General features: G+C 51.7%; 7 protein-coding genes across 19 annotated transcripts in view; 5 read left to right on the plus strand and 2 right to left on the minus strand.

Annotated features, from left to right (window-relative positions):
- Positions 1-14,628: 14,628 nt before the first annotated feature.
- SPRY3 (sprouty RTK signaling antagonist 3) lies at positions 14,629-25,979 on the minus strand. 2 transcript variants are annotated; one of them, XM_074835434.1, is made up of 2 exons: positions 25,905-25,979; positions 14,629-21,761 (listed from the first exon to the last, which is right to left on the minus strand). In XM_074835434.1, the coding sequence occupies exon 2, from the start codon at positions 21,712-21,714 to the stop codon at positions 20,794-20,796; it is 921 nt and encodes a 306-aa protein (XP_074691535.1). In that variant the 5' UTR covers positions 21,715-21,761; positions 25,905-25,979; the 3' UTR covers positions 14,629-20,793. The 2 variants fall into 2 exon arrangements, with proteins under 2 accessions (XP_074691535.1, XP_074691536.1); XM_074835435.1 differs by lacking the exon at positions 25,905-25,979 and adding an exon at positions 25,508-25,883.
- Positions 25,980-42,878: 16,899 nt separating this feature from the next.
- TMLHE (trimethyllysine hydroxylase, epsilon) lies at positions 42,879-61,733 on the plus strand. Of its 7 annotated transcripts, XM_074835438.1 has the most exons (10): positions 42,879-43,035; positions 43,308-43,561; positions 44,770-44,825; positions 49,351-49,532; positions 50,881-51,057; positions 51,822-52,101; positions 53,222-53,341; positions 56,456-56,692; positions 57,428-57,566; positions 58,750-61,733. In XM_074835438.1, exons 4-10 carry the CDS (start codon positions 49,352-49,354, stop codon positions 58,879-58,881), a joined length of 1,266 nt encoding a protein of 421 aa, XP_074691539.1. In that variant the 5' UTR covers positions 42,879-43,035; positions 43,308-43,561; positions 44,770-44,825; position 49,351; the 3' UTR covers positions 58,882-61,733. The 7 variants fall into 7 exon arrangements, with proteins under 7 accessions (XP_074691539.1, XP_074691538.1, XP_074691540.1 ...); XM_074835437.1 differs by lacking the exon at positions 44,770-44,825; XM_074835439.1 differs by lacking the exon at positions 44,770-44,825 and having other exon boundaries at positions 43,308-43,478.
- Positions 61,734-61,894: 161 nt separating this feature from the next.
- LOC141927962 (uncharacterized) lies at positions 61,895-77,147 on the plus strand. 2 transcript variants are annotated; one of them, XM_074835445.1, is made up of 6 exons: positions 61,895-67,844; positions 68,496-68,897; positions 70,416-70,517; positions 71,249-71,289; positions 72,354-72,558; positions 76,928-77,147. In XM_074835445.1, exons 1-6 carry the CDS (start codon positions 67,793-67,795, stop codon positions 76,939-76,941), a joined length of 816 nt encoding a protein of 271 aa, XP_074691546.1. In that variant the 5' UTR covers positions 61,895-67,792; the 3' UTR covers positions 76,942-77,147. The 2 variants fall into 2 exon arrangements, with proteins under 2 accessions (XP_074691546.1, XP_074691545.1); XM_074835444.1 differs by lacking the exon at positions 76,928-77,147 and having other exon boundaries at positions 72,354-72,967.
- A 600-nt stretch (positions 77,148-77,747) lies between these two features.
- LOC141927742 (uncharacterized) lies at positions 77,748-87,526 on the plus strand. Its single transcript, XM_074835001.1, has 11 exons — positions 77,748-77,982; positions 78,835-78,919; positions 81,099-81,153; positions 83,096-83,440; positions 84,376-84,645; positions 85,172-85,288; positions 85,812-85,913; positions 86,244-86,366; positions 86,591-86,683; positions 86,988-87,080; positions 87,355-87,526. Exons 3-11 carry the CDS (start codon positions 81,099-81,101, stop codon positions 87,414-87,416), a joined length of 1,260 nt encoding a protein of 419 aa, XP_074691102.1. The 5' UTR covers positions 77,748-77,982; positions 78,835-78,919; the 3' UTR covers positions 87,417-87,526.
- A 3,962-nt stretch (positions 87,527-91,488) lies between these two features.
- LOC141927963 (cell adhesion molecule CEACAM15-like) lies at positions 91,489-109,858 on the plus strand. 5 transcript variants are annotated; one of them, XM_074835449.1, is made up of 12 exons: positions 91,510-91,544; positions 97,706-97,836; positions 97,933-98,064; positions 99,384-99,725; positions 102,726-102,995; positions 103,210-103,326; positions 104,424-104,525; positions 105,334-105,456; positions 105,701-105,796; positions 106,167-106,259; positions 107,434-107,507; positions 108,428-109,858. In XM_074835449.1, the coding sequence occupies exons 3-12, from the start codon at positions 98,031-98,033 to the stop codon at positions 108,467-108,469; spliced, it is 1,293 nt and encodes a 430-aa protein (XP_074691550.1). In that variant the 5' UTR covers positions 91,510-91,544; positions 97,706-97,836; positions 97,933-98,030; the 3' UTR covers positions 108,470-109,858. The 5 variants fall into 5 exon arrangements, with proteins under 5 accessions (XP_074691548.1, XP_074691552.1, XP_074691550.1 ...); XM_074835447.1 differs by lacking the exon at positions 97,706-97,836 and having other exon boundaries at positions 91,489-91,544; XM_074835448.1 differs by lacking the exons at positions 91,510-91,544; positions 97,706-97,836 and adding an exon at positions 93,564-95,452.
- A 3,619-nt stretch (positions 109,859-113,477) lies between these two features.
- On the minus strand, positions 113,478-119,428 carry LOC141927986 (uncharacterized). The gene is made up of 6 exons (XM_074835512.1): positions 119,145-119,428; positions 118,104-118,433; positions 117,726-117,995; positions 117,477-117,536; positions 116,387-116,438; positions 113,478-115,271 (listed from the first exon to the last, which is right to left on the minus strand). The coding sequence occupies exons 1-6, from the start codon at positions 119,227-119,229 to the stop codon at positions 115,268-115,270; spliced, it is 801 nt and encodes a 266-aa protein (XP_074691613.1). The 5' UTR covers positions 119,230-119,428; the 3' UTR covers positions 113,478-115,267.
- A 13,137-nt stretch (positions 119,429-132,565) lies between these two features.
- The window catches only part of LOC141927985 (tumor necrosis factor ligand superfamily member 10-like), a 6,614-nt gene continuing 1,264 nt past the window's right edge, over positions 132,566-137,915 (plus strand). Inside the window, exons 1-5 of the mRNA XM_074835510.1 lie at positions 132,566-132,836; positions 136,091-136,237; positions 136,558-136,594; positions 137,105-137,212; positions 137,484-137,915. The exon at positions 137,484-137,915 is cut by the window's right edge and continues 1,264 nt beyond it. Of these exons, the coding sequence (XP_074691611.1) occupies positions 132,597-132,836; positions 136,091-136,237; positions 136,558-136,594; positions 137,105-137,212; positions 137,484-137,915 (964 nt within the window). The 5' untranslated portion in view covers positions 132,566-132,596. The remainder of the gene's footprint in view (positions 132,837-136,090; positions 136,238-136,557; positions 136,595-137,104; positions 137,213-137,483) is intronic.

Raw genomic sequence — 137,915 nt, forward strand, 5'->3', positions numbered from 1 at the left:
AACACAGGTCTGATAGGTTTTGTGCGTATTTGAGGAGGGTTTATTCTTTCTTGCTGCGTATTTTTAGGAAAGCCTATTTGCCTCAGTGACCTCTCTGCCTCCAAAATTATGTGCCTGCCCTTGCTGTGTATCTGACATTTCTGAGACTTTGAGGTAGATTTACTTCTGATTTAGGCAAGAAGACCTGGTAGACCAATCTTTATCTGCAGATCAGATTTTTCCCTGAAATAGCTTTCCAGTTCCCATACTTTATCCAAGTAAATGCAAAGTCTTGCTGCAGGGTAATTGTTTACAGGCTTGCACTGATGAGTTCCCTGGATCTGATGGGCCTGGGAAAGTGCGGTTTATCTGTGGAAGAAGAGGAAAAAGGGAAGAGTGTCAGGGCCAGAATTTTGCCTTGTTGTTCCCCCGCTCAGCTCCCTGAGATGGTCCCTATCTCCTGGCCTGTGAACAGCCCGCAGGTATTCCCACAGTCCCCCCACCAGCTTTGATAGACAACTTCCTTCACGCTGAATGACACTTGGGGACCCACCAGAGTGTGTGAGGGGTTTCAAGGATGGCTGACCCGGTCTCCACCCTGCAACAGGGACAAGAATGAGCCCTTGCCCCCTCCTTAATCCACCTTCGCCCTGTCGTCAAGAGGAACCCGTGAACCCTGTCCCCTGACCTGCAAAACGTGAAAGGGAGGAGGCAGCGAGGTGGGGGAAGCCAGGACCCGCCGAAGCTGACCAGCACTGGGCATCCCCCGGGGCTTTGGGCCACCCCCAGCACTCGCCGCTCTGCATTGTGCACCGTGAGTGGGGAGGAAGGGGCGCTGGGGACGACCCCATCCCGCCAGCACTGTGAAAGCCGCCTTTGTTGCAGGGCTGTCACCCGGGCCGAGGCATCCTGGCCTCTGGTTTCCAGGACGACAGGAGGAGGAGGAGGGTGGGCTGATGGGGAGGAAGGTGAGAGACAACAGCAGGAAGGTTTGCACAGTGCGGACACAAGTGAGTCCCAAAAAGTGCTTTGGTGGTTTCTTCAATGCACCCTCTTGCTGGGAGATGCCAAAGCTGAGTCCTGAGTCACAGCTGGGTGCGGGCTGAGCAAGGGGGTCAGGATGCGGCCCGTGGGCCTGACTCAGCTGTATCCCACATCAAGCATGGTGGGGTCCCTTCTGCTCGTGTCTCCTGGTCTCAAATCAAACCTGCCCCAACTCCCTCCCTCTCACAGAGTGCATCACCATTTGAGCTTGCAATAGGATCGGTCAGTCCCACTTGCCTGCTCTAACTGCTAGCTTACACCGCCTCCAACCTCCCCCACCCATCCCATCTAGTGGACAGAGCTCAGGTATATTTTTAGCCAAATATTTATGGTTCGTCCTTTTGCAGCTCTCTAGTTCCATCAGATTTCAGGGGAGTTCAAAGGTGTTTTCCTGCCTCCTACAAGCTCTGGGCTATTTATAGCAGTCAGATGTTGACAGCCCAGCTTTCATGGACAACTGCATGGTGACAATGTGTGCATGGAAATGGCTCATTGCTTGTGAGTAACTCCAGGAGCAGCCATGAGCCTGAGGAGTGACAGGGTATTGCTTACAGGCCTGTATATGACAGTCAGAAAGGGTGGGTGGTGAAGAATAAAGAGACACTCCTTTAGGCTGGATATGAGAAAAAAGAAAAATACCACATTTGCCAGGGAAATCTCTTAATACTTGGGAAGCTCTTTGGGGGAAATGATGCTAGTCCTGCCCCATGGGCTATTTCAAGTGAGGGTGGCCTAGTTGCCGTAGCTGTTCTCGATGGTTCTAACTCTGGGGATGCTCTTATTCTTCTTTAGGTGCTCAGGAGAGGATGAATATCATATTGACACAACATCATTGCTGATCTCAAAGCTCTGCCTGTTCTGACCTGATGCCTCCACAACATGCAGTGCCACGAGCCCCTCAGATGCCCGTATCAAGCTCCCAGGCTGCAAAAAGACTTCCCCTGTCTGGGATCTGGGGAAATAGTGTCCAGTTCTGCATCGCTAAGAGCCAAAAAGGTCACTTCTTACATACCCACTGGCATGTGGATGGTTGATCTTTCCCAAAGATGCCAACAGCCCTGATGGTGACCAGATGAACTACCAACCGCAGGCAAGCTCTGACTCACCATCACAGTGGAGGGACGAAGCATGGTCTGCACTCAGCCATCTGGTAGTGAAATCTAGAGCTTTGTCTTTTCATGGTGATCATCATGTCCAGGGACACCGAAAAAGACTCAGCATTTGTGTCTTTTAAGTTGCTTCATGGAAAAGGACAGGTGAATCGGGACTGTTGCTTGCATTTCTGGTGTGTTGTTTTTCTTTTTCTCTGTAGAAGGTGCATATCCCACATCATTGGGAGAATATAGCATGGTAAAGCAGGCATTCCAAAGTTTGAGAGACATGGGGTCTTGCATCCTTATAAAACTCAATATTTTCTTACAAAGCTGTCAGGACTGACCAAGCACCAGTGATCTCCAAATGCCGTGAGGGCTTCACAAGTACGGGCTTTGTGGAGCTCTGCAGCCTGCCATGAGGATGAACACCGGCCCATTCCAGACCTGACTTAACGCTGTGGTGTTTTCCACTCCTGATGAAAACAAGTTCTCTGCCTGCAACACACCTCCACTGCTGAAGGGACCTCTATCTTCTGCATCTCTTCAAGTGCTTCCCTGGTCTGACTGAGGGCAGAAGGAGGACAAGACTACCACATCCATCTGTGAGCACACAGGAACTTGTAGAGAGCTGGAAAAAAACTATCTGAGCTGGACAGGGTCCAGGGCAGCAGGGACACACACCGCTCTGCTCAGGAAAAGAACCAGAGAGACTTTCATCACCACGGCTGCCATGGATCTCCATTTTACATCCCATCTGAACAAAACCACTTCACCTTCCTTTTTTTGTGCTCACACACACCTCTCCCTTCAGCATCAGCTGCTGGCATATGGGAGTGTGGTGGACTATTTAAGGAAAACGCCCAATAACATTACAATTACTTACCATAAAAGCCTCATGTTTCCAATAACAGCCTAATGTTCCAGGCACCTGTCCAACAAACTCAGAGTTTTCTTACCTGCCCACTGCAGGATTCATCTCCATCACACTTCCCAACAGACATCTAGATGTGCCATTGCAAAACCGCAAGGCTCTGGAAGACCTGAAAATAGCTGCCACCTCTGCAGCAGGGACAGCGGCTAGCAGGACCTTTCATCCCTACTGGCAATCACCTGCTGGGGTCTGCATTGGGTTGCAAGCAACGGCTGGTGTGAAAGAGGCAATGCCAAAACCAGCAATTCACCTGCAGCCAAAGTGGTCTGTTTCTGGCTGGCAACATCTGCCTGGCTTTGGCTACTACTGCAGCTCCAGCATGGTCCCCGGCTGGCCACAACTTCTCCTGCTGATGGCAGCTGGCAATGAAGGGTGCCAATGAGACCAGATGCCACTCTCACCTCCTAACACAGTCACCCTGATGCTGGAATGAGGCGGAAACAGACAAATGGAGCTAAAACAAAAGGGCTCATAAATGTTTTTCTTGGTCAGATCCCATGAGCCCAATCAGCAATATCCGCAATGGCTTTTACAGACCAGGCTGGGCAGCGTGATTTTGTTCAAGTGTTCCCAGGGAACAAAAAAACATCATGAATATGTGTCTTGCTGAAAACAGTCTCTCCGATATGAAACCATGATTGTTCACCAGTAAAGTTACTTGTGGGCTTGGGAAACAGTTCACGAGCAGAGGAGATGGTGTAACAGGATGTGGGCATCTAATCTCTCTGTACCAGTAGACAGTCATAAGCACTGGCACTTACCCAGCAGTCAGCTACAATTTGTTTGCACACAGAGTTTGCTGGAAAATTGCATCCAGCCGTCCAGTTAATAAAAATCATCCTCACACAGCTCACCGGCAGTGTTTGCTGAATGAGAGATGGATGCTAAATTATTCACTCTGCACCATCGGAGTCTCAGCAATGGAAGAGAGGGGAGGAAGATTTCACTGCTGCTAGTCATGTTATGCTGTCAATTACGGAGCACTTCATTCTCAGGGCTGTAAGGCTACCATCTGGTACTAAATTCACCATGAAAAATGGGAAAAAAGAAGGCAGCATTTTTAAGCATTGACTGCTCATCGTACAGCAGTTCTAGAACATATTTTCTAACATTCATGAGAAGTACAAATCCAGGGGGAAATGCAGAGTGGAAGGGATAATATGCCATTTAGAGTATTCCACCTACACAGATGTAGAAGAAACATATGAGGGCACAAAATCCCATTCTTCCTATCCTGTCTGGTACACCTGAGAGGTCAGTGGAGAGGGCAGATGTAACATAACCTTCTAGATGTGTCACTGGGCTTCACTATCAGGCACTTTCCTGTTCCTCCAAATATTCAGCTCTTCTCTTTGACTGTTGAGCTGCCTCTCAGCCCACTCCAATTTTGAAGGGTTTTAACCCTGACAACCAGGGAAATATTTGTAAGGTGATCAGCATTATGGGAGGTCTTTGTTCTCAGTACGCACCTACAAATGCTCGGAGAGGAAATTTTGAGACATTGCTGTTGGACATTCAAGGCCAGGTGCTTTGGTGTCCATGGTGGAAGTGTTTTGTTGGAACTGCATGGTGACAAGACTCTGGATGCATAATCCACATTTGAAAGCACACCCGGCCCTGCTGCATACCACATCGAGCAATTCATTTTATCAGGAACCAAACAGAGAAGACACATTAAATAGCAGAGCAGAGCATGTCCCTGCAGGCAGAGCTGAGGAAGAAGACAGAGCACCTTGGCTGGGTATGAAAGGCTCAGGAAGAACAAAAGAAGAGAAGAAGGCAACAAAATTCAGGCAGGAAAACAAGCTCACTAATTTGTTCAAAGAGCCACAGATTCTCAGCACTGAACACTGGAGATTTTGGGGGGCTTTAGTAAAGATGGAGGTGATTGCACAATGTGATTCATTAATCTCAGTACTGCTATGTGGCTTCCCACAGAGCATTGCAATGCTAGGAGGAACTGAAACAACCACAGGACACCCTGGGTAAGTCCATTAACTGAAAGTCTTCTTCCTTTTCATGCCTTTTTCCTCCAGGCCGTGTACCTTTTCCACTCAGTATGACTCTGAAGATCATAGAGGCTGGCATTGCACGTAGAGATGATGAGGGAGCTTGAAAATCAGTTTTAAGATCTTCAAGCTGATGTGATTTGGTCTTAAGGCATCCACAGTACACTCAGGAAGAGACCATTTGAGCTGTCTGCTGCCTTCCCAGCCCTGCCTGCTCCCAGTCCATCCAGACTGAGTGAAGCTTGGGTTCCCATAATATACTGAATGTACTCTGAGTATGTCCTTCCCCAGAGGTCCCAGCATGGGGTTGAGGACTCCAACTGAAAGCTGTGGTGAGTCTGGCCTGGAAGAGAAACGTAGACTCATAATAGGCAGCACAGTTGTGGCTGGTAAGGTCCTGTGATAATTGCAGAAAGTCCTACAACCTCACCCATTCCTTTCTTTGTTTGGTCCTTTACTGAGTCATTGCTTCAGAGAGGAGATTCACCCTTCCTGCTGATGAGCCATACAGCTACATATTGGTGAAATTCCTCACATGAGGTCTGTATTGCTAGTGAAGCTGCCCAAAGAGGTCGCAGATCCTGCAAAGTCCTCCTGCTCCTGTTCAAGGTCTGAACCACGCTTGGAGAGATGCACCAATGAGCTCTAAACCAGCCTCCACTCAGCACGAAAGTGCTCCATATATTCCATCATCCTTTTCTGGATTTCTGACAGTCTCCCATTCCTCTGAGACCAAACAGCTAGTCTCCATCAGTGACTCCTTTAGCATGTATCTGGAGCTGAGGATCTATGTCCTACCAAACACTGCAAAGAGTCAGAAGAGGCAAGGGCATGAAAACCAGGAAACACTATGATGGGAAAGGAAAGTGGCTGGGACACACACCCTCTCCTTCTCTCAGGAGTCTGTTTCTCTTTGGGGACCTGAAAGAAGAGCCAAGATGGATTTTTCTGCTTCAATAGGGAGCTCAGGAGTTGACATTTGAAATGCATTGTAAGGTGAGGAGAAAACCAATCAGCTGATTCTAGGAAGAGACCCTCAATGTGGTACCAAAGCCACAGCCTTCACTAGGATGTAACCCAGACACAGCATCCTGTGAGCTTTATAGCTGAAGCTGTTGATTTGCTTACTACAAGGGTCACTTCTGCACGACATTTCATGCCTGGTGCCCCCTAACACAAGAAGGACCCAGTGATAGAAGGAGGCAGAACCTGGTTCTCTTTCCTCAGCACCTCCTTACATACCCTTGCCATATACTCTGCCTAGTGGCTCATAGTAGAGGAAAAAAACTCTGAGATAAGCTTGAATTTCCAGTCCTCTTTGGACTCTTCCTCCTCTCCCATCTCTTCCTGCTCTGGAGCATGGACTGCTGAAGCTGCTGCTTTCTTCTAATCCCAGTTTACCTTGCCAGTTAAGAAGTGATGCTTTTGCACAGCCCAGAGGTGCTGGATGCTCTGTTTACTTTCTAGCTTGCTTTCTCTCCCTTTCTTTCTGAAGTTGGTCTTTCTATCCTTGAGAAGCTGAGGGACATTCAAAAGAAAGGCAAAAACCCACAAAATACCAGGTGGTAAAGTCCATAGGTGCACTCTCCAGGTAAGGCACTCTTGCACTCATCCCTAGGTACAAACAACGGCATTTTCCCCATTGGTTATTCTCTAGCATATCAGACTCATCCAGCCCATTTCTTTCCCTCTGAAACACGGTGGGCTTTTAGACCAAGCACTGGGGGATGTTTGATTTTTAATGCTTACTTATTTATTTTTGACATTGCACAGGCCATTCCAGCACCCTCTTTATCTCCAGTGATCTTTGACCCCTGCGTGTCAGGAGTTCAATCTGGTACGTTCCACTCTTTGCCCCCACTTAATTCTTTTTTAGCTGCTCAGCCTTTGAAACCTGGTGCCATATGCCAGCCCAAAAGAGTCCTGATCAATACCGGGGGACCACGTCTCTGTGACCTTGCAACCTGCACCGTAAAGGGCAAAGGGCAGAGCAGAGTGTTGGCCATGTTTTCATTACGAGATTTCAGCTGCATTTGTTGGAGGGGGAGGGAGAGCTTTTCTTTCTTGCTTGCTTTCTTTCTTTCTTTTCATGAAATTTAGTCCAGCTGGGACACCAGAACTCCTGGCTGCCTGTCGACTCCTCTGCCTCATTTAACGAAAGTGAGCAAGAGAACTGCTAAAAAGCGGGATGCCTGAGAAGGTAAAATAGAAAGATCAGCAGCACATCTCGGTGTAAGAAAGGAATTGTTCATGCCTGTCCCTTTCAGACAGCCTCTGTGCTTTGGGGTGCAAAGTCTCAGTCTCCCTTGTAATGAAGGGAACCATTAAAAATCACTCAGTCTGCACAGAAGAGCCCTGGCAGCAACGTTGCTCCTTTGCAAAGCAGGGCCAAGCCTCTGCCCTGAGGAAGGAATTCCCAAGAAGGTGCTGTGGATCCACAGCTGGGATGCACTTTCCTGCCTTGGACCCCACATCGCAGGCACAGTGGTAGGGATCCCTCAGCCCACCCTGCTGAGGGGTGGTGTGAACCGTGCCTTCTCAGGATGCACTAGTCCAGGGCCACTGTATTTGAAAACCACTCTTTTTTCAGGCACAGACCTTCCTCCTGGTCATTTTATTTTTTCTCCTCTTCTCTGTGCAAAAGGTACAGGCACCTGCTTTCTGCCCTGGTTGATTTCATTTTTAGAACAAGGAGAAGAACAGATGAAAAGGGAGAAGCTTGTGGTGTCTCCTTGGGACAGAAGGGCTTTGATGGTACTGCTTCCAAAAGGAGATTTAACCCAGCTTTGCTTCATCAGGGAGGAAAAGCCAGGAGTTAAGTCTAAGCCAAAACTGTTCACTCAGGAATGGCCAGCTACCCGAGTATCTGCAGGATGTTCTCCGCTTGCTGCTGTGGACCCCATCCCCATGGTGTTTGGTGCTGTGTCCTGGTTGAGCAAGGCAGGGCCAGGCTGACAGTGCTATCACCCTGTTTGTGACACGCCACCACGCTGCTTCCCTTGGGCAGAGGCTGTTTCCCTTGGGCAGAGATCAAGCCCTGTGCCATATCCATTCCCTGGCACTGGCACCAGACCTCCAAGGGCTGCAGGACAGAATATGGACATGCCATCAGCCACCACTGTGCAAGCCACTAGTGCCTGGGCCACTGGGCTCTGAAGTCAGCAGCCAAATCCTGTTAAACCTCCTGGATCCCCAAGGTGCTGAGCACCTCCTGCTTCCCAGGTGTCTGTAGAGGGAAGGTGTGATCAAACCACACCCTTGATAAACCATGGAAAGGGAAAATGGGGTGATTTGATTGGTGCAGTTTTGGCTGCTGGTTGAAGAGTTTAATCCCCAGTGTTAGCACAACTGCCCAAACAAGTCCCACACAGACTTTCCTTTCTCCTCACCTTTGCTTCCACTTCTCTGCAGAGGGAGGGACAGCCTGTACCAGGCTCTGCAAAAGCTCAGGAATAAAAGCATTTTTGAATAATCCTTGCAGACTACCAGTTTGGAGTGAGTAGCTTGTATATGACCCTCTTAGAGGACTTTTGGGGGCATTTTTGAGCTTAGATGAGTTGATGACTCCCCCCTTACCCTAATTACCCAAATCTCCGTGGAGGGAGAGCACCACATCCTGGGTCTCCCCAGGGTGTCTGGATTTCTCTCTGAGGCTGAAGAGCCAGGAAAGCCTCCACTTGCATTGGTCTGCGATCCAAGTGTCTGCCCAAGGACAAGAACGATGGGGCATCTTACACTTAGCGTGCAGTACCCATTGGTGGCAAGGGGAGCTGGTACCCCAGACAGAGGGTATTACATGTGCACCATCTAATTAACCCTTCTGACAGCTTCGATTAAAAATAAAGGGGCCTTCAGGTCCCTGCTGGAGTGGCCTATTTTACATGTGCATCTCCTTGGTTTTGCCTCAGCATATGATGTTCAGGAAGTAGTTATTTCAGGAAAGGTACGCTATAGATAACTGATCTGCCAGCCAGGTGTCATGTTCCTTCATTTATTTTCAATTACTTTGTCTCTTTAGCTCCAGTGAGAATTGCCTGGTGTCAATTCATTTGGTCACCTCCGTGCCTGCTGCACCTCTCTGGAGGCACTTCTCCAGTGTGGTGTGATCTCTCCCCAGGGGCAGGCTGTTACAAAACAGCTCTGCTTCTCTTTCAGCTTTATCTTGTTCTCATCTTCCAGGCCACCCCCAACTTTGTGCCCCTTGTCAGGGTCACACAGAGTTTCTGGGAGCAGCAATGGTGTGAGCAGGCAGAGGAGAAAAGGTGAGAAACCCAATCTTTGGGGTGGGAGCCTCCCCTCTGCTCCTCAGGATGCTCATGACAACGATAAGCATGAGTAGTGGCAGTGCCCAGCATGCTCAGCTGAAAAGGTTTCCTGCAAACCTCTTTCCCAAGCAGATCTTGCCATCATTATTTACCAGGTGGCAAGTGCAAGGCTCCTGGACCTCCTCTGCCCTTTGTCTCATTGCTCTGAAGCTCATTTTCCCCCTCAGCTGCTGAATGTTGGGCCAGTTTGGGTGTCTGTGTGTGTGTAGAGTGAACTGGACCAGGGGGGTTGTCTGGCCAGGAGGGGTGTTTCTTTCCGTTTGCAGGGAGCTCTCTTGGGCAGAGTGGTCAGGATGAGTGGGAATCCAGGACCCCTGGACCCTCGTTTCAGTTTCCCTATGCTATGCGCACACACACATGCAGAGATGCCTCAGTCACTAGTGCAGAACCTGCCTCTCCTGGTCAAGACCCATCTGGGACAGCCTTGTCCCCTTGGAGGTGCACCCATAGGTCTAGGTCAGCAACACCCTAAAGTCATGAGAGCACAGGAGCCAGGCACTGTCCTGACAAGCATCAGGGTAAGGTGGTTGTGCTGGCAGTCTCAGGGCTTGTCTCATTGTCTCTGTGGACTCTGCTTTTATCTTTTTTCTCCCTCCCACTGCTACCAATGCCAACACCATGCTGTGCCCCTCCAGCAGCTCTGCCCCTGCTCCCTCTGCAGCCCAGCCAGAGTTGTCTGCTGGCTCCATGTCCATCCGTCCATGCCCATCCCAACCCTGACTCCCTGTAACAGAGTGGGGACAACCACTGAGACAGACGGCACCCTGCAGAGGAATGGGAACACTCCTGACAGGAGGACACACCAATGTCACCAGATGAGTCTGGGAGAGACAATCCAGCCCTCCTGCCTCTTGCCAGAGAATCCCACACAGTGCTTTGTGATTAAAGATGGGCTGAATCCCTTGAATCCAAATTCCCTTATGCCTAGGGGATGTCCAGGCCTGCAGTTTAAGTTTAGGGTCTCCTCTAGCTGAACCCTCTCATGGTGGACCACCTTTAGGATGATTTACCTTGATTTATGCTTACACTTCTAGGCACCTTTTTACCTGCCTGAGCTGCTCTCCAAGTGCAATCTGAAACATTCCTGGCATTTCCCCACTTGTGCTCACTGCTGAGCTGGTAGGGCTAGTGACATGGGTTTGCTTGTCTACCTGCTCACTGTCAGCAGCACAGCCAGCTCAGTGCTGATGGTGACAACAGCAGGGACCAAGAAGGGCATGATGTAATTTTCATATCCGTCGGGAAGTTTTCAGCAATGATGGCTGGAAAAAAACAGCATTTTCCTGTGAAAAAGGGCACATTTGCTCTGGTTTCAATGAGAAAGAAATAAATAGAAAGCCTGGTAGTGACTGTCCTTAATTGATTAGTCATTTCTGCAGATGATAATTGCACATCAAAAGACTGAGATCCTACTGTTTCATGCAAATGTCCTTACGAATAACAGCAAGGCACAGGGGAAGTGGATACAGGAAATAAATCGTTCAGAAGCTACCAAGGAGAATTTGGACTTTTAAGTTTCATTTCAGGAAAACAATTTTGCTCTGAACGTGCTGGAAGAAATATCCTCAACCTCAGCCACTTCCCGAGCACCAGAAATAGAGAGAGGGAGGATGCCCAGGTGAGGAGCATTCCACCCAGGGGAAAGTATTGCTTCTTCAGACACCAGTGGAGAACTTTAAAATGCAGTTGGTTGCAGAGCCAGGGGCTGAGACGTTGCTGGTCATGTTTGTAGGGTATGGTAGTAACCCCAGGAAGACCATCAGCCCTGCAGCACTCAGTAGCTGCCAAGGACAAAGCCTGGGGAAGGATTGAGGTGTCCAGAAGAAAGCGCACGTCAGTGACTGGACTAAAATTGGAAGATGGACCTCCTGTCCATCCCGCTTTTTGTGCATCATCCCCAGTTTAAGATCCTTTCTGCACATTGCAGTTTTCTGTGCTCTCTGACATGTGTCTGGGGTGTCCAGTCTGACTCCTGATCCCCAGGCTGCGACGTCTGGGACACTGGTTGAACTGCTGGCTCCTGGGCTCACATGAGAATCTCCGTGCTCATTTAATTATTTCAGGAAAGCTGCTAGCCCTGGTGTCTGGCAAAAGAGGCTTGTGAGCATGACTCAGTCAGCCTCCAAAAGCAGCAATGAAAAACAAGAATCTACTGTGAGCTGCATCTTGATTTTTAAGCCAATCTCATGATGTTTTGCAGGGCCAAAGTGGACATTTCTGGGTGCTTATAACTGAACTTTACATTTTGCAAAAGGACCGTGGCACACTGTCATCACTGGGGTCACGGAGACCCTCTTGCCCATAGGGAACAAGTCCCCCTGCATCCCCAGGGCTGCAGTCACAGCATGGGTGAACCTTTTGCAGGTGTCATTTCTTGTTTGGGCTATTCCAAAGGCTCCTGGCTGCCCTCACACCTGCCCCCTCACTGGTCTGGGTGAACCCCAAATCCATGATCCCTCCAGGCCCCATTTCCCAAACATCACTCAGCAGCTCTGAACAGTGGTAGGCAAGGCAGACTCGGTGGCAATGTCAGACTGTGCTCTTGTATCTGTCCACACCAGAGCAGCATTAGCTTCTTCAGGTCAGAGCAGTGGTCAGAGGTCTGCAGAGCGATAAGCTGCCCTCAACCCTACATGGAGGATGACTATGGCCAAGTGAGGAAGTGTTTATGGTTGTGAAGAAGCCATTCTGCAAATCCCTCCAGCCTAAACTTCTGCTCCATGGTCCCTATAACCTATGGTGACAGTAGGGAACTGGATCTGACCTTCTACCTGGTCCTACCCAGCTCTGTATGCCCAGATTCCTACATGTATATCACCTTCAGCATGAATTAAAAACCAACTGGCATTTAATTATTCCTTCATCTCCTCATCACCGTCACAATGAAGCCACTGATGAAGCAGCGCTCAGGGTAGGCTGATTTCCCCTGCTGCCCAGCTGAAACCACCACAGTAGCCAGGTTCAGATCCATTACCTTCAGATGTCTTCAGCGTGGAGGGCTGTTGAGAGCTTCTTCCCTCTTTGTAGTCAGTGAAGAGAAATAGGCACTTTCAGGGCATGAGTCATCTGACCTATTTAGCCATCTTAGGAAGAGATGAATGAGTCCTTAAGAGGGCTTGTTTCTTTCCACTGTCTAGACAGCCAACCTCTCGACTGCAAACACCTACCCTTGCTCTCCTGGAGCATGCCAGGCACCCTTCCCAGGCTGCTGAGGGATGCTGGCTTCTTGTGGGTTTCCAGCACAGGCAGAGGGTTAGATCACACCTGGACATCCTCAGAGGGATTTGAGTTTGGCCTAACTTTGCTCCCTCTGAAGGCAAGGGAAGATTTCAACACCAAAAGCATGGAAATCCACTTTTGGAAAACCTTCTCTGCTTCTAAGGGAGGGTTTCATAAAGCTGAGCTTGCTAAGGCCACGCTGGTCCTAGGACAGCATAGTACAGGCCATTTCAGCTCTGAAGCACATCTGGATGTGTTAGCCAAGAAAAAGTGGCTTATTATTCTAGGCTGAACTAGCAAGAGTGGCTCAACCATCCGGGTGGTACAGTTATGTGACTGTGACCGGGTGCTACTACCAGTTCATCTGGGGCCCTGTGCTTTACGGTGTGTGTCATAGTATGCTTGAGCCTCTGGGGTCTCTACCTGGTCTTCACACAGATACAAAACAGAAAAGATTGTAAAGTTTAAAGAATCACCCTAATCTTAGGACAAAGCCCAATTACTGTCACTTTTTGTGATTCCTGGGACTATAATGACTTTCTTTACACAGGAGAAGGAAAATGTCTAAGCAAGCAGTTAACATCTTTTCCAAATCATCATGGTCTGTAGGCAACCTGTGCTTCTCTGCTAATCTCACATTACAGTTCAGCTCCTGAGCTCTCCTTCAGCCTTCCTCTACAGGACTACAGATGATAAAAGATCCATAGATGCGAGTAAGATTTGGTGGCATGAATTGATGAGGACAGGGAAGGCTTGGGAAGGTGGTACTATACAAACCAAAAGTATTATAACATAGTTAAAAGAAGGCTGTTCATCTAGGAATGAAACTGGTTGGTTGTGTCCAAGAAAGAGGGACTTAGGCACTGAAAAGAGCCAATGGGTGACAAATGGCCTAAAGTCATCTTTTGTTTTAAAAGCAGAGGAAGAGTGAGTCACAGCAGGGATTGGACACACATCTGTACTCCACAACCCTGAGGCAGATCCTGAACATTGTGGCTGAGGCATTGGAACATAATTTGGAAAGCATGCTCTGATACCAGCAATGGTACAAACGGGACGCCAAAGCCAATAAAACAGCCTGAGAAAAGGCTTTATGGTAAGACACACAGAGAAGGCATGTTTTTAATTAAGCACAAAGGTTGAGAGGGCTCTTGAGCATAGGTCTAGCCTAGCAAAACCATCCTATGAAAGGACTCTTGCAGCTAGAGAAACAAGTTCAGTCAGCTAGAAGGTGAAGGCAACGAGTTCAAATTGGAATAAGGGAGGTGTCACTAACCATGGGTCTCATTATCACTGAATCTATGTGAAAGGACTTCATGCTCTGGGAGTGCTTAAATAAAGATCCACCATCTTTGTGAGAGAAGAGCTTTAGGTGAACAGAAGACACCCTTCAGCCAAGAAGTTATGGGCTCTAGACATGCCAAAGTGCATGAAACACTGGCCTGTAATATGAACAGAGAGATCAGAGGCACCAGTACGATCCAGCAACTGTTGGTGCTATGGTCCAGATTCCTCCCTTTGGGGCTAAACACATCACCAAGGTGTCTTCTGCAGCTGGTGGGAAGAGACAGCCATGTCCAAACTGCAGCTTCTCCCGCAGAAGGTGTCCATTGCCCTGTGGCATCACCTGTCTCTTCTGACAGTAGAAGAGGCTTTGGGAATGCCAAATCTCTGGATTCTCCCCATTCAGGAATCTCTGTGGAGTGAATGAAAACCCCCATATCTCAGGGATTTCTTACGTCAGTCCCTCCCTATTTGCTCCCACCCTTTGCTACAGGAGCCTACCCTTCCTCAAGGACCTGGGACAGATGCAGCAGGGAAGCACACACTGAGATTTTTGAGGTTTTCTTTAAGCATCAGGTGAGGGATACCAGGGGAGATCTCATAGAGTTAAAAAAGATCCCTCCAACACCCAGTCCCTGCCAGCGCAAGCCTAGCCACCCAGCATCCCACAGCCATTAACCGCCCTGCTGAAGCAAGAGTCTGAGTCATGCCCCAGCCATCACAAAGACAAGAATGAGACCACGTTCAAAATTAATATATATTTTTATTGAATAGTTGCTCTAAGTGGGCTTGTGAAGCCACCCATAGAATTACTTCTTTCATCTCAGCAGTGGTTCAGTAACAGTTACTAGCTTTGCAAGAGAAGAAAACCAAACAGAAGAGGGTGCATTAAAATAAATAGGTTATTTTTTTTTCTTATCTTTAAAATAAACTTTTCAAATAAATACTTTGGTTTTTTTATTTTTTTCCCTTAAAAGGTACAAGAGTATTGTCAAAAAACAGCCATCAGGTTATAAACATATATTATACCTTATAGAAAGGAATCCAAATAAAGACAGCTGGGGGAGGGATCTCTTTATACACTGTACAGAATACCTTTGTACCAATTAAACAGAGAATTAGAGGCTTCGGTTCATGGTATGAGACTCTCCTTTGAAGCCAAGGGTGATCCATCTTCTAAGGAGAACCTTGTGCTGAGGACACCTGGGGAGGCAGGAGGCCGCGCAGCTCTGCCTGTCCGCAGAGCATCGCCAAGGCCTGAGGGAACCGCTGGGTGAGGATGGACAAAAGGGAAGGGAAGGGGGAAAGGGGCTTTGCTGGGGCAGAGCGGCAGCATGAGCCAGGCGGGGATTGGCTGTGCCACCTCCAGGGTGACCACACACCTCTCAGATGATGCTGCCATTGGGACAGAGGGTGTGAGAAACCTCCTCTCCCCATGCCCATGCAGATCACCAGGGTGGGTTCAGCCCTGCTCATGCTGAAGCCCTTTGGGGTGCTGCAGGAAGGTGCAGCAGGACAGAGACCCAGCGAGAGAACTCGTGCTGCTTCCCCCCACCCTGCACTTGTACATTCACTCTGCCCCATGGAGGGGTGTGATCTCTTTCCATTCATCCAACATCCCTCCTGCCTGCAGTCCCCCTGCAAGGTGACAGTTCAGCTTCCCTGGTTTACGCCCTCCAGGGATTCTTCTGCAACATCACCCCAAGCAGGACAACAGATCTCACCTGTGCAAGTTCCCAACCTGCACTCTGGGAGAAAGAGTTTGCAAGAGATCCCGATGCTCACTGAGAAATACTCCAAAGCAGACTGAGCCCAGAGAGATTACAGCTCTGGATTGGCCCACATGGAACAGATACCAACCAGCAGCCTCCAGCTGCTGCAAGCTCCCCACAGGTCTGGGCTCCATGGGCTCCTTGAAGGAGACAAGCCTGAACTGGATTAGGATCCAGTTAAAGACCAAGAATGGGCTTTGGGGTGGGGGTACATCCCTTCTCTACTTTCCTCACATGCTGATCTTCCAATATCTGAACACCTCCCAAGTTTCTCCAGCCTCAAAACACCCAAGGACCAGAGTCAGAGAGCAAACTGACAAAGCAGGTGCTGGAAACAGCCAGTTTGAAGCATGGTGTGCTTCGTCCCTGTGCAATCCAGTCATGCAAACCTTGCAGCAGCTCCTCTCACCCCTCCACTCATCCCCCTTTATTGCACTAAAGCAGCCATTCATAAACTGTTATTCTGTGCTTTGGCCTCTTTTGGTCGATGACACTTGCCTGCCAGTCTTTGGGTTCACACATGGGGATGGGGAGGAGCAAACTCAATGGGATTTTATGGCAATCTGAGAGTAGAGTCCCAAAGAGCTTCCCCCCTGTTCTTTGAGGTACTTGGCTGGCACTGATGCTTCTCAGGGATGGGTGGACAGCAGCCCAAGGACCACTTCTTTCCTTCCACCAGAAGGGCTGGGGAGCTGGGATGGGAGCGAGACTCCACCTTGGTCCCCAGTGACCCCTCCTCACCAGTGCTGGGACTGATCACATGTTTGGCAGTAGGGAAGGAGGGGAACAAGTCCAAGAGAAGCCTTGGAGAAAGCAGGCACCAGCAGGAGCTCTTGCATGGATGGAGCTTTGGAGGTCTGGGTGGGAAGAGAAGGTTCCTGAATTGGGGAGCAGAGCAGGGGGAGCTCAGCTCCTACTCAGTAGCTCCTGCCTCCTGCTCCTTTGGCACCTGAATCTCTTTCCCTGTCTAAATCTGCCCCACAGACCTGCATGTTTCCTGGCAAAGGAGTCAACGACTGGTAGAGACACACAATGCAGATAAATGTTCCCTTGCAAAGCAGATCCATCCTTGTCAAATCACAGGGGCACAGGGAAAACAGAGGACTCAACATGTGACTCTCCCAAAAGAAAACCAAAAAAGACACGTCAGGACAGAGAGAAACCCAAACTGCCAGGACAAGCAGCTGCAAACAAACATCTGGAGCAGATGTTATCTGACTCATTACAGGGCGGGGCAGGAAAGGGGCTCACAACCCCAACCAAAATTGGAGTCCTCTCTGCAGGGAAACCAAACTATCTGGCAGCCGAGATGGGGAGGGAGCAGGATGGATCTGGTCTGAAGATGTTAGGAAAAGCTCAGGAAAAAAACATGCTCAGAGGCTACCCACAGCCTTCCTGATGCCAGATGAGCTCAGTGAACCAGAGCTGGCCTCCTTGGAGAGATCTTGGCAAATCCTGACCTTCCTTTCTGCTGAGAGCAAGGAATGGGAGATCGCTAAGGCCCCCCAAGGAGTGGGGAGCAGTAACCCCACGTGAAGCCACTTGCCCCTACGAGCAGGATAGGGGCCAATGGCTCTAAACTTCTCTAGCCCATGCAACTGCAAGGCCTGGATGTGGCTTTGCATTTTGCCCTCAACACAGTCAAGCCAAAGCCCTGTGCTGGTCTGACAGCCCTCAGTGCTCATCTGGGGCTCTCCTCCTCTCCAGTTCCTTCTATGTGTCCTGTATTTCATAAAATATATCTCGCAGGTTTGTCATTTTGTGGAGACGAGACATTCAAAAGACCTGGCCAGACTCCTCAGCCCTGCACCCAGGCTATGGCATGATTCCCTGGTAGAAATGGAACTTCTGTACTGACCCAGAAAAAGCCCATTAGGTAGAAGGCAACTGGCAGGCATCCTGGCCTCCTACCAATTACTGAAGGTAAATATGCTGCAATAGTAGAGCAGGGCTCCGCCTCGCCATGCTAGTGCCAAGCAAAACTGGCTCTGGGGAGCTGATATGTGGACAGCCATCTTCTCATCCTACAGCTCCAGCACCTGGGGGAGGTCACCCCGTGCTTGCATGACTTTGGAGGCCGTGAAAATGATGAAGCTTCACATGTTGAGTCATTCCACCATCAGGAGAGGAAGCAATGAATTGCAAAGATACAGAGGTGGTAACTAAATTTACAAGTAGGATCCATTTTAAAAGGAGGAAAAAAAATCAAAGTAGAGCAAGTTGGAAAATTCTGTTCATTAGTTTTCTTTAAAAAGTTTCAATGAACTATTTCACATTCTTATTCAAGTGAGACAGTTCCTCAAATCCTCAGTGAAAAAGGGACCTTTTTTCCCTAAAAACATTTTACGTTTTTTAGGAAGAAGGAGTTTAATAAGCACCAATAGAAAAGTGAACCTAGCATTCAAAAGGAAGGGTGCCTCTTGGTGGAAGTCTCTTCCCCAAACATCTCTTGGAAGTAGGGAGCCAAGCAATTATTGGCATATGGATAAATAAGTTTGCAATATATTTTGTAACTGCTGCCACAGAGACATGGACTGATCTTATGGGGGTACACCTACAGGGCATCCTCTGGGAAGGTCATTGCCTTAAAACCCAAATGATTTCAGAGTCCATCAAAGGATGTGCAAACTGCACAGACATGGCCCTGCCCCTTCTTAATGCCAGGAGATCTTCACTGTAACCCAGAGCATCATCCTGAATTCCCCACAGCTGATTGAAGTGGGCTCTCCATCTTTGGCCAAAGGAAGCATCTTTCAACACGCCCCCTCAGGGTCTAGGCGAAATCAGGGTGAGGATTTCGGTCATGTCCGTAACATGCCCCGGGCACAAACTTCACACCAAGGATGGGATTCATCTCCCCTTACACAGGGAACAACGAGTTTAATATTTGGGTCCCATTTGACTCAAGGGAGACAGGCACCGCCAGAGCATAATTTAATGAATAATGTTTTCAAGCAGGATGAATCACTCTCTGGAACCACTTTTCTCTGCAACAGAGGGAGCTTGGATCAGATGCGATTTTTAGATAGCAAATGTAAGGAAAGAGGAATCCCATCATGAGAGTCTACCTTCTGCCTCACCCCACAGCCAGCACTAAATCCTACCCTCTTCTCTGCAAAGCAGGCCCCACCCAGGACAATCTGTAAACCTCCCTTTCCCCCTCTCCCGACTACTTAGGAACTAAAGGTCTAGGATTAGCAATAAACAGACTGGGAAATCATCTTCCAGCATGTGCAAGTGTACCAGGAAGCCAAACCTTGCATCTGGCACCATTCACAGCAATATCATGAATATTATTAGTAATAGACCTAGCCATCCTAATGTTATATTTATATATACAAAAATAGATCCACAGAACTCTACATAAAGAGGTGGCTGAGAGAAGGCGATGGGTAAGTCCTGGATGGCAGGGTCTTGGAAGAAGCCAAGGGACACGTTGCATATATTTCTCCAGGGGGACCATTCGCTTCCCTCTGCACTCACACACCTCGGAGGAGGAACAGGCAGGAAGAGCTGAGCACTGGGACATCATCCCGGCTCCAAACTCCCCTGACCGACTGGCCGATGTCAGTGAGGTCACAACTGAGAGCTGCCACCACGCGTTTGTAAGCGGAGATGGGGCTGAGTCCAAGACCAGGAGGAGCTCCCCCCAGCTGCAGCGATGGGTTGGGTTTATTATCATCACAGCAAGCAAATCACAAAGCACTGACCCCGATTCAGGTTTCCTTCTGGTCTGCAGATGGCCCAGCCCCAGGGCTTGGTTCAGACCCATCTCCAGTTTTCCATGGGCAGCCACCATTGCAGAATACCCTCAGCAGTGCCAGCAGGGTTTGCCTGCTGGTGTGACACTGGTGTTGGTGGGACATGCCGATAGGCCAAGGAAAGCAAGGTGAGGACTCAAAGGCAACTTCTGCAGGGAGGGAAGGTCGGGCTCCTCTCTTTCCACACCCCCTTCTGCTCTCTGTTTCCCTCCAGCCCAAAGCAGGAGTTGCAGAATTCCCCACTGGGAAGTCCCCCAGGATTGTGCTGGGGAGACAGGGAGATCAGTGCAAGTGGCAGCTGTTGACAGTTGGGTTTGGGGTATTTTTTTTTTAAAGTGAATTCAGTGCTGGTGGAAGGTACCAGATTGGGGCTCTCAGGGCTCGAGCACAGAGCCAGTGCCTGTGGCATCTGCTTGGTGGTGGGATGGAGCTGGGCGGCAGCTCCCATCCCACCAGGGTTTGTGCTCTGGAGGCAGCCCTTCAAGGCATCGAGAAATGAATGGCAATTTCAAACCAACTTCTTGTTCTCAGCCAAATCCCAGAGGGGACCTTTCCCTCGCTGCAGTCGGGCAGAAGCGAGTGGGCTGGGCTGCCTCCGATAGCTCCTTCCCCTGCCAGAAGGTTTCTAAAGCTTCCCACACCTTCCCTTCCTCTTTGAGACAGAAAAATACGATGCCACCTCATTCTGAAGCTTGTTTGCTTCTCCCAGCGGCTTCCAAGCTCAGAGGGAAGCCACTGATACTGGTGGGACCCTGCGGCACCCCAGCCCCCTGGGGACAGTGGACCTACGGCCACGTGAGAGAAGAGAGGCCACCTACAAAAAGTGCTAGAGAGAGACAAAGAGAGACAGAAGGAGGTCTGGCTCCTGCAGGACTCTTGCACAGGGGATGCGTCGACCTGCCTCTTCCCCTCCATCAGGAAGGACCACACCATGGGGCAGCGACAGCTCCTAAAACCCGCTGAGACCAGAGTCCTGAGGACCTCCCTGGGTTGCCCTTCCCCACAGGGCACGGCAGGGGAAAGCACCCACAGCTCTCTGCCTCTCCTGGTCCCTCACCCACGTGTGCAAAACCACCGTTTCCCACCAGCTTGGTGCCAGCTCCCTTGGCCACCTAGCTGCCTTCGTGCTCCCAGAGGCTGGGGACCCCCATTTCACCCATCTTATTCCTGGAAGGTGATGGTAGATAGGGGGGAGCACTGCAGAGCAGAGGGAGCCAAAGGAAGAGGGAGATGAAGGGGAGGGGAGAGAAGGAGGAGTAGGAGGTGGAGGAGAAGGGGGAGCGGGGGGAGGAGGAGGAAGAGGAGGAGGAGGGGGAGGAATAGGAGGAGGAGGAGGAGGAAGAGGAGTAAAGCCTGCTTCTCCTCCCCGGGAGGGTCATACCGGCTTATCTAGCGTCTTGGGGAAAGGCGTGCCACTGGAGGAGGAGATCTTTCTGCAGACTGTATTGGTGTGGCTCTGGCAGCGGCAGCCAGGTCGTTTCAAGCCATCATAACCCCGCTGGCAAAGTTTGAGGCACCCCAGGGTAGGAAAGTAGCAGCAGAGGCAGGGCATGAGAAGAGAGAGGAAGCTCATGGCAGCCCAGCGGGCACAGCAGGACCCCGGCCCACAGGAGCAGGGGTCGTCGGCGCAGGTGTCCTCGTCATCAGTGGAGCAGTGGTAGAAGAGCCCCTTGACACAGCAGAGGCAAGTCCCGTAGTCGAGGAGGCTCTCGGGGGAGCAGAGGCAGCGCTGGTTGCAGAGCCAGCAGGAGGGCAGGCTGCGGGCCGCCGTGCAGCGGGCACACTTGCATCGCCCGCACTCCTCGCAGATGAAGAGGTGGCCGGTGTGGAGGGTGGGCTTCTCCGCCACCCCCTTCAACGGGGACTCCTCCGGTTTCAGCTCGACAGCCCGGGGCTGCGTCCGGATGAGGGAGTGCCCAGAGTGGGAGGGCGTGAGGCTGCTCAGGAGGCGCTGGTCGGAGGCAGTGGTGCTTTGGGAGACGGAGCTGGCTGTGCTGGAATGGCTCATGTGTTGCTGCAGAGGTGGCATCTGGTGCTGTTGGCTGTGGCTGCGGTGCAGGTCCTGGAAGGTGGAAGACACCAGGCGGTCCTGGGACCACTCTTGCTTGTGTGATGGCTGGGACAGGGATGGGTTGGAGCAGGCTTGCTGGAAGCAGACAGCCGGTCTCTCCACGTAGTTGTTGCTGGCACGGATGGAGCGGATTTGGTCAATGGACAGGACCTGCTGGAAGTCCTCAGCGGGTGGGTCCATCGTTTCGTCACAACTGAGTTCAGCCACACTGGAAGAGAGCTGCATTTCCAGGAGTGAGGAGACCCTGCAGCATCAGGGCACATCTAAAAATCCTAAAGGATGGGGCAGGGAGACAGAAAACATTTGTGTTATATTTTAAAATGGATCCATCCAAACAAACCAGGAAGCAAAGACTGTCTGGACAACTCCTAATGAAGTTACTTCCAATAACCAGACTCAAAGTACTTCTGTGCCTGGGGACACTTAGGCAGGACATGCCCAAAAGGCATGGACTGTAAGAACTGTCCCTTCAAACAGGTGGGCACAGCATCTGCCCGTGCTTTTGAGCTTTTTGTGTCCTTCCAGAGGATTTCCCACCCCTTGCCAGCACTGAGAGACCCCATCTGTCCTCCCTCTCCTTCCTCAGGGGAAAGTGCTGGCCCTCTCTAGAGGAGGGGGAAATTTTAAGCTGTGATTTATCCAGAGCCAGCGACAGAACTGGGAATGGCATCTCCTCCAGAGCAGGAGACTCAGATTTGGGGCTTCCCAGCACACCCCGAGCAGCCTCCCAGTGCCATACCCTGTACACACCAGGGGCATGAGGATGGAGGGAATCTGAACACGTTCAGTTTCTGGCAGCATCAGCAATAAATTGCAGCTAACACACTTGGCCAGGGACAAGCCAAGCCCACAGACTCCCCAAGTCCTGGCAGTTCCCACTGCAGCATCCCGTCTTCCCACACACAACCCAGCGACAGCCCAAGAACCAATATATCCCCGTCACGGACACTGAGAAGGGCAGGTTTCTCCCTAAACCCTGTACAAACACACAGTGAAGCAGGGAAAGCAGACTTTGCAGCAGGCAAGCCCCGTCTTGCTCCTCACACCAAGGCTGCCATGCTGTTTGCTGTTGTTTTCAGGAAATGGCACTTCCCGAGCCTGCAGCACTGGCAGCGGCGCCTGCTTTATCCAGAGGGAAGGTCATGACCATCCGAGGGCTGTAAGCTGGGGTAAGGAGGACCCCCTGTGTCCCACAGTTCCCCCCCAGCAGGTTTGACCTCATGGCATCAACATCACTGCCAAAACCTCGGGCTGCCAGACCTTGTCACTGGTGTCTGGGTGAAACCTCTGTGGGGCTGGGGCTGGGTGAGGAGAGGAGGCAGGCAGGAGTGGGTCTGCAACAGAGCCTGGTCTTGGCCCTCAGCAGGGAGAGAGAGAGAAGCTTCCCACTTCTGCTGCCTGCAAAAGGGAGCTGCCCAGGAGTGCACAGAGGAGGAAAGCCATTCGTGGCACGCCAGACCCCAGTGAAAAGCTTTCCCCCAGCACTTCCAGCCCAGATTTCAATATCGGATATGTGCTTTCCGTGCACAGCCAACTTCCCCGGACAAAGCCATTCTCCTCTGGCAGATCAAATGAGTGATCCCTCAGTGACACAGATATTGTCACAGTGCCCAGGCCCACAGGAAGACTCTGTTTCAATAGGAAGCTCCCCACCGGCGTTGCACATGGTCAGCAGGCCAGGCGGCCGGCGGCGGCAGAGGCTTTCAAGTAGGTGAGGGGCCACAGGTAGAATCTGCTCATGCAGCAGAGAGAGGCAGAGGGAAGATTGATTTTCATTAGCTAGGCTGACCTTGAAGAGCAGGGAAAAGCAAAGGCAACTTACTTTGACTGTTCAAGCAAGATCTGGTCTCTCCCATCCCCCTCCCCGGAAAGAAAAGGCAACTGATCTGCTTAGATTTGGGTTTTTCCTGCGCCTGGAGCCCACCTGCCTCCCCCTCCATGCAATCTCAAGTGAGATGCTCACCTTGTCCAAGGGAGACACCGACAGTGAATGAGTTGATCTCCCAGGACACCCACAACGGATTTGGACACCAATTTGTTTAACAGAAATATCAAGGTGAGTTAGGAGGGCAATGGCTGACCCAGGGAAGGTTTTGTGAGCACACTGCCAGGATGAGAATGGGCCACAGAAGCAAAACACCCTCTTGTGAGCTGTTACCTGCTGCCGTTGAGCTCCTCACCTGGAAGGGTCTCACTGAAGCACAGACCTGAAGCCCCCTGGACCCCTGAAGATATGACACATCTCAGCCTGCAGCTAGGACCATGCAGAGAGCAGCCTCAGTGGGTTCCCATGTCCCTTGCGACCCAGATCCCATCTTGGGGTGGGATCGTTCAGGGGACAATGCTGATTTACAGCTGGGGAGGAGCTGGGTGTCCATCCCCTCCAACCTGTGTGCTGGGATTTGGCAGTACTGGGGCAGCAAGACTCCTGTGAGGTTCCCCTGTGGGGCTTGAACCAAGGTGTGACCCAAAGGGAGAGACCGAGGCAGCGGAGGCTCCCACTGCAATGGAGGCAGTGGAACTGGGAGATATAGAGCAGCCAAAGGGCAGACCCAGTACGGCTACACCCGATCCTCTATGCAAGACCTGGAGCTCAGGAGACGCAAGGAGACCCATGAGCCATGCTTAGGCAGGAGGACATGCATAGGAGACACTGCGAGGAGGAACAGAGCCTCAGGGACAGCAGGCAGAGAGGAGCTGGCAACTCGGACACTTAGGCTCTGGGTCCAGGGCTTGGACGCAGCATCCTGGGTAGGACAGGTCCTGGGAGGACCCCCAGCACTGAACCGGAGCCCAAACACTCCTCAGCCTATGATCCCCAGGCACAGGGATTAGACATGGACCCAGACTTGACGGCTGAGGGGAGGCAAAGGTCCCTCTGGGACCCAAGGGGATGTGAGCCAGAAGATTTGCGGGTCCCCCAGTCCAGCAGGATGGGGGGAAGAGGGACTGAATGACTGGAGCCAGGACTCCGCTTCTGCCCACCCTGGGGGACCCCAGTGCCCCCCACTTGCTCCCAGCCCTCCCTGCTCCAGCCTGATCCCGGGGCTGCAACCGGTCCATATCCCAGCTCCCACTGGTCCGACCATCCCCGAGGCACTGCTGCACCCCTCCCTGCCTACCTGCCCGTCTGGGGGGGACCGGGGCAGCGTGTCCCCAGCCTCCTCCTCCTCACACCCTGCCTGCGAGGCAGGCATGGCAGCCCCGGAAACCGGGCGAGCTTTATGGCCGCCAGCAGCCCCAAACATATAAAGTTCGTGTGATAATGGGCTAGAGGAAGGATCGTAAAAGCAAATGATTTACAGGCTGGAGGTGGCCGCAAGCCGGGGACGAGCTGCACAGGGCGGCCAGGTAGGAGAAAAGGGCTTTTTCCCGCCGGAGGGACCCCCTCGCCCTGTCCCGGGTGCTGCGGGGTGGAGCGGGGCGGTGGCGGGAGGCTGATGGCCCGGCCCCGCTCTGCACGCAGCCCACGCGTGGCCCGGATCCGGGCTGCAGCCCCCGTGCCCAGCCCCGCCGTGTGCTGGCTCCCCCAGCCCTCCGTGCAACACAGCCCACGCGTGGCTCGGATCCGGATCCGGCCCGCGGCCCCCAGCCCCACCGCGCGTGCAGCCCACGCGTTGCCGGGACCTCCGAGCACCGCCGTGCGCGCAGCCCGTTCGCGCTCAGGACACCCCAGCCCCGCCGTGCACACACCCCACGCGTGACCCAGACCCACACCTCGCCCCCACCCCACGCGTGTCCAGGACCCCCATCCCCACTGCGCGCGCGCGCCCAGGACCCCCAGCTCCGCCGCGCACTCACACCGCGCGCACGTCCAGGGACCCCCGTCCCCTCGGCAAACAGCCCACGCGTGCCCAGGCCCCCCGCCCCCCTCGACACTGCCCACGCGTGTGTCTACACACGCCCCCTCCCCGCCGCCGCCCCGCTGCCCGCGCAGCCCACCCGTCCCGCAGCCCCTCCGCGCACACCCCACGCGTGTCCCCCCTCCCCGTCCCGCAGCTGCACCGGGCGGACTCACCCCGCCGCCGCCTCCGCCGCCGCCTCCGCCGCCGCCTCCCGCCGGTCCATCCGCCCGCGGAGCGCCCAGCCCGGCCGGGGCCAGCCCCCGGGCACCGGGGGCTACCTAGGGGCGACCGGCGGTGGGCATGGACGCGGGGCACCGCCCGCCCACCCGGCCCCGCAACCGGGTCACGGTGCTCCACGCCCCACCGGGCCGCCCGTGGGGACGGCGAGGGAGAGCCCGGGAGGGCTGCCCGGCTCCGGGGTGTGAATGCAGGCTCGTCCCCGGAGCTCCTTGTGAATGGGGGCAGCGTGGAGGATGGGAGGGAGGGAGGGATTTATGGCTGCCCGTTACCATCGCTCGCTCTCCCTCTCTCTGCCGCTGCCTTCCCGGAGCTGGAGCTCTTAACGCTTACCTAAGTGGCGTCATCCCGCTGAAATTGAATCGGCCCATTAGCCGGTCCCCACAGAGCCCTGGGCATCCGCTCCCCAGATAATGACTGCAACGGAGCCGGGATGCAGCACGCGCTATTTAAACATTTCCGTCGGCCTCACGCTCTGCTCCCCCCCCTGCACCCACCAGGACAGCCCACCCTGGGGCCCCGTCGTCCCCCCAGCCCATCGTCCCCCCCCCTTGGGGACATCTGTGGTGGCCACACTGCTTGGCCCCAGTCGCAAGGTCCACGCTGCCTCCGCGTCACGGGTGTCATCCGATGGGGCTGGGTCCAGCCCGACATCGTGGGCAGGTTGTGTCTGGCTGCAAAGGGCCGGTAGCGATGATCGGGGTCTGTCACCTCGGGCGAATCGCTTGATCTGTAAATCACTGGGAAATGGGCGCAGTCACCTTCTCCCCTCTCACGTGTCTGAGCAGCTCACCTCTTCCTGAGCATCTCAGGAGGCATCCATGAGAGCCCAGGTGCTGTCCACCCCCGATACTACCAAAAAGTCTGAACTAGCTCCTGTAGGAGAAGCTCGAGGCAGAGAGGCTGGAAAGGGGCTTTTCTGTACCAAGATACACAGAACCAGTCCACACACATCCCATTCTCCCAGAAACAAAAACCTTGGACTCAAGGTGCAAACAGGACCTGAACCTTCTGTCCCAGACATGTCCCTGAGTCGCTGTGTGCTCCCTCCTTGGGCTGCTTTCTCTACAGAAACAACCTCTGCTCTGGAGCACCAAGGGTCCTTGTGATACCCCTCGGCCTCATTTAGCTATAAATTGCACCTGGTTTGACAGTCCCAAAGACACAAGTCCCTTGATGACACTGGGACATTGGCTATGGACCCCACCAGAGCTCCCACCCTCCCTTTATTCCTCTCATCCCTTCCAGGTTGGTCACCCATCATTTCTGGTAGCGTTCGCCAGATGAGCAAAGCAACATTACCAGCTCAGGGAGGGCTGAGAACCTGCCTCCAAGAAGTGAAGCTGAAGCCATCAAGCCCTCAGCCATCCCAGCCAGGTACCTAGCACCATGGGGACCTGCTCCCCTGGGGCAGGCAGCTGCCTGAGACTCAGCCACATGTTGTCGGTGTTTCCTGCTCATGGGCAGCGACGGGTCTGGGGGTGTGAGAGCAGTCTGGGAGGGAAACAGGAAAAAAAGGATCCTGAATAAGGGTGACAAAACCAGATCTGCCGCTTGTTGCTCTAACAGATGGGTATAAACCAGGATGATCCCACTGACCTCAGTGGCTCTCTCCCAGCTGATGCCAGCAGAAGCACTGGGGTCCCCCCCAGCAGGGGCCAGTGACTCTATTCTCCCGACATGGTACCCAGCTGAACCTTTCCAGGCTCATTTTTAGGCATTTCTAGGCTAAGTGTTTCTCCATCTCCATAGGATCCCACCAGAGATGCTCCTCCAGGAGGAGTTTCTCCAAGAGGACCGAGTCCCTGACAGCATCCCTCAGCCTTGGCTACAGCTCAGAGCCTTAACACTGCATCTCCCTCCGCTCCCACGAGCCCCTCCTCTTCTCCCCATCGCTCTCAGCTCTGTCTTTAAAGACGCAGAAAGGAACCGAGTTGCCCAATTCCCAGCAACTGCCAGCTGGCTGTGAGCACCTGACTCCTAAAAGCACGTGTGATGTCCTCCCTTTCTCCCAGCCCAAATCTATCACTCCCACCTTGAGGTGCCGGTGATTCAGGCTTCCCTCGCTGGCTCACAGCATCCCTAGCGCAGCCTGCGTCGTGCTCAGCCAGCGCTGCTTTATTCCTCACCCGCTGCCGAGGGAGGGCCAAAAAGGCATGAATGCAGAGATACCGAGACAAGTGGGAGGGTGGGAAGCGGAGGGAGAATAGCAGCCTCCTGGTGAGTTATTGACCGCAGCATCTCTGAAGAGGAGGGCTGGGAACCCGAATGCATTTGCAAAGCAGAAAACTTTGGAGCTGCTCCCAAAGGAAGGGTCTGGGATAGAGCCTCCAGCAGGTTTTTGGAGGGATTTTGGCTGTTGGGAGAGGGATGTGGTCCCCTGATGGTGCACAGACATGATATGATCCCTGCCAGAGGAAGCTGTGAGACTCCGTTAGATTTCTAATAACCTCTCTGTGCGCGGGGTCTGCGGCTGCCCCTGAACGGGGGATTTAACATCCCTCCCGCAGCGCCGCGACAGCTGAGGCTGTGCCCCACGCACTTCTGCCTCTGCTCCTTCTCAGCTGCTACCTGCAACCGATCCCAGCTCCTCTCAACTGGTCTTTTGAATCGGTTTCACTCCTCCTCCCAGTCTGAATCCACCACCTTTTAACTCCTCGAATGCCCTTGGGGTCTTGTCCAAAAGGACAGGGAGAGAAGCAGCTCCCAGGAGTCCCATTCTCTGCCCTTATTTTAGAGGCTGCCAGCACATCTTCTGCCTGGGACAGCTGATAGCACAGAGATATGGGCACTGAGATGGCAGCAGCGCATCCCCATGTCCTCAATTCCAGCCGAGCCCGCTCAGCAAGTTCTCAGCACCTGTTGCAGATCTCTGACTTGGGGGAACCCTCATCCCTGGCAATCCCCACAGATTGCCAGCAATTCCTCCCTCCTTTGCTCTTTCCACTCCCCCTGCACATCCCCAACGCCACAAAAAAGGTGGGGAATTATTTGCCTTCCTTTCCCTCCTCAAAAAGTGTTTCTCTAGATACACAACGCATGTTCACAAAACCAAAAGAGCTAAATGTGGAGCCAGAAGAGCTCAGCTGCAATTTTAAAAGAACCAGGAGACCTCAGCACTGTTTTCTAGGCACGTTGTCCAGCTGCCTCCAAGCCTGACCACCTCTGGTCCTGCCTGTGCAGACAGCTGAACAATTAACCGCTGTGGATCAGTCTGGAAGCGGGCAGCAGAGAGGAGAATATCCCAGAGCAAAGCTGAAGATGTCTGATCTCTTCTGATGCTATTAGCCAAGCTTGGGCACGGGGGAAGGGCAAATTCATCTTCAGTTAAAGATGATGCGGAGTGGGGGAAAGGAGAGGATAAAGAGAACATGCAATTCCCCTGATTAAATCAGCCAGAAACAATGAGGTGCTGGTGCCCTCTAATTTTTAGATTCACAGATTTTAGGACCAGAAGGGACCATGATGTTCATCTAGCCTGACAGTCTGTATTATGTAAAAGCCACTTGAAGCCAGACAGTGCCACTAGCTTTTTAGAAGCAACAGCAAGCGCTGGGGAACTTATTAAAAGACTGTGATTCTCCTAAGGTGGAAGGACATGTGGTTCCCAACACAGGCTTCAGTAGGGAGGAGGCCAGGTACATCCACCCCACCAGGCTCAAGCTGAACAGACGGCAGCACTGGGGGAAAGAAAACATCATTTCCCTTCCATATCACACAGTTCCTTTGCCCAGCAAAGAGGGATAAGCAAGCAAGGGGAAAAAAAAAAAAAAAAAGAAAAAAGAAAAAGCAACCCCTTCCTTGCATTTTCCTTTTGAACCTTCCCTAGTCCCTGGAAAGAAAATGCCCTACAGGGATCCTGGACCTGAGATGTCTCTTGGTTGCTTCGGTGTAAAACCCCGCTGTTTGCAACGATGCAGCTTCGTAGCAAGCAGAGCTGAGCCCGACCCACCATGCAAGCCAGATCCTGAGCTCCTTACTCAGCCTGCAGCACCGCGGAGGTGTAGTCATTGACTGCAATGTGAGTTTTTCTCTGAAGATGGAGCCAGGCAGCATAAAACATCAATAAAGAGCTCAGGATGCGTCCCTTTAATGAGCTGAGATTGTAACACGCTGACGGAGCTTGCCAGAAGCTGCCCATTCTGTCAGGAGGAGTAGATCCTGCTGGAGAAGTGTTAAGTGGGTCCTGCTGACTCATTGATGCAGATGGCTCTGTCCCCACGCCGACGGCGGCGAGGCAGGAGGTGCTGTCTCGGGGGAGAGCATCCAGCGCAGGGGCTGAGCGAGACAGCGCCTGGGCTGAGCTGGTACCCCGGTGTGTGAACTCAGCTGGAGGGGGAACTTAAAAGCAGATGTTTTTTGTTTTTTTGTTTTTTTGTTTTTTTTTTTTCTCCATGTGTCTCTGCGTAGAGCAAGCACCAAGTGTTGGGCAAAGCTCAGGGTGTCCTGGTGCATTGACAGGCTCCCTGTGCTTCCATGGCAGCTCTTCTTCTACAGAAAACATGTTTGTCCCCACGAGGTCCCCCACCCAAATCCACATCACCCTTCCAGCAGAGAAACCAGAGCAAAGATGTGACTCAAGCAGCAAGTGTGGCTCTAAATGTGCGACACAGAGACCCCAGCCCTGAGCTCCTCAGGAAGCTGAGCAGGATGGGTAAAGTTGGAGGGTTCACTGGTTGTAGATATAGTGGGGGGGCTGTCGATACAAGCATTTCCTCGCTGGGAAATTGTTAAGTTCATCTTCCAGCTCCCTGGAAGGACTGGCAGATGCCTGGGCATATATTCTGACTGAGGTAGAGGCAGCCAGCTCTGGAGCTGGATCCCTCGCACCGTATGAGCCAGCCGGCTGTGTGGGGTCCTTCAGCACCCTTCCTGACTGTCTTTGGTGAGCTAAGACCTGAGGTCTATGTGGGGTGCCAGGTGTGGGTGATGCATATTTCCCCACCCAAAACACATTGCTACACCCACTGGGGAATCGAGTACCAAAAGGTTTGCACCCTCCAGACCCGGAATGTCCCCAGAAAGCCCATGGAACACCTGCCCTCTTGTCAGCCTGACCCTGCATCCACAGAACACATGCTCTTCATCCAACCTTGTCTGTATGGCACCTTCAACCACTGGCTTGATGGGGACGTGACACTCTCACAACTATCTCTTTTGTCCCCAAGCCATCAGGGCCATCTCTTTCCCCGGCTTCTATGTCACACGCTCCTTGTGATGCTTCTCTATCACCCTGATCTTTTCTAGGGGCAGTTACCACCCTCTGTTTCAGGTTTTCATCAGGCTTTCCAGAAGTCCCAGACAGCTTCACCACATGTACCTGGTATCCCTCCTGCAGATGCCCAGGTGTGCCCAGCTCTCTGCAGACCAGCTGGTCCAGTTGCTACTTCCACCTCTTGTGCCCCTCTTGTTCCCCTCTTCCACCTCTTGTTCCCCTCCAAGCCCAGGTACCTGACCCGAGCATCCTCTCTCACCGGGGTACCACCCTTCCCACTCCAGACCAAGCCCTCTCATGCCCCACTGAGCAAAACTCATTCCCCTGGGAGGCAGGGGGGTGGGGGGGTTGGGGTGGGGGGGAGCAACTCCCCCCCAGTTTCTTTGCCTTCAGCACTTTGAGTTCCCGTTTCAATGTCACTTTAACTTGAATGCGCGCGTGTGCAGGGGAGAAAGGCTTGGTATTAAATTGCCAATCTGGTCACATGTTGCCTGGGATTTGGCCGTAGCTAAGCAGCACCACCCCCGCATTCACTTTTTTGGCTGGTGACTCCTCTGCTTGGCGTAAGGCAGAGCTGGCGAAGAATAGGAGAAACCGGAGGGGGAAGGAAAAAAAAATTAAAAAAAAAAATAAGGCGAGTCATTGTGAATGTCAGGAGCTCCTCGGCTGCGGGTGTGACAGCGATCCTCCCCCTCCAAACTCACTCCGGGTGAGAGCCAAAGAGAGAGGATTTCATTAGGATCTGGTAGCAGGCTATTTTCAGAGCTGACATCCTACCCACGGCTAAAAATAGCTGGTCCCCTCCACGCAAACCAGGGTTTCTTTTCTGTTAAACTTTAATAAACCTCAGCAAGGCTCAGACCTTGCCTTCTCCCCACACTTTGCTCCCTTGCTTGGTCCATTACTTTCCACCATCCCTCACTTTCCCCCTTCGCCATGTCTCATTTCCCACTGCCCAGGTGTCCTCTCCTGTCTGGTCTCAGCTTGCAGGGACCAGAGTGGAGATGTCACCACGGCAGGGCTGGGGGAGCAGAGGGCTGGGGTCACCTCCTACCCAAAACCAGCATCCTGCACATGGACCCAGGGGCTCTGGCAGGCCAAGCAGGCAGCGAGGACTTGAGACCCCCAAGCTGCTGCCAGGCACAGGCAGGGAGACTCAAGCACCCCTCCAGAGACCAGCCCCACTACCAGACGCTTGTCGGGGTGCCCCAAAAGGAGGGACCACCCGCTGCACCTCAGGAAGGTAAAAAATTGCAGCTGGAGCAGGGGCAGATCCAGCCCAGCTGCAGCCCCAGGGCATCATCTCCACCAAAGGAAGATGCTTTGGTTTGGTGCCTGATGCTCATGTGTGGGGAACCGTGGCTGAGCTGGACTCAGAGGGATCACAGCACGAAGCTGTCCCACCTGTAGTGGCCAGCTCCAGTGTTCAGCTGCAGTCACCTCTAAGAGGGCTCTCCTAAAAACACCACCTAGCCTAAAAATGTCTTCCCTCTCCTGGGCCCTTGGAGCCACCGATGCTGCTGGCCCTCCTCCTCGTTGAGGGGCTGCTCACAATTCCCTCCCTTCATTAGCACAGCCACCTTGGAGGTATTTATAGACAGCACCTGCCCCCTCCTCCTGGCTTTTTTAAAGACAACACAAATTTAACTTCTTCCCATGCTCCTCTTGACTCCAGTCCAACCTGGCAGCCCGAAATCCCATGGCTTGAAATAACTAACCTCTGCAGAGACCTTCCCCACTCGGTGCATGCACCCTCCCTGTCCCAGCCCCAAACCTTCCACTTCTCTAGGTCCCAGCACAGCCAAGCGTCAGCAGAGGCTGCAGCCGGTCTGGGCTCTGCTGCTCTTAGGATGGAGCAGAGGTTCATCAATAGATGCCTTCTCGGCTCACCCCAGCTGCCCCAAACAGCAGGAATGGGTCTGTCCCCACCAGCTCGGAACATCCCCAGCATCCCCAGACAGCCTTGCACCCGGCACCTGAGGCACGTGGGCAGAGCTGGTGGGGAACAGCCAGGCACACCATGGGGATATTTAGGATGATCGGGTCCAGTCTCATAGTCTCAGCCCAGTGCCCGCCAGCACGGTGGGCTCCACTCGCCTTCTCCCTCCACCCCGCGCTGGGTGTGCGCCGGCCCTTTGGAGGCCCTGGCCGCCGGCCAGCCAGCCATTTCCTGGTAATCTAATAGCTGCAGCAGATGAACTGAAAATGCATTTCCTGCCACCGTGCTGTAAAATTTTTATTAATGTAAGGAGAGAACGCAGCGCTGGCTCGCGCCGCCCAGGGCTGCAGCAGGGCGGAGGGCAGCAGGATCCTCAGCAGAGCAGCCGGGGCCAGGGGGCCACAGGGGTGGCAGCGGTGCCCTGGTGATACTGCGGGAAGGTGCAGGTACAGGGCTGCATCTCCCACCAACAGCATCGCAGTACGGGGAAACTGAGGCGTGGGCAAGGGAAGTGTCTGGCATGGAAGTAAAATTGGACAGCAGTCCTTCAGCTGCCTCCCCAGGGCAAAGGATTGCCGTGGGTGTGTTTTTGACGCTGCAGTTCCTTCTCCCTTGTGGTCCTCTCCCAGGGGCACCCGCCTCCACGAGGATCCTAGCCAGGAAAGGCTGCGCAGAGGGGATGGAGGCAAGGTGAGAGGAGGCAGCATGCCCTGGCAGATGGGCACCACGGTGGGAGACCTGCCACACATTCCTGCTTGCCTTCCGGATGGCATCTCATCCACCTGTGTGTCTTCATGGCCTGGGCTGACCCCTTCCTGGCTGGCAAACGGATGTCCCAGTTAAAGTCACCCATTAAGGTGCTCTTGGGTAAGGAACAGCCTATAGGAACCAGTAAATAGTGATCACAGGCTCCTGAGTTTGCCCAGGGAGGGAGCAGAAATGCTTGCTAAGGAGGAGAAAGGTGCTGGAGCTGAGACACACATGTCCCTGTGGCTCTATTTCAGCAGTGGTTGTTGTGTCATGTCCACACAGGATTCACAGCCCTCAAGGGCTTTGCAAAGGACCCACAGGGTCAGCAGACAGCTCAGCATCCCCCCAACATGCTCTTCATCATCTCCCTCCCCACTCACCCCAGACCCAACATCCCACCCGAACTCTGTCACCACCCCAGGGTATCCAGCAAGTGACATCCCTGCGGCAAGGGGCAGCCGGCAGCCCCAGGGCCGTGGAGCTGGAGCCGTTTGCGCAGCCCTTTTCCCACTTGGAGCCTGCTCCCTGCGCCAAGGCAGAGCTAAATTGGAAAAACACACACAATGACCTCTTGTGGAATGTAGTATGAATATTTGATAGGTCTAATGTAATCATATCCAATCAATACAGGCAGGAATATCTCTCTCCCCCCCACCCGCGCTCTCACTCTGCCCTGTCCCTTCCTCTCTTTCCCTCTCTCTCTCTTGCTCTCTCTTTCATTAATGCATTCTCCACTTTACATTATTTATTAACTTCCTTCCTTTTTTTTATTTAGAAAAAAATAAATTAAATAACAGTGGTTATCTGGAGGCTTGGACCCTCCTGCCTAAGCGCTTTTGGGTCAGGTAAAAACTTTTCTGACCTTCTCTCACCTCCTTGCTTTCCTCTACTGACACACAGAGGCTCTGCCCCACAACCAAGACCCCCTGACACCCCATCCCTCGGTGCCCCCCAACACAGCCCATCTCCCACCTCCCCGTGGGCACTTGCCCTGGTGTGAGCCCCCAAAATCCCCTGGGCACATCCACCCATTGCACAGCGGAAGATGCTCAAAGCCCGTAAGGAAGCCCCTGAGGTGCAGGTATTGCCTCAGAGGTTGAGGGTCTCCAGGTCAGGCCAGAAGGGTGGTCTGCTCCCACCTCTAGCATGGCAAAACCAGAAGATTTCCCTCACTGCCCCCAGACTAAGCCTGGCTGGAGTCAGTGAAGTGGGGAGGGTGGTGAGGTGATGCTCTAATCCAGGGTCTCACAAACCCAGCTCATCCATCCCTTGTTGTGGTTCCCAGGAAAAGCATCTTCCAAGACAGGCTTCAGGGCTTTATTGGAGAGAGAGGGATGATGCCAGTGTCTCCCAGCTGCCTGCACCCCCTGCCAAAAACCAGTAGTGGCTGCAGCTTCTCTGGCTGCAGATCCCAGCCACCAGCACTTGGTGCGGTGGGATCCACAAGCGTGAGGAACAGGAGGCTAAGCATGCAACAAGTGGGGGGCTTCTTGCACACTGGCACCAATGCAAGGTGAACTCCAGCCCCATGCCCCCACTCCTTGACACCCACAGAGCTGGCAACAAAGAGCAGCAGAGATGCTTAAAGCCCCTTAATGGGCTGGGAAAGGTGAGGAGGAGGTTAAAGCTCCCTGTATGGGGCTGGACTCTCTCCCCAGCTGCTTCCAGGGCTTCTCAGAGTGGCCAGGTATGTCCTGGCAGTCCAGGGATGCCCCCAGGGATGCTGCTGATCCTTGCTGCCTTACCCGGGTGGGCTGAGCACAGGGACTTGTCTGGATGGGGACAACCCCATTGTCTGCCTTTGTGCCAAGCGCCCTGAACCCAGAGTCCCCCCCAGGGCCGCTTATTAGGATAAAGAGACCCTGGGCTTGAGAGCTGCATTCCTCCACTCCAAGCCAGACCCGAGGGGCCATGGAAAGGCTGGGGCAAGGCCAGACTCGGCTGCAGGCAGTGGGAAAGTTGGGGAGGATGGGGAAAGGGGCTGTGCAGCAGCCAAAGCGGTGACCCTGGGGTGAAGGGTATCCCTGGGGTGGGGAGTGGGGGGTGAGCAGAGAGGGTTTGCCCAGGGATGTCCTGAGGGGGACGGAGCAGGGGCGGGGAGTTAGCAGGCAGCCCTCCACGGTCATGCTGCCTTCAATGCAGGCAGAGCTGCCCTTGCTCCAAAATACATTGACTGGCAAAAAGGGAGACCTGCACACACCACCCCTCTTGTCCCCTGCCTCAGTCATGGGTGGCATCAAGATGTCACTTGCTTGGGGACCACATCCAGCAGAGCTGGCCACCTTGCAAGGAGAGAAAACAGTGTTTTGTTGGGCAGTTTTGAGGTGGGGAGCCCCGCTACAGGGCTGCATCCCCTCCCAATGGCCGTGTTGCTCCCAGGTTCCAGCAGGAATGAGGGCAATGATCCAGTCTCAGTGTTGGACGTAGCTTCTCCCCCACTGCCCATGTCCCCAGGTAGCTCAGGGGCACTTGTGAGAATTCAGCTGGGAATGGGTTTGAGAAAATCATGGACTCCCTGGGGAAAGTACATCCGGATCCACCTGGGTCTGTCTGGAGAGACCAAAGGACTGTTCATCTCCAAAGCAGGGAGGGCTGAGGGTTTACTGCTTCCCCACTGCAGGGTTTCCAGAAGGGTCCTGTGGAGGAGCTGCATTTCCCCACCACTGGATCTCATGAACCAGGGCTGCTCAGGGCACAGGGGTAGAAAAGCCACCCAGGTCTCCCAGAAAACTGGACACAGTGTTGGCAGGGACCTGGGGGACCATGACAGCTCTCCCCCCCCGGCTCCCTCATCACCCTTGCTCCTGGCTTGCGGACACAACAGCGCTGCCATCGCACGTGTCACTGCTGCCCAGCCCCGGCTCACACTCCACTCACCGCTGGGTTTTGCTGAACCAGGCAAATCGATAGCAGCTGTCTGCTGATGGCACAGCTGGGGCGGGGGGATCAGACGGAGGAAAGGCAGGGGCTGAGGTGAGGTGGGGAGACAGAGAAGGAGCAGAGGGACCCCGGGGACTTGGGGACAGGCCGCAGAGCTACGTGGCAGTAGAAGGTTTGGACGGAGGAGACCTGCAAGGATTTGTCTCCTATCCCCAGAGGGTCTGGAGGATTCACCCTGCTGATGCAGCCCCCCTGGCAGAGACCCGGCTGCCGTAGACACACGGGAACCAACACAGACTCTGCTTTAATGTGAATCACTTACTGACCCTGCAGAGCTGAGGGTGGAGGAAGATTGAAAGGAGGAAGTGTAGGGAAAAAGCTCCAATTAGCAGCATCAAAGCTATATATTATCCTCTGGAATGAGTGCCCGGGCCAGCAGGCAGCAAGCCAGCGCAGTGGCTGCTGCGCCGCATGGTGCTGGGGGTGACCTGGCCTCGCACACAGCCTGGGGACCCCCCAGAGCTTCCCCACTCGCTCCCCAGGAAAGATCCCAGTGCCACCACCCTTCTCCACAGGGAGAGGCTGCGTGGCTCAGGGTGGCCACTTTGGCAAACACACCGGGTTGGGAGAAGGGAGCCAGAGCCTGGGAGCCAGTCAAGCGGCTGCTGGGACCGTGGAAGGCGCAGGTGACATTCTGCTGAAAGATGGGCAGAGAGCGAAAGACTTTCCGCCTCAGCCTCTCGTGCTCTCCTCACTGGACCCACGGTGGTGCTCTGCATTGTTTGAGCGATCCCCTCCAACTTTCCCAAGGCACTGAGATGCTGGAACAGATGAGGAAATTTGCTGCAGGCCCTGGGAAAAACTGCTCCATGGCAGACAAGCAAGAGGCAGAAGAGCTGCCGGGATGTGGGGCCCAAGGCACTGGGAGCAGCCTGCGTTGCCTCAGCTGGGGGACGTTCAAGTCTCCTGCATGAGGACATCAGCAGAAGCTGGGTGGTGGTGGGGACACCTTCCTCCCCTAAGGAGGGGACACCCAAAGCACCCAAAGGGTGTCTTCAGGACCCTTCTACTGCTGCAAAGAAAAGACCACTGAGAGCAAATTCTCCATTTCTAAGACAGACAACCCCCTGTTGTCTTCTTGCTCCAGTGTTTTCCACCATGCCCCTCCCCCCAGTACCTCCAACATCCTCATTAACCCTGCGAGGGTCCTGGGACTCGCCTCCTGAGCCCACCCAAATGTGCCTCCAATGCCAGGGATCCTGAGGAACAAGGGCAAGGTCTCACCTCCCCCAGAGCCACCCCAACATCCCTGGGCAGATGCTCTTCCCAAGAGAGCTTCAGAAGTTTCCTGAGCTCATCAAGCCCCATTGCACATTCCCCTTTCCCTTGAATCGCATCCCTGCTGTCAACAGGGAACAGGGAACAAGAGGACCCCAAAGCCTCCAGCTTCCCCACCTATCATTCACCCGTGGCACATAGGCAATACGCCATAAATATTTGCCTCTTACGGGCCACGTTGAGCACATATTCCAACCTGGAGGAAGGGAAGACTTTCCAACCTAATGGCTTGTGTCAGGAGCTGCAGGATGAGATCCTGACTGATTGCTCAGACCTGGGAGCACCCCCTCCTCCTGTCTGGAGTCTCTAATGGCCTCAGACATCACTGGATGCCCACCCTTGAGTGGGACCTGCCTGGATGAAGAGGGTGAAGGTCTCCACCCTAGCCCAGATCCCTTGCAGTTTCTCTTCCTCCATGGACACACAGCCAGGGGTGAACCACGGGTCCCAGCTGCACTGTGGGTCAGGGGCTCAGATGACACCAGCATAGCGTGGAGGGAACCTGGACTGGGGGGAGATGGTCTCCTTGCAGACATCCCACCATGAACGGTCCCGTGAGCTTGTGACAAAGGCACTGCCTGTCCAAGGGGGAGCACAGGGAGCGAAGGCAGCTGGCAGCATGCGGCCCCCAGGCCAAGCTAATCAGAGAGAAACCGTGACGTAAGGCTGGGGGAAGCGGGGTCCCGGCCTTTCCCAGGCTCTGCCGTGCTCCACGCTCCAGTTCCCTGCCAGTTTATCAGCCACTGGAGCGCGACCAAGGGAACAGCAGCCAGGACAGAACAAACAAACATCCGAGTTTGGGCTTCCTTCCTTCCTTCGAAAAACCAAAAAAAAAAAAGGAGAGAGAGAGAGAGAGAGGGAGAATTAAATTAAATTAAAAAAAAAAAATACTGAAACAAGTCAAATAAATAAGCATTTGTGTTTCCATGGGGACGTGATGCATTCTTGGGAGTGGGAGCTTGGCCTCAGGGAAAACTGACACCAGAGCAGCAAAGCCTGTGATACCATGAGGGGCCCCATGGGCAGCCCACCGGTGCACCCCGAGGGACCCAGCATACGTCCCTCAGCTCTGAGAGCCCTTGGATCAAGCGCTGTGCAGGCAGCCACACACCACAGTCGGGATCACAGCTGCACTGGGGGCTTTGCTTCAGGTTTAACTCACTTTCTTAACACAGTTGTGTGCTCCAGGTTTTCCTGCTGGGTTCTGTTCCCTCAATCCTCTTGAAATCACTGACCAACATCACTGTAACAGACAGATGTTTAGAGGCAACTTTAGTCCTAATAAGTGTCATGAAAGGAGAGAGTTAGGAGCAGCAGAGAGGCTCAACCCCTAATTACACACCAGAAAATCCCCCTGGACTCTCAGGTCCCTAACACACCTCCACGTTTCACCAGTTCACAGCCTATTTAGAGGGGAAGTCCTGGTGGGTAAGGTTGTTTTGCTCTTTCTATTTCATTAAAACAGACTTGCAGCAGGGGTAGGTTAGGACCACCCAGCAAGTAGAGCTCCAGTCCATGGACCCTCCTCTTCTTGACATTTCTAAAAGGTCCTCTGGATTTTCTCTGATCTTGCTGTGCTGTGTCATCCATGATGGGTTTTGTTGGGTTGTGTTGAGCTGGGTTGGGTTGTGTCATTCTCACTGAGTTGTGTTGTGTTGGGTCATTCATGTTGGGTTGGGTTGTGTTGGGTCATTCAGGCTGGGTTGTATTGAGTTGTGCTGTTTGGGTTGTATTGGGTTGAGTTGGGCTGGATAGTGACATTCAGGTTGGGCTGGATGTGCATCAAAATGAAACAGTTCCTACACCCACATTGACATTTTTCAGAATTTTTGTCTTACTAACCATTTCCAGGAATATCTCCTACCTGCTTGGCTGCCCTTTGTTCTTGCTGCTCTTGTGGAAATCACGTTTCCTGTAAAATGTGACTTCCCTGTCCTGACCTGCAGAAATATCCCCCAATTTTTGCCAGCGCAGAAGCCACATGTAGAGAGAAACCTGCGTGTGCTCTGCACGTCACCGAAAGCACTGCTTGACATCACCAACAGCAACACGACCCCCAAGAAATCCCACGAGCAGGGAAGAGGGACTGATTTCTTGAACGACCTGTCAGAGGGAAACGAGAGAGCCCAACGGAACGGAGGATGCATCTGTAGGATGCGGAGTCACTTTCCTCTGCACGCAGTGATGCGCTGCTGACCTTGGAGCCCCGCAGCGCTGGAGCTGCCGGCAGGGCCTGGCAGGGCCTTTCCCAGGCAAAGGGCTAATTCTGCGTCCTCCAGGCCGGATGCGATATCTCGTCACCAGCACCCGTTAGAGAAGGGAAGAGCATTGTGTGGGCTGTTGCTTTTTTTAAAAACCGTTTGTGACCCCGGGACTAGCATGCGAGTGAGAGCCACTGCTGGAGGAAGGAGGGGAGAAGAAGGCGGGGGACAGAAAATTCCCAGATCCCAACTCTCCCTGGGAAATCCCCAGAAAGCTCCCAGGCGCTTTCTTTCCCAGATCTTACGTGCCGGGGCCAAGCAGCAGGTGCATGTCCGGAGCGCTGGGTACCTGGGGGAGACGGCAGCCGCGCCCCCCCCACCTCCGAGGGGGGCCAGGGCTTGCGGCACTGCCTGCCCCTGCCCCACAGGTCCCAGTGGGTACGTGCCAGCAGCAGAGGCTCAGCTCCATGGGACACAAGAGGGACCACAAACCCTGGTGAGCTCTAGAGACCACACTCCACACCCCAAAAGGTGGCTCGTCTAAGAAATGACCCTGAGAGCCACAAGCCATGGGATGTCCTGATGCAGCCACACTGCCTGTCTCAAATGCAGCCAGTGGAGACACCACAGGATGGGGATCATCGCTTTCCAGAGCCCCCATCTCCCCCAGATCCGAGAGCAGCCCTATAGCTGATTCACCATTTATCTGTATTTGCTCACATCCATGGCTCACGTCAGGAACACACGTGGATCCTGCAGACACCCAGTGAGTCCCTGCTCAGCTCAGGGGCTATATCAGAAGTGCTGCAAGTGCCAGGGCACAGTGCGAGAAGGGCCGGGGCTTCCTGCCAGTACCATGGTGCACGTGAGAAGGGACCAAAGGACAGGTGACAGGCACTGCCCAAGCACCAGGAGCATGGGGCCAGCCATTGCCTTAGCCACACAGCCGCTGGCTCCTCTGGGGAGTCGGCACTGGGGCACACTCGCACCCCGGGAAGGGCCTGCAACAAATTCTCATGGAGGCTGAGATGCCTCTGCTGTGAGCTCACTGAGTGACTAACTTGTTTATCTCCCCTGGGAGCTGCACCGAGTTTTTGGGAAGCAGCAGATCCCCGTCAGCTCCTCTGCCTGTTCCAGGCGCCGCCCCCACCCCTTTCCTGAAAAACACCCTCAGAAAACAGAAAGTTGCAGTGACACACCACCACGTCCCCTTGCTGCGAAGGCAATCACAGCAAGCGGCTGTTCTACCTCTTGCCAGACCAGCACACCCAGGAGTGCGACAGCAGGGAAACTGGAAGGACTCAAAAAGTCCAAATTTTGGAAAACCAGGCATGGAAATTATGGTACAGCTGAGATACCACACTGGGGAGAAGCACTGGGTGCTTCACTGGGGCAGTTTGTCTACACAGGTGCCAGGGAGGCACAACTGAGACCTGATCCTGCCCTATCTCCAGCACATGAGACAGGGCAGCTGCCACCGCAGAGTGACCCAGTCACCTCCACGTAACACCAGGGCTCAGCACCACTCAGGATGTGTCCTGGGTGGTGGCAGGGTGTCAGTTTGGGGCATGGACAACTGCTGATGGGATGAGGGGTGCAGGGGGAAGGGGTTATCCACTCCTCTACAGAAACATCACATTTAAGCATATGACTGATGGGTTAAAGTTATCTGTACGTAACTGAACCTCAGAGCTCCAGTGCCACCACTTGTCATGTATTCTCACCCCATGCTGCCAGCTCCGTGTCCCCAGTGTCACCTGCATGTTCCCGCTTTTAGCTCCGGCTCCCTCTGGATCTGTGCCCAAAGGCAACCAGTACGACTATCCTGCCCCGAAGATGCTCCCTGCCAGAGAAAAAACCTTAAGTACCTGGTATCAGAGCTACTGCCCCAAGGCACCCCGCGGCGTCCCCGCTGCTCAGGACAGGGTGATCAGCAGGTCTGGCTGGGAGAAGCCCCAGGGCACCTTCAGGGCAGGAAACCTGGCCCGAGCGAGGCGGCGGGAGGGCGAAAGGCCGGGGGGGGGGGGGGGGGGGGGGGGGCGGGGAAGGCGGCAGCCGCCACCGCCGGGACAAGGCAGCCCTCCAGCGGGCAGCCCCACTACCTGCCCCGCTCCGCCGCCCGGCCCTGCGCCTCCCCTCAGCCTTATACACACACAAGCTCATGTTCAGGTACATTTCGATGAAAATCAGCGTTTTATAGCCTAAAAAGGTCGGGTCTGCCCGTCTGCCCCTGGCCGGCGCCCGCAGCTCCCGAAGGCTGAGCCCGGTCCCACTCCCGGGCACGCCTCGTCCCTCCCCGGGCGCAGGCCGCAGCCAAGCCGAGGGAAGCGGCGGCCCACGACTGGCCCGGGGGACAGGGCCTGCACCCCCGAACTGGGCCCGGCCCTTCTCCCAGCTCCGGGCCCGACCCCGCAGCCACCGGCAACATGGCGGCCCCCACCGCCGGCCCGTGCCCCCGCGCAGTGCGCGTGCGTTGCCGCCCCGCGACGTTCTACGCTGCGGCGCGCCTCTCTATGGTCTTCCCCCCGCAGCGCTCTACGGTTCGAGTAAAACGCCTCCTCGCGCTCCCGGTCGCGGCGCTCATGGCAGGCCCCGCCTGCGCGGTGGCGGGAGCCTCTCCAGAGACAGTCTCTATGCGCAGAGACTTTTCGCCGCTCCCGCCGTTTCCACGCTCTCAGGACAGCCAGGTCTCTATGGTGTGTGCGGCGCTCTATCCACCCTCCCAGGTCTCTATGGTGTATGCAACGCTCTATGCGTCGGCCTCCCAGCAATTTAGAGCCGCCGGGAGGGCGCTTGGTCGCGTCTTCCGTTGCCGCCCGGTGCGGGCCGTGCGTGCCCCTCTCCGCGGTGCTGGCCCAGCCCGTGCCGCCCCCGTGCGCTCTTCATCCCATACCGGCTCGATAGGTGCAGGCGCTCTACCCGGCGGGCCGCTCTCTATGGCGGGCGGCGCTCTAGCCGAGCCCGCCCGCGCTCGGTGGTGCGGCCCCGCCCCGGGGCGGCCCGCGGCGCCGCTTGACGCCGCCTGAGGCGGCCCCGGCCCAGCTGCCCGGCCCGGCCCCGCCGGTTTGGGGCCCGGTAAAGCCGCTCAGGAGAAGCCGGGGCTGAGCTGGGGCGGGTCCGAGCTCCGGGGGAGCTGCCGAGGTGGGTCGGGGCCCGAGGCGGGGGTCGAGGGGTCCTCGCTCCCCTCAGCTCCCCGGGACGGTTGCAGTGCCCGGCTCTCGTACCGGGGCCGGCTGCTGGGGTTGGGCCTGGCACTCACCGGGTCTGTCCTCCCCTCCCGGAGCCTGCTGTGCCGCTGCCGGGGAGGGAGCTGACGGTGTGAGGGCTGCTCTTGGGCTGCCTCAGCTGGGGGACCCAGGAGCTCAAAATGCAGATTGCAACGTGGCTTTTATATTTTTTTTTGTCTTTAAAAGGTCAGCGAGACCCTGATTTAAGAGCCTTTGGTTCCTCGGGTGGCATCGGCTTCCTGGAGGACGTGCAGCAGTAAATGTGTAAAAGCTTTCAAGCAGCGTTTTTGGCCTGGTTGGTGCAGGGACCAGGAGAAGGAAGCAGGGAAGAGCCGTGACCACCAGTGGAGACCCTCGGTAATTTGTTCAACGTCCCAAGCCCGTCTGAAGCCTCACTCCATCTCTTCCTCCACCTCAGCCCCGTGCTTGTGCGGTCCCAGGTAACATTAACTGACCCGTAGTTCAGACAGGGATTAAGACGTCAGATCCCATTAGTCTGTGAATGAAAGCTTGCAGCCAAAGGCATCTCGTGGGCAGAGCTGTTTTCTCTCCTTCCTGATAAAAGGCAACCCCTCCCTGCCCGGGAGAGCTGTTTGGCCCCTTTCTGCCAGGGCAGGACCCAGAGCGGGTGAATGAAGTGATTTAATAATACGAGTTTACTGCAATTATTATCCCTGTGGGGGATATACCACGAGGGCTGGCTGCTTTTCTGGAAAAAAGAATTAGAGCTTGTTTCTGTTAAGCTGTGCAGCCTGGAAAGGCTTTGCTTGAGAGAGATGAAAAAGCTGCAATAAGGTTATGGGAAGGGGGGGTCTGGAGCCAGGTGGTTGCTGTTAAACGTGGGGTGAGCAGATAATTACTTCTAGGAAAATGAAGTAGCTGTGAAGCTGGCAGTGTCTGGGATGTCTTTATTAGCTCCTTAATTTAATTGAAATCCCTTGTGGGGAAGGGCTGGAAGGGGAATCTGATTCCTGACAGTGAGATCTAATATAGTTGTCTGCTGCAGCAGTGCTGTCTGGGGGGGGGGGGGGGGAGGGGGCAGGAGCCTTTCTCAGCAGGGGACAGCCAATCTGCCTTTTGTTTCTTTTGTAATTAATAGGTAAGCTAGGTCAGCTCGGGCTGTTAAACCTTTGACAGTGCTGGCAATTGAGTGTCTGTGTCTAAGAGATGCCTGGTCTGCCACTGGGCTTTGTCATCTGGGTTAGTGTACTTTGCTCACCTGGTTCTGGCACAGTCCTCTCAAGGCAGCAGCTCTGTGTCAGCCTTTGCAGCACCTTTTTTTTTTTTTTTTTTTTTTTAAATCCATGTTCCCTTCATAAGGGTTACCTTCGCTCAAGCAGTGGCACTGTGTGGTGTTTGGGTACGTCTTCCAAAGCTGATAGAAATGTCAGATTAAATATATGTAGCCAAGAGGCCAGCAGGATGTGTGCCCTGTTAGATTTGCAGCCTGAGTATTTCTCAGGCTGCCTCAAAAAACAATTTATTTTCTCTTTATCTCTCTTCTTGAAGTGTAAGGCCTGTTGTACTACTGAAATTTTCTGTTTCTTATGGATCAGAAACCTTTGTTTTAGCCAGATGTTTCTAGCAATGAAAAAGGATGTGTGAGTGTAAGCAACTAAATGTTTGGAAATGCTTAATTTTTTTTCAGGTGCCAAATGAGCTTGAAAAACAGGCTGGACATGCTGTCACTGAGTGATGAAACAGGTCTGTTCACAGCACCAGCAGTTAGGGCATCAGAGCAGATTCCCTAATGCCAGCAGCCTGGTGTCACTGTGTTCCTGGAAGGTTTTTGCTAAAAGCTGGCTAAAGACCACAGATTTGTGTGGTTTCTCCTTCCATATATTTTTTCATTGCTGAAATTATTTGGTTACTAATTTTTCCAGCTCAGTATTTTACTTTGCTCAAAATGGGAATTGTGGCTTTTTATCAAAAAGCTAAAAAAACAGTATTGGTTACTTCAAATGCTTCTTGTGGCAGCAGTGAGACAAACTACTGAAGGGCCAGGCGGGAAGTCTCATGGACAGACAAGCCCCTCATGAGGCCCACTCTTCCTTCCTCCTCCTTTCACAGCATGTCTCTTGTCTTTCTCTCAAGAGACTTATGGTAATTCCTCAAATCACCATATATTTGAGTTTTCTGTGTTTCCCTCCTGCACCCGCAGCTCTGTTCCTCCTGTTCACACTGTAACTTCTAGTGTGGATCCTGTGCATGCTCCTGTTTTTCACCCACTGCATGGTGGACTCTTGGATAGGATGAGCCCCACAGAAGGTATTCACATATAATGTCTGCATGGGATTTTGTCTTGCTTTGGCAGAGGGGCCGACTTGGTAATTGACCTTCTCAAAGTCCACTTGAATTTACACACAGGGTAGTTTAATGTCTTCTTCCTCCTGCCCTTGCTTTTTGAATTTCAAGGGAAATTTTGTCTTGAAGTCTCTCAGCTTCTGTATTTCACTGCTGCCCAGGTGAGCTGCGTGTGGTCTGGACAAGGTAAAGATGAGAAGCATAAAGGTGAGGTAAACAGGGGGGCTGGGGGAAAGAGTTAGCTGTTCACATAACTAACTCCAGCCAGGAGAGAGCTGTTAGCTCTTATTAAATAAACACAGAGGCACAATGTAAATGCTCTCTACTTGTATAGATTTCTTTTTTGTTTTCAACTCCTCTTTAGCTTTAGTATCTCTTGGAAAGATTTAATTTAAGGCTTCTCTGTGAGCTGTTTGTGGTGTCTGCTTCCAGCAAGAAGAGCAGAGAAGCAAGAGGTCTCACTGATTAGATTAAATATCTGGGTCACTTACCGTTACCTGTGTTTATTCTCTGGTAAGTTTTGATATTGGAAGAGGATGAGATAAAAGGAACGTGTGTAGAAAGAGATAACTACAGCTGGAGCTGCCCCAGGCAGAGGCCACTCTCTAAATGGATTTCTAGATGAGCTTTTCCTATCAGTTTTGGGTCCTGTGTGAGGAGATATTGGGCTTGTGCAAACAAGCTTGCTTCTTTTTTTTCCCCCTCTGTTGGATTAGTAGGTATCCTTGATATCTGAAAGCCAAACTGGACAGTCTTACCTCCTGTGTGTCTTTCTCAAAGAATAGTCTTAAGCCTTGTGAGTCATAATGCTTAGTTCAGGGAGTTGAATCATTTCTTTAAGCTTTGTAAAGGCAATAAACATCAGTCAGCTTCTGCTTTTCTACAGGAGCAGATTTTCTTCACTTAGTTCTTAAGTTTGCATATCAAATTTGACTAATTCTTTTTCCTATACTAAACTTTAAAAGCTGGCAGGGAGGGGAAGCATTCTCCCAGAACCTAGCATTGGCATTTCTGCAAAAACTGATATTCTGGCTGGCTGGAGACCACCAAAGGGAAAAGTAAGTATTCTTGTGCGTCTTCAGATGCCTGGTAACTGGCTCAGGCTATGTAAGCTCTCTGGTGCCCCAGTTTCTCTGTCTGTAGTGAGAATGCTAGAGTCTTTCAGGATGTTGCAGCTCAGCATCTATAAAAAGTTTCACAGGCTTTGCAGTAGTGTTTGAAGTTGCAAGGTCAGTTGTGTTAGCAGAGATCTTGGTTACTGCAGGTGTCAGGCAGCAAGCAAGGAGCTTCCAGTGCCTCCCCTACTGCTATGCAGAGTGAAACATCAGCTTCTGATCTGTTTCTGTTTAATACCTTTATCAATGATCTGGATGAGGGGATCAAGTGCACCCTCAGTAAGTTTGCAGAGGACACTAGGTTGGAGTGTTGATCTGCTTGAGGGTAGAAAGGCTCTACAGAGGGATCTGGACAGGCTGGATTGATGGGCTGAGGCCAATTGTATGAGGCTCAGCAAGGCTCAGTGCTGAGTCCTGCACTTGGGTCACAACAACCCCACGCAACGCTGCAGGCTTGGGGAGGAGAGGCTGGAGAGCTGCCTGCGGGAAAAGAACCTGGGGGTGGTGATCGAGACCCAGCTGAATATGAGCTGGCAGTGTGCCCAGGTGGCCAAGAAGGCCAATGGCATCCTGGCTTGTATCAGAAATAGCGTGGCCAGCAGGGACAGGGAAGGGATCATCCCCCTGTACTCAGCACTGGTGAGGCCGCACCTCGAGTACCAGATTCAGTTTTGGGCCCCTCACTACAAGAAAGACCTTGAGGGGCTGGAACGCGTCCAGAGGGGCAGCGAAGCTGGTGAAGGGTCTGGAGCACAAGTCCTGTGAGGAGCAGCTGAGGGAACTGGGGGTGTTTTCGTAAGTGATAGGACAAGAGGAAACGGCTTCATGTTGTGCCAGGGGAGGTTTAGATTGGATATTAGGAAAAATTTCTTCACCAAAAGGGTTGTCAAGCACTGGAACAGGCTGCCCGCCCAGGGAAGAGGTTGAGTCACCATTCCTGGAGGTACTTAAAAGACGTGTAGACGTGGTGCTTGGGGACATGGTTTAGTGGTGGACTTGGCAGTGTTAGGTTAACAGTTGGACTCGATGATCTTAAAGGTCTTTTCCAACTTAAATGATTCTATGACTTGCAGGACAGCCTGATTCCCTGCAGCCTGCTGAGGAGTGAGTATTGCATTTTAGCAGCTGCAGAAATCAGAAACTTCTGAGTTGAAATCTTTCTGCAGTGCTAAAGCTGTCAGTGACTTGTGCACAGGCTGTGGCCAAGAACTTGCAAAACTTGATGGCTGAAAAGTGTGCATCTTGATCTCAAACCATGTTCTTTATAAGAATGTTTCCACTTTTTTTTTTTTCTTCTTCCCTAGAGCTGGCTGTCTGTGTTTTATTTTTTCCCTGCTTAGCAAGTTGTTGTCAGGGAAGATGACACCTGTGTTGTTTTCCCTGTTATTACCAAGTCTTGAGATCTCTGCACTGAGTCAACTATGAAGCAGAGAAGCAGGCTGGACAGCCAAAGCACCGGTGCCTGCACTCTTTAGATAAGAAAATGAAGGAAAATCAAAAGTCTAGGATAAGAAATGCTTTCCGAGTTTGTGTCTTATCCAGTGATAACGTGTTTCTACATGCTTCAGACCAAAGCACTGTTAAAATCCTGCTGGGTTTAGACCTGACCTCCAGAAATTAATAAACATGACAGGGTGTTTAGACCATGGCTTCATATCTTAAAACTTGTACAGTTTTTGTCCTTGCTCTTTGTATTGAAGAGTTGTTACAAATCTCCCTCTGAGAAATCGCCTTCTAATCTCTAGCCTAAAATTAACCACAGTTGGTTTCTCTTCCATGCCAGCTGTCCTTCAGCAGAAGTAGAGATCTTCCTCCTCATTGTTTTGCATACTTCTTCTAGAACTGACCTAATTACTGGATTCCTCTAGTTCTTGCTTCTCTAACCAAGGTCACTTTACTTCCCTGATCCCTGTAGTTCTGTCCAGAAATGGTGAATTCAAACCGGGAAGGCTGGAGAAGGGGTAAGACCTGTAGCAGATGAGGCTTTGCCAGTATTTTGCACAAGAGCATTGGACACACAGCTGTCTCTTCTGGAGCTGCTTTGTCTGATAAATCCTAGGATCTCATTTGTTTCTCCTCAGGACTATTTTCTGCTGTGGTTTATGGTGATCACAAAATAAGCAAGACACCCTTGTGTCTTCTCCTTCTGTTTCCAGCTGATCTGTGCAGATTGGATTAGCTTGTCTGTTTAAAAAAATTCATTGACCCCCTAATAGTTAATTCCCCATTGCTTCCATTACATGCAGTTTTTGAGAGCAGCCAGTTTTCACATGCAACATCATGGTCTTCCTCCAGGGTGTTGGTGATGTCTGCAAAAGTATCTACTGCAACTGGTCTAAACAAGGGTAAAGCACCCAATTTCATTGAGGTTGCTGCGTCGTCTGTGTGTTGTTAACAGTAAGTGTGGATTGTAAGCACTGGAAAAAGCTTGGCAGCGTGCCTGATTTCATTGTCACTGGGAGGATGCAAAAGTGACACTGGTACTCAGGCTTGGCAGTGAGGGCGTTTAATACAAGATTCTCCAAACTCTTTTTAGTTATTTTTCGTGTCCAAAGAGTGCCCGGGAGGTAGGTGACTCTTTCCTCTGGCCAGGCTGCCAGTCACCATACCTGCTTCTTTTCTTCCTTCTCAATGCACTAGTTCTCACTCGCCTCTTTTGACAGTAAATGACAATTGTGGAGGAGGATACCAGCTTTCCCAGAAGTGCTTTTGGTGCCTGGCATAACAGCGCAGAGATCGAGACCGGGATGCGATGCAGCAGCACAGCCGAGTCACCTTGTTTTCCCCCTCTCTCCCCCCTGGCTGCGCAGGATGTGGTGCAGGAGGCTGGCGTGTCTGTTCAAGGTGCCGTGCCGGCTGCACGGAAGCACTAGACATCGCTCGCCGTGGCTGCCCCGTGACAGAAGGAGCGTCCTCGCTGCTGTGGCTCGCTGGTATCACACAGCCCCAGAGTCCCTCAAGTGTGCCTGGCAGTTACACGGTGACCATCTAGGTAGGTGTGTTGGGTGCATGTGTACCTGCTTTGGAGTCTGTTTGGGGAGAGCAGTGAGACTTTCCTGACCTTGTTCCCCGGGAGTGATTTTTTTGTTTTTTTCTTCTGAAATGGCCTGCATTAGAGGGATGAACGCTGGAGGCTCATGCTCCCTTTGGGAATTCCCAAAGACAGGATGGAGCAGGTTTGTTTGCTGGTGGTAAGTCCTTTATGATAAACAAGGCAATGCTAAACTGGAAATCAAATCAAAGGGATTCCCGAACAATAACTGCATCTGAGGCTTGCCCTGTCAGTCACTTGTTTTCTGTGTAATGCTCAGGGCTCTGACTGGCAGGTGGTGTGGCTGGTTTGGTGTGTGCCCTGCTCTCTTATCCCTGCTTGTGCAGAATTCCTTAAAACACTGCTGGGTGAACCGCAGTTGTTAGAGCAGGTTTGCAAGCAGCCTGTCTGTGTGGCTGGATAGCATGAGCAACAGGATGCAGGGGGGGCATAAAAGCCTTTTTGATGCAAATCATACCTCACTGTCTAATGATGATTTCTGTCTGTTATGTTTTGGAGGTGACTTGGTAATGGAGACACGTGTTTGTCTGCTTGGGTGATGTCTACTGAGGCTGGTTAGATATTGGTACTCTGAGTCACTTATAAACAAAGGGAGTTGCTCGATACTTTATCCAACACAGTGGCCTCTAGAAAGGGTGGTGCACAGTGACCTTGGATACTTGGATTTCAAAGCTGAATAGGACTAGAGCAGGAAGGGCTCTCCTGTTGCATCTGCTGGCTCTGACCCTCTTCTGAAGGGCTTTGAGTTTTCCTAAGCTATGCCAGGATGGAACAAGGAGGAGAGGCTTTATTGTAATGCTAAATAGATATCAAAGCTTTGCATCAAGGTCTTGATGTTGTCTGTAATGTTTGTATAGTTTGGATGTTGGTGTGATTATTTGGTTGACTCTTATCTGTATTCCTGTGCTGGGCTCTACAACTATGTTATGTACAGCAGCTGCTGTACAACTCTGAACTTACTACTTGTTGAAGAGAGATGATAGAGGTAAGTATGTGACCAGCATGTTTGTTAGCCACGCTCCTTGTTGCAGAATGAGGTTGCCTGTAGACTTGCTAGGAAAGGAGACTAAGAAAGATCACTGACAGCCAGGCCTTCTGTGAAGATATTCTTCCTGGTCTTCATCCTGTGACAAGCTAGCTTAATTTACGTAAAGCGGTGCTAAGTCCAACAGCCTCCGCATCCCCTATAAGTGGGATCACAACTTGTGGGCCCTTGGCTTCAGTTCTTGGCTTTGTTTTTTCTCGCTGTTCACACCAGTGCATCTTTTGAGTCTGTCCTTCTTTGCAGAGCTCAGGTATGCGAACACGCTGATGCGCTTCGATTTTGTCTGGCTGCGGGACCACTGCCGCTCAGCTTCCTGCTACAACACCAAGACGAACCAGCGCAGCTTGGACACGGCTAGTGTGGACCTGGGAATCAAACCCAAGGCTGTCCGGGTGGATGAGACCACACTCTTCCTAACATGTAAGTAGCAAAGTGCCTGTGCCCTTCACGTTTTACAGACCACCAGCCCCGCTTGGAGGGAGCCTTGTTGATGGATCCCACTCTTAGGTTTGCTGGGAGAGGGCAGCCTTATCTCTAAATCAGTAGCTGCTTTGGAAGAGATTTAGCTGTAAGCAGATTTTAAACACTGCTCTTCTGAGCAGTGCTGTTACTGTAAACATGCCTCAGTCTTAAATTTGTGTCTGTTTTTCCTCCCTGTCTCCCCCAGCCCTTTTTGGGTAGAGATGTGTGTATCTTCAGTGTCTGGGTATTTTATTGGTTTGTTTGAAGACAGCAGCAATGCAGGTAGTGAACAGATTGGTCAATAAATGGTTGGTTTTCTTTTCCTTACCCTGTCCTATTTGAGCTGGTATCCCTGAGCAGAATTCACATTTTCTGTCCTTTCTCCTCATCTTCCCAGCTGCTTTCTTCCTTTTGTTGTAGCTTACCTTTATTTATGGGTTTGTCTTCAGCGTTTTACTTCTCCTTGGAGTCCTGTCAATAGAAAACAAAGCCACTGAAGTTGAAACACTTAGTTCTCAATTTGGAGCTGTTGCAGCAATGGCATGCTTCTAGGACTTGTGGCTTCAACCAGATAATATTTTGGGTGGGATCAGGGTGCAAAGAGTCTGTCACCAGACAAAATTAAAAGGGTGAGGACTGTCCTAGACTGATAGTTGCACTGACCATGATCTCGGGCTGTTCAGTGCAATTGCCGTGACTGTGACTCTTCTCCCTTGTCAAAGGGCCGGACGGGCATGTGACACGGTATGGGCTCGAGTGGCTGGTGAAGAACAGCTACGAGGGGCAGAAGCAGCAGGTCATGCACCCGCGGATTCTCTGGAATGCAGAAATCTACCGCCAAGCCCAGGTCCCATCTGTTGACTGCCAGAGTTTCCTGGAGACAGACGAAGGGCTGAAGGAGTTCCTGCAAAACTTCTTGTTATATGGGATTGCTTTTGTAGAGAATGTCACTCCCACCAAAGAGGACACAGAAATCTTAGCAGAAAGAATCAGCTTAATCAGGTAAGTAGGGCTGCCCTGGGAAGGCCAATGACAGCTTTGTAGAGGAGCTGTGGAAGGTAGACTGTTATTTTCTTTTTGTTTGGAAAGGTGCTGCCGCCTTATCCTGTATATTGTCCAGTGTGGCCTGGCTTGCAAACAGCGTATTCTGCAGCCTCTGGCCACTCCGGTGAACAGAGATGGAGTATTGCCCTGTGGGATCTGACCTCTTTTTAGAGGAGAGCCTGGAGTTGCTAGGTTATGGAGCTGCCTCAGGAGCATACGATGACTTTTATGATAATGGGACTGTGCACAGAGAAGAATGACTGAAGGAAGTAGCCTGTCTGGGAAGACTAGAGCTTTGCAAGGAGAGACATTTCCTGTTATGACTTGAAAGGTTAGGAGGGCAGCCCTGGCCCTGGGAGCCAGGGAGATCAAAAACAATTTGTAGCTCTCGCTAAAGAAAAATATTGAGAAATGTTTTTTCTGTGTTTGAAACACACCAACGGCATGGCAAGCTGGGGTTTGAGTTTCACATTTTATCCAAGCTGCAGAAACAGTTTAACTTGCCTTGGGCCACTGGAAGAGGAGGGATTTCTTTTAATGAATAGTCAATCCAAATAGAAATGGGGGGCTCCAAGGAATATCCAGCCAATTTTTTTGTCCAGGTACCCTCACCCTGTAGCCCCTCTTTGTCTTTGCCTTCTGTCTGTTCCCTTCCATGCCTGTTGTAGGGGAGGAAGTGGGTGAAAACACAGGATCCGAAGGACAAGAAATGAGATTATTGGGTAACCCTGCAGTGGGTGCAAGCAAGGTCTGGCTGCACTCTGGCAACTCTTCATGTCACTCAGTGGCTTCCTTGATTTGACTGGGGCTGATGTTTGGTGTGGAAAGAACATCTGTATTTGTGGAGGGGAAGCAAGACTCACTCCCATCAGTCTTCTTGGGTGGAAAGAGAAATTGAAAACTAGAGGAGGCACTAGAAGCACCATCTCTTGACAACGTGAATTTTGTTAAGTTCTTCTGCTTTAATTTATTCTGTACATAGGATGAAGGGGAGTAGCCTCAAATGCAAGAGAGGATTTGCTTTAGCACCACACTGATCCCTGCAGCACTTTGTGATAACTGCTCACCTGTTTTGCAGGGAGACCATTTATGGTAGAATGTGGTACTTTACCTCTGACTTCTCTCGGGGAGACACTGCTTACACCAAGCTGGCTCTGGATCGTCACACCGACACAACCTACTTCCAGGAGCCCTGCGGGTAAGTGCTTTTGCTGGTTCACAGACCCACGGTGCAGAAGGCAGGGGCGATTCACAGTGGTGCCATTTCTAGTGACATAGGCTTCATTGTGTCTAGTGCTGCTGATGGGATGTACTTCCAGTCACACACAGCAATTCTGGGTCCTGTCTGATCCCTGTGGAGTTGCAGTAGTCTGTAGATCACTTTTTGCTTGAAACCTGTAGGTCTTCCAGAACACAGGCAATGAAGGACTTGGTATTAAATAGTTGGCTGCTGCTTGGTATGGCTCTGGTTCAAGTAGTCTTTTTAGCCACAAAGGCTCAGTGCTGTAGTCGTTTCTGTGCTACCCTGAAGCTTATCTGGCAATCTCTTCTGAAATCACTCTCCTAGGTCTCTGAAGTGACACACAGCATTCAACCTCACAGAAATGAGCAGTTGATTTGTCTTTTGGGTACATCTGGCAAGGCAAGGCTCCTCCTGCAGCAAGAGCCACTTATTTGTTGTACAAAGTTGATGCAAGAGTTTGCTTTGACTTAATCCTGCTGACCTGGGGCGAGCCTTCCTCACCCACATCAGCACTGTCTCTCTTGCTGGCTGAGCTCTGTTAGCAGTAGCTTCTGGCAAAGGAGGGAGAACAGGTTGCCTTGGCCCAGCCTGCAGCAACTGTCTCTGCCCTCCCAAGCTGTGAGAGTGGTAACTGCTGTACGTGCTGTGCTCACGTATGCTCTGGACAGTTGCTCTGCTTCAGTCCAAACAGGTTGGGGTTTGCATTTTGGCAGTGGTGCAGCCCTGTATGTAGTCAGAAACTGGGCTTTCCCAGCCCTCTGAAGTTCACACCTCTCTGCTTTTAAAAGCAGTTTGTAGCTACAGCATTGTTGCCCAAATGCTACTTCGCAGACTGCTTCTCTGATAGAGCCTCTGGGCTGTGAGTTTTGTACACAGCTGGGGAAAGGCAGGCATTAGCCCTGATCATGGTTCACAGTGAAGTACAGGAGACTTGATCTTATTTTCTAGCTTAATTTTTTTGGGGACTGCTTTCATCTCAATCAAGCAGAGAATGGATGGAAGTACCGTGATCTGTTAGGGAACTAGGGCTACACAGAGAAGTCATCCAGTCCACGCCTTCTGCCCCAGGGCAGGATTAGCTCTTCCCAAGTCAGGCTGTTAACTTGCTAAACATCTTAATGGGAAAGGTCTGTGGTGCAGAGCTGTAAAAGCAGAGGAGGACTAAGGGGAGAGATCTGTTGGCTGCATTTGGATTTCTGAGCAGCCCTACAGACCAGAAAAGGTAGAGTTACCCAGGTGGCACCCTGAGCACTGTTCTCTGTGCCCAACCAGGCAGGAAGCTTTTGGGTGGTAGCATTCGTTCTGAAGCAGTTTGGTGTTGGGAGCAGAGTAAGTGGATTTTATTGTGCTCTGTGAAGCTAGACGTTTATGCATAAAGCACAGGTCGTGCCACACTCTTCAAGCCAGATCTAGTTGGCTTCCCTGTTTTCAGTGAACAGCAGACTGCAGAACCCATGTGGTTTCATGCTGACTTGTTTTAGAAGCTCACAAAATCTTCCCCAAAATGAAATAAAGTAATTAGTAATCAAAATTTAACCCTACAAAAGAGCTTTGATTTTAAACTGCTCAGTGCCAGAACTATAGAGCTCATTAGCTATTTTTATATCTACCTTTCTTTTCCACTTAGAAGCATTCCCTTCAGGTAGGTGTATTCTCATCTGCAGCCAACTGAAGTATATCAAGCAATGACAGCATGGTCTAAATTAGTAGGGCTAACCATTAATGCTTGCAATTCTGCAAAGCCATAGTTGTGCAGGAAGAACATGAATTTCTGGCTTTCCTGAGCCCCCATCTCTGCCAGAAATCCCTTCTTCCCAGGCTGTTTCAGACTTGCTTCGAAAACACTTGAAACAGTCTTTGACCTGCTTCTAAATTAAATTAGGTGTTTTTCAAGAAAGATGTGTTCATTTGAATGTCTTCTTTCCTCCACTGCTTTGGCTGAAATCAGCCAAATCTGATGAGTCTCAAGTTAAATTATTGCAAAGGGTAGAGGATAGAAACTCCCCAAGCTATGGGAAAGACTGCAACATTATCTTTCTCGTCAGGTACCAAAGAGCTTCCTGCCCTCAGAAGATGCTTTCTCAGTGCCCTGAGCTGCAGGAGGAGGTGGTTGCCTTTGAGGCACAACATCCTTTGCTCCAGTGCTTGTGGACTGACTTTGTAAAATTATCCTGAAACTGTTGTGGGTAGGAGGATGGTTAGATCATCGGGGTGAAAATGTGCTGGTGGAGCTGGTAGGTCCTGCCACATCACTTGTCATGGGACTGGGTTTAGAGGCCCTGAAGGGAGATGAGAAGATAAAGGCTTTCCCAGAAAGTCACAATTAATTTTCTAACAAGTGAAGTTGGCACACTGTGAAAATTGGAAGTAGGTGGCTCGAGGCAGCTCCTGGGTATTTGTTCCTAACAGTACAATGCCTGACTTGCATGAAGGAAAGAAAGAAGCTTCAGAGAAGTAATAGAAGGACAAAAGCTGAGTTGGATGGCTTCCCGCTAGGGAGGGGATGTCCCTGTAGGTAAGCTGCTCACTGGGGACTCCTCTGCTCCAGGCTTTTCAAAGGGTTGTTAATGTGGTGCCTTGAAGGACTTCTCCTGACTGCTTGTGAGAGACCATGATGTATGTGCCTTTGAACGAGTCACCCTGAACTCCCGTTGTAGTTCTGGAGACCTCAACCATACAACCAGCATTTCTTTAACTGTCCTCTTGTTCTGAGATGTTCTAGGGAAGTTCATTTTATGCTTTTGAACTTCTGTGTCCCCCTGCCTGGACAGACTTTGGGTGCCACAGGCCTGATCCACCACTTGAAGTCTCCCAGACTCATGTCACTTGATTTGGGAGGCAGTGTAGGCAGTCGCCTTCTCAGGAAGCAAAATGTGTGAGATTGGGCCTGAAGAAATGGCAGGTACTACCATTTCTTGCTGGTCTGTCTCCATTTCCTGGCAGGTCTTTGAAATGAGAAGGGTGGTGCACCCATCTACATCTGACTGGGTCTGTGGGGAGCACCTTCTGTCCACGGGACAGGCAGCCAAGGTCTTTTCTCTTGTGCTCTGTATTCTCTCGCCCATGCAGCATCCAAGTGTTTCACTGCCTGAAGCACGAGGGCACGGGCGGGCGGACGCTGCTGGTGGATGGTTTCTATGCAGCAGAGCAGGTTCTCCGGCAAGCCCCTGATCAATTTGAGCTGCTCAGCAAGGTGCCATTGAAGCACGAGTATGTTGAAAATGTGGGAGACTGTCACAACCACATGATCGGAGTTGGGCCGGTTCTCAATGTCTATCCCTGGAACAACGAGCTTTATCTGATCAGGTAACATCAACATGAAGCCTCTTGCTTATGGGGAGGGGATTGTAGCAGATAGTGGTGGCTTTCCAGAAGATATCATAAACTAAAAACCAGTGTATGTTTGAGGGGCAGGAGTGAAACCACAGAAACATCCTGTGTTTCCTCTTGGGCTGTGTATTGCTGCTTGAGAGGAAGTGTCAGAACCACCGATACAAAGATGGTGTCAGTGCTGAGCTTTGATTTTTTTTTTTTATTTTTTTTTTTTTCATCTCTGTCATCCTCCCTTCAGCTCCATGCCCTCATCTCACTTATTTGAGAGGCAGTAGAATTCAGCTCTTCTCTGAAAAAGCTTCTAGAAACTAGCCTGGCATACAGAGAACAGGAATAGTGCAGACTGGTCCCCTTCCAGAGGAAATCTGGGCTGCTTTCTGAAACTCCAGCTTGGCTTAGCACAGGAGGCTGTCCAGCACTGCTTTGTGCTTTTATTCTGAACAGCCCTCAGTCTTGCCCATTGCTGTGGCATATCCTTCTGTGGAAGCCCAGCAAGAACAGTTTTACACTTGATAGTGAACTCCTTCTTGCTCCCAGTGTTGTGTATTCTCCTGGAAGTTCTGCACCTGCAGCCTAACCTCCCTAGTCTTCTCTATAGCCTCCCTTAAATACTGACTAATCCTACAAACACCTGAGGTTCCCTTTAGAAATACCTGGCTGTGCTCGTGGAGTCATGTGGGCAGTCTCTTATCTCTTCTCTACTTCTAGATACAATAACTATGATCGTGCTGTCATCAACACCGTGCCTTACGATGTTGTGCATCGCTGGTACACTGCTCACCGCACACTCACTGCAGAGCTCAGGAGACCAGAAAATGAACTGTGGGTCAAACTGAAGCCGGGCAAGGTAGGACTCGGAGTTGGGAGGCTTGTGTGTGTTTGGTACAGGGAGAGTGGCAGGGTGCTCCTTTGGTTGTGCAGGCTTGCTGCTGCTAAGGTAAATGCTTCAGGCGAGCTCTGTATGCTGCAGTTTTCCTCTCTACAGCTGCTTTAAGCTGTCCTGTATTACAGTACTGGCATCTGTTGTGTGTGTGTGTTCCTACTGTCCCGAAAGAATATGAGCTTTCAGATAAGGCAGAAATGTTTCATTCAAACTCTGCCTCAGAGGAAAGTCAGTCCTGACTGGGGGAGAGGAGGAAAAATCTTGTCAGTCACTGAAATGAGGGCCCTCAGAAGCAGAAAGGCTGGGAACACTTAATGTTCAGCCTCTAAGTTCTTCCAGAAGAAAATTCTATTTTGATGGAAGTATAAAGGTCTGGGAAGCTGAATGTACTTCTGAGTTGTTTTTGAATCCTTACGTTGCCAACAGCTCCCAGGACACCTGGGCACTATCTTCACTGTCTCAGCAATGGCTAAGGTGCCTTAGCACACCTTGGTACTGGAAGGAAAAAGCTCTGCGCTGCGTTTGAAAGGCTGATGCTGGGTGCAGCTTTGGAGGAGCTTGAAGAGCTAGAGCCACAGTTGTAGATTTGAAGGTATTGATGGTGTATGGCTGCTTCCTCCAACTGTGCCTGCTTGAAGGGGTTTTATTCCTACAGGGTCTAGATTCAGTCTGAGCTCAGGGCCCTAAAAATGAAAGGGTCCAGCAGGGAAGGTGAACATATCAGAGCTCCTACACCTCTCTGTTCCAAAGGCTGCCCTGGGGGGGAAGTGACACTGTAGAGGCAGAAGATGGCCAGTTTCTGTTGCTGGTGAACTACTGCCCAACTTCTCCAGTAGAAAAGCAAAGAAACAGCCCAACATGCATTTCTGTGCTTTGCTAGCTGTCATGTTTCAACCTGTGGTTAGCAGCAGAGCAGAACTGCTGGCTTTGGGTAAAACAGCTGTGCTAGATCACATGAAACATCTGGCTATAGTCTGATGTGCCGTCTCTGGTGTTGAACAGGAAGGGTCATGCCCACCGTGGCTTACCCGTACTTGCTCTTCCAGTCTCTAGGGATCTCCAGCTCTAGGATCTGTCCTGTCAGGGTGTCCTGGCCCTGGCTGTGGTGGTTGCCCTTCTTCTGACGGCCTTTTCTCTTCACCTGCAGGCACTGTTCGTAGATAACTGGCGCGTCCTGCACGGACGGGAAGCGTTCACAGGGTACCGCCAGCTCTGCGGCTGTTACCTGACGAGAGATGATGTGCTGAACACCGCACGCTTACTGGGACTCCAAGCTTAGCCCAGACCACCCTCCGGAGAGACAGTCAGACCTCCAGCACCACTGTGCTGGTGCATCACCATGCTGAAAATGTTGCACATACCTCAGACACCTCCGCTCTCTCCAGGCAGTTCTCGGTCCCCTCTCAGGAGAGGGAGCAGGTGGAAGCCAAAGGTCATGGGAGCCTTACGGGACCATATTCTGCCTTTGAGCATGGTCAGCTCTTGCTGTCTGTGCACCCAGCCTGGTCTTTCCAGACAGTCTCTCTGTCTCAGCTCTGCTGAGTGAGGGTTAATCACACCATGGGAAGTGCTCCCAGCACCTATTGATGTGAAGTGCTCCTCCAGTCAAGTGCCTTTGGGACTTGAAATCTGCATTTTAACTTGTTGTTCAGCCTTTTTGTCAGCTGGCAGTTCTAGGGGTTTTTTTTTAACAGAGCAGAATGGAAATCTTTGGGGTCTTATCTCACCTCAGGCTGGAATTTACGTCTTCTAGAGGAAAGTTAAAATCTGTGGTCCCTATTTGATAAAAATGCCACTACTCAAACTGAGTGTTGTTGGCATATTTCAGTGACTTCTTTCTTAAATATACTATGTACCCCTATGACAGTCACTGATACAAGCCATGCTGCTTGAGGGATGGCCTGGAAAGAGAACCTTGTACAGTTAGGGTGTTTCTGAAAAGGTTTAGATTAGAAGGAAATGGGGAAGTAGCAAGATCTGTGTGTTGGGAAGGAGAGATGACTGTTAGATGAGGGATGTATTTCTCCCATTTCCTTGACTTCTAGTAACATAATGCTTGTATTATTTCTGCCTGTTGCACTGTGCTTGTATCAAGGGCGAAGGCTCAGCAGCTACAGTATTTGCTGACAAATTTCCCACTGTGCCTCTTTCATCTTTTCTGAAGAATTAATTTGTGTTAGGTCATCATTGCACTGGCTGCTGGATGAGGCTGACCGTTTTTTTGGGGTTTTTGGTTTGGTTTTTTTTTTTACCAGATTCTCCTGCATTGTGAAAGTAATAAACACAGAGGGTACCTTTCAGCTCCTGGTAGCTGGGAGGATAAATTAGAGTCTGGCACACTGAAGGGCCACAGTGTAAGGAACAAAAGCAAATCCTGTTGTTACTAGAAACATTGGAATTTCAGAACCAAGAGGGGATTCTAGGATTTGTTTATCTTTCATGATTCCGTATCTCTGGGGATGTTCACTCTGCTCTGACTAGACCTTAAAACAGAGCTGGTCCTTTTAACTCCCAACTTCCCTGTGCAAGCAAGATGCTCTTGTGTCCAAGGTACAAGTGCAGCACAGGTGTGTATGTGCTAAACTTGCGGCCCTCATTTAATCTAAATACTGAATATATAGATCCTAGTGTTAAGAGACACTCTTGAAAGCTTCTCTTTGTGTGGACTGAGCTACCTGATGCTGTCTTTCACAGTATTTCCTGTCTGCAGTGAGCCACCACTGCAGTCATCAGGAGTTGAAAGAGGTTTCTGAGTGAAGGCTTGGCAGGAAGCTGTTGATCAGAGGATATGGGAGGAAGTGAAACATGAGCAATGGTGGCAGGTAAATACAAGCTTGAAGTGAGCTGGCTTCTGTCAGGTACGTCCCCCAGGGCCTGTGAGCACAGCCTCAGATACAGGCAGGAACTTGAATTTTCCTCTAGACTGAGCCAGTGAATTCCTTCAGCAGCCTGCAGTACATATTCTGTTACTTTCCTTATCAGGCATTTTGTTTATAGGTTCTCCTTAGGTGCCAGTTGTGCCAGCACAACTTCCATGTGAAGTTTTACAAATCTTCATTAATCATGTTGAAGTAGCAGACCACAGTGGTTCTATACGCTGTCCCTCACGCAGCCCAGCTCAGATGCTCCAGAGCTGGTTTCACCCTGTGCTTCTGTATGAAGCCATGGCCTGGAGCACGGGGGAAGAGGTGGTGACAAAAACAATCTCTGGTAGTTGACAGAGGAGGGAACAAAGGACCCTGATCGGTATTTGAAACCCTTGAGCAGTGGAGCCCTCTTTCAAATTATTTGAGGGCATCAGGGGTTCCTGAGCTCTTTTTGCCTCCCTGTGCCCCCAGGATACGAGGGAAAGCGCTTGGCTAATGTGGAAACCTTTCCTTAGTCAATGAGGTCAGCTTTACCTTCCCCTGCTCAGGGACCTCCATCTTTATCAACTGCAAGCTGAAAATATACCACTACCCTGAGCTGGAGCGTGCAGGACTATGGCTAGCACAAGGGACAACCGACCAAAGTGCATTGATGACAGGTCCTCGGGACATCGGTGCCTTTCTGACAAGAAACGTGGTGACTGTAGCTCTGCCTCACACTGCGGCTGCTGCTGCCAAGGGCTGTGGTCTTCAGACAGCAACATCCTCTTGAATGAGCCAACTCCAAGCCAACACGTTCCTCAAGTGATTGTGTTGTCTCTTTTGGGGAAAATTCTTCACAGTGAATATAGAAGAAACACATTTCCTCATAGGTATTATTCAAATTAATGTAGCTACTCCAACAGTAAAATGGTGGAGTGGAGAGAGCTTTGTTTAAATCTTGTGCTTTACCTCTCCCCACTTCCCAAGAGGGCTAAATTCTTCCTAAGCAGCTTGTGAGCATCAAAACTTTATTTGAAGTAACAGGACTTCTTGGCAGTTGCCACCTGTCTGATATGGGTGTTTGTTGTGCTGTGTTACAGAACAGGTTCCGTTTGCTGTAATGATACAGGATCAGTTTTTGTAATCAAGCTTTTTCAATTCTTTCAGCCAATAAATGATGAACTGCTTCCTTCTCTTTCCCACTACACTGGTGATCCAGTGTATGTGTTTAAGAAATCAAGTCTTCAAATAAATGATTTATAAAATTGTCAGCTTAACAAAATACGTATTTCAAGCAATCATGAACTTGAAAATAAGTCTCTATTACACATGCAAGGTGGAGTAAAGGGGAGGAGCAGTAAACATGCATCTCCATGGACTTCTCATCGTTTGTTCTTTTGCTAGCCACACGATGGCAGAAGATGCAAGAAATAAATACTAAAAAGTCAACAAGTCCCATCCCTACATAGCTTTCTGGCTAGCTGTGGTGCTGGTTCTGTTTCTTCTGCTGTGCTATATCCCTTTCTTTTCAGAACCCCAGGAATTGCTGTTGAAAAGTTTCTATGACTATGGCTGTTTTCGAAGAGCTGCAGGATGTGATGTCCATCATGCCAAGGAAGGGTGGAGAGGGGAGTGGAGATGGGGTGAGGGGACACATGGAGGGACTCTGGGAGTGCGGTGAAGGTAATTTGAGAGTGCAGAGAGAAAAATGGAGGTGACTGAAGGCATGTGAGGCAGGAAGGGAGCTAAGCACAAGCTGAGGACAAACAGCTAATCTGATGGCACCCGAAGAGGAAAGGAGCAATGTGTGCCACGGGGCTCTTGGCTCCCATCTATGTATGTCCCAGGGTCCCCAGCTGGGTCCCTTTTGCTACTGGGAACCATCTCTCCCTAACCTTGTGCACTCTGAATAAATTCCCCCACCCAATGTGCACCCTCAGTTGCCTCAACTTGCCCTCTGGTCCACTCCAGACTGCCCCATTTGCCCTCCAGTGCCCCCCTCCCACATCCCTCTATTTGGTGTCTTGTCTCCCCAGGATCTCCTTTCATCCCCTTGGGAGCACTCCCCTTCCTCATGGGTGTGCAGTACAGCCCATCATTTGGCTTTTGGTGCTCCTCAGAGTCCTTCAGTGAAACCAGAGCCCCCCCCATTTTTCCTCCAGCATGTCCCAGAGCTTTCTGTTTTCCTCCTAGTGTGCTCCTCAGCCCCCTGCTCACCCCCAGGTCTTGGGATTGCTCTGCTTCATCTTTTGGTTCATCCCCCCCCTTTACCTTTTGGTCCCTTCCGTTAGCACTCTGTTGCAGCCAGGAGCCTTTCATTCCTCACAGGGCTTGTATAAAAAAAGAAATAAGCTCCTTTCAACACGGCAAAGAATAGTTTGATAAAAAGAGATGCTACCAAAAAAGGAAACAGAACATATGTATCATTCTTGCAACTGTTTGATCCATGCCTCCCTCAGTTATAATCTACATGTAGTGATTAAAAGCCTTTTCTTATATTAAAAAAATGTTTAAATTCTGCACTTGCTGTACTGAAATTATTCTTAGCCAAGCTGAAAAGTATTTACATTTTTAGCTTTACTCCTCACTTCTTTTCTTTTTGGCTACTGGAAAACATAGAAGCTATTTTAATAGGGTCCTTGGCTAAGTTAACTAAAAACATATTACCTAAAGTTAATAATTAATTTAAAACCTTAGTTCAAACCTGAACTGTCAGGATCAGAAAGACACAAACAGTTTTGCTACGGAAATGGAACAGTATGAATTTACAGAGAAACAAGGTGGAAGCAAATTAATACGTGGCAAGTATCACAATTTTGAGGGAAAGTGGTGCAAGTGAATTTCCTCATGATTAACCTGAGAGATGTACAGGAAGGGTGGACTGCTGTGAAATATTAAATGTAATGTGCAGAACAGACAGCAAACCTTACAGTAACAAACTCTCCTGGAAATGCTTCTGCTCTTCTTAAATTCTTAAATAATCCGCAGCAACACAGACATCTCTGTTTTAAGTTGACAGTTTTGAGCAGGGACATGTGAGTACTCCCTCTCCCATGTACCAACTGGTATCTGCTAATCTTACCCAGTGTCTCTTTTCTCCTCACCTTTTTCTGTTTGAACTTCAAAGACCTCCTTAGTCATTAGTCAGAGAAATTACATGCTCACTGACAGATGTTGCTACCCTGCTGATGGGAAGTACCCTTTTCCAGTTCATTACTGTTCATTAACTGTATTGTTGTAGCCTCGGGAATGTAATGGGAATAAATATATCAGATGAGGGAGGGAAGCAAATTATCAGCTAGTCCCCCTTTAATAACTTCAATAGATTTAATGAAATAAAGGGAAAACCTTAACAAACTCATGAGTCTGGTGATTATAGCCCCAGACCAAGATTTTCCAAGTGATTCGTTGTTCTGCTGTTATTTCACACCAGCCCATCTACCAGATATGTACAATTGACTTGTGCTTAATTAATTCTTTGCAGCATCTCTAAAGGGTTTAGGACTGGGCACAGCAGCAGTGGGGCTGAAGGGGCTTGGGGAAACAGGGCTGGCAGAGCACTCTCTGCTCCATGCGGCTCCAGCTCCTCTGCCCTCCAGCCCAAAGAGGCAAAAAAGGGACAAAAAGGAGGGATTTAATGTAAAAACAACCACTAGGGTTCACCATAAAACCTGTTGCTCAAAAGCAATTTTGACTTCTCAGAACAGCCAAACCTCAAAATGTTTTACAGGCAGGGAATTTTATTATTTTACTGAAAAAACCTGAAGGCAAAAATGGCTTTGTGGTTCAGAAACTCCTGTTTGGCCCCGCTTGGGGCAGAGCAAACCATCCCCAGGGAAATACCAGCAGGGAACTGTAACTAAGAAGATTTTGATGAATTTAGGCTTGAAAACACTGGAAAGGAGGAAAGCAGAAGCTGTGAGAGGCAGCAAGAGGCAAAAGGCTGCTACTAAGCAGAAGAGAAAATGTGAAATAAAGAGAGAATAAAGATTCCCAGAAGTCAGAGTTACACTCTTAGAAAATATTGCATGTTTAAAGAAACAATCCCTGTCCAGCACCAGTTAAGGATACTTTTAAATATGCAGACTTAAGCCCTGGTGAAATGTAAGCAGAAGTTTCACTATCAACATTTGCTGAGTCAGACTTCAGTGTCAAAAAAGAGGAAAAAAAAAAAAGACACAGAGCACAAGTAATCCGGCTGAACTCAGGAAAAAGAGCATTAACCTTTTCTCCTGCCTCAAAATCCTTCTGATAAAACATCGGTTATGGAGAAAACTGATTTTTCAGGGGAAAGCATCTGTCAAGCAGCACATCTGTTCTGATACCTCCAGAAAGCAGACAGAGGGGGAGGGGGGGTGTCACACACATTGCTGATTACCGCCTGCTCTCCATCTGCAAGTGTTTATTCCATTTAGAGGTTTGCATTTTGCTGATGTGTGTATTAATGTAAAATACGGGAGTCACAGATGGTGACGCTTTATGTTCAGTGACATGCAAAAAGGGTCAAAACTATTCCCTGCGTAAGTTTAGGGAAGAAAGAAATCAGTATGTTTTGCATGACAAGATTATATATATCCAAGCCCTTAAGGACTTTAATTTAGCTCATCTGGACAAGCTCATGTGCTCCACAAGGATGAACTCTCGAAAGAGCCTGAAGCCACTCCAGGCACAGGGACAGCCCCTGACAAGACTTTGCATCAGCAAGTTTGCAGCAAATCACCTGGATAAAGGATGCACATGAGCTTCTTCCTCCAGTTTAATCTTGATTTTCACAAGATTTTTATTTTATTTCTACGTCCTTTCCACATATTTGCAGCCATTGTGTGTATCTTTCTGGATATTGTAAACAAACACTTTTCCTTTAATGTAGTTCCAGGTGAAGAGGATTTGAAGGCAATTAGGTAATAAAAGGGCAGTCTTTTCCCATGAGTGTGTTGGTGAATTGTGGTCCATAAAATCAGCCTCAAAGCTTTCTCTAGGGAAGAGAAGCAAATGGGGTTGTGGTATTTTTCTGTGCACAAAATGAATGGAAAGTAAGTACTGTAGGAACAAGGAAAGGTGTGTCTTTTTGTGAGTAGTAATAACTTGCTGGGCTCTCTGATATGTGTTAGGGTAGGGGATTTTCCACTCTTCCCAGAACATTTTTGAGGGAGAAACAAGGAGGAGATTGCTGTGTCCCGAAATTAAGTGATCCTCACTAGGAAAATGTACCATTATATCTCAAATATGCTGACTGTGTCCAGTCTAAAAGTGAAGGGAAGGATCTTTACTCTTTTCAGCTTGTCTTCCCCAAAAACTGAGCATTCTTGGGTGATGTTCAAGTGTGTTGTACAGTGTGTTGTCTGGCACAGATGCTTGCTTGAGTTGGAGATGCCCTACCATGGCTACAGAAATCACGTAAGTGTTGCTAATCAGAAAGGGGAATGCGTTTGTCACGTAGACTAACGTGGCTGTCAAATGTTAATGAATACAAATAAATTCTTTGTGGGTGTAATTTTTCAGAGGATGTATAGTAAGAGATGAGAACATGCTGTGTCCTGGGGTGATGTGGATGAAGGTTATCTAGCAGCTGCTGCTACCATCAGTGATAAGCTGATTTCTTCCTATTGAAATATAAACTAATTATGGTGGAACAGTAATTTTTTTCTTTAGCTTGGGTATTTCTCAGCTATACTCGGATTAGACTTCAATTTCTTTACACTTGTAACTCTTTAAGGGTTTTGATTTGGATGCTTTAACTCTCTCAAAGAGGAAACTGTGACATTAGGAGTGTGGGTGCAGAGCCCCGTGCATGCACTTGCCTGCTGGGGGAAGGCAAGTCCTGCTTTGCTCTGCCCTTTTTGAGACGTGTCCTTAGAAGATAAGTTCATCCATAAAATGCCGCTGTTGGAAAACCATCAACCTGAGTCAAATAGTGCTTTTTTCTCTTCTTTCCCCCTAAGGCACAAGTCTGGAGATGCTGGTTGGTGTGTGCACAGGGTTGGAGGCTCCTCCTGACCAGAGGAGGAGGGAGTCTTACAGCAATTCCCCAAAATAACCTGGGAAAGACACATCTGTGGGATTTCTTAATGAGAAGCATTACCTGAGAGCACGTGACGCCAAATGCATGGCACTTCTGCTGTGAAAATGGACTGTTTGGACTGAAATGCTGCTACTGTTTTCCTGGTGTGTCTTGACTGACAGATGTGCCGTTCCCTATGGCAATGGCTGGTGACGACATCTGTGGTCTGTAGAGCCCTTTCAGTGGGTCCTTGCTTCCCCACCACCATCAGAAAAATTTCCTAAGAGCAATTTCAGGACACTTCAGAGAGAGAAGACAACTCCCATGCACTTCACCTGTTATGTACTGGCAGAGACAAGCTGTATGTATTTCATATTTGTAGCTGTAAAAGGGCCAGAAAAGGAAGAAGGGCTGAAAAAAGAAGTTCTTTCCCAGCCAGTGTAATACTGCATTTCTCCTTTATGGAGAAATTGTGCCCATCTGCTTAAATTCTGATTTTGGGGGGCAAAAGGAGAAGATCCTGAGTCCTGCCTGGTTTTGGACTGTATCCCTCTGACCTTCAGGGAGTGGGGTACCAGGTTGGTAACTCATCCCTGGACTTTGGTTGCCTTTTGGAAACCTTCAGCTTCTGTGTGCAGGGAGAATCCAATGGACCCATAGAGGTGTCAAGGGGCTGTTCTGCCTACCTTGTCCTGCTATCCCTGGAGCTGTGAGTCTACATCCTGAGAGAAGAAAATACCCAGTGATGGCTCCCAGCTCATTCCTGTGGCCTGCGGAGGTTCACGACCAGCAGCTTGCATCCTCGTGGTCGTGACTTGGCCATGTCTCTGGGCCAGGAGACACAGGCACTTCCTCATGGTGCTGGTTGCTTGCCCCGTCTTGTCCAGGAGGGTCTGAGTCACAGGACTGTGGGACCAAAGGGTGCCTGAGCTGGGCCAGGAGAAGGTGTCCAGGATGGCTCGGTTTGAAGATGACCCTCTGCAGCACCTGTGACCTGTGGTTTGGGGTTTATTCCTGAGTGATGGGGGTGTGAAAGGAGGCATCTTCAGCAGGGCTGTGGTAGCAAGAGACCTTTTCTCCTGTGCTTTCATGAAACCAAGAACTTAACCGGCACAGGAAGAAAGCCTGGGCTGACATGTTCGCAAATAAACCCTGCAGTGCGCAGGGGACTGAGGAAGAGTCGCCGACTTCCTCCACTGCTGTGGTAACAGCTCGGAAATGCTCGCCGGCACCCTCAGTGCAGGGCCTGAGGGGTACAACCCTGTGCCCGATACAAGGTGACTGGCCGGCCAGAGCTCCCACTTCAGCTTCTGGGTCAGGGGCTCATCTCATCAGAAGAGATGTCCTCTAGCCGGCACCGCTGGAGTCTCTGCTCCCTCTTGCTGCTCCTCGGTGAGTCTGGGCTGAGCTGGGGTCCCGGGGGAACGGGGTGCACTGCCAGGATCAGCCCGGCGGAGGGGTGCCATGGAGGGTGATGCCCATGTGGCTCCTTGGGTGGGTGGCAGTGACAGCTCACCTGTGGCCCCAGGACTGTCGTACCCACAACAAGTGCCATCAGGGACCTGCGCTGGCGTCAGTCCCAGGCAGGGTCATGGTGGCAGGGGCTGCTCTATCCACCCGTAGATGAAGAGCAGGAGGGACCTGAGCCTTTGTCTCCCACCTTCCTCTCGGGGCACAAGGAAAGGCACGGTGTGCTGAAGTGCCAAGGGACAAATAACGCTGAGGGTGTTGGATGTTTGGAGCCCATCTCCAGGGCTGCTGCCGTGGCTTACAGGCAGGCTCAGCCCACACAGCTCCCTGCAAGCCCTGGAGAGGCAGAGCCCTTCACTGCCAGACCTTGGGTACCCCGTAAATTCACCCCCCCCAAAAAATATGATTGCAGCAGCTGCATGTTGCTGAGAACCAACTCCTGTGCGTGGAGCTGCAGCAGACAGGGTGGTGGGGTGAGGTGTGCTGCAGACGGCTGTGCTTGAAGAAGGGAAGGGGCCGCGGGTCCAGCCCCTGCTCTCTCTCCACTGATCTGCCTCTTCCCCTTTCCTCCAGGGAGAAACCTGGCTGTCCTCGTCAAAATCCATCAGGATTCAATCAACAGCACCGTGGGTCAGTCTGTGCTCCTGCCCATCTCCTACAGATTTAACAGTACCCCTCACTTCCCGGTGTCAATTCGCTGGATGTTCGGCAACAGTCTGGACGTACTCATCACCTGCACAGTGCTGAACTGCTCCCTGGGTGCCGGGGGGGCTCCCAGCAGCTGCATTGCAAATCATTTCCCCCATCGCACATACCAGAGACGTGCTGAGTTCTTCCCCGACAATGGGTCCCTGCTGCTGCAGCACCTGCAGCTCAGCGACAGTGGGGTTTACAGTGTCAGGTTCAGACCACCTTACCAAACCTGGCGTGTCACCCTGACCGTGCACGAGCAACGTTTCACCCCTGAGCATCCAGGTGAGTGTAAGTGTGAGTGTGCTGAGCACAGACATCTCCTGCCCTGCCCTGGCCACGCGTGCAGGAAGAAGCAGGCGCTGGCAGAGTGTTTGTACCTACTCTTGAAGGGATGAGCTTCTGTAGTGAAGAGAGGATTTCCAGGGATGTCTTATATGGTGCTCTAGGTCTTTTCTTATGACAGGAAACCCATCCTGTCCTGCACTGCCAGCTTCATCACAGTATAAGGGCTTCCTGTGCTGCTGGTTGTCTCTACATGAGAAATGCTCTTTTGCCAGCCTTGTGTTTACCCGATGTACGTGGCTACAGATGAGAGAGGACTAAGAAACCTAAGCACAGGGTTTGGATCCTGTACTGGACTAAATCCAGTATTCACTGGGGAGAATAGAGTGCTCGGGGATAAATCTGTGGCCATGTGGGCTAAGAAAAATATACAAAATGAATGCTATTCATGTCTGTGCAAGTTGCATATATCGTGTGGCAGTCAGGTAAGCTGGCAGCCTCAGTCTCTTTGGCTGGACAGGATCCTTCTTTAACCTGCCTGAGTCTTGCATGTTTATTCACCCTGCCACACAGTCCTGACGATGTGCCTCACGCCCATCTGTCTTCCTGTGTTTGTCTTTTGCTGTTCCCTGGCCTGGTTTATCACTATCTGCAGTAAACACAGGGGTTTTGAAGACCTAACTTTGCATTCAGTAAATTCCCAATTCCCTCCCTGTGTTTTGCCTCCTCTGCTGGATCTCTACCATCGCTCAAGGCATGAAACATAGCATGGTTCTTTCATACAAATGACTCTTCCACAACTCTGCTGCCAGCTATGTACAAAGTACATGAAATAATCTCCATGGTAGTATCTGGCATGGCTCAGTACAAATAGTTGTGCGTAGCACCTGAACGTCTGTGCCTTCTGTGCTAGGAGCAAGTTCTGTATCCCCTCCAGCTGTGCCGTGAGACATGCATATGACTCATACTCTCTTCTAGGTAGAAATATCTCTGAGAATATTTTCTGGGCTGACATAAAAATTTCAGCCTCTGGCCAGCATGGGGTGATGCTGTCAGCCGTCTTCCCAGCAGTGTGGAGAGGGAACCCTCCTGCACAGCCTCTGCACTTCCACATGGCTTTGGAGGAAGATGCCCATCACAAACACCAGGGACCCGTTATGGTCCTGCTTGGCTCCCCACTGAGCACCCTCAGGTCCCAGTTCCAGCATCCCCAAGGGCTTTGGTGTCAGGGTCACAGCCACTCCCATGGCACTGTGCGTGCAGCCCATGGGGTGCACACAACGCAGGCAGATGTGCAGGCAGTCGGGGCATGAAAGGAAACTCAGTAATACTTGAGCTGCAGATGTGGCTAGGCTTTTTGCAATGCAGTATTTCCTTTGACCTGTGGGTCTGTAGTGCTGCTCTCCAATCCCAAGGAGAGTGCTGTAATCAGCAGGAATGCTCTAGAAAATGTGGTGAAACCACTGCAATTACTTGTTTAGAAAACATTTGCACCACCTGTTTTCTTTCAAACATCAGACACCATGGAGCAAGACCACATCCGTTACTCTGTAATTGGAGTTTGTTCTTCAGTCTCCCTCCTTCTGCTGCTCCTGCTCTTCTGCTGCATATGGCATCGGGGTGAGTGGATCTGCTCCTGTTTTTTATCCCTCTAGGTTGCATCCTCCAGCTTGCCCAGGCATATTCTTGGGTGTTAAAGGTAGTGGAGGGCTCAGAAGTTGCCTGGGTTCTGCTCTTCACACAAAAATTATTCCTTCTGTAAGATCACCTCTCAAAATGTGCCACCTCCTTTCAGTTATAAGAGTTGCTGAATGCATTTCAAGTTCGTAATGCAGCTTAAGGAAGCAGAAGCACAGCACGGGTCCGTTGCAGTGGTTTTCTGGAGAACTCATACCTTCTGGTGCTGAGACCAGAATCAAGATACTGCAGCATAGCTAGTCTGTAAAAAAGGTATAATTCCATGGACTCTGAAATGCATTCTCTAAGTGTGGCTATGTAGTCACATACATACAGTGTAGTACAACTATTCTCTTGTAGTTACTTTAAAACTCCAACTGGGGAGAATACCTTAGGGTGTTTCCACTTAAAAATAAGCCTACAAGGTGCATATCTCCACAGCTTCCATCACTGATGTCTTCAAAACTTTCATCCCTGAGGATGACTTTGTCAGGAAACAAATTAATTTCTTTCCAAGGGGGAGATCTTGCTTGCACACAGAGAAAGTAGCTACAGAAATCTCCATTTTAAAGGCAAAATCCACATCACCCCCGTGGTGAAAGTGCCAATAGAGGAGAGAGGAGGGTGCAGATCATCAGTGTGTCTGCCAGATAATAAAACTCTCTTTTCCCTAGGTGCAGCTCAGCAGCAGAAGAGGAGAATCATCAAACAGCAGGTACAGGGGAAAAATCTGAAACCCCTTGGGCACAGGCAGCTGGGTAACTGCTGACCGCTGGCTTGAATAAGATATACTGAGCTGCAAGAATCATGTGCTGGATATAAAATTAGGAAGTTAATTCATTACAATAAGGGAAGTCTGCACACTCCCCCTCCACCTCCCTCCCTGTCAGATCCCAAACCAACATGAACCTTACCTTCAAGGCTCAGAAGCCCTGGGACAGCTTTGGCCAGCAGCAGCAAGGAAAATGCAGAACGGTTAAATGCAGAGAAATGTGCAGATAATCATCCCTCCCTGCTTCCTAATCTCATGAATTTATATTAAAGCACTTTTCAGGGATCAGTGTGGATGATCTAGGGGCTCATCTCACACAGAGTTTTACCTGTGAAAAATAAATAAAGCAGAGAGAAAGAGGCAAAGAAACCAAAGAAGGAGACATGAGAGCAAGATGGCTTAAGTAATTTCTGTGCCTACCACCTAGTGCTGAGGAAGGTGACTCCGTGGGGATGGCAGGTGTCCCAGAAGTACTGGAGTACTCCAGAGAGCATGTAGAGCATGTCTTGCAGATCCTACTAGCCTACACTTGTTTCCACACAGAGAGGTTTGTGATTTTTTTTTTTTTTTTTTTTTTTTTTTTTCTTTCTTCCCTGTGAAAATAGCCAAGGTTGAGGGTAGGCTCCCCACCCTGTGCTCTCTGGTCTGGAAACCACAACAAAACTTCAGCAAAGGTTTTCATTCCTGTTTCCAGTGTCTGTCAAGCTCTCCCATCTGCTCTCCAGGCTGTGTCTGGTTTGTGTCTGGTTTGTCTGATTTGGGCAAAGTAGATGTCACCCTCCAGTGTACCTGGTGGGCTGAGCCAGTTTTGCATCTATGGGGTGGGAGAGCTGGGACTAATGTTCCCCCATAGCTATCGTGGGTAAAGCCATCTGGGATTTATGTAGCTTCTGCCTCTGTCAAATCCTTGTTGTCTACAAACAGTCAGTAGCTCTGGACCGTTCCTGATCCCAACACAGCCTCTGGAGAAAGCTCTCATCTTTGGTGTTTTCTTTGTACTTCTCTAGGTCTCAAGTGTGGAGGAGTCCCACACAGAAAGCACTCTGGCAAGGGATGTGGCAACCATTTATGCCAGAATTGGAGACAGCTTTGAACAGCCACAGCCGAGACTGACATCAGAGGTCATGTACACATACATAGCTTCTCCTGGTTCACTGGGGCTGGACACTGGTTTGACTGTGGGAGCTGCCTCAAGCGGGAGTTTTGCAGAAGGTAGTCATGCCTCAAAGTAAAGAGGATGTTTTTGCCACTGATGCTGTCTCTGCTGATGCTGCACCCTTGGTGCTCCCCCTCCAGCAGCTCTGCACACTGAGCCTAGGCTGTTAAGGATTTGGAGCAACAGAGTACAGAAATGCATTAGTTTGCCTCAAACTGCAGCCTCTCTAGAATTTGAGGGATGAACTGATTTTAGTTTCTCCTTGAGACTTCCCGAGAGTACACAGACACCTGGTTTAAGAGAAAGATGCCTAAAGCAAAGGCAAATCAACAGTTTGTCCATGGGAAGCTTGCTTCCATAGACTCACCTTAATTTGAGGGGTAATGGAGAGCATTAAATGTATTTTAATTGTGTTTCCTAGGTTCACTACCAATAGTCTTGTCATATTAAAAGAATATATGAAGATTCTTTGGCCTGAAAAGTTGTCCTTACTTTTATAAGTATGCCAAGTAATTGTTGAGTAGACTTTTCCTACAATGAAATTTGCTTGACCTCAGGATCCCAGAGCAACAGGATCCTCTGTTATTTTGAAATGGTCCTTTGAAGAAGCACAAGGAGATGGGTCTTTCTGTACACTGGATTTCCTGGCACGTAATGTCATTTCCTCAAAACTGTATGCATGGGTGGAAGAAAGCTAAACTGTGTAATCCTAGTTTAAAATTAAAAGGCCATGTCTCCCCCAGCAGCACCAGCATTTTCAGGCATCTTTAAAATGCAGTGAGGGCATCAATCAATTTTTTTTCCCTTTGGGTTTCACAGAAAGCCAGGTAGTATGTACCAAAACATGGGGCCTCATCACTAATATTAAATGGATGCTATGAAAAGATGAGATCCCTTAGCATCTCCCAATCACAGCCTCTGTTGCCACATGCAGTGATGCCAGGTTGTGGGGCAAGACTCCCTTGGTCAGAGCATGGAAACTGCTGCTGCTTTTCTCCCTTTTTGGGTGTTTCTCTGTTGGCTGGGATGATGTTCAAAAGGGATGATGCTAAATACTATGTTCAAAGCACCAAGCACAAGGAGTCTGCTCCCACGCGTGCTGCCCTCTTCCCTCCAGGCAGGAAGGAAAGAGCACCCAACACCTCCAACAGCACTGGAGGCTGTCTCCCACCTGCTGTTAGTAAGGGAAGAAACCTTTTTCTGGAGAGAGACATGCAGTGGCACACACAGTTTTCACTTTCTTCTTACCTGCATCTCCAGCTGAGTGTCCTCCAGCCCTTCTCCTGGCTCCACCCTTCTCCTGGGTGGAAGACCTGCCTTGTGGCCTGGCCGGTCCGCTCTTGGAAAACCCTACCAGCATTTGTGAGGGCAGAGCTTTGCTTCAGAAAATAGAAGCATTTTCATGGTTCAGTGAAGCCACAAAAGCTGAACGCTTGCATCAGGTAAAGACAGATCTACTGCTGTGGTTAATGTGAGACCTTAAGTAGAAAGTACTAAAAAAGTAAAGAAGCAGCAAATAAATGTACAGGAAATATGGTTTTCACTCTTCAGGCTAAAGTACGTATGGTCACTGCCTTACGAACAGTCCTCTCAGCAGAGCTGGGGGTCTGTCTCTGCCCCACTGCTGAAGGACTTCAGAAACACCATCGCTGGGAAGCATGGAAGGGTGAGGGAGGACCGCTCAGGACATGCATCCAGTCCTCAACACCTGCCAACAGCCATAGGAGCCCATTGAAGGGATCAGCAGAATAACCTCTTGGTCTCCCCCTGTGGCTGGTAAACCACAAAATAATCTCAGGATTGGAACAAAATGAAGACCTACAAGTGAATTCATGTATCCGTTAATCACCCAGAAACACAACCACCCCATTAGGAGCATCCGTGTTTTCCAGAGCAGCCTCTCCCTCCTGGAGAAACCTCTGGGGTGACAAGCCCATGGGCCATGCTACAGAAACACCCCAGGCTGAGCCACTGCTTCCCAGAAGATAATACCAAGAGGTAGGAGCAAGCCCTGACCCTCTGCAGATCTATGGGTCTGCAGTTAGCTGCAGCTCTTAGATGTTGCAGGGCATGCTCGGACCATCTTGTGTCTCCTCTACCCTTGCATTGTCCTCTTGTGCTTTGCACAGTGGTAGCTGGGTGGTACCTCCGGTTGTCTCATACCATGTGGTGCCAAATGCCTGCAGAGGGAGAGGAAAACTCATCACCTTGAAGCTGCCATGCTGTGAGCTGCAGGTTTGTTTTAGATGTCTGTAGTATGGACTTGGACTTCATGGGGAATTAAACCCTCCCAGTGGGACTCCGGTCTCAGTGTTACACCAGGAGCTGTGGCACCTCCACAAAGTGGGCTGGTCTCAGTTCAAATGTTTTTTTGAGCTACAGAAATGAGGTAAGCTTAGGCTGTCTTCCCTAACAGTCTGAGTTCAGCTAAGGGAAACTTTTGACAATTCATGTGTGGCTGGCAAGCTGCTTGGGAGTTTAAAAATGGGATTTGGGTTAAGCAACCAGCTAGGTGATAGCTGGAATGAAATTATACTTTGGCAATGAGCACAAAGACAGATCTCTCCCTAATTATGCCTGAGATAGGCTGAAAACAGAAGAAAGTGAAGTTTTGCAAGAGCTTACAGAGTTTTGGTTTATCCTTTTGCTTTTTGGTAAGGTTGGGAGGTAGAGAGGAAGAGGAACCAAGTATGAGTATGACACAGACCAACTGCTGTGGCTCTGTGCAAAAATGCATAGGTATGTGATGGGCCAGAGAGATAAAGGAGCACAGTCTGGGAGATTACCCTGCTGCCAAGCAGTTGTGCCAAACTGACAGGTCAATTTAGTATGAATTTTATTTTGGACTTGGAAAACAGAGCTATCTAGCAAAATCCGCTTGATGGGCTGATGTGTTTCTGTATACGAAATGCTTGTGGTACCAGCTTAACTCTGAACAGGATGCTGGTGCACGGCCTGGTCAGTCGTAGCATGAAGGCGTAAAGTCATTCTTGTGTCTTCTACATAGCATCATTCTCATTAGAGCCACTTCTGTGAACCACCCTTTTCCTAGGTGTGAAATCTGTCATCTCTTTAGGTTTATTCCCCATCAATAACTAGCACCAGCTTTTGAAAGACACGTCTCTGGGGCTGGAGTCATTGGCATGGAGGGTGCAGAGTGCTGCCCTGGCAGGAAGGAGCCATGTGGCGGGGCTGGTCCCTCTCTGGCCACGTGAGCTGAGGGTGTCAAGGAGAGGAAGGTGGCGGACAGGTCTCAGTGTTCAAGTTTGGCAGTGTTCAAGGCCAGGTTGGACAGGGCTTTGAGCATCCTGGTCTAGTGGAAGGTGTCCCTGCCCATGGCAGGGGGGTTGGAACTAGGTGATCTTTAAGGTTCCTTCCACCCCAAACCATTCTGTGTTTCTATGGTTCTGTGATTTGCCAACCATGTCAACCAGGAAAAATGAGTTCTTCTATTACATGCCTGCTCTGGAGCTCCCAGGCTTTGGTATATTCACTTTAGCCCATGCATCCCTGCCATCAACTCTTCCCATCAGACAGCTGAGCTGGGGAGCAGTAGATCTGTGCACCTCCAGAGAGAGACAAGTGTCTGCTGGTGGCTGACAAGATGCTGCATTAACATTAATTACATGAAGTTTTGTGCTGATGAGGCTTGCCTAGACCTACCCTTGATGCTGACTGATATGCTAACGGAATGCATTTGTGGCATCTTGCTGTTGAAACTCTGCATGTTTTTGGGAGACTGCGAGTTTAGCCTGGGGGAGGAGAAAGCAGGCCCTGCGCTTGCCTCACACAGCTGAGTGGCTGTGAAGTCCTTGCAGCAAGCCCACAGCTCTTCTTGCAGCTCCGGAGGCTGAGCACCCAGGGGGTTGCAGCCACCGTCTCACCTCTGCAGAAGGGAGAGCACACTGCATTCAAAATGGAGAGGAAAAGGCAAAAATTAATGGAGGGGGGAAAAAGTGAGAGGAAACAAAGCTGGCCACATTTGCTCCATGATGCTTTTCACACTTCCCTGTTTCTACCTTCTCCTCTCCACCTCTTTGCTCACCCTGAGCTCCCACCACAGAAGGCATTTAGTCTTCACCTATGCTGTGTCTCCCGTCCCTGTCTCTAACCCACACTGCAGCCTTACTGGCTGCCTCTGTCTTTTCATTTCCTTCTCTGAGCAGCTTCTTCGCAGGGTTCTGTCACCCAGGCCCTTCTCATTTTGTTCTTTGAAGCTCTTAAAGGTCAGTGTGGCTTTCCTTGTGGCTGCAAATGGCTCAGTGCTTGCAGACCTTGGCCGCTCGCTGGCTGCATCTCAGAGCAAGCTTCTTCCCACTGGATACGTGTAGCCTCATATTTTAAAGACTTCAAGTGGCACACTGGTCCTCTCAACAGCCTTGCTGCTCATCATAATTTATTCATCCATGTTTAAATCCATCCCAGGTCCATGTGGCTGAATATCATCCTTCGAGACTGCTGCTGAATGGATGGAGGATATGGCCAACACACCCACTGACCTGTTCACCTTGCTTTTTACCAGTAAGACCGGCCTACAGCAATCCAACAGCCTGGAGAAAGTCCACAGCAAGGAGGACTCCCTCAATGGGAGAGGATCAGGTTAGGTAGCACTTAAGCAAACTGGACATGCCAATGGGCCCTGAGACGATGCACCCATGAGTCCTGAGGGAGCTGGCTAACAGCATTGCGAGACCACTCTTGATTATCTTTGAAAGGCTGTGGTGACTGGGAAAGGTTTCTGAAGACTGGAGCAGAGCTCCTATCCTCAGAAAAGGGGAAGAAGGAGGACCCAGGGAACTACAGGGCAGTCAGCTGCATCTCAACCCCTGGACAGGTGATGGAGCAGCTAATCCTGGGAGCCATTTCCCAGCACATGAAGGACAAGAAAGTGATCAGGATTCAGCATGGATTTATGAATGAAAAATCCTCTGTAACCAACCTGATAATTTCTGCAATGAGGTAACTGGTTTGGTGGACAAGCAGAGAGCAGTGGATGTTGTCTACCTTGACTTTAGTAAGGTTTTTGATACCATTTCCCATAAGATCTTTATAGAGAAGCTGATGAAGTGCAAGTTTGATAAGTGGATTTATCAGTTTCATGAGTTGAACACTGGGTGAACAACCAGACACAGACACAGTCCTGGGCAACCTGCCCAGCAGGGGCTTGGACTAGTTCATCTCCAGAGGCACCTGCCAACCTCAGCTATTCTGTTGTTCTGGGATTTGGCCCCACTACTTATTTAGAGGAAAAAAGCGTCACAGTTGTCCCTTGTAGAGAGGTTGCTCAGAGCCTACGGGATGCCTATCATGGCTACCTAAGTTGATTTAAAGTGATGAACACAGCACAGTCAAGATTACACTTGTCTGCCAAGGCTTCAAGCTGCACCTCTTTGCTTGTGAGCAGGCTGGAAGAGCTCACTGTGCCCTGGTTTCCCAGAGCTGGGTCTCCAGACAACACCTCCTTCACTGGGACTGATCAGGTGAGTCTGACTCGTTTTTACTGATTGTTATTTTCTCTCATTGAATCCTAGGTGGAGAATTTCAGGAACCCCCCCATATGCAAAGCTCTGTGCAGATACCTCCACTGAGCACCCACATGAATATAGGTGATGGCCAGGAGCACACTGGCCACAGCAAAGCTCTCTCCTTGCTCGGACTTTTCCAGCATGCTACTGTCCAGATCAGTAGTTTTGTGGGCAGGACTCATGAATCTTTCCCCATTACCCTTGACTGCAGTGGGACGGGCGGTTTGTCTCCTCCAGCCTGGGGACCACAGAAGTGGGTGAGCAGCCATCAGCTGCTCCATGTACATGCTTGCTACATCCTGGGCTTGGTCCTGCTGGGGATGGAGGGGTCTCTGACCACTGCCTGCAACAGGGACACTGACGTTGACCAGAAAATGTAATTTACTTTTCCATCCACACGCTTCTGATTTCTAGCTGAGACCGACAACCATCCCTTCATGACTTTGGGGTTGCAGCAGTGTGAGAGTGGGAAGAGAGAAGGACCTGGGGTTGTGCTTTCAGACAGTCTGTGGCATGAGTTTCATATCTGCTGATGGTTGCCAGGTCTTCTTATCTCTCTCAAACCACAATAAGCTGCACTGGCCTGAAGCAGTGGGTGTGCAAACTCTTCCTCACAGTCAATATCTACAGGTTTGTTCTGCTGTATTTGCTGTTTGGTATCTCCCAGCCCCTCAAAAGGTGCAGGGTGCAACAGAAGTGCCAGAAAAGCTTTTAAAATACTTGTGAAAGGAGTTAAGGACTAGCAGAAACCTGCCTTGTTTTTTCATTTATTTTATCTAAGATTGAGTGGAGAATATGTTTTTAAAGTTTCATTCCAGAAACCTGGAAGGATTAATGTTGCCAGAGTGGCCTGACTGACAAAAATTACACTTTGGAGCAGTTAAATGAAGAGGTGAGTATGGATGATGGGGATGTGGTGAAGGCATTGGGTGGGCAACACTCATCTACAGCAGCTCATCCTTCCTGCAAGCAAATGAAGTATCTGCCTGAAGAATGAAAGCTTCATCCTTCAGTGTCTTTCTGAAGACACTTTCAGATGAATGGTCACTCCAAATGTTGCTGGTGCATGTTGATGCATCCACTGCAGCTACCAAGGGCTATCCAAGAAATGTGCTGCTCCAGCAAGGGAATGTCCCTGGGGAAAGGACAGAGCTGTCATTCCTTTTCACAAATTGCATTTTCCTGCTCATGTCTTGCGCCTGTGCCTTTGCACTGCTTTGACTTGCTTTTAGCTTCTCAGATGTCCCAAGCTCACCTGAACTGCATGCAGAGTGCAGCAGCCCTTTGCTGTGATGACAAAATGCCAATGGATGTGTGATGTGACCCCACAAATACCCAGCTCTGCACTGAGGAACCAAATGGATAGGAACAGAGAACCTGCACTCTGCTGGGCACGGGGAGAAAGAGAAGTTAAATTAAAAATGAAGATGCACAGGTGGCCACAAAACAACAGGAAAGGTAGAATCTGATCGGGAGCAGTCTCCCCTTTAACAAAAAATTAAAAAAAAAAAGTTTTGTTTCGCATGCAGTTTGTACTGAGCTAGTTGTAAGCTCCACTTGTCTTAAAGGTCATTGTCCTTCCTGTATGAATATGTCTGTCCTGCCCCCTGGGGCTGTACGTAAACGATGCAGTCGCTGCCTAGGCTCTGGCCTAAGGCTAAGCAGTCTGTCCGGGATACAGGAAACTACTGAAATCTGCAGACATCACAGATTACAGTGTGAGGATCATCAAAACTCAAAGTTGGTGTGCGAGGTGTGGCTGGGTTTCACAGTGGCCGAGGTGGGAAAATGGGAAACAACCGAACTCCTCAGATAGATAACTGTGGGGAGCACTGGGGACCTCTTGGGGCGAAGGCTTGCAAAGCCAATATTGTCTAGATAAAACGACATTGGCAATACCAGCTAAAGCTGAGATTGCCTAGGTAATGATGTCAGCAATACTAAATTTGGGGATGATGTAGCAAAATGAGGACCAAGGGGGGAAAAGTAATTACAGCATCCATCTCGCTCTGGTTTTGGTGGTCTGTGGGAGTTAGATGGGGCCAGCCATGATCAGCAGGGCAAAAAAGCTTTCCCCAATGCTCTGGGGCAGAGCTCAAACCTTCCCAAGTCTCTGATCCCTCTCGTCTTCAGTCTAGAGCATGAAGCTTGGTCCCCAAGTGCTCCTCTGATCCCAGGAGTGTCTCTCCCTTGAACTGAAAATCCCTTTGCAGAAAGCTTGTGGGATATGGATGATCCCAGCCCATGTCTGCCTTGGTGGAGAAAAAAGCTGCTTGCAGTGGGACAAGTGTTTCAGAGCCTGCCTGAGCCCCTGGCCACCTGTTAGAAACAGGCTGGAGGATGAGTTCAACCTCTGCTCTGCTCAGGGAGCTGGGCTCCTCTCCCAGGGACAGGATGGGAGATGACTGATCTCTAAGAAAGGGATGGGGATGGATCTTCTGGCCTCAGGGCATGGAAATGACCTGGGGCATCCCATGTAATTTATATTGCTGCAAGAACTGAAATAGAAAACCCCTCCTAGAAGCAGGGTCAGGTGAGTTATTCTCTCTTATTTGGCCTGGCAATCAAGCTCAGCATTTCTTGCAATGGGGCCACTTCTGGGGTGCACTGCAGCTCTGCCCATCTGCCCCTGTGGGGCGGCAGTACAGTCCCTCGGGGACACCCTCTGCCCTACCCCAGCAGAAAGGGCCAGCCAGGGTCTGAGCCCCAGGAGCCGCTGCTCCTGGCCACGGTGCAGGCAGCAATCAGGCAGCTCTGCCTTCCCATGCTGCCCGCTCGCGGCGTCGGGGAGCGGCCAGCATCTGAGAGCGCGGGGGCGAGAGTGGGAGCAGCCTCCTGGAAAGGGTCCCTGTCAGAGGGGCAGGAGAGGAGGTGGCAAGGAGGGAGAGGAACAATCAGCAGGAAAACAGTGAGGCTGGAGCCAGTCCAGGCTGCGAGTGAGCATCAGAAATCCTTAAGACTGCGAAAACTCCTCACACGGTACAGCCTGACCTGTCATTCTCGTTACAGCGTGGACTTTTAAGGGGCTATTTTAAAAGCATGGCAATTCTTGAGCCGTTTTTCCTTAACAGATGCTGATGTGCCATCCTGTGGAGCTGCTGGGGACCAGCTGGGTGCTCCTTGCAGGTAAATAATTTGTCCCCAGGCTGGGTGAGGTGCCAGTGCCGTCCAGTGGGTTCCGGGCCAGATCCTCGCCTGTTGCAAACCCACAGAGAGCCCGAGGCTTCAGCGGAGCTTTGCAAATGTGCACGGGGATCTCTGATGTATATAAGTTAGACTTTTCAGATGGGGAAAAATGCTTAACCTGGAAGGGAAAGGTGTCTCTGCTTTGCTGTCCACAGACAGAGGAGGTAGAAGCACCGAAAGAACTAGGCACAGTGCCAAGGCTAAATGTCTACTGCAGATAGATTTATACTGGGGCTGATATATGTAATAACACAAAATTTATTGCAGTTATACTCATGTGAGCAATCTCACTGTGGTCCTTATATATGCCCTGACTGCCTTGAAGCATGAATGTACAAAGATTTTCAGGGTGAGCATCTAAAATAGAAGGGAAACCCATTACAATCTACCCAGATTTTCAGATGCTGTGGTGTTAGTGAGCTCTGGCTGGGTGTCTGTAGAATGAGCTTTGTATATTGCAGTTGGGAAAAGATGCCTGAGATGAAGTATTTTCTCTTACCTTCTGCTAGTGGTAAAGCCTGTTCTGTATAAATAGTTTTCTCTTAGAGCAAGGTGATTTTCAGTCATAAGACTATTTCTCCTCACTCCTCACTTTCTCTTACAGTTTGGGGAGCATGAAGGCACATAAATAGAAATCGGTAGCTGTTTCTCAAGGTTATGAGAGTGAGAAATGAAAATCATCAGACGAGCTTGATTTACTAGGATTGTTATGCCTATTTTCTTTCCCACCCGTGCTGCAAAATTACCAAGAGAAATCACCGGTCAGAGCATAAGGGACAATTTTCAGGATTGTTTGCTGAGACAGCAGGCAGCAGTGTAAATACAGGCAAACATTTGCTTATCGGGGCAGGAACCGAGACACAGTGGAGAGAGAAGATCAAACACAGCCTGTGCAGCTGTGGGGTCTGCATTGGGAGCAGCCAGATGCCCGAGGCCTGAGCATCCCTGCCCCTCGCTGCAGGCAGACGGGCCTTAGGGGCTGCCCGTGCTGGAAATGTGTTTTCATGACGTCTCTCTTGTTGGGAAGCGTGGCTGCGGTTGCTCGGTGGTGGGTCTCTGGGGACAGGCTGGGATCGCTGCCGCCAGTCCCCGTCTCCACAAGTCTCAGACCTGACACTCCTATGCAAGGGCTAGGCTGACAGCTTTGGTGAGGAAATGAGGACCTTTAGCAGAAGTCCGAGCACCTCCTTCTGAGCAGCCTCTTAGGAATTCTAGGATTGCCACTGCCTGGGTAGATAAATATCCTTTCTTTCATTTCCTCTGCCTAGGGCTGGCTCCTTGCTTTAAACCCTTTAACCTTACCTTTTTTTTTTTTTTTTAAATTAAAGTATCCACTTTACAAGATAGGACTGCAGTAGTGATTTCTGCCTGGCTTTCCTAGAAAGCTCTTTCATTTTCTTGGGGCTGACAGCTGTGACCTACTCACAGCAGTTCCTCTTGAAGCCCGAGTCATGACAAGCCCAGAAATTGCCATGTGTTTTGGGGACACATTTGCATCCTGCTCTGCTGGGAGTGTGTGGATACTTTCAGTTCCAAACAAGAATTGGGAATAAGTCATGGAAATCAGGTCAGGATTAGAAAGTCCCTTCTGGGCATAGACTGGGACAAAATGCCCCCCAAATACAAATAAAACTCAAGTAGAAAAAGCTCACAGCCCTGAAGCCAGGTATCTCCAAGCACCCTGCGCTGTATTTAGGCACCTCTATCAGCTCTAGCTGGGATGTCTCCCTGCCTGGCAGCATGACAGGCGATGGCCATGGCTTTGTAAGAGGCTGTGGCCAAGCGGTCCAGGTACCATGGTGTGTGTCCTTGGCACAGGGGGTACCAAAGCCTCTCCTAAGCTACGCTGACTTGCTCCATCTTCCCTTCCCCTGCCACCCAGGGCTCCTGGTGCCTTTGCAACATCCTGCCGAAGCAGCAGGACCCATCGAGAGAAAATCCACCGCTGTGGGATCCTCAGTGCTGCTTCCCGGGCCAGATAATGTCACACACATCTTTTCCATGCAGTGGGAGTTCCTCAATGGCACCCACTCCTGCACCATCCTGCAGTACTACAGAGGGTCTCACAACCCCACCATCCACGCTCCCTACACAGGAAGAGCCATTTTCCATCCATCCAATGGATCTCTCTTGCTGGAGGACATCCAGGAAAGTGACAGTGGCATCTACAAAGTGACTGTCAACGTGGGAAACAGGGAGAGCCTGAAAATCCTGCTGGAAGTCCTCAGTAAGTGGTGGGCATGGGAGGGAGGAGCGGGGCGATGGATGCAAGCAGAGCAGTGGTGTTATTTGACCGTATATGGACCAGCAGCCAGCCAAAGGGGTTTGGAGAAGGGATTTGAGCTAAGTCTAATGGGCCAATCATGAGTTTGCTTGAACCTGCCATGCATGGAGACATCACCAGGGAGACTTTGGGAAGAGCTTCCCAATCTGTCCAGTGGAGAAGATCTGGTGGTGCTGCCTAAGGAGACCTTCTAGGGTGCCTGGCTGTGACGCAGGGCTGGGCTCCATCCTGGAAAGGCAATTTCCTCCCTTGTTTTCCTCTCTCAGTGAAGGGATGCTGTGTATCTGCTGGCACCTGCGGAGTGTGTCTCCAGCACTTTTACAAGGGAGATCAGGCAGGGCCAATAGAGTTAAGCCCAGCAGAGTGGGGTTTATGGAGAAGTCACGAAAAAAATTTCCCCCTCAGACCATACTGACTGTTTGCAATTTGCATGTGCCAGTTGCTGTTGCAGAGGTAAGAGCACACTTCAAATAACACAGAAGCTCCTCCTCAATATCACTCTCCACAATTCCCTTAATTTGCTTTGGCATTATCCTTCCTCTGCTATAATAATGTTGCTGTCATAATGCTACCACAGCCGTTCACCACCCATTTCTCCTTTCCACCACACATAAATCTGAACGGGATCTGCATCCTTTTCCTCTTTTTTCTCATCTCCTGTATTTACCCAAATGCAATAAAAGCAATGAATCAGCTAGAAAAAAGAAGCCCAAACCCAGAAAGCACAGCAGGCCTGTCCTGCACAGGGATTTCCAAGGAAAAGGCACCCGCGATTGCACCATTGCAGACTCCAAGATGCTGCAGTCACGGTTGCAGCCCAGATCCCCATCACAGGTGCTCCAGGTCATGTCTGAGAGAAGTTTCTGTGCCCTTTCCAGAGCCTGTGTCTCGCCCTCAGCTCTGGAGCAGCGCTCTCGTGGCCCAGGCCACTGGTGAGGTGCTCTGTGACGTGGCAGAGGGCAAGGTGGACGCCATCACCTGGAAGAAAGATGGGCAGCCTCTTCCCCCGGACAGAGATTTCCATCTCTCTGACAGCCTCAGCATTTTGTACCTGAGGCCGGCGAAGAAATCGGACTGTGGGTCCTACTCCTGCAATGCCAGCAATGGGATAAGCTGGCAGGAAACCTCCCTGAATATCACTGTTGCAGGTGATGTCTGCAGGGGTTTTCACCTCCCACCACTCTTCCTGCTCTCCACCCTTCCCTGGGGATCCCTGGGTGGTTTCATCCCATCCTTCTGCCTCCATCCCCCAAAGTCTGGCTGTCTTCTCATGAGGTTGTGGCCCACGTGCTGTTGACAGAACCTCCCCATTGTAGGATGATCAGCAGCAGTTCCCAGCCTCTGATCCCACCAAGGCACAGTCCTTGGCAGGATGGGTGGCAGGCGATTGGCTGTTCCTTCTTGAATAAGGTCCTAAGTGATGGCCCTTGGCCAAGGTGATGGTGAGCAGGACATGGGCAGGGGGGTGGTGAATGGGAAGCCTGTGAGCAGCACATGTCCCGGGTTGGACATTTCATGGACCACAGCCTGCAGTAGAAAGCACTGATTTGGACACCAGCTGGCAAATAAATTGAATCTGTCATGGTGATGAAGGAGCCCCATGGCCCACCAGAGCCACCCATGCTGGTCCTGCCAGTGGCCTGACTTCTAGCTCCTCAGGTTTTTTCTTTCCAGGTCTCTCCCCTCCTTTGCAGGATGTGCTGAGGATTGCGGTGGTTGCTGTGGTCTTTGCTGCTGTCTCGGGATGCGGATTAATAATCCCTGTCTGCCAGTCTGAAAAACTAAGAATAAGTGAGTCTGCAGCTGGGGGGCAGCCGAACCCTTATTTCCCTTGTCTGGTGGGGGAGAGCGAAGAACATTCCTGTGGGAGGAGCTAGTGATCAGCTACTTCCCTTTCCAGCTGTCTAAACATCTGTTTTCATGTCATCTGAGTAGAGAAACTTTCCATCACAAATTTTTTTAATGGCGAAATCTGTTTTCAAGCTAGGTTAGATCCTGGTGCTTCCCAAACATTTTTGTTCTAGAGAGCTGAGGTGATTGACTGACGCTTTTATAGAGAAAAATGTTTCTCAGAAGTATTTTTTTTATGACAAGGCTCCATTTTTAAGAGAATATGTTTAATAATACGCCATATTGGGGGGCACAGAGCCCTTTCCAGCTACCCACACTAAAGAGCGGGTCAAACCCTGACCAGCAATACCCCACACCATGCTGGGTGAGGACAGGCTGTGTCCCACCCTGAGGAAGGGGTGGGGCCTGGCGCAGGCTGGCGTGGGGTTCACAGCAGTCACCCCACGCTGCTCTGGGTGTCTAGGGGGAGAGCTGTGGAGATGGCTCAGCGCCTATACCTGCGGGCTGGTGTGCATCGCCTCCATCCTGGCCGCCACTGCTGGGATCCTCTGGATGCGAGAGGAAGGTAGGAGGTGGCTGCGAGGTGGTTTGGTGTGCGGGGCGGTGCTGTGCAGACCCCACTCCTTTCCCCTGTGCAGGGTGCAGCACAGAAAAGCAATCCTTGCTGTGCAAACCATATGAGGTGAAGACCTCGTGGGAGACGTAGAGTCTCAGGGGGGTCAGAGAGGAAGGCAAGCAGGCCCTCCATCCCTTGATCATTTTAATTGCCTTTCTACAATTAACTCTGGAAAGGGCTCTGGGTGGGAAAGGACTATCATGGAAGGTTACAAAATTATGAAGGTGGTAGACAAATGCAAGAGCTGGTACTCTGCCTTGTCCTGGTTTTTTTTTTCAGGCCCTTCTATTGCAATCATATTGCCAGAGATCGCCCTTACCTATGTGATCGTGGTAACCTTCCTGGTCTCCACCACCGTGACCTTCTGGCCTACAAAGCTCCTCCAACTGAAAAGCAAAACAGGTGAGCTGTTTTACCAAGGGTGGTGGGGAGGGAGATAAAACTGGTTCACGGGGGGTTTATTTTGCCGAAAATCTCATCCTTAACTTTTTAAAATGAAAACGTTATTTCTACTTCTGTGATAACTCAGGCTGGTGGATTCCACACCAGACCATGGGTGAGGACAGACCCTTGTCTGCATCTAACTACACATGTTAACATCACTTTGTCATTTTTCCCTCGGCCAGCACAGCACACAATGGGCTACGCTGCTCCCGGAGGAGTGGTTTCAGTGGTGCTGACGATCAGCTTCCTTATAAAGAACATCCACCTTCGCCACGGTGAGAGGGAATGCTCCAGGGACCACCCCAAGGATTTGTCACACTGAGGCTAAAACTTCTCCATGATATGTAAACCTGATATCCTTTCAACTCAGTCATTTGGAGTCAGACCTTCCCCCCCAAAAAATCCAACAAATTGGGGTTTTCAGGGAAGTGAAATCTTTGCAAAAGCAAAACTAGTTTTCACACACACCCCTTTATTTTTTCTTGTGTGCATGTTTTCATGGTGTCAATTTGCCTTTCTCCTTTTTCTCCTTCTGCTTTGAATGGCGTTTTGTGCTGACACCTGGTTGTTTGACCACAGAAGAAGGATGCACGGAGTTCGTGGATGTGACCACCCTCACAGTCAGCACGGCAGCCGTGTCGGCCCTCCCACTCCTTGCCATCTTCCTCTGCTGTAAGTCTCCCTGCTCCTTCATTTCTCTGCCCCTCTGAGTCCATTATATTTAGTGAGCTGGTGAGCTCTGTCCCCACGTGATCAAGCAGCCATGTGAATTATTTAGAAATTATTTGTTTGCCTCTTGTGAAGACCCCAAGACCTCTTCACTGACCGTTTCCCTGTCCCAGTGAGCCCCAGTCACCATCCCCCAAGTACAATATCCCGTACTGTGCATTCGATGCCTCTCAAATGCTTTCTCCTGATGCCTGGGAACAGACTTGTCCTTTCGCAGATCACACGACTCAGGGGTGGCTGAAGGAACATGACTCCAGCTGGGAGGACAAGGAGAGGTAGATGCACTATTGACTTTTTCTGTGTAAATTCATACCATCTTGAAGGGAAAAGAGTGGGATATGGAAACTATCCCATGCCTTGTTTTAAGTCCTAGACCCCAAGAAAGATGTGGTCCAGTGCTGTGCTCCCAGCTCCTGCTTTCACCCTGGGTTTAGTGGGTAGCTCTGGGGGAGGCCCCCATCCAACAAAGTGCTTGAGTGCGTGCTCAAATCTCCCCACAAATCTCTCCCTCATGGCTTCAGCCTGAAGCCTTTAAGCCTTAATTTCTACTGGTTTCAGCCCAGCACTTTGGATGTCAGCCATGCCATGTGGGTGCATTTGGGTTTAGCTAGCCTGTGTGCCGTGCCAGAAAGCCCCTGGGACATCGCAACCTCATGGGCCTCAGCCGGTTTCTCTTTGCCTCAGTGAAAACCACCTGGAGTTACAGAGGAATAAGTATTGCACCCATAGCTATTTGTATGGTCTTCATGTGTCTTTGGGACCAGGCAAGGAGAGAAGCCACCGCAGCCTTCACCTCTGCCTGGCACATGGGCACACCAGAGCTCCCAGCCCCAGTGATGCTCAGCATGTCCCACCACCTCTTCCTTCCAGGTCCGCTGAAATGGCTCAGCTCAGCAGCAAGGATGCTGTTTCTACCTGTTAGATGTCAGTTGGGGTGTTTCTCACTTGGCTGAGTCAACCCAATCCTTCTCCCAGGTTTAACGGGTTCAGGGCTCTCGGTTTCAGTGGGTTTGATCCTCTGCAATACCTGTAATAAATGACCATGAAATGAACTAATTTCTGACTTTTTTTCTTTTTTTTTTTTTAACACAGAACTGGGGTAGGCCAGATGCACATTTTTCTCTTTCTTTCTCTTTAAAACCAGGCCCTAAACTAGAGAAGTGCCTTTGCAAATAGTTGCAAGAGTCTTTCTCACTAGTTTATTGCAATAATGAAGCCACATCTTTTTTTAAACATATGTGGGTAACCAAATGCGCCCACCCCACCCTTTCCCGCTGCCATGCTTGACTTCTCACTCCCCAGTGCAGATGATTTCAGGGCATGTTTTGGGGGTGGGGGCAGTGTCAGGCTTTGTCCCCCTGAATTCACAGGTCTAGGTACTGCCTGTCCCTTTTAGTATGGGACAGCATCTCCAGGGAACTGCTGTCCCATCCCCACGAGGCAGATGGGGGCAGGGGGGGGTCGGGAGCAGCAGCTGATCTGAGCGCCTGCTCTTTAAACTGTTTGCTTAAATGCAAATCACTCTATGCGGGGTGTGTGTGGGGGGGTGATATTATCTCCTCCTCTACCATCTGGGTTTTCCTGCCTGCAAGGAGGGGCTCAGCTGTGGGGCGTTTTGGGGTGGTGGGGATGGCAGGATCTGGACGCTGCCTACATGGAGGCAGTCCTGCCTGCACTTTCGGGCAGAGGAGGTCTCGCTCCTTGCAGTCAGCAGGAATCTGGGTCGTTATTAACTTCTTGTAATTTTTTTTGGTCTTCCTCCTTGTTTTTTCCTGCCTTAACAGTCAATGTCACATCCGCAGCTCAGATCCCCTGCTCTCCCGCTTCCTGCATAGAGAAACAACAGCTCCTGGGGCTCCTGTTTCAGGAAAATGGGGAAAAATCCTGTTACCTTCAGCTGGAACCATATTTTCTATGGGCCCCTCTCCAAACAACCCAATTTAGGAGGAGGATGCAACTGAAGATCAGGAGTTAAGTAAGATGGAGTTACAAGAAAAATATACATTCAAATCAAAAGTGGGAGTTTAGGCTTTGAGCACCCTGTGGTTTTACCCCACGTCTAAGCAATGATTTGTGACTGGTTTCAGCTGTTGGGTTACAGAAAAACGATGACTTGTAGCTTAATCTCAGGTTGAGTGTTCAGAGTTTGGCAAGTTTTAAGGGACATCAAACTGCGAAAGGCCACAGAGGTCATTATTGCCTTTGGCATCAGCTAATTGCACAAAGCAAATCAGGCAGCAGAGAGTAGTCAGAGATGAAGTAACTCACAGACCTAGTAAGTATCTCAGGCAAAATACCCTCATCCCATCAGGGTGCCAATGTGATATATTCAGCTTCCTGCTGGTACCTGAGAGCAGCCTGCTCTGCTGTACCAGAGATTGCAACTGTATTAGAGGTAGGAGTTAAGAATTCACCTATTTCTATGGCTTTTTAATGTCTCTTTCTCAGTTCCACACACCCCCCTCCAGGTATTTGTGGAAATGTATCTGATCCCCGCAGTTCCGCGTGTGGGAAATCTCATGGCCAGCCCAAGGGGAAGTAAACAGAAACAGATCAATGGTTCCTGCCATTTGTAAAGGGAACTTTCTCCCTCTTACAAGCACCATGTCACAAGAAACTCATTCTAGCTAATAATGGACGGAAAGGAGCTTCACTGGGGGGCATGGACCATGTTTGTGTATCTCTGAGCCTTATGTCCTGCTTTCCTGTTGCCCCAGTAGCAGTGAATAGAAACTATTTATTGACTTTGTGTTTGCTTAGCCCTTGTCAGCAAAGTCTCTGGCTTTTTTCTAATACCATTAAGCTTAAAAAAAAGTGAGTGATTTAATCTAAGCAGGGTAAACTAGACATGCTAGGTGTGTACGGTTGCTCAGGATCATGGCCAGATGGCTTTTCAATGCTGACAAGGATGCAGATTCCACAATCTCTCTGGGCAACCTGTGCTACCACTTGGTCAACCTCACAGGAAGGCAGTGTTTTCTTGTATTTAGATTGAATTTCCTTTTTAACGTGTGCTCATGATGGGCCTTCAGTGGGCACCACTGAAAAGTCTGGCTCCCTATTCATTACAGCTCCCTTTTAGATATTTATCCCCCTTGATGAGATGTCCCTGAGCCTCCTCTCCTCCAGCCTGACAGTCCCAGCTCTCCCAGCCTCTCCTTGGATGAGAGATGCTTCAGAACATGAATCATCTCTGTGGCTCATTGCTGGACTCTCTCCAGTAAGCCCATTTCTTCCTGCACTGAAGAGCCCAGAACTGGACACAGGACTCCAGATGGGGACTCACCAGTGCTGAGCAGAGGAGAAGGGTCACCCCGCCCTTGTACTGTGGTGATGCTCCTTCTAATGTAGCCCAGGGCACCACTGACCACCTTTGCTGCTTGAGTACGTTGCTGGCTCATGGTCAACAACATGGTGTCCACCAGGACCCACAGGCTCTGCAGAGCTGCTTCCCAGCCAGTCAGCCTCTACCTGTCCTGGTGCCTGGGGCTGTTCCTTCCCAGGGGAAGGATTTGGCATGTCCCCTTGTTGAACCGCACAAGGTCCCTCTCAGCCCATTTCTGCAGCCTGTCAAGTTACTCTGGATGGCAGCATGACCCTTGGGTGTACCAGCTGCTCCTTCCAGCTTTGTAGCATTGGCAAATTGGCTGAGGATGCACTCTGTCCTGTCATCCAGGTCATTAATGAAGATGTTAAATGGGACTGGCCCCACTACCAACCCCTGGGATGCACTGTTAGCGACAGCCCTCCAGGCCTGGCTGTTCATAGAGTGGTTTGGGTTGGAAGGGACCTTAAACATCATCTAGTTCCAACCCCCTGCCATGGGCAGGGACACCTTCCACTAGACCAGGTTGCTCAAAGCCCCGTCCAACCTGGCCTTGAACACTGCCAGGGAGGGACCATCCCTGGAATTGGGTTGGTTTCAGCCAGTTTTCAACCCACCCCACTGCCCACTTATCTGGCCCAGACTTGGTCAGCTTGTTTATGAGGATGCTATGAGTGACAGTGTCAAAAGACCAACTTGCCAAGTGCAATGGTGGTGGGTAGAAGGTGGCACTTAGTGAGGAGCCAGAGGTGCCAGGGTATAGGGACGGGCTGGAGATATTTCCTAGAGCTGCAATGTCTCTCGCCGAGTGGAAAGCTGAAGGTCCAGGTCCCTGCAGAAGTGGAAGCGATGGAGGCGGCTTTGGCTGCGCGGGTCCGAGGGACACTCAACCGCCTTCCCACGGAGTTACCCGCACCCACACCTGTTCTTTAAACACCCGCGGGGCCTGGACCGCCCCTTTACAGCGTGGGAAGCCGAGGCCCGCCCAGGCACCGCCCGCCCCCGGCCCGACCCGGCCCCCCTCCTGTCACATTCCGCTCGCCCGGGCCGAGCAGCAGCGGGACAGCGGCCCCGGGGCCACGGTGAGTGTCGTGGGGGGAACCCGAGGTTCCATGGCGGGAGCGGGGTCCGGCTCCGGGCTGCAGCCTCTGGGGCTGCTCTGTGGGGCGGGGAGGTGGGCATGGGGGATGGAGGGATGGGGACGGGACGAGGGTCCAGGGGCTGGAGTGATGGGAAGAGCGACTGGGGCGATGGGGCCGGGGACCTGGAGCGATGGGGATGGCTACTGGAGCAATGGGGATGGAGGGATGAAACAGGGGCCGGGGGGATCCCCCCCCACGCCGTGCTTCCCTGCAGGCGCTCTTCCCTGCCAGGAACTGGGCTCTGCTCCCCAGGCTCAGCTCTCCTCTTCTACTCAGCCCCAGAAATATTAAATAAATACTTCCAGGCAGCCAAGTAAGTCCTCACAGTGCTGTTTATAGAGCTCCCAAACAACCCGCCTCCCCCCCCATCCCTTCCCTGGTTATCTGAGCACATCCAGAGAGCTCTGCTCAAGCATCTGCAGCCTTGCCACCACCACGGTGCATCTGCTCCCTTTGTCCAGCCACCTGCTGAGCCCCGATCACCCACGCCACCGGCACCGTCAGAGCTGGCCACTCTGCTGGTAGCAGGCCGGTGGCTGGCTGAAGCCCCCTCGCACGTGGAGTAACTCGTCATGGCACTTGCAGTTGGGTTTGGTGGCCTTTTTTTTGCATGTGTGTTTTGGGCTACTCGGTCCCAGGACTCTTTGTCAAGTTTAATTTGTCTGTCCTGATGGCAGGGTGTGAAGTGCATTAGGCAAGGGCAGGGTGAAGTTACAGAAGTCTCTGAAGTAACTCATGATTCGTTTATGAGGAAAGGGGTTTCTTGGTTTATTTAGAGCTGCACTTAGGCATAAAGGTGCTTTTTTCTAGATTAGGTTACACCTGCTTCTTTTTTGGTTACTCTCATTTCTGATTTGAGCATGAACAAATCACAGTTTGCATCAGCCATAAAGAACCTTCACAATAATCCTGCTGTTTACAGGGGACTTGGGGGTTTAGCTGAAGGTATTTTTCCCTTCCATGCAAACCATTACTGCTGAGTACCATTTCACAATTTCTCTACCTGTCATCAGTTGTAGCTGTTTCCCATTGCCATTCTTTTTGCCATGCCTTAGCAGATGTGAGACTGAGAGCAGAGCTAGACGTTATTCAGTGGAGTTTCATATTTGCTAATGTGACATTTAATCTTTCAAAGCTGTGGGATGGCTTATAATAGGATCATTTGCATCTTTTTTTTTTATTATGTCAGGAAAGACCAAAGAGTCATTACAAGGGCTTCTATTATCTGTTAACCTAGGCCAGGGGAAATACATGCTTGTAATGACTCCTAATGTAAACTCATGTGTTACACCACGCTCGTTCAGGAGACGTGCCCCCAGGTAAATGTGGTGGTTGAGCAGTCCCATCCTGTGCAGGGCCAGCCAGCCCCCACAGCCCACGCTTACAGAACGCTTAGCCCGAGACCTCCCCCACTGTCCTTTTGTCAGGGGTTGGTAAAGACTTTCCTTTTTACCCATCACCTTTACTTTCCTAGCATGGCTGCACAGGTGCTGGCAAAATGATAATGCCAGAGCTAATGGCAAAATGATATTGCCAGAGCTAACGGCAAAATGCAGCACCTGCTCCTGTGCTGACTGCGTCACCCCGCATGCAGCTGACGCTGTCTTTGCCAGCACACCACGAGCCCCTTTGGCTCACCGCAGATGTTGGCAGCTGCCAACGTCTATGCTACATGCAAACCACCAGAGGAAGGAGGAGGAGGTGGTTGCAATACCGGCAAAGCAGTTCTTTGGCCCCTCTATCCCTAAGGGAGCCTCTTACCCCTCTCCAGCAGCAGGGAGGCCTCACTCACTGCCTTGCCTGCAGAAGGATGATAAATAGCAGCAGATCTCAAAGCTTGGAAGAGCTTTGTAGTGCTGGGGAGCTTCCCTTCCCCCAACACAGACAGTTTTTGTTTGGATATGTGGTGCCTTAGTGATATCATAGCTCCAGTTCACATAATGAGTCTTTTTTTGCAGCTGAAAAACAACTGACGCACATCCCATTCCTATAAGTCTGAATGAGAGGCTGAAGTGCTTTGGATGTGTTTCACAAGTACAATGTGCATGCTTTGTCATGAAGATCCTAAGATATTCCTTAAAAAGACCTCTTTGCAAAACTCCAGCAGGCTGCAGCGTGCTTCTGTTTCAGCTTTTCCATGTGGATTCTGTAAAAATGAAAGATAACACAGCATAACAACGATGCTAGAGGCCAAGGGGAAAACATGATAGCCTAACATATATTCATCTTCATGAGTCTGATTCCTCTCCCTATTCATGTAGGATTCTGTGAAAACTTCTGAAAATATCTGCCCCTTACCAAAAGTGTTGGTTCACATTTACAACTGCTGCTCAGACTGCAAATACTCAACTGTGCTAATGCCTTGTGTGAGACAAGAGGTTCTCTCCACAAGATAAAACAGCCTGCATGATCACAGGCAGATCAAACCCACCCTCTGCCTTGCATGGGCATCTCTTTACCCAAAGGCTCTTACCCATTTCCCCAGCCACGAATCTGAGGAGTCCTGGTCTGCTGGTGGAGGGAAGAAGGGAGGAGGAAGACAGATTAATTTTTCAAAAGAGCAGTAGGACTTTGAGCAGGAGGTGCAATACATGCCCTCCTTCCACGTACACCTTATTCTCCATCTCCTGTAGGCCTTATCCACTCTCTGTTGGCATGGGGAGACTGTTGTACCAGCTGCACTGGGTGGGAAGAAGGTCATTTTCACACCTATTTGGATTTGCTTGGATAAAGAAAATCCTCTGTCTCTAAAGAACATAAACACATTTTCCACAGCTCTTGTTCTTATAGCCTTAAAACATCCCTGTAAGCTATCAAAACATGGTTCTCATTTTCCTGTAAAAAAGCCACAAGCAGTTCTTGCCCAAACCTCAGAGAGCAAGAGGATACCAGCAAAAACGGTCAAAAAAGAGGCTAATTTTAGCACCACAACGCTCCCATCTCAAACCCTCCTCCAGGACCTCAAGCATTTTGCAAAGGGAAAGAAGACATAATCTCCTGCTTCTTTTCCACTTCTAATTAGACCTGTTGGTTAATGAGCAAATAAAAATACCAGTTGTGAGGAAATCCTACATGTTGTGGTTTGAGCACCATGTGGCCTTTCACTCACCCCTTCCCCGCCAGCGCTGGGAAGGAGAAAAATTAATCAGAAGGCTCAGGAACAGAGATAAGGACAGAGAGGGGTCGCTCACCCGTTAACGGTCACAGGCAAAAGACAGGCACATTAGGGGAAGGAAAAGAACATCACTTTAATTCAAAACACTAAGATAACAACACTTAACAGAGAGAATGGGACAGTGAGAAGCGTTACCATATCTTAAAAACACCTCCCCCCACCCCTCCCTTCTTCCCGCGCTCAGTTTTGCTCCCAATATTTCTACCTCCTCCCCCAGCAGCACAGGGGCAGGGGATGGGGGGTGCAGTCAGTCCAACGCTTCTTCCTCCAAGGTGAGGGGAGGCACTCTTCTTCGTTCATCCCCCTGCTCCACGTGGCATCCCTCTCACAGGAGACAGTCCTCCACAAACTCTCTCTGCCGTGAGTCCTCCCCCCGAGATGCTCCGGCGTGGGTCACCTCCATGTGTTGCAGTCCTCCCAGCAACGAACAGCAACAGCAGGGTCTGCTTCTTCCCACGGAGTCCCAGGGGTCCTCCACAGGCTGCAGGCGAATCTCTGCTCCTCCAGTGGCCTCCATGGGTGGCAGTGGGGTGGCCCTGCCGTCTCACCACAGGATACAGAGGGGCTCTTTACTCCAACGCACATCCCCCTTCCTCCTCCTTCCTTCCACTGACCTCAGTGTTCACACTGATTTGCGGAAACAGACTCTACAACTCAGAGAGTTATACAGCAGGTATGTTTATACAGCAGGTATGTTTACTCCGGCACCAGGGTACAAGGGGATTTCTCCACAAAGCTTGCACACCCCCAGCACATTTTACCAAAAACTTATAGAGTGTTGATATACATATTCATTGGATTACAGAATACAAATATACATATGCATCAGTAAGGCTGGGTTAGTTCTAGAGGCTGGTGTCAGCAGTTTATGTTATCTTTGCACCTGCGCCTTGCCTCCTGGGGGTCGTCTTCGGGGGTCTTTGGGAGGAAGGCTTGTAGTCTTTCTCACCTTGTACTTTTCCTCGGAGCATGCGCAGATTCTCTTAGCCAATTTCTTGAACAAGAAGAGTGGTTTCAGCCGGTTTACTCATTCTATCTTATCTAAAAGTACCAGTGTATCAATTTCTACCATCCATATATGAATATCTATTCATTACAAAGGCTAAACTAGTTAGAGCACATCTGCTTTCCAAGGACAAGAAACATTTTTGCCAAACATAGTAATTCTTGGTAAGTTTCCACAGAAAACTGCTTTGTTTTGATGAACACAGTAGCAGTAGCCTTTGGTGAGCTTCCACAGAACAGTCAGGGCAAGCAGGATTATTAAGCAATATTCAGAAATCATTATAAGTTGCTATAAGTAAATAAGTTGCAAAGTAGGTGATCATTTCCTTGTATCAGTAGCCCTCTCCTCCGCTAACAAAAACCCAGCACACTACAACAGAAGTTACAGGATTTTTCATGGTCTCCATGTACCCACTAACCTAGGAAGAGCACAAGGAGTTCATGCAAGACATGAAGACATTCAAATAACCAGCTTTCTACATGTTAACATGCTTTGCAACCTGCAGCAACCACTCTGTCCCAGATAATGTAGGTTTTCAGCTGCACAGAAGCTAAATCACCCTTAACTCAGGTGATTTTCCCCAGAACCTTATTTTCTGAATTCCTTTATCAAGGCAGAGATCAGGGACATGCAGTTGGCTCCTCTGGTGGTAGGGATGTCCTGGGCTGGAGGTCTCTGTTGCAGGGGTGAACATGACATACCCTCGCTGTCTTCTGTCCCTTCGGTTTTGGGGTTGGTTTTTTTTTTCTCTTCACCTTCTTGGGGACAGTGGGCTGGGCTGGGGAGACTGCTCGGCTGGGTTCAGGAGAGCATGCTGTGCACGTGGGCAGCTCCACGGTGGAAATAGCTTCCCTTTCAGATGCTGCTCTGCTGTTTACTGGTGTCTCCGGAGGAAAGCTGGATGCTGCCAGGAGGTAATGTCTCTCTGAAGGAAGCTCAGCCTTAAACACACCTCCTCACCTCTGATTCAGAAGTCAGTTCCTTAGCCACTATCAACCTCAGGCTGTTTCTAAAATAAACCAAGTCTCTAAAACAGACCATCTTGACCTCTTCTGGTCCCAGCTGAGACTCTGATCACAGGGCAGTGAAAATCCTTTCCCAAAAAGTGGTCTCACTGTCCACTTTCCCACTGTCCTCTGCCCTCATTCTTGCTCCCAAGCCTTGCAAAACCCAACAGTGAATGCAGTCCCTGTTGTCCAAGCACCAAATGTTTCCATCTGGCTCTGCAAACCAGCTCTGAGCACTAGTCCTGTTCAAATAATGCCCCATCACAAAGTGTGTTGGAGGCAGGCAGGTTGTTCTCCAGCTCTCTCATGCCCACTGATTGGTGCAGTGTGTGTTGCAGTCTCTGCAGTGAAGAAACTAAGGCAAAAGGTCTCTAAAAAAAGTTGGAGAAGTCCCAGAGAACAGCATCCAAAATGACCAAGAGCTTGCAAGGAGGAACTGAAAAGTCTGAGAGCCTTCAGATTGGAAAGGAGGGGATGGGATGGAGGTTTTCAAAGTTTTAAAGGTGATGCATAGGCAGTTGCAGAGCCCATAATCATGACACAGGACAAGACCTCGAGGAAGAGATGAAATGAGTTAAAACTGAGAAAAGAAAGTACCTGTGTAGGCGCTGGGGTGTGATCATGTGGCTCCTGCTACCCTGAGAGGCTGTGAATGTGGTTGCTAAATACAAATGGGCACTTTCATAGCCAGCAGATGCAGAAATAAATACTAAAGGGACAAGGCAGGGCTGTAGCTGCTAGCATCGTAAAGCTGCAGCACACAGGAAGGGTTGCAGAAAGCAGCCAGGCACTCTTGTCCCCCCCAAAAACTGCTGCGCCTATGTTGGTCTTGATGCTGTTGGATATCAGTGGTCTTTGTGTCTAGGAGATCTTTCTTTTTTTGATCACTATGGTGAACTGGTGCTGAACACAGATGTGGTCACGACGGTTTCCCTGAGCTGCACTGTTACGAGTGGTGTGGGCTCGGGCTGCTGTACAGCAACTCCCTGCTTCAAGCCTGTGCCACCTGCGGAGATGCCAGTGCTGTGGGGCCACATGGAGAAGGTCGGGGACTCCCCCGTTGCTGCTCTGGGCACCCTTCACCTTTCCCAACCCCTGTGTGGCAGGTGCCAATGGTGTTTTTCATGGTGTCCTTCACAGGCCCATCCATCATGCCTAGAGTAGCCATCCCAAGAGCACGTCGCTGCAGAAGGAGCTCATCCCTCATGCTGGTTTGAAAGAGCCTGAAGGGCTTTACCATGTCAACCTGGCTGCAGGTGGCCATCACAGGCTGTGAGTATGAAAAGGGACTCGTGGGGGGCTTGCATCGGCTGTGCACCTCCTTGGAGAGCACATGCTTGCAGCACTTCTGTGCTCTCCTTGCATCCCTGCTGTGGACTGCGGCAGTGCTGGTGAAGGTGTGCGCTCTGGGGAGCCATCCTGGCAGGCACCTCCTTCCTCCGTGCTGCAGCATCACTGTACCCGGGTACCACCACCACCACCTTTTGCGAGCAGCTCTCCTCCACTGCATGCCTAAGGATTGGTTCCCTGTGAGCCTCTTCTCTGCTCTCTGACCATGGTGTACCCTCTGGTACCCTTCCCTGAGCCTCTGAGCCTCCCCTCCACCATCTTTCCTCTTTGCTTAGATAAGCTTTCCTTTTGGTACCTGTTCCTGTAGCTTGTTCCCTCTTCAGCAGCCAGCATAACCTTTTAAACATGCTAAAAGTAGCTCCAGGGTGATGGTTCTGGCATATTTGGAGACTGGAGATATCAGACATGACTTTCTGCTTGCTAAGTCCTTTTACGCCATCAGTGCTAGGACGGGATTCTCACACCTGGGTTTTGTAGAGCCAAAGGTACATTTCCGGGTCTTACTTGCAGGCTGACCCTCACATTAGCTTCATTCTCCCCTGGGGAAACCATAAAACATTTTCAAGACAAAGGCTTTTATGTAAAGGACTGTATAGATTCCCTTTCATGTTAAAAGCAGCTCATCTACACGGCAGCTGCACCAGAGAGCAGTCGCATTACTCAGAGGTGCCAGGAAATGTGAATATGTGACAAATTAGCACCTTCCAGATGCGTAAGGTTGCTGGGTGTCTAAGTGGGAGCATTGGTTTTGCAGGGCTTAACCCCTCTTGAGAGGATGATGAGGCTGAATATGCCTGTAGGTTTTAACAGTGTTCAGAAAGGTCAGCTCTCAGACACTGGCAGCCAGGACTACATAGTCCCAGCAAGTGTGTTTCAGAGCTTGTTTTCCAAGCAATGCTCTTCCTTTCAGGTGCTGAGGGAGCAGCTCAAGATCCATGGGTGAAGCTGCACTGATTATGGTCCCTGTTAGCAACTTCTGATGTGCAGAAAACCCCCAAAAGCCCATCATTTTCATTCCAAAGGGCAAGGAATTGTCTTAACCAGCTAAGAAGCATTTCTATAACACACTAACAAAAATGTATGGTTTTTATCTTGACAAATCAGACACGTGGCATGACATGCTTCAAGAAGTCAGTTGGTAACTTGTACCAAAAAAAATTAAAAATAGAATGTACAAGCAGATTAAATTGCTCTTGCTTTAAAACTAACTCATTCTGCTCTGGCATCTCCCCTATTTCCAGACCTGTTGCTGGTTTTGCAGGGGTCTTCTACAGTGGTGGAAATCACAGAAAGAAGAGTTGCAGCTGAAGGATCCTCTGTACTGATGCATGCACCAGCTATCAAGAACGTAAACTTCACCGAGTGGGAATACATAAGAAACACCACCCCTGAATTCATCCTGCAGTACTATGCAGATGACCAGGCTCTAACCATTTACTCAGCTTACAAAGGCAGAGTTATTTTCTATCCAGAGAATGGCTCAATCCTCCTGCAGAGTTTGCAAGAGACAGACAGCGGCATCTATAAAGCAACAGTTGATCTGATGCAAGATAAAGCTAGGACAACGCTCCTTGAAGTTATCAGTAAGTCAAATGTGTTGAGAGGCTGGTCTTCTCAAAGATTGGCCTGTCAGTGCAGCAGACAGGCCCACAAGATGGCAACCAGAATAGTCATAGAATTGTAGAATATCTTGAGTTGGAAGGGACCCATAAGGATCATCAAGTCCAGCTCCCTGCTCCTTGCAGGACTACCTAACCCTAAACCATATGACTGAGAGCGTCATCCAGATGCTCCTTGAACTCTGACAGGCTTGGTGCCACAACCACTTCCCTGGGGAGCCTGTTCCAGGGGCCGACCACCCTCTCAGTGAAGAACCTTTTCCTAATGTCCAACGTGAACTTCCCCTGATGTAGCTTCATTCCATTTCCTTGTGTCCTATCGCTGGTCACCAGAGAGATCAACACCTCCCCCTCCTCTGCCCTCTCTTGAGGAAGTTGTAGACTGTGATAAGCTCACCCCTCCGTGGTAAGGTCACCCCTCAGCCTTCTCTTCTCCAAGCTGAACAAGCCAAGTGACCTCATCCATTCCTTGTAAATGTTTTCCTCAAGGCCTTTCACCATCTTGGTTACCCTCCTCTGGACACAGTCATAATAGTTTGATGTCCTTCTTGTACTGAAGAGCCCAAAACTGCACCCAGTACTGGAGGTGAGGCCGCACCAGTGCCGTGCAGAGTGGGACAGTCCCCTCCCTTGACCAACTAGCTATGCTGTGCGTGATGCACCCCAGGACACGGTTCACCCTTTTGGCTGCCAGGGCACACTGTTGACTCATTCAACTTGCCATCAACCCAACCCCCCAGATCTCTTTCCGTGGGGCTGCTCTCCAGCCTCTTGTCCCCCAGTTTGTATATATAACCAGGATTACCCTGTGCCATGTGGAGAATCTGGCACTTGCTCTTGTTGAATTTCATATGGTTGGTGGTTCCCCAGCTCTCTAGTCAATCCAGATCTCTCTGTAAGGCCTCTCCACCCTTGAGGGAGTCTACAGCTTCTCCTAGTTTAGTATCATCAGCAAAATTACTTAATCTACATTCAACTCCTGCATCCAAATCATTCATAAAAACATTCAAAAGCATTGGCCCTGAAATTGAGCCCTGGGACCCCACTGGTGACTGGCCACCAGCCTGATGTCACCCCATTTACTATAACTCTTTCAGCCCAACCTGTCAGCCAATTGCTCGCCCAATGTATTATGGACTTGTCTAGCTGTGTGCTGTGACATGCATCACAGAAGAATGCTGTGAGACATAGTATCAAAAGCTTTGCTAAAACAAATAAAAAAACCAACACATTTACTGACTTCTCTTGGTCAACTAGACAGGTGACCTTGTCATAAAAGGAAATTAAGTTAGTTAAGCAGGACTTTCCCCTCGTGAACCTGTGCTGGCTGTGACCAATGACTGCGTTGTCTCTCAAGTGTTTTTAAGCAACTCCCACAATAACCTTCTCCATAATTTTACCAGGCACTGAGTGAGACTGATAGGCCTGTAATCACCAGGGTCTTCCTTCTTACCCTTCTTGAAAAATGGGACATTTTCCAGCTTCCAGTTGACTGGGATCTCTCCAGATTCCCAAGACCATTGAAAAATAATGGAGAGAGGTCCCACAATAACATCAGCCAGCTCTTTCAGTACCCTGGGATGAATCCCATCGGGCTTATGTGCATCCAGATGGAGCAGCAAGTCTCAAACTAGAGGAATTCTGGTTTCATCACTACCTTGAAAGACACAGACTGGAGACCCTAAAAGAGTTGCTAGGAAATGCCAGAGGGTTTTTTGGAACTGAGTCTGGCTGTGGGTTGAGTTCCTGGTTGGGTCATCAGGCTGCATGGTGCCTTCATCCTGGAGTGATAGAAATGGGATGCCTTCTGCCTTAACTTTTATCTAGTTGTTTTGTCATGAACAGCCACTCACAGGAAGTGTATGGCATAAAATTCCCTCAAGAGAAGGGATTTCTGCTCACATTTGATGACCAAAACAAACGCCATGGTAATGATTTGAGGAACTCAGGAGCTGCAGGTTGTGGCTGGTCCCTTGGAGCTGGGACCAGAAGATCCTTCGTAGCAATTCCAGGATAAGCTGCTGCCTCACCAGTTGCCTTACTAACCCCTTCAGGATCAGATCCTGAGATCCTTGGGTTTATGGATGCTTTTCACAGGAGGGTGGGTCTGCCGGGAAGATGTGGCTCCCTGCAGGAATTCGCCCTGCATAGCTTCAGGCCTTGCAGGCTCTCTTCCTTCACACCAACATTGCCTTTCTCTGTCTCTGAACTTCCCTGAAAAATAAACAGGTTTTGAACTGCCCTTTCCTAGAGCTCAGCATCACTACATGAGCATACTGCATGTAGGACATCCAGGAATGAAGGACTTCAGGAGCATGTGGTTGCTGTCAAGTGGAAGCCCAGACATAGTTAAGTGCAACCCTGACAGGCGCAGGGACAGAGTCAGCCCTCCTTTTGCACGTGGCAGGGGTCTCCAGCATGTGAGACTTGTTTCTCTGTGCTTTGGCCCATGTGGAGTTGGACCAATTTAAATGTAGGCAGCAGCAGAGTCCCACATTCCTGCTCTTTGGCTGAACTTCATGACTTCTTTGACTCCTCCCATACCTCCCTCACCACTGCAGTGTGGGAAAAGGCCTCTCCTCTTGGGACACCCCATGGCAGACAGTGTCTGGAAAGCCCCTGTCATCACTTCCCAGTGTAATTCCAACTCACAGCCCTTTTGGGTCAGTATCTCTGAGCCCAGGGTGCCATGCCTGATCTCCAAGAGTTGGTGGTGTCCATCCTAGGGGTGGCACGGTGGCAGAGATGGGGCCGTCTGCTTTCTGCTTTGAACTTGGTGGATGTTGCCCTCCTCCTGCAGTATCTTCTTTCTCTCCAAACCAACCTGGCATGTAAATCAGAGGGGAAGGACCTGCTTTCTCCCCAAGGGGCTCGGTATTCTTCCATGCCAGCCAGTTTTCAGGTCCAAAGCAAGGCAGTACTCATGCTCCTGGGAGTGCTACCACACTGCTCTCTGCTTTTCAGAGCCTGTGCCCCAGCCTGAGCTCCAGTGCAGTTCAAACCTGGCAGGCTCGCCCATTGAGCTGGTCTGCGTGGTGCCAGAGGGAACAGTGGCTTCCATTTCCTGGAAGAAGGAGAAACATCCCCTTCCCCCCGAAAAGTGCTATCTGCTCTCTGAAAACATCACCGTGCTGCAGATAAGGAACGGAGATAAGTCGGACTGCGGATCCTACTCCTGCAACGTCAGCAATGTGATAAGCTGGAAGGAGGCAGCTCTGAACCTGACAGTGACAGGTGAGCCTCCCCTGGCCGTGGTGGATCTGGCAGTTTGTCATCATGTCACAGGTCCGCCCCGCAGGGTGCAACGGTCTGTCGTGGGCTTTCCTGAGCAAGAAAGACCCAGGACTCATCCCTCGGGTTTTCCAGCATGTTGCGATTTCCTGGGATTGCCGCTCTGTGTTTTGGGGTCGTCCCCAGCACGGGGTTTCCCTCATGCCCTGTCTTGCAGGTCTCACGCCTCCTCTATACCACGCGCAGAGGCTGGCCGGTGTTGCACTGATGTTTGTTGCCGTCTCCGCCACCAGCTTCATGATCCTGTTCTGTCAGCTGAGGGATCACAGGTTCAGTGAGTGCCAAGACTGCACCCCAGTCCCCCAAACTAAACCCTTTTCTCCCTACCGTGGACAGGGCAGATGTCAGAAAGCCTCAGCCAAGCTCCTTCTCCCCTCTCGTTCTAATTCACTTCGGTAGTGGGAGGAAATGTGCTCAGCTTGCACATTTCTTCTTATGCCTCTGTAGCTTGCACAGAAAATAAAACTCCCTAGAAGTAGCTAATCCCAACTGGTTTTGTGAGAGATGGAGCCAAAAATATCACAGTACCAAGCATCTGAGTAATTTCTCTCCCATTCCTCAGGCATCCCTGGGAAGAAATAAAAGTGCAGGACATGCAGGCTGCATGGGAAGAGCCTTCCTGCCTGGAGCTGGCCAAAGATCATGTCTCATGGGTTTTGGTGACCAAGCACACTGGTGTTTGGGTCATGACATTGGATCCATACCCAAGGAGTGTACAGGTTAATGTGGGTGCTTCAGTAGCAACATATATATTAACAGAAAACAAACCCAAAGACTTAGCCAACAGCAAGTCCTCCCACACAGTCTGTAATCTGCTAGTGCATTCTACCCACCACAAATAATTCCCAGAATAACAGAGACCACCTGGAGAGCAGAGGTGAAGCCCTACAGCTGTCGGGAAAGTTCTCCCACATGTATTTGTCTCTCAGCATTAACACTGGGGACATGTGCAGGTTGTGGCGTTAGGTCTTGCCTAGGTCTCCCCTGAGGAGTGCTCCATGCCTGGTGCTTGTGGCAAGAGCTTGTGCCATGTGGGCTTTCCCCCATGACATGGGTCTCCAGAGGAAATCCAGCACTAGTCAGGTCATTATAGGAGACAAAATCTCAGGCAGAAGTGTTATAAAGTGTCTCATTAGGTGGAACTGGTGTCTGGTTCAGCGTGGAACAACCCCAAATCTGGCTGCTTTCTCCTGGTTCCTCCTGAAGTCAAAAAAAAAGCCCTTGAAAGTTCATCAGGTTTTCTCTTCAGGGTTTCTAAACCTCAGGGATTCAATTCTTTACAAAGAAAACCTGTTCTTGTTGTTATCTTTCATTTGGAGGCTGCACCCATCCTTTTTATGTGGTACTGAGTACATTTGCTGTTTTTCTCAGGAAAGGAAGAATGGAAACATATGATTCTGGTCACCTACATATTGCTGTGTATCTCCTCTCTCCTCCTGCTTGCCACATCCATCATCTGGATGCTGGAAGAAGGTAGGATTCATTTAACCTCATTTGTTCTTGATTGCTTCAGTGTCTCATCTTTCTTCTTCCTCCAGGTCTTTACAGTAGCATGTTTGATGTAGCAGTACTTGATTTGGAGAAATGGAAGTTAGACTTCACTGCTCTGTAGCCTGCAAGTCCCTCTTTATCTGCTCTTTTGAAACCAAAGGGCTAAATTTGTCCCTGTGCACTCTTCAGGTACCACTACCCTTCTCCAGGACTTCTCAAAAATTAAAAACTGGTCAGAAACCACTCCCACCAGACCTTAAGGAACCATGGGCAGCGAACACAAAGTTCAGCTGTTCTAAAACTGCTTTGTAGCCAGTTCTTCCATGTCCCAGGCTGAGGCTACCTATTTGTCATGCCATGGGTGCTCATTTGCTATGTGCTGAGCTGCAAGCAGACATTAAGGCAAACAAGCCCAAAGAAACAGCCCTCTGAAACATGCAGGTTTTCTCCCATTCTCTGTTGAAAGAAGGGTGCTGCCTATGTGTACATTTATAATAAATATTGCTTGCTACCAACTTCCAGAATAAAAACCACCCTCAGCTGTAAGATACAGTCCCCTGGCCAGCAGCACCAAGCCAGCCCCATCCCCAGGCCCTGGGGACCCTTCTTGGCTGCAGCCTGCAGCCCTGCTCCTGCTGCACAGCCCTGTTGCAGAGGGTGACAGATCCTGCACTCCCAGACGCAGCACTTGGGTGCAGAGTCACCACAAGCCAACTTCTCTTGCCTTGTTCTCAGTCCACTGTTTTCACCAGTTTCCATCTCACCTTCTGGTTTACTTCTCCTCCCACAGGTGTTTCTGTTGACTTCGCCTTCCTTGGGATCTTCTTCTTTATTTCAGTAATACAAACTGCCTGGAGAGCAGCAGCAGTGGTGTGGAGACCAGCAGCTCTTAGCTGCTTCAAAATCAAAATGTGTAAGTAAGTTGCTGTTTATGTTCTAAACCTCTGCTGGAAAAGGCCTGATAAAAGCCCAGGAGTAAACTCTTTAGGTTTTCACTCCCAGGAGGGAGTGGAAGCTCGGCATGCTGCTGTGGTGCACGTCTAGAGCCATTTCCAATGCCTTGCTTGCTCTCCCACCAAAGTCCAGCTACTCCACATGCCAGCCTGCACTCCTTACACACTTTCCTCTCATCTGGGAGCAATTTTTCCCTCTCCCAGGGTGCGGTGTCATCTGGAACTCTACAGCCCCCACAACACTGATCGTCAACTTTTTGTTCACCATCGTCTTGCTCTGCAATATCCGGCAGCTCCATGGTAAGGGATGTCCTGGGTTTGCACCATTCATGCCCTTGCTTGCCTTTCTTCTGGGGAGCAGTAGCGTATCTGGTAGGGGTTGGCTTCACACAGGTCAGCAAGAGTCCTTAGGTGGCTTTGCATGGTTGGTCCTAGAAGAATCTGTGTTGTAGTTGATGTAGTCGTGGCAGCTTCGCGCTGAGCGGGGAGGTTGTAGCTCTTAAGTAGCAAAGCAAGGTTCATCCTGCTGGCTCCATGATTTGAAACACAGGCATCCCCCATCTCCATGGCTTAGGAATTCCCTGGATTAAATTCATGGCACCTAAATGTTCAAAGGGGGGTGTTGGCCAGAGGAGCAACTGCTGACAACTTCTCCCTTTCTCTTCGGCAGAACGAGGCTGCTCAGAGGCTGTTGATCTAATAAGCACATGTGTCTTCACTGCTGTAGCAGCCTTTATAACACTGCTGCTCCTCCTCCTATGGTGTAAGTAGCCCTGCAGTTTCCTTCCCAGAACCATAATGAGCTGCTCAGCCACTGAGAGCCCCCAAGTTCAGCCCTCACACCGTCCTCTGGCAGCAGGTATGAGGAAAGATGCTTTCAGTTAGATAAAAGCCAGACTTTTAAAGAGCAGGACTGTCCAAATCAGCTGAGGACCCAACTCTGATGTCTGACCTTTTAGGAAAGCCACAGTAGGCACTGGTCCCTGCCTGCAGTCCTCGCCAGCCCCTCTGCTTTGTCCACGGATGCTCAAGGAAAGTGAGTTTTTCCTCCATAATGTCCTACCGTGGTCTTCCCTAATGATAGCCATACCCTGGTCAAAAAAAAACTCAGCTATGGCAAACTTTGGGAGAAAAACCTATCTGATAAACAGGCAAAAATAGGTCTGGGAACATCTTATGACCCAGGAGAGCAGCTGACCAGTCATCCCCGTGAAGTTGGGCTTGCAGATCGAGGGCAAGTAATTCCATTTTCCATCCTGCCAACTCTGGGATCGGAGGGAAGAGATCAGGGATGTGATTTCTACATGTCTACAATGGTTTTTCCAGCTTCTCCTTTTAAAGTTCCTTGTTTCTGTGGTCTTGTCATGTGAATCCCCTCATTGCCATGATTAGCAATTGTATCTGGCCTCCCTCTGCACAGGCTCTGTGGTGGCCTGGTCTCAAGGACCAGCTGGCCATCCCAGCAGGCTTCCCAGAAATGCTGGCTCAGCCTTCGGGATCACATGTAGCATCTCAGGGAACTGGTAAAAAGGAGGGTCAGTAGCATATTGAGGAGAGGATGCCCTCCAGGAGAGGATTGAAAGGGGACTCTCATGCTTTCCCAGAGTGCACAGAGCATTTCCAAGTCTGAAATATATGAAATATTGCACTGAGTCCATACAGCCAAAGGGAGGCAGGTTAGAGCTGTGAGGCCTTGCAGCAAGGTGAGTGTTGTAGGCAGAAGTCCACACTCCACGCTGCCTTCTTGCTTTGATGCCCCAAAATGGGGCTTTCCTGGGTTTGGAAACAGAGAGGCTTTGCCCAGTGAAAGGCTCCCATCTTCAGTGCTCTCTGCAGCCAGCTTTTCTTCACCTGTCCTGTGAAATGCAGGGTGCAGCCCAAATTGCCGGGGTGTTGTTGGAAACCCAAGAGTTACTTGATCTTTCCTTTATTTCCAGGTTACGGGAATAAGCGGAGGGAGAAGATGAAAAACCAGCACGCCACCCAGAGCACACAAGTCATGGCCACCTCGGTAACTCACTGCCATTAGCTGGTTCCCCGTAACTGCAAATCCTTGTTATTTAATGATGACTATTTAATTCATAATGACTATTTAATTCATAATAACAAGAAAGCATCTGCCTGCCCTCCTGCAGAATGCTATGGGCTTTCTCCTCACCCTGGGGTGGACACAGTGAGCCTGCCAGTGGCTGGTGCTGTAGTTCAGCTTGGTCCCACAGGACTCCTGGGGTCAGTGCCATGTTGTGGGGAGCTTTCCTGGGTTTGGGGATGTGGTGGACGATGCCCCGAGCACCGCTGTGCCAGCACTACAGGGGCATGCTCAGCTGCCCAGAGAAACATCTCGGTGTCCTGAGTATACCAGTTCTCAGGGCTGCTGCAGTTTGATTTGTGTAAAAACATGCTCTTCTACCACACCTAACCCAAAACAGCTACAAATAAGACACAGAGGAAAACCACAGGTCCTTTACCACAACATCAACCTTAAACACAGACAGCTCCTGTATTCACTTCACTCTCTCCCTCCTCCGCCCCACTCTGCCTCAGAGAAACCTCCCTCCCTCCCACACCAGCACCACCTTCCTCTCCTGCCTCCTTATTTCAGAGGTGCCAGAAGGATTTGAGGATCAGGGGAGCCCTCCCACAGCTAAGCTTGATGTCAGCACGGGGGCTGATGCTGCACTCCTGCATTTCAGATGGTGCAGATTTACTGCCTGCCCCCAGACTAGTCTCTGGGGGTGATTTGAGAGATTGGGATGTTTAAGATGAGTGCAACGGCACTGTGTGCCGGGGGGGTGCTCATCCCAGGGCTGGGACAACCTGTGCCCCCCCCCCCCAGCAGCACAGCTTGCTGTGGGATGCTTCACAGTGTGGCTGAAGAGCTCCCAGTCCCTTTTGTGCCACCAAAGAACACAATCCCTGTGGTTTTGGCAGGTGATGGAAGAAATCCGAGGACAGAGACAGGAAGAGGAGTAAATGGTGGTCCCTCTGCCAGCCAGGAAGCTGTGCTCACGCAGAGCTGGGGAAGAGCTCCCAGGAGCTGTGAAGCTGCTGTCGGCCAAAACAAGGAATCCATAAGCTCTGCCGCTAGCCTAGCACTAGTGAGGCAATGGTTTTGGCCAAAATCTTGCCACCCAAGTCTCCAAGCAATAGCTCCAGGTGACAAATGATACTCCCTCCACCCCACTTGCCCTGCCCTCTATTCATAAAACCCAGGCTAAGAGAAAATAAGAGCCATTGCTCTAATGCTGGTCATCACCCAAGCAGGGGCAGCTCTTCCATAAGCCTGAAATTGTATCAGACTCCAAGCTGAAGGTTAACCATCCTCACTAACACTGTCACACCACATGCCTTCTTCTTTAGAATGTTAGTCAAAAAAAAACACCAACCCAAAAAGACATGTAAACCTCAATCAAGGGAAAAAGCTGATGCTCTGAAGTTGTTCAAGGAATTTGATTGAGTTGTCTCAACCGGAATGTATTCCTGCTATTAATTAGTGTAAACAACTGCAGAAGAGCAGATTGACGCTTTAGCTGCTGGCCCAATCACTATTTGTTCCAGTTTAAACTGGACGCATACCACGCTGCCCAAGCACTGCCGAGACGTGCTGCTGCCAGAGCTGCCCTGCCCATGCTTTTGCTTCCAAAGCTTCAAGCTGACTCTAATTTGTTTTCAGCAGAGTTCTGTTGGACTCTGCCCACATGCAGATTTCGGTGTCACCACCCAGATGTGGTGCTGCTTTCTGTGCTGCTTCCTCTTGCCTTTATAAGTCCCTTTTTAAGGTGCAGTGAGTCAGGCTGGTGGTTCTCAGGGGTGGCAGAGCTGTGGTCATACCTGCCCCTCTAGCTTGCCTTCCCTCAATTTTACAAGGCAAATGTCCCCGTGTTGCATCACCTTCCTCAGAAAAGCCAGCCCAAGTCCTTGAAATTCTGTCCTATGCCTGCTCCTGTCCTTCCTTGTCTGCTGCCAGCTCCTTTGACCCCACACTCCCAACCTTGGAAAGGATGCCTTGCCTTTGGGAAGGATGACCAGGAAAGACATCCTGTACCTTTGGGGTGGGATTTTTTTTTAATATATTTTAAAGCATCCCTGAAATAGATTGGCCTGAACTGATTTCCCTTCCACAGGACCCTTAACCAGCCTTGCATTCATACCATGGCCTTCAGCAGTTTCCTCTGCAGGTTGTAACATTTTAGGTGAAGCTGGAGTAAGTTCTGCCAAGGTCCTTTTTTTTGTCCCCCTTGGACAGGATGTCAGTTCTAAAACATGTTCATCCATAAAAGAAAGCAAGGGGAAAAAATACCTTATGTTACTTTTTTCTTCGTTTTGTTATAGCTGCTCCAATAAATGTATTTCACCTGGATACTTCTGTGTGTATCCCCATCTTGCTTCCTCAAGCAGAAGACAATTCCATCCTATTCCCAGTCCCGCTCATGGGCTGGTTCCTGCCCCAGTTTCACTGTTCAGGTGTGAGTTTAGGGCTTTGCTGCCATTTCCACAGCTGCCTCTCCCCTTGGCTTCCCAGCTGGGTGCTGGTTTACATCGGTGAAAGGGGAATGCTGTTTTGGGAAGAAGCCCTTTTCTCCCTCTGTGTTGGACCTGCTTTTTTCTGGCTGCTGAGCACTGCGAGGCTAGGATGGGGCTTGAGGTCTCCCCTGGTGCAGCCAGGAATCATCTGGGCTGTAAAGCCACAGGAGGGTGCTGGGTGCTGCACCCTGACTGGGAGAGGGGGCTTCTCCCCCCCATCACCACCTCCCTCGACCTCCTTACTTCAAGCCCTGCTTTCCCTGCCTGAGCTCCAGCTGGCTGAGTGCCCATGGCCCTCCTGAATCCCCACCAAGCCATGCTGGCAGGGATGCTGTGGGTAGCAGCAGGCTCTCTTCCCACAGTCTGTTGGCTGTGTTGGGACATCCCTCGTTCCCAGGTTGGATTCAGGGTGTCCCTCCTCGCTGGGGGAGGAACAGCCTTCTCCCCAGCTGGATTTGTGGTGCAGGGGACCACTTCGACCAGCAGCGCAGCCCAGGCAGGGCTGTGGCTGAGCTGGGGATGGGTGCTCCTCTGGCATGGCTCGGACAGGGACAGAAAACCCAGGGCAGGGACACATATGCAGCAACTCTTGCCTGTAGAGTGCAGCTGCAGGCAGTGAACAGGGAGCAGTTTGGGTTGCTGTGGATCAAACCTGGGGTGCAGACCTGAGATTTCTCCATTTGTTGCCCCCACTGGGCCCAGACCACATGGAGGAAGAAGATGGGGAGAAGGACTGATGGCAGGACAGCGATGGCTAGGCAGGCAGATTGCACCTCTGGGGGATCCACTGGGGTCTTGGCTTACTCAGGGACCAGGGAGGGGCTGTGACCCAGAGAAAAGCTGGCAGCAGGGACTGCCACCCCATAGCAAGGAGGAAAACCTCCTTCAAGTCAGACAGTGCTGGACTGGGAGCTGGTGTGTGTTGCTGCATCCCCATGCTGGGGACCAGGATGAGGGACACGGCAAACACAGGGAGCTCCAGCCATTAGCCAGAATATAATGAATTTCCTACACCCAGATACAGGCTCCATGAAATGGCTCTCAGAGAGCTCCAGGTCCCTGGGGTACTGGGCTGGAGCTGCATCCATCTTGTCCCAGCTTGTTTAGGTTACTCCATCAAGGACCTTTCCAGTGCAAAAGGGGAAGGGATAAATAAAAGCACAGGGAGACACAGCCCAGGTAGAGAGGGGCAAAGGGAGATGATGCCAAAGACCAAAATCTCCAGTCACCAGTTGATGGGCAACCAAGAACTGACAGGCAGAGCTTTGGAGAGGACAAATCTGGAGTTTGCAGCTGGTAAAAGAGGGGAATCAGGAGGAAGATAAGGATTTGGTTTATTTGAGGAGGGGATGCAGCACTGTGCAAAACTGTTGGAATGGCTGGGGGAAGGGGTAGAGAGGAGGAGGGGAAAAGAGTCTGGTTGTGTGTAAGCAGGGCTTGTCTGACCAAGCCCTGATCACCACAGTCTGCCTCAGCTTCTTAATAAATCCTTTCTTAACTATATGTGTCATCTCACTCTCCATCTGGTGCAGGACGTGCTGTAAGGACTCAGTGCCAGTGACAGGTGGGGACTGGTCTGAGCAACCAATGGGAGCAGCCACAAAGGTTATAACGGGAAAGATGCTGATAGAAAATGGCTGCTAAAATGCTGGCTGCAGATGTCTGCAAGCCTGGGCACTGCCAGCCTGGGGACCAGGAGCATCCTTAAGGAGCACAGCTGGCATCCATGAAATGCAGCTGGGTACCCGAGAACCTCAAACAGCCTGAGATACCCTTGATAACCACAAAAACAAGAAACAGCAACAACAAACTTACCATCTGGAAAGGGGAAAAATAGACAAAAAAAGGTGGAAAACAGTCTGGGAAAGAAGGAATTGGCAAAATGTACTGGCTGCTTCAGCTGGAAGAAGAGACAAACAACCTGGGAAAACAAAAATTGGTCTGAGAAAAATAGAAAATAACATTATCTATGGGTTGTTCCAGGTGAAACAGAAACATCTGCTTCAAACAGTGGTGTCCTACGCCCCCTCATGTTGCTATGGTATAAAAATTACTCATTTTCTACCTAAAATGGAGCTTCTCCCTGCAAGACTTTCTCTACATGAGTCGGGACTGGCACCAGGGGATGCCTGCCTGACTCCGGCTTTCCTGACATGGATCATCCACACAGGGAGACTTTGTTCATCATTAACTGGCCTCACTCCTGGGACCAGTTTAATAAACACTATACTGGTAACATTTCAAATAATACATATTCATATAAGAAATGAAACATAGATATACATACTTCTAATATTGATATGTAGATATGCAGATACACAGATACTTGCTGCTTTAGTAGTGGTAATTTCTATATTAGCTTGAAATATATACATATACTTGCTTTTCTGAGAGTAATTTTATTGTAACTTGAAATATATACTTGCTTTACCGATAGTGATTTGTTTGCTTGGCAAACTTGAGCATGCCAAAATGCTTCTGCTGCTTGGGACAGGTGCTTGGTCAGATTTTGTCTACCTTGCTACAGCAAAATGCTTGAATTTCACAGTCTTTTGCTAACAGCTTTGCTAATTAGGTGTAGGGTGCATTAAGCTGCCAAGGCTTCCCAGGGAGGGCAAAGACAGACGAGGGAGGAAGGACATGAAGGCACAAGCAGGAGGACACAGAGGACATGGATGCTGGCAACATGTCTTCCACAGGTTTATCCCAGAGCATCTGTCATGTTCCAATATACAAACACAGGGACCTATTTTTCTCAGGGCACATTTAAACACTGCATACACTTTCTATCTTTCCCAAAGGCTATTTTTCCCCACCAGAATTAGCTGTTGCACTGCACAAAGGTATTTCCTACAGCTTAGAGGAGGCTTTTCTGACTACAAACACAGCTGCTATGGATAAACCTCCATACAAAGGCCACCAGATAAACCTCAAAGCTAAAACCTCCCCCGAAAAGCATCCAGTGTGAAGCCCAGCGGCATCTCTGACCCCGTATCACTTGGGTGGCATCTTCTCACAAGTCCAGCCACCCCTGGGACTACGGGCCGTGCCAGGACGGCTGCTTGCCAAGTCCCAATGACTCAGGGAACTGACACAGGTTAAAAATACCCTCACCCGGTTTTGGAGCAAGGTTGTTATGTTGGTTTTAATCCCAGCTCTGTCCTCCAAGCTGCAGCTGCTGCAGGAGGAGTTGGGCTGCCCAGGCGAGGAGGAGACAGGGATGCAGGGCCTCCGCAGCAGTAGCAGATGACCTCCCTGAGCACAGTGGCTCTTTCCACAGAGCTGGACATCAGGGATAAATCCAGCATCTCCAAGGTCTGCCACCAGCTGCAACCCACCACCGAAGCCTGAAGCCTGCAGAGGGTCTGTCAGTGGGGAGCACATCCCTCCACAACCACAGGCTTTAGATACTCCTGAGGAGTTATTTCCCACCCTTGAAGACCACAACAATATCAACTGGGATAACTCACGCAATTTTATTAGTAGCAACACATATTAAAACAACACAAGGTCTCCAAAATGGTTTACAGACAACTCTCCGAAAAGTTTAGAAAAGTATTTTTTGTAAAACGTGGCTTCATTCGTTTTACACCTGCAAGTGCAACAGGGAACCTGCAATGCAGCTTAAAACCGAGGTTGAAATCTAGTCTACTCCACCCAAACTGCTCGGTTTCCTTTAATGCTTTAACTGAAACATGAAATCCCAGGCTGAGAGATGGCCCTTGGCTACCAGCCCCTTTATATCCCAGTTACCTCCCCAGGACAGAGCCATGCTGCACTGTCTGCCAGAGCAGAGGCATAGGACAGCTCAGCAACTGCTCACGCCATGGGATACGATTTGAGCCTCTCCTGGATGCACTTCTATTCTCCAGTAACTCCACTGCTCCCCTGGCCAAGAAAGCCCTTTGCTGCAGAAGCAGGTCTACAGGCAAGACCCAAGCAACAGAAACATCCACCCATACTGCTCACCATGTGGTGACCATGGCTCAGAGCAAGCGGAGGTCCCCAAGACACCAGCTGCTCTCGGAAAGAAGTGACTACCCAGTACCTAGACCAGGGTACCCGAAACACCTGCCCTCGCAGCGGTGTTGGGGACCAGCTCAGACAGGGTGCTGGACCTGGGGTTGTCCCCATCAGAATGAAAGATGGGTACAAATGCCCCCATCTAATGATCAGCAAGGCACTTTGTGAGGTCCAGCACTCCTGGGGGAGCATCCAGTTTTCTCCACGGTGAAGATGCCAGTTGTGCCACCAGGCTAAGTAATTTCAGCTGTAAGAAGGAATAATGACCCCTTCACAAGCAAAGCCCAGAAGAGCTTTGTAGAAGCAGCATGGGGAAGGGAGACGACAGGACTAGGGCCTGGAATTAGGGCTGCCCTGGCCATATCAAACCAGTCCAAGTCTACCATCACCTGCAGGAGTGGCAAAAGGGAAGGACAAGCTTGCATCGGCACATGTACAACCAGGTGGCTAGTGCTCGGAAGAGGAGGGGATGTCCCCAGATCCCACCAGAGCCCAAGGCTGGAGGACAGAGGATCGGGCTCAGGAGCATCCCTACATCTCCCATGCCAGGCTGTGTCACCGTTCTAACACAGCCAGGACTCCTTTGGGGTTTCCTTTCTAAAACAAAACTACTTTACTGCTCCTACATTCCCTGCCACCTTCTACTGACTCCACTCATCTCCTGGACTCCCCAGTGCACACAACAGCAAAATCCTGCCCTTCTTCCTCCTTCTGAGGACCCAACTGAGTAGAATGCCCACGGTCTCAGCCCCTGAGCTGCCCTGGCAAGGCCCAGGCACAGCAGCACACCCGGAGGCCACAGTGAGGAGCTCAAGCCCTGGGGAGGCAGGGGCTGGCACCGCAGCACCCCCCAGCAGCCACCAGCGGGGATGGCAGCTCTTTCCAGAGCCGTCAGTCCATCTGCAAGCACTGACCCCCCACCGTCTCTGGAGGAAGCCAGGAGAGGTAAGGAGGTCTGGAGCACAGCAGCAGTGGGGCCACTAGGCGTGGCCATGCCCACCTCCCCCACAGGGATGTGCAAGGGCCCTGGGGAAGAGCAGGACGACATAGAAATAGTCCAAGCCAGTGTTTTACAAAAAAATATTTGTGGGGTTCAGCAGCTTGAGCAATTCAGAGGTGAGCCCAGAAGAGGTTGGGACAGCATCAGACATCCGGTGCTCCCCAGGCAGTATCCACCACCACCACCATCTGGGAAGGCAGCAAGGCCGCAGCTACTCAAGCTTTCTACCTGCAAGGAGAAAAGAGGTCTCCATCTAAGCCATCTCCTGGGTGTGGATCCTCCATCTGCCACCCACTTAGACCCCCTCGGAGGCCTCAGGCAGCTGCAGGGTGTCACATGCTAGCGGTGGCAGTGCTAAGAAGGTCTGGACTTGTGCTCTACTCCAAATTTCAGGAGCTACCTCAGCCAACTTATCTCTGGGAGGAGTTATCTGGGACCTGGCTGCACAAGACAACACTTATTTTCAACTGGCTACAACATGGGATGGGGTTTCCTATCTTTAGGAGATCACATCCTTGTCCTCATCCTCCAAGAAGCTTCAGTTAACAGCTTGAGTTCTCTGTGGTCACACAGAGTGAGCAAGCTCTGAGAAGATTTCGAGAATCACTCAATTCCCAGAAACCTCTGGAGCCCTTTGGAGAATTAAAAAAAAACACCCGTTAAGGAGTATGTTTCAGAGTGGGTCTGCATATCCTCTGCATCTGCTGCACCCCAGAGGCTGCAACTTGGCTTATGCCAACCTGGAAAGCATTACTGGAAACCAGAGTTTGGCACCATCTGAGCCACAGACATGCTTTGGAAAAGCTGAGTGTTTCCCCTCCAGGCAAGCTTCTGCTCTCCCAAAAAACACAGCATGAGTTTTTGACTGCTTGTGCAATGGGAGGAATTGGGACAGGATGAGCACTTACTACCCCAGTACACATGGCTTCAGAAAATGTGTAATGGGAATTAAAAAGCCAGTGCAGAGGGAGAACAGGTGATGGAGCAAATGGATGACGGGCCAGCAGGAACTCGGAGGTTCCCCGCTGCCACTGAGCCTGCACTCCCCAGCACCTGCTTTGCTGGAGATAACCAGCGCTATCACACTCTGGGTGGGGGAATCAAGGATATTTCCAGAGCAAATCCCAGTGGGGACTAAAGAGCAGGGACAGCAAATCCTTTGAGCACCTGGAGTGGGAAGAGCAAGTCCTGGGCTGCCTCTTAAATCTGCAAGGAGAGGCTGGCAAAGGACCCCGAGCCCCTCCACTTGAACAGCTTAGTTCCAAGCCAACGATAAATTTTGGCTTGTAGCTATGGCTGGAGGAGCAGGGCCACCCCCAGGAGAGAGGCTGAAGGCTTCTTACCTACAGCCGTTGTGACACGGGCGGTCCCTTGTCCTGCACCAGACGAAGACACCTGGGGACAAACCAGTCATCATCTCCATGAAACGCCCTGGAGATGGTGCTTGGACAAAGCATGGCAACACTCAGCCAGGAAGCCTCGAGCCAGGTGGGTATATGGGGTCCAGAGGAAACCACACCTGCCCATCTCCACACTGCCCCACAGGTAGCGGATGCCTCAGCCCAGCTGATGGCCAGAGAGCAGAGCCAGCCACTGGCCCTGGCCATGTGCGAGCAGGTACAAGGGAAGTGTCACAGTGACGACGAGAGCAGGAGCACAGCGATGAGCTTTTCCAGCACCTACCCAGAGCCTGGAGGCTTTTCACAGGAAAAACCTGAAAACTTTGTGCAATGGCAAATCACAGATATAAATCACCTAGGGAGAACCTCCCGCTTCTATTTTAAACTGGCAGATCCTGTTCTCAGATCTGGACTTGGGCGTTTCTTTTTACTTTTTCCCCTCCAAGTTTGCAGTTTGCAATCTGAGAATTAAAATCCTCACTTTGCCATAGACTGGAGATGGGCTGGAAAAAGTGTTCTCCAGCTCCAAAAAAGGAGGAAAAGGAAGACCACTGAGTAAGGCAGCACCCTTCCCTTCTGTGGGCAGAAAACTGCAGCAGACTGCGGCATGAGGGGCTCAGTTCTCTTACCCCTAGAAGGGATGTGCAACATCCCCCAGTGCCCATGGGACTTGGGGGCGGGGGGGGGGAGGGAGTTGACCCAGATAAGGAAAGTAAAGTATAATCTCATGTCTGCTCTGGACACACAGAGCAGACATGAGCAGACACTCTCTGTCTGGGACCAGGGAGGCAAAGGAAGGTGACGGAGGACAACATTGCCCCCTCGGACTGGGGATGCCCTGCTTGAAACAACAGCAGGAACAAAGCCCCAGCCCCGGCCCATGGGATGCCTGGGTGGGAAACCCAGGTCCCAGCAAGGACGTGCCACATCAGCCAGTACAGACCTCTCACCCCATCCCTTCTCGCACGCAGCACTTGCCGTAGCACCCACCAGCGATACAGCAGCCAGCCAAAAAGCCACAGTAAAGACTCACCTGCGAGCGAGCCAACAATAACACACGCCAGGATCATGGGCAACACCACGTTCGCAGCATCTGCAAAGGAGAGGATCCACAGTCTCTGCAGCCAGACTGAACTTAACCCCCTACCCACACCCTCCAAGCAAAAACCTGCCACCGGGCAGTTACACTCGGCACAAGGACACAGAAGGACCAGGCGAGAAGATTTTTTGGGCCATTTCCCCTGTTTCTTTTCCCAGTCATCAGGAAGAAATCCCCACTTACTCTGGACGTGGAGCAGGAAGGAAGTTTCATTCTGGCTGACTTCGTTGCGGACCACGCAAGCGTAGTAGCCGCTGTCATTCATTGATGCTTTAACAATGCATAGGGTGGTGTTGTCCACAAACTGGATGTGGTCGCTTCCCAGCAGCAGCTCCCCATTTTTCTTCCACCAGTACAAGTCGGCCTTCCCTTCCAGGACATTGCAAACCAGTTTGGTGTTGCCTCCTGCCTTCACTGATGAATTGCCCACGATTTCTGGCTCGGACAGCGGTTCTGCGAGAGACGGAGCGACGGTCAGCATTCAAACCTGGAGCACCTCCCTCCGCAGCAATTCAAGCTCTCCGGCTGCGGCGGAGGGTTTGCTATCATCTCACCACTCACCAACAACGCGCAGCTGGAACCAGTCTGTGGCCTCTGACTCGGACCTGAACCGGTACCGCCCATCGTCTTCCCGCTGCAGCACGATCTGCAGTGAGAAATCCGTTTCATTGAACCTCGTGCGATTCTCGTAGGGGCGAGACGTGTTGGTGGGTCTGTCAGGAGCATAATTGACAATGACACCTTCCCCCAGGCCAGTTTCGTATTCCCAGGCGACAGCTTTGCTGGCCTTTAGTGGCGGTATTGTCAGAAGCACAGTGCAGCCCACAGCCGAGACAAGTCTCTCCGATGCCGGCCTGAGGTCAGCAGAATAGCATGGAGAAAGCGTGCGGGCTGAAAAAGAAATCTGATATTACTCTACAGCTACTGAGATTCAACTTTCTCTGCTTGGGAAGTGGCTGCAGAAACCCTCCCCAGCTCAGCCGCTCTGCAAACACCGGCTCTGGACACTTATTTATTTCTGACTTCAAGCGGTGACGTGGAAAAGCAGGTCCTGACAGTTGTGTGCAAGTTGCCTTCGTATCTCCTGCCCCAAAAACGCAGGTTTTTGCCTTAACGGTCAGCTCGGATATCTGCACAGCTTCAGCAGCCCGTACCTGGGGACCAGCCAACGGCTCCCAGCTCCCGCTCGGGGAGCCCTTTTCCTCCCTCCCACTCTCCCAGCGGCACAAACCCACCGGCGACTGAGCTAACCGCGCCCAGGCACTTTCCCATCCCGTCACTGCCAAGAAAACGCGCTAAGAGCTGAAAGCCCGCAAGCCCCTTCCCAATCTTCCTTGAAAATCTTCTGGCTGGGAAAAAAACAGGCTTAAGGAGAGCCCAAGTCTGGGACTTGCCTTGGCTTCTTAAAAGAGGAGTCAGGAAAAACGCCCGGGGAGGCGCTGCCCCGCTGCCACTCGCAACTCTTCCCAAGTCACCCAAATACCCCAAAATCCGCGCGGAGCTGGATCCACGGGCACCCCTGGAGCGGGACCGAGCACCCACGCGGGAGGCGGGGGGCGGATTATCCCCCACCCCCACACCCCCACGGTGGCAGAGACTTGCCTGTGATTCCCAGGCCGGCTGCCGAGCTGCCGGGGCAGGCGAGGAGGAGGAGGAGAAGGAGGAGGAGGAGGAAGACGGGCAACATCTGCGGGGCCGGAGCGGCGGCGGCTCCGCCACGAGGCACCGGGACGCTCCCGGCGGGGCGGGGCTGGCGGGAAGGGCGGGGGGGTAACGGGAGCGGCTCCCCCCCAGCACCGCCCGCCCCCCCGGGTTTGGCCCCTGTCGCTGAGCGGGGTGACCTTGGCCTGGGGAGCGAGTCTGGGGACGGGAAGGGCCAGGGCAGGGCGGCCGCGGGTTTGGCTGCAAGGTCCCCGCCCGGCCCCGCTTCCTCCCCTCCTCCTCTTCCTCTCTGCTCCTCCTCCGCTCCTCCTCCTCCTCTCCCTCCCATCTTCTCCCCTTCTCTGCTCCTCTTCCTCTCCTCCTCCACCTCTCCTCCTCTGCCTCTCTCTCTCCTCTCTCTCCTCTTCCTCTCTCCTCTTCCTCTCCTTTCCTCCTCCTCTCTCTGCTTCCTCTCCTCTCCTCTCCTCTCCTCTCCTCTCCTCTCCTCTCCTCTCCTCTCCTCTCCTCTCCTCTCCTCTCCTCTCCTCTCCTCTCCTCTCCTCTCCTCTCCTCTCCTCTCCTCTCCTCTCCTCTCCTCTCCTCTCCTCTCCTCCTCCTCTCCTCTCCTCCTCTCCTCCTCTCCCCACTTCCTCTCCTCTCCTTCCCAGGGCAGCCAAACTCAACATGCAGGAAAAAACCCCAAATACTTCCTGGGTACCCACTCTATTTACCACAGTGCAAAAAACACCCCCAAATGCCAGGTCAAAAAGGGCACTGGGGGAATGGCATCGACATACTCCCTGGCTCTGTGGGTCCTTTGTAGGACTGGGGGAGCAGGCGAAGGAGCCCACGACAGCACCAAAGAATGGGGTTTAAATCATTTGCCAGAGCAGCCTTCCAGCTTGAGGCAGGGCTGTGCGAGAGGGCAGTACCAAGGCTGAGAAACGGCTCTGCCTGCGCAGGGGAGACAGCAGCAATTCCCGCTGCTCCTGCATACAGTTTATCACGTAAAGCACGAGGTGGGTGGGGATTTTTTTCTCCTCTCCACGTTGTTTCCATTACCTTCACAGGGTGGGCAGTGAAGGGTGTTGGCACAACCACGGCTGTTTTGCCGCAGCAAAACCCTACACGGTGCTTTGCGTGGCCCAGTGGCCTGCTGTCTGTGGAAGCCAATCCTGGAGAGAGAGGGAGAGATTAAAAAAAACTAAGCCAAGCCAAACTGGTTTGAAAACACACCCCCCCCGTGCAGAAGTGTTTCCTGTTGAAGGCAGGTTCAGACACCACTGCGGCATCTACTCCCAGCCCCACGCAACTTCAGAAACGCAATGAGCTCAACACCCGCCATGGCTGGGTCCCCGTGGTCCCCTCCTGATGCCTTCGGGAGTGTCGGTGTGGGGTGCTGGTGCTTGTCTGGGGGACCTTCCAACACAGGCACCCCACTTACACCCCCAGCCTGAACAAGCCCAGTCTGGAGAACCTGTGGCTGGTGAAGCAAAGGAAGATAGTGGGGTGTGTGCTGAGACCACATCCAAAGTGGCTAGAAAGGCACTGTTAGTCCCTCTAAGTATAGCAATGCTGCAAACTTCACCTAAAAAAGTATATATATATATCAGTCAGGGGTGTGTAGAACAGACAGGCCTCTGGCTTCTTTAACCTTGAATCACTGAATCATAGAATGAATCATAGAATGAATGACAGAATGGTTTGGGTTGGAAGGGACCTTAAAGACCACCTAGTTCCACCCCCCCCCACCATGGGCAGGGACACCTTCCACCAGACCAGGTTGCTCAAAGCCCCGTCCAACCTGGCCTTGAACACTGCCAGGGAGGGGGCAGCCACAGTTTCTCTGGGCAACCTGTGCCAGTGCCTTGACACCCTCACAGTAAAGAACTTCTTCCAATATCTAATCTAAATCTACCCTCTTTCAGTTTAAAACCATTACCCCTCATCCTATCCCTACACTCCCTGATAGAGTCCCTCTCCAGCTTTCCTGTAGCCCCTTTAAGTACTGGAAGGAAACCCTGTAGACCACTAAAAAAATAAAACCCAAATGGTAGAAAACCTCTTGGAGGATGTCCTCCTCCCTCCAGGGGTACCACCTGCACACTGGAACAGTGAGTGGAGTGGGGCGGCGGGGAGGAGAGGGGTGGCCAGACCAGGGACCGGACCCAGCGTGGCCAGAGGAAGATCTCCAGGAAAACGTCAAGACGCAAGAGGAGAAACGCGGACATGTGTGTGCGGAGGCAGGGAGGCCTCGGAACCGTCCCACTAGAGGGAGCGAGAAGATCGGCTGTCAGCAGAAGTGAGCAGAAGAGTTGGGATGAGGGAGCGAGAAGGAGCTGCAGGCAGAAAGTGGCCCTTCATCCTCCACTGGAGCCTGGGGATGCTCCTGGCCAGGGTGTGTATGTCTCGGGAGAGAGCAGTCCCACCTTGTGATGCTGGGTCAGCAAGCATTAGGGCTCTACATCCCTCCTAAGGAAGCTTGCAAGTGTGTGGCTTTATGGGGCTGGCCCCAGTCTTCCCCCCACCATTCATCCTTCTGCTGCCAAGCTAACAGACTTCCACCAGCAAAGCAGGCAGCAGCATTCCAGCCCTTTTTACAGGCTTTCTAGTTGGTCCTGGCCCTTACAAGGGACTTCTGGAGCAGTTAGAAGGAGGTTAGGTCCTACGCAGAGTCCCTGTCTCTGTGCTGCCTAGATGGAAATAGCCCCTCTGACCTCAGGCCACAGTGAGGGCTGGCTGCTCCCTCGGCAGGGCCAGGCACCAGCAGAGATCCCATGGCCAGCGGGGCAAGGGCATCACGAGCCACAGCCCTCTCCTACTGTCCTCCAAGCAGGGTGAGCAGGGCAGACCCAGAGATGCTGTCTAGATTCAACCACAAGTTCAGATCATTCATCACGTTGATGGTGAAAGGCAAGTCCAAGGTCAGGCCATGAAGTTACTCTGCAGGTCAAGATTTGGATCAGCAAGATCTGTGCCCAGGCAGGGGCATGACTGTGGTGGAGCTGGAGGCAGGCACACCTAGAATAGAGTTCAGGTAGGGTCTGAAGGCCCAAGGCGGAGCTTAAGTGGGCTCCTGGACCCATGGGCAAGGTGTTAGTGGAGACCCCAGGAAAGACTGGCCAGGGCCCTGATGGGAAAGGAAGAAAAAATGCCAAGGCAACCGAGACCTTCTGCCATGCTCCCACCCAGGCCCTGGCACAGCTTCCCCTCTATCTTGCCTCCCTGGGGCATCACACCATGGGGGCTGTCAGGGCACTGTGCCTCCCCTGCATCCCTGGGGTATCCCTTGTCTCCCAGCACTACATCCTTCGCCCCAGTGCTTGTGCAAGGAGGAGACATCTCCAGCCATACCTGGGCAGCTAAAGAACATGAAGAAAATGTCCCTGGTCTTTTCCAGCAGCAGACCCAGGCCCAGGGTGTGGGGGGCTCACACAGGCAACAGCAGTGGACTCTATGCACCAAAGGCTGCAGTAGAATGCAGATCTCCCCTTTCTCCCAGCCCTCGCCGAGGTGGCACCAGGCTGCCGGCACTGCCCTGCTAAGACTGAGCTCTGCAGGGAGGCCCCCAGCCCAGGGAGGTGATGGAAGAGGTGCGGAGCCTCCAGGATGCAGAGCAGGACACAGGACTTGGAGGTTCAGAGGAGAAGCTGTCTGGACAAAGCAGCACAAAGCTGGCTTGCAGGCCAAGGTGTTGGCAGGCATTTCCCATAGGATCAAGCAGCTCTACCCAGAAGTTCTCAGCTTCTTCCACATAATTTGCTTTTCATCCCTCGAGGAGTCAATTTGTCTCACGAATGAAGCAGCAGGGAGCAAAGGAAGTCAGGCAGGAGGGAAGCCAGCATCAGGGAGCTGCCTTGTGCTTGCCAAGGAGCCCTCCCAGGCACCGCTGCAGGGGCATCCCGTCGTTCACAGCATCATGTGTCCCCAGCCAGTCCACAGCTCCAAACCAGGCAGAGAGGACAAAGCTGCTCAGTGCACAACTTTTGGGAGGTCTGGTTGTAGAGATCTTGAAGCTTGGAAGCTGAAAATGAGCCAGTCCCTGAGAAAAAGGTTTGGTGTAGCCTGGCCCAGCCGAGAGCCCCCAGGCAGCAGGAGGGTGAAAGCAGCCAGGATTTCTGTCTCCTTTTCTCACTCCATGGAAACCAGGCTGCTCGCCGAGCATCACAGAAACAGCCTTTCCCAGGCCTATATCTCTGAAATAAAAGGGACTGAGGGCATTTTGGTCACCACCCATGTACCCCCTCCTAGCACACGGCTTGCCACCACGTTTGGCTAATGCCATAGATGCAGAGCCTCGAAACAGGAACCTTTATATCCATCCTTCCCTGCTCCATGAGACACCTTTCTTTTGTGCAGAGGCATGCATGGGTGTAATCCTGTGTGGTAGGATGCCATGGGCAGCAGCAGAAGGTGTTAGGACACGGAGGGGCTGCCAAATGCCTTCGGCTGGGCTGTCCCCAACTGTGAGAGCAGGAGCAGAGGGAGCTTCCTTGAAGGACAACTAGGAAAGCGGGGCTGCGGAGGTGGGGGACAGGAGTCACAGCTGGCCAACATAGGCGGCTGATGCATCCGGACCCCAGCTGGGCTGGGATCTGGCTGTCCTTTTTCCTCTTTTTCCTTTTATTTTTTTTATGCTCTGCTTTGCCAGGAGGTTGCAAAACCCAGGCGATGAGTCAAAACAATCCAGAGCTGCCTTTTACCCTCTGCACCCCAAGAGCAGCCAAGCATCTTGTCCCAGCTGACCAGCTCAGGGGTTGCAGGAGCAGCTCTAGGACAGAGATATCTTCCTTTGGGGTGAGCCATTCTGTGTGAGAGAAGAAATGGAGCCAAACCAGCCCAGATCCTGCTGGTTCGTAGGAGGCCACAATCACAGCAGCTCTCCATCACAGCTTCTGGGAGTGGGAACTTCTGGTCAGTGAGGGCCAGCTTATGCCCATCCAAGCCAACATGTCCTGTCTCATTCGGGGTGACCACCAACCCCTCCAGCCTCAACCTGTCAACATGTGGGGCTGGAGGCTGCTTTAGCTTCACTGAGGACTGAGAGCAAGTGGAGGGGCCGAAACCTGCTGCTCCTCAGCACTGCGTAGCCAAAGCTAGGCATACATCAACCTAGAATGAGAAAAGTTCACCCAGAAAGAGTGTTTCTACTAAGACAGAACCAGGCGGTGAGCACATGCTGGCCCCGTGAGCTGCCTCAACAAGGGGAAGGGGCCTCTTGCAGCTCTGCGGGTAGTAAATGTATCTCAGCATCCTCACAAGGAGCTGGATAGTTCTGGGAGGGGGAGGGAGGAAGGCATGAAAAAGCCCTGAGCCAGCAGGAAACCTGTGGTGGGAAGCTCTGAGTCAGCTCCAACCACGGCTTTTTCCCCCCCCCCCAGCCTCCGCATGCCTTGCACCGTTCTCCAAATTCCTGGGAACAAAGCAGAGGGTCTCTGCACCTCACAGGGCAAGAGCACGCTGCGTCTGTCCACATCAGCGTGTCTGTGTCTGCATGTGCAGGAGGGCAGGGTCTTGGGAGCTCTTGGAGGTCACGCTGAAGGTCTCTGCACAGGTCTGGCCAAGGGACAGGCTCAAACTGAGCAGCTTGAGGCTGACCCAGGTGAGTTTAGGGGAAAGGACAAGGCTGAAAAATCAAAGTCTCAATTTAAATAGATTGCTGGGACCATGGTTTGTACACTACCATATAGCAGAAAAGGATGCTGTATATGGCACAGCGCTGTGGCGAAACTGAGGCAAGGAAATGGGCCAAACCATGTGCTTGTGTCATGTGGGAGGAAGGGCAGAAGGGGTGAGACAGGTAAGACTGGTCATAAAGCCTCAAACAACTCTTCCACAAGTCTTACTGAGAGCATTGGCAGGGCCTGACCCAAACCAGCAGGCTCTGCTGGACCCCCAGAGATGGGGGGTGCTCACGCTTGCAGACACTCCAGGACCACCCCTGAGCCAGGCTTGCATCGTCCTGCTCATCCCATTACTGGGGCTCCCCTTCTGGAGGGATATTTTGGATGCAGCTGAGAAAGAAGAGCTTCTCTGAGTCTCTCAAGGACACAGATCCCTCCCATCATGTAAACTTTCAGGGTTGTTGGGGGTGATTTTCTGCTGGTTCAATGGTGGTATCAGGCAGATTGGAACTGCTGAACCCAGGGAGAAACTGGTCGCCCAGTTACTGCAGCACCAGTTACTGTGGCATCAGCACTTAGACTTTGTCAGACAGCGCTTCTGGGGTGCTGAGTCATGCTGTCTGGGTGATGAGTCATGTCTGCTTGGGTCGCCCTATCCTTGTCCTGCTGGCACATCCTTGCCCCCAAGCCAGACTGCCAGGGTGGACCCCACAGCAGGACAGACCACCACCATGTGCCCCCACACTCCTCACCTCAAGGTCCCCCCAGGGAGGGCGAAGGGGCACCACGAGCCCTGGGCTGAAATACTTCAGTTCTTTCATTCTGAATTGAGGCTTTATTTCTTCCAAAAGTGGCCACCGCTTTGGTCTCTCACCCAGACTGGCACCTCCACAACATCCTCCGTGACCCCCTCTGACCTCCAGCAATGCAGGTGCCTGCATCCTGCCCATGGGCCATGTCTCCCTGGCCTGCCCATCATGAGACAACAGCCACCTTGCCAGAGGAAAAACCCCAATGTGTCCTCCTCCCCCACTGCTCCCTCAGACCCAGCAGACCCTTCTCCCAGCCCATCACCCTCTGCAGCAGCCCAGCTACTTGATGGCTCTTTGGAGGACCAAGTGTACCTCCCAGCAGACCATCCCGCAGCAGATAGGTGCCTCCACATCCCCACAAGTTAAATGTGCTGTAAAATCACTGGTATTCTGTAGGGGGGAGGACATAAAAGATCTGGCTTTAATCATCCTTCTTTGCTCCAGGCAGCAGCAGGGCTGCCACAGCCATCTGCAGGGGGTTTCTGCCCATGCCTGTTGCAGAGATGGTGACTTTCTGCTCAGAAACATGTAGCAAGGGATAACGCTGACTCTTAAAAAGCTTAAAACTGCCTGCAGGAGGTGGGAGCAGCGTCCCAACACTGGGCATTTTGCTGTTGGCATCCATCCCTTTGCACTCCGGGCCTCCCAACATCCCTCTCATTCCCAAACGAATCCCAATGACACACTTTGGTTTCCACAGGCAGGGAGAGGCACTGATGACCTGGCACAGCCCCAGCTGGAAAATCACCTCAGTAAGACCTGCACCAAGGCCAGTACTCAGCCATGCTGCACCAAGCCACTTGATCACTATGTCTCCCAGGAGTGTCCCCTCTGGGGTGGCCTTGTAGAAGTGCCCCAGCCAACAAGAAGTGTGCCCACCCTGCTCCATCCCATGTCTCCATTCTGGTCCCCATACATTCCTCTCCAGTTCAGTTTTTCAAAGACTCTTCCCCAAGACCCTCCATTGGCATCTCCCTCAGAGGTGCTGGCTGATGGTGATGAGGACCCAGTGCTGCCACTGCAGATGGATACTCCAAAGCACCGTACAGGTGGGTGAGGAGAGGTCCCATCACACACTGACTGTAGAGCTTGACCCACTTCACAGCCAAATGTACGCCACAGCACTGTGTCAGTGGCCAGAATCCACAGTGTGCTGGCACCAGCTCCCTGTTCTCCACCCACGGGTCAAAGCATCACCCAGGAAATGTGGTATCACCCTGAGAGGGTGAGCTGGCCCTCCCATCTCCCGTCTTTCCACATAATAAGGGCTCTGGGAGCCCTCCTGCTATTTAAGTCTTTTCTCATCTCTCAGCTGTTTCCAAACCAGTCTTTCCTCCCTCTGACCAAACACAGTCAGTCAGGGCACTTCACTGCAGCAGAGCATTTGCAGCATTCTCCAGGATGAACAAGGACATTGTCCAGCCTGGACATCTTCCTGCCAGTCATCTCAAGCGCTTGGGAGACCACGCAGGAAGCGAGGCCTTCTGAGAGCCTATGCTGGTCGGGGGAAACTGAGGCACAGAGGGGCAGGAGGCCAAGGCACATCATTGGCATCCCCTGTTTCCCAGGTTTTTGCGACAGCTACAAGGTGCAATGTTGCGCTGCCCCATGGATGAGGTGAAGTGCCCTGGCTTTGCTGGGCATGGATCAGAGCCGGCCAAGGGAGTAGGGTTGGTCTCTGCCACCGCAGGAGAGGGGGTGGCAAGGCCATGCCACCCCATGGCAAGGGCAGAACTGAGCCCTGCACAGAGGTCCCAGTGGGTTCTCCATGTGGTCAGGGCAGACCTGGTCAGGAAGCTGAGCTGATCCAGTGCCTCAGCTGGAAACACTGACCTTCCCATTGAGCCTTGGAAGTACGGTGTGATGGGGAAGAGGTTTTTCCCCCAGAAAAAATCTCAGCACCAGAATTGATCAAATCGAAAGACAAATGTTTGAGAGAGCATACCAGGGAGGTTAGCAAAGGCGTTCCTGAGCTGCACGCAATGATTTCACCTCCCGGGGGGCTGCTGTTTCCTGGATGAAGATCATGTAGCCAACACATGTTAGAAATCATCAGCTGCTGGAGCAAACGACACCAGGCTGTGGCTTGCCTTAAAGAAACAGTCTCAGGAAGCCAAGACCGAGCACTGGAGCTCTGCTCCCGAAGATGCAAACCAGGAAGGAATGCCCTGTCGCTAACCCAGCCTAAGAGAGGATCCAGTCTAGGCTAACCCAATAGATCCTGAACACACTATCACCCCCGTAAAACATGGGAATGTAACATGACTAAATGGCACATTCAACCATTCTGCCTGAAGCAAAGCTGAAGCAAATCCAAGGGACAGACTGGAAAATCCCAGACACACAAATAACACCCCCTTGCAGGTACTCTCTGCCTGGTTTCCCCCACCCCAGCACCTTGCTGACAACATTGGCAAGACCCCAGCAAAACACCTCTCCTGCTCTCCTGCACTTGCTCTGCACCACTGAGTGCTGAGGAAACAAACTTCCAAGCTCAGCTGACCTGGCTCTCCTAGTGCACAGACCAGGAAACATTAAAAGTGAAAAACAACTCCTCAGCCAATATCAGGAGTCATTTTTTTATCTGGCTCCCACCCAATTTTCTTTGCATAGTTCCAGCTCTGGTCCTGCCCTCACTCACAGGCTTGACTGCTCTGCAAACCTCCTCTCTCCAAGACATGGAGAGCAGTCCCAAGTTGCCAAGTTCTTGTAGCTCCAGGCTTCCCTCTGCTCATCAGCAGAGCCATGGGCGCCCTTGCCCCATCCAACGGAGCAGCGCATGGCCCAGGATCTCAGCACATGGATGAGTGGTACCCAGGTTGCTTCTGCACATACATCCACACCCCACATTGCAAATCCATCTGGCTCTTCAAGTTCACCTCCACCAAAAGCAGGAGCAGAAGCTTGGCCATCTCTGCCCCTTTCCCACCCAGCCTGGCTGGCTGCTCTGACTGGCAAACACTGCCCCTGGCATGGGGGGTCCTTGTGAGCCCCCACTGCATGCAGCCCTCCAACACCAGAAGCAGGCAGAATTGCTGCCTGGGACCAGAGCAAGGTTCTGCAAGCAGTTCGTGCCACAGATGCGCCTTTTTTAGCTCTTCCCCCTCCACCTGGCTCTGAAGGACCTGAGCCTTTTTAAATGAGAAGACCAGGATAGTTCATTTTTCACTGGATTTTTAAAAAATGAATAGTCATCTCTCTACTAGCTCAGTGCTCTTCCCCAACTGCAATGGAGGCATCTCACCTGAGACAACAGCTACTTGCCAGGGCAGGGATTGCGCCAACACTAGTGCTGAGCAGAGGCCTCTCACAGGCTCTGGGTCATGCACCGAGGCAGGCAGAGAGGGGAAAAAGCCGCTCATGGACTTGGCAGATGCTTTTGGCTGGAAGATCCCCTTGTCTCAGGAGCATCCTGTGTGACTGACACAGCACAGAGGTGGAAGGGGCAGCGTTTTTCCCATGCAGATCCCTGAAAGACAAGTCACCAGGAGTTCAGCAGCGCCTTCCCACAGAAAGAGTGGAGGACAGCAAAGGATGGTAGAGATGAGAGCGGGTACTAAGATCAACAAACAGTCCAAGCTGAAAGGCTCTGGCCAGGACTGCTGGTAATAAACCAGTCCTCAGCCCTTCAGCATCCCACTTCACATCTCTTATCCGCAGTGGGTCCCACCTCCTTCGCCCTGCTCCTGCAGCTTTGCTCTGACCAGGCTCTAGTGCAGGTCAACAGGAGATGGTGAGCAGGGGGAGACGCAGCCCCCAGACAGAACCAGTGCTGCCTTTCTGCTAAAAGAGTAAGAGGAAAAAACTTATTACTACCCAGACATGGCAAGGAAACCACCAGCCTCCTCCACACACATTCTCCCCCATCCTCTCCCTTTGCACATCACAGTCCACTGGAGACACTCATGCAGCGAGAAAGTGATTACATCAGTGATCTAAAGACATTTGTATGGAGTTTGCATTATTCAAGGCTTGGTGAAATCTTTTACAAAAGCAATAAAAGCAGATAAGGTGACTAGTTATCCACTTTCCTGTGTTTGGGAGGTCATGATAGCCAGTCACACGGCTCCTCTGCCTGCTCCTGGAGGAGCCTGACATGCCTGGCCGGTGCTGCAGGGACTGGTACACATTTGTGCACGCCTAAGGATAAAATTGGGCTTGGGGATACCACAGTGCTGAGATTAAGTATCCCCACGCTCACCTCATGGCAAAGCAAGCATGTGTGGAGGGGGGCTTGTGGAGGAGACCCACTCAAAACTGCCCCTGGGGTATGTGCGATGCCAACCCAGCCAGGCTGCAGTGATGGGTCCAGAGAGCAAGGGTCTGGAGGAAGGACACGTGCACAAATGTCAGCCTGAGGAGCAAGGAGAGAGCCGATACTGATGTCATCCAGGCAGCCATCACCTCCAAAACAAGTGTCTGCTCCAGGAGAAACGTGGGGCAGGGAGGGCAGGGTGCGAGGCTGGGCAAGGACTCCCCCGCATCGCTGCTGCAGCACTGCCGGCCCTTTCTGGACAACTCTTCTTACGCAAAAGCCACCTTCAACCTCCAGCTGCTCTGTCTGGGTGCTCAGCAGCCCCGTGCCAGTGTTCAGCACCTGCATGATGGGTGTGAGCCGCTGCAGAGACAACACCCACTGCCAGGAACAGCCACCAGCAGAGGCCAGGGACACCCATGGGATACCAAGGGTGGCTGCTGCCACAACCAGATAGAGCCTGGGGTGACCAGGAAAGGAGAAAGAAGAGGGACCAGGGGTCACTCCCAGTGCATGGGGACAACACTGCTTTGCAGGCAGGATTGCTCTAAATCAGGCAGAAGAAAAGGCAGGACCTGCTTGAGCCTTTGCCATTCTCTGCCCCATGCATGACCAGCTCAGACACCAGGGCCACCCTCTCACCTCCTCGCACCCCGAGTGGTGGCTGCATTTGGGGATGGGCAGGGGGACCTGCTCTCAGTCCCAAACGTCCTCCGACAAGGGCCATCTTCTCCATCTCCTGGGGGGGGAACCTCTAACAGCCTCACACTGCCTCACCATCCTCCTTGTAACCCACGGGAGGGTGGGCAGTCCTGTGGGGGTAATGACACTGTGGGTAAGGTGGGACAAGAGAGCACAAGCAGAAAAGTAGAAGTGGAAAGATGCTTCAGAGGATTTTCTTCAAGCTCCTGCATTGGCAGCTAAGAGAAAGGACAATTCCTGTCCCCCCACCCAACCCCGAGGCAATTAGGGACCTGAGAGGGAGTTGCTGCTTTCCCCCAGCCCCACAAATCATTAAAAAGAGAAATTGGACCTGCTCCTTCCTTTTTAATTAGGTGGTATCTGTGAATAGCCCCCTTCTCCTGCATTCCCTGTGTCGGCTGGGGCTCCCTGCAGGAAACCAGGCTGCACAAAGTTAGAGGGAGGCAAGAGGATTCAGTGGAAGAGACAGTGCTGTTCCTGGCAGGCAGGATATGAAGAGGGACAAGTTCCTTTTTTAAAGGGAAAAAAATAAATGCCCTTCATTGTATGAGAGCGCTGGAGAAGTGAGCCACTTGTGAGCTACCTCTTCCTACCAGGTCTCCCCACTCCCCAAGTTGGGGGGTCCTTAGACGACACATCCTCTGCAAGACCCAGCCCAGAAAGTTCAGGCTTAAGGACCAAAACCTGAACTGATGTTATTGCTGAAATATCACAGACAGTCTTAAGTTCCTTGAGGATCAAAGCTCAGCCTGGCAGGGCTTTGGTTCACAGCTCTCACTGAGGGAGAGCAGCACTAGCTGGGGATCTCCGTGGCAAACAGGGAGGTTAGCCCTGGTCGACTCTGAGCAGCTCTGGCTTCATGGCCACGTCTCTGTGGCACGTCCCTGTGAATAACTGTGGCTGCGGCACTGGCCTGTGTCTCAGCCTAAGGACGGCTACAGGGCCTCAAGTCCTGTGGACAGGGTGGGCCACAGGGCAGCTACCTCCATCATGGGTCTCACCTGGGCCCAGATTCTCACAGTCAGGTCCCTATTTTGCCATCAATCCTAAATTGCCCCCTTAAACCGCTTGGGGCTGCCAGAGCCGTCTGTGGGTTTGGGCTGAGGCCAGCCCACGTTTCCCACACCCCACCCTTGGAGAGGAGGGAGCGGTTCTGAGAGCACCGAAGTGCCTGTGTGTTTTATCGACATCGCACTTTCATTTCAGAGGTAAAAGCACTAAAAGCCACAGACTCACCTGACCACGGAGTGGCTATTACAGCCGTCAGCGTAACAGCCATTTCTCCAGCCTTTCTGTTTGCTTTCCAAACAACCCAACGTTTGTACTTCAGAGCGACTGGGAACTCTACCCACCCGCAGGACAGCGCGCTGGGGCTCAGTGGCCAAAGGCCAGCGTGCACAGGGGACAGCCTGCCCTGCTCCCAGCCTCCTAGCCCAGGGTGGGCTCTCACTGCTGGGCAGTGGGCACGTTGCCCCTCCGGGCAAGACCCAGCAGCAACAGATCCCCTTTCTGCAAACTTTTACCTGTCTGAGCTTCTTGGGGTGGCCAGCTGAGCCCTGGCCAGACCTGCTGGCCCAGTGCCCCCCCAAGGCCCCATCATCTACATCCCCCCCAGCCCTAAGACCTTGTGTTCTCAGCCCAGGCAGGATTGAGGGGGGGTGCGGGGTGTCTGGCTGCTGGGAGCTGGGTGTCCCCAACCCCGTGGGGCCACCCCACCAGCGCTCACGCTGCCCTGTGCCGGCGGCGCGAGGTGTCACTTCGGGGACCCTGTCCCCGTGCTCCCACCGCCTGTCTCCCGCTGCCGGCGGGGCACCTGAGGCCGAGCCTTGTCCCCAACCCCCTCGGTCCCCGTGGCCCCCGCCTCGGTCCCCGCTCCCCGCGGCGGGAGGCGGTTGCAGGGAGGCCCCGCCCCCATGCCCCGCCCCTCGGCCCCACCCCTCGGCCCGTCCCTCCCGCCGCCGCCGCGGCCCCGTCGGAGCGCGGCGGGCGCGGGGCAGCGGCAGCCGGGGCGGGCCGGGCGATGGCCCCGCACCAGCCCAGCGCCGGGCAGTACCTGCGCTCCGACAGCGGCGGCTCGGAGGCCCGTATGCTGGCCGACGGCCCCGGGCCCGGCCCCGGCCCCGACGGGGCGCGGGGGGCGCGGCGGCGGCGGCGGCGGTGCGGGCCGCTCTGGGGCAGCGTGGCCGTTATGGCCATCCTCGCCCTGCAGATCGCCTCCACCACCGGCCTCTTCGTCTACTTCACCATGGCCATCTCCAAGGTGAGCCCGCCGGCGGGGGCTTTGTCCTGCGCACCCCGCACCCCCCCACACCCCCCTCCCCGGCACCGGCGGGGGTGCTGCACCCCCGGGAGAGCCGACGGCGACGGGGAGGGCTCTGCCCGCTCCCCCCTCCGCGACTCTGCCCGCTGCCGGCGCTGCCCCGCCGCGGATCCAGATGTGGAGGCGGGGGACGGAGGGGGGGGCGCTGCCCCGAGCTCCGCCCGTTGCCGCGGATCCAGATGTGGAGGCGTGGGTGGGGGTGGGTGGACGCTGCCCCCGGCTCCCCTGGGAGCCGCGGGTCCAGATGTGGGGTGGGGGGTGGACGCTGCGCCCAGCTCCGCCCAGAGCCGCCGATCCAGATGTGGAGAGAAGGAGCCTTTGTCCTGGGCTCCCTCCGGAGCTGAGGGTCCACGCTGGGCAGGGGGGCCCTGCCCTGGGGTCCGTCAGAGTCTGCAGCTCCAGGCGGGGATGGGGGGGAGCTGCCCGAGGCTCCAGGCCCCATTCATTCACCCCTGGATCCTACTTCCCCCTCCCCTGCAACCCCCCCATTTGCCCCCTGTCTCCCACTCCACAACAGCCGGATCCTCCTCGTCCCCTTTGTGAGATGCTGGAAGTGGTCTGGCTGGGAAACCCCCCCCATACCATCAGCTCTTCGGTGCTTGCACACCAAATAACCATGCCAAACTGTTCCCAAACTAGGATGTGACAGGCCTGATCCTCCCAACAGACTCTCCCCTAGCAGCTGAATCATGTCCACAGCAACCCCTGAGCAGCAGAGGTGGGTCAAGGAGGGAAAAACACCGAAGAGGAGAGATCTTTGCTGTGGGGAGAGGGAAATTCAGGCCTGCCAGGCAGCTCCACGGCTGGTACCCATCAGCCATCAAGAAAAGGGTCTTGCAGTGCCAAGCCTTGCACAAAACCACAACAGAGGCAGGGAAAAAAGGAAAAAGCCCTGCCCATGGATGCAGAAGGAGCCGTCTGGTGCCCTGTGGAGCATCCTTTGGAGCAGACTCCAGCCCTCATTTTGGGCTTTGTTTTCATCCCTGGATTCCATGTGGCACCCGCTGTGAGGGATTTACATGAAAGGCACTGGAGAGAAGAGGGGAATGGGGGCAGACAGAGCCACAGGGAAGGGCTGAAGGGAAGAGAAAGCCACTTAAATTGACCTCTTTGGGCTAATTGCAGAGGCTAGTCACTGGATCCCTGTATGGGACCTGTGCTGGGGATAGTCAGAGCTCGGCACAGCCTGCCTGCCCTCACCCCCTTACGCAGGGGACTCCCTGTGCCTCCACTTTTACAAAACTTTCCCCTTTTTTCCTTAATTTAAACACCCCACCCAGCACAAGGTCCCCAGGAGGGGAGACGAAGAAGTCAGGCAGAGGGGTTACCCTGCGAGGAGAGAGGTGCTGGCGGTACATGCAGCCTGTCACAGCAAGCTTTAATCAAGGCAATTAGTGAGACTAGTCGGTGCCAGGCAGTTGTTAGGACCCAGAGGGATGAGGCACATGGTTGCAGTCCCTATGCCACTGCTGAGAATGTGCCACCACCTTACTGGGACTGGTCAGAGGAAGGCTGACCCCAGGTAGGCAGGCACGTGCCCTAATTAGTGCTCCTGGACGCACGGAGGAGGTGCACATGCTGGCCCTGCCCGAGCTCATGTTGGGGAGTTTCATGTGAACAGCTCTGTTGCTTGTGGATTTACTGCCTTGGCAGGCACCATGCATCCACCCACTCTGGCAAGCAGGTCTTTGCAAGACTGCAGCCCGCCTGGCTAAACTCAGCTTGGGGAAGACACAACTAGGGCTGCGCTCGCCTTTCCCCAGCCACCGCATCAGTCCCTCCGAGCTCGCCACTGCAGCCCATCTGCCAGCCGCTGGCAGGGACAGATGGTTGGCCCAATAGTGCAAAGAAAAATCTCCTCCCAACCCTTTTTATCTGACCTCATGCGGTCTTTCTGCTGATACGAGAGGCTGTGTTGATCCCAGACATAAGCGCATCCTGAGCAAGTACCCAAAACTGCGCTGAGGGAGGTGGGCAGGCAGGAGTCTGGTGGGGGCTCAGAGCAAGCCGGGCCGTGGGGGAAGTGCAGGGTGCTGGAGGTGGCCAAGCCCCTGGGGGCGATGTGGCCAAGCCCGAGGACTCTTGGGTTCTGTCCTGGGATCTGGGAATCACCCAGGTGATAAAGGTAGGATAACCAAGGTGCCAGTGTTCATTCCCAGCTCCTGGCTCACTGATTTCAGGGCAGCTGTCTCCTCTGTGCCTCAGTTTCTCCATGCCCTAGACAGCAGCACGGTCTAGGTGAGACCCTGTAGCCAGCTGTGCCTGTCCCCCACTGCGACGCCACAGCCCAAGCTGAGCTGGGTCAGGCCCGGGACAGCCTGGGAAGGGGCAGCTTGCCGTGCAGCAGCCCACGTCACGTGGAGGGAAGGCTTCCCAGCCCAAACCACAAGCCAGCACAGGCTAGAAAGTGTCTGAGATCGGCCTCGGCTGACGCAGCGCTGCGAGGGCTTGGGGTCCCGTCTCCAGCCAGCACGGCTCTGCAGCTGGAAGGGCAGAGCTGCGTGAGAGCTTGTTTTGCAACCCCAGCTCAGCTCAGCAGCGGGAAAGCCCAGGCTGCCTGGGCACGTCCAGCCTGCAGCTGCAGCTCTTCCCTCTGGGCGCCGTACAGAGCCAAACCTTGCAGGGCAACCACTTCCCTGGGAGCTGTGAACATCTAGTTCAAAGCTAAGGCTGGGTTTTACTGCTTGAGAAGCCTCATTCCCCCAGGGCAGGAGAGGAAGAGGTGAAAGAGATGGAGAATAGGATGTCTGAGTTCCTTCCCTTTACCTGGTGCTCTGCAGCTTGCGAGAGTCCTCGAGTCTCGCTTCCTCCTCACACTCGGCGCTGGAACTCAATGAAAGGGGCTGTCATGTCTCCTGAAGAGCTAGGGATGAGCAAGACTCGCTTCCACCCAGGATCATAGGAGGACAAGATGAGATTTAACCTGTCCAATTCACAAAACCAGATTTCTGACAGAACTTTGGATCCACCCAGCCTCCTGCCACCCAACTTCTTCCCAGCCCAGGAAACACAGTGGGTGCTTGCATCCTGGTGGGACTGCCCTGTCCCACCACCAGCTCTGGGATCAGGGCAGCTAAGGGTTACTGCCCACCCCATGATGTGGCCGTGCACACACCTCGCCGGGCATCCCTGCTCCTCCCTTCAGCCAAGTCTGCCCAGTTTGACGCAGAGACGTCCGGGTGTTTCTGTTGCAGCTCAAAGCCCAGGCGCCGGGGAGTGCAGAGGAGCTGCGGTGCCTGCAAGTTATCAATCAGCAGCAGGAGGGCTCCAGCCTGGAGGAGCTGATCAGCAACCAGTCCTGCCTCAAGCTGGCCAACACCATCAAAGCCTACGTGGCCACGGTGAGCCCAGACCCACCAGTTTTGGGGACAGGGGCAGGATGGGACAACCGATGGGGGAGCTCCTGTCTGCCTCCCTGCCTCAGTTTCCCCATCAGCCTCACCAGAGGGGTGGCAGAGGGCAAGTGCAAGGATGGTTTAGGAGGGGGGCGGAGGAGTGGGGCTGGATGCCAGGTCCTCTGCAGCAAGCTGCTGGTGGAGCTCAAAGCCACAGCATGAAAGACAAAGTCATGAAGGCTTGAAAGAGAGGAGAGGAGCTGGGGCATGGGGAACACCTGCTTCACCTTTAACTGTGGGACTGTTTCTCTTCTCTGATGGTCCAGGTGACGGAGAACATTGTCCGCAGGAGCGCAGTGAAGGGTGAGTCCCTCCTGGCCCAGCACCGGTGCTGCAAAGCATCGACGACCTCTTTGCTGGGGCCAGGTTGCAGCTGGACAGATGGACCCGTGGTCCACGTGCACAGGGCTCGGCGTGTGGCTGGAGTTGCCAGCGAGGCTGGGAGGAGTTCAGTCGCTCCCAGGGCAAACTCTGCCGGCCACAGTGCTGCGAGCTGAGGCAGGAGAGGGGAGAGCAAGGACTGTCCCACTGGGCAGGTGAAGGGCATATGTCCCCAGGGAGCAGGTTGGTGGGACAGCCATCTATGTCTGTCTGGAGTCTGGGGAACCAGGGCCACAGGGGACAGCACAGAAATACTAGATAATGATTGACTAGACATTTTCATCCCCAAATAACCTCTCTTGTCAACTGGTCAGTGGGGCATTTCCCTGCCCCACTCACTCTGCTTGTTCAGTAAGGACCTGCTCTGCCAGCATGGGACTGGGGGTCCCCCTGCTCTTTGTCCTCTACAGCTGTGTGTCCCTTTCCTCACAGAGGCCCGACGGAGCTACTTCAACACCTCCGAGGGGCAGGTTCCTCCCAAAACAGCTGGAAAACCCTCGGCACATCTCACTCTTCGCCCACAGAGCCTGGCTCAGGATGGTGAGTTGGGGAGCCCTGCTGCACACCAGTGGGTTTCTGAGGTGGGAACAGGGGAAAGATCTCACACAAAGGCCAGGGGACAAGAATGGCAGGAAGCATTTGGTGGCAGATGGGGAGATGTTCCTCTTGTCCAGTCCAAGACCACCTTCTCCACCCCTCCAAGCTGGATGGCTGTGGGAGAGAGTTAGAGCCACCCCCTCCCTTTCTCCTGACCCTGACGGGTGCTCCCCAGAGCATCTCACTCCCCTTGGTGACCCTTCCTCCTCCCCAGGGAACTCCAAGCGCTTTGGGAACCTCTCCCAGTCCTGCCGCCACGCCATCGCCCGCTGGGAAGACAGCACCATCCACGCGCACCTGCAGAACATCACCTACCGGGATGGCCGGCTGCGCGTCAACCAGGCGGGCAAGTACTACGTCTACTCCCAGATCTATTTCCGCTACCCCAGCGACGGGGCCAGCGCCCGAGTCTCCGTCCCCCAGCTCGTGCAGTGCATCAACTGGAAGACCTCCTACAGCCAGCCCATCCTCCTGCTCAAAGGAGTCGGCACCAAGTGCTGGGCGCCTGAAGCAGACTACGGGCTCCACGCTCTCTACCAGGGGGGACTGTTTGAGCTGAAGGCCGGCGATGAGCTCTTCGTCTCTGTCTCCTCCTTGGCCATTGACTACAACGATGCAGCAGCCAGCTACTTCGGGGCTTTCCGGC

This window comes from Strix aluco, chromosome 10 (genome assembly GCF_031877795.1).
Source record: "Strix aluco isolate bStrAlu1 chromosome 10, bStrAlu1.hap1, whole genome shotgun sequence".
In the NCBI taxonomy this organism is placed as follows: Eukaryota; Metazoa; Chordata; class Aves; order Strigiformes; family Strigidae; genus Strix; species Strix aluco.

Bases quoted from the DNA above. Each gene is read 5' to 3' on its own strand.
- TMLHE (XM_074835438.1), top strand. From the start codon at position 49,352: ATGTGGTGCAGGAGGCTGGCGTGTCTGTTCAAGGTGCCGTGCCGGCTG. The intron at 53,342-56,455 runs GTAAGTGCTTTT...TCGCCCATGCAG, and splicing joins TACTTCCAGGAGCCCTGCGG to CATCCAAGTGTTTCACTGCC. The intron at 56,693-57,427 runs GTAACATCAACA...CTCTACTTCTAG, and splicing joins AACGAGCTTTATCTGATCAG to ATACAATAACTATGATCGTG.
- SPRY3 (XM_074835434.1), bottom strand. From the start codon at position 21,714: ATGCAGCTCTCTTCCAGTGTGGCTGAACTCAGTTGTGACGAAACGATG.
- LOC141927742 (XM_074835001.1), top strand. From the start codon at position 81,099: ATGCTGATGTGCCATCCTGTGGAGCTGCTGGGGACCAGCTGGGTGCTC. The intron at 84,646-85,171 runs GTGATGTCTGCA...TTTTCTTTCCAG, and splicing joins CCTGAATATCACTGTTGCAG to GTCTCTCCCCTCCTTTGCAG. The intron at 87,081-87,354 runs GTAAGTCTCCCT...GTCCTTTCGCAG, and splicing joins CCTTGCCATCTTCCTCTGCT to ATCACACGACTCAGGGGTGG.
- LOC141927962 (XM_074835444.1), top strand. From the start codon at position 67,793: ATGTCCTCTAGCCGGCACCGCTGGAGTCTCTGCTCCCTCTTGCTGCTC. The intron at 68,898-70,415 runs GTGAGTGTAAGT...TTCAAACATCAG, and splicing joins TTTCACCCCTGAGCATCCAG to ACACCATGGAGCAAGACCAC. The intron at 70,518-71,248 runs GTGAGTGGATCT...TCTTTTCCCTAG, and splicing joins CTGCTGCATATGGCATCGGG to GTGCAGCTCAGCAGCAGAAG.
- LOC141927986 (XM_074835512.1), bottom strand. From the start codon at position 119,229: ATGTTGCCCGTCTTCCTCCTCCTCCTCCTTCTCCTCCTCCTCCTCGCC. The intron at 118,434-119,144 runs GCAAGTCTCTGC...TTTCTTTTTCAG, and splicing joins AGCCGGCCTGGGAATCACAG to CCCGCACGCTTTCTCCATGC. The intron at 116,439-117,476 runs GTGAGTCTTTAC...GTTTGTCCCCAG, and splicing joins TATTGTTGGCTCGCTCGCAG to GTGTCTTCGTCTGGTGCAGG.
- LOC141927963 (XM_074835447.1), top strand. From the start codon at position 98,031: ATGTCAACCTGGCTGCAGGTGGCCATCACAGGCT. The intron at 105,797-106,166 runs GTAAGGGATGTC...TCTCTTCGGCAG, and splicing joins CAATATCCGGCAGCTCCATG to AACGAGGCTGCTCAGAGGCT. The intron at 107,508-108,427 runs GTAACTCACTGC...TGGTTTTGGCAG, and splicing joins CACAAGTCATGGCCACCTCG to GTGATGGAAGAAATCCGAGG.